Below are 142,488 nucleotides of genomic sequence, written 5' to 3'. Positions count from 1 at the left end.
CTCTGCCGCCCTCCCCAGGATGCCGCCCCAAGCAGGTGCTTGGCCCGCTGGTGCCTAGAGCCGGCCCTGGGCTGGGCCAGGGCTCGCGGGGGGGCCTGGGGCAAATTGCTCCACTTCTCCTCCTCCTCCTCCTCCTCCTCCTCCCCGGCGGCCCTGCGTACGTGAGCTGGGAGCAGGGATTTCTGTGCCAAGGGCTCTCAGCTGCCTGCTAGGCTCTTATGCAGAAAGAGCAGAAACTCCCCCCCCGCCACACACATTAAATGTTTGTGCTCATGTCTCACACTCATCCGGTTTAGTTCAAGGGAAGCTGGCGTCAGGCCAAGCCAGGTAACGAGGCCATTGGGAGCGGGCAAAGCGAGACTCGAACCCAAACGGCACAGATCTCATTAATGGGCTAATTGCCACGCTGGCTACACGCCAGTGGATTACACAGCTCCGGCGGTGGGTTGCGGGGGGGATCACAGAAGGGGGGAAACTGGGGACACACAGACACCCCCCCTCCCCCGGTGCATCTGATCAGCTCAGCTGGCTTCTGGCACTGACTGCAGAGTGGCCAGCCAGCCTCCTCCTGCCCCCAGCTCAGCTGTGCCCAGCGTCCCCCCATGGGGGCTGGAAAAGTGTGGGGAGAAGAGGGCACAGAGAAAGCCCCTGGCATGGGGGGAGAATCAAGGATCCTGCTATGGGGGAGGGGAGGGGGAAAAGGTGCACACACAACCCCTGGCATGGGGGAAGGGGGGGTCCATGGAGCCCCTGCCATGGGGGGAAACGGGGGTCACATGGAGCCCCTGGCATGGGGTCACACAGGGGGAAGGGGCCCCTGGGGGGTGCAACGCGTTCAACCTGCAGAAGCAACACAGAGCACGACCCGCTAGTATTCCCAGCCAGCCGTCCCCGGCGCTTCCTACCTAGGGTCCTTTGTATCACAATAACAACTAGAAATCCCGCGTCGTGCCGGGCGCTGCCCAGACACAGCCAGAGCCAGGCCCTGCCCCAGCTGAGATCAGGGCCCGTCGTGCCGGGCGCTGCCCAGACACAGCCAGAGCCAGGCCCTGCCCCAGCTGAGATCAGGGCCCGTCGCGCCCAGACAGAGCCAGAGCCAGGCCCTGCCCCAGCTGAGATCAGGGCCCGTCGTGCCGGGCGCTGCCCAGACACAGCCAGAGCCAGGCCCTGCCCCAGCTGAGATCAGGGCCCGTCGCGCCCAGACACAGCCAGAGACAGCCCCTGCCCTTTCCCAACTAACCAGGCAGTTTCCCAGGGGAAGGGATCATTCTAGCCAGGCAAAGCCTGTTTCTGCAGCTAACTGGCCCGTTCCCAACAGAGGGCCCGAGAGCTAAGCCGGGCCGAGGTGCCCGCAGGGGCTGGGACCATGAGGGGAGAGGTCGCGTCCTGCTGCGTTGTTCCTTCCCTGCCCCGTGTGCCCAGTCCCTGCCCGTGCGCAGGATCGCCCCAAGGAGCAGAGCGACTCCCCCGTCGCCCCCTCCGCCGAGCAGAAGCTGCCCACTCCTGGGGAACGGCTGAACGATCGCGTCTTTCCCTGCCCTTTGGGTAGAGCCGTCCCGGGCTGCGCCCCCTTTGTGCCAGCTTCCCCGTGTCCACACGACGGGCCGACTCGCTCTCACCGGACAGAGATTCCTTACAGTGGGACAACTTCTGCGTGCGGACAGGCCAGAGTAGGAGAAATAAACATTTCCGGAGAGATGATAACACAGGGGCCCTGATCCCCCTCCCTACCTCCTGCTCCTCTCCCAGAGCTGGGGCTAGAACCCAGGAGTCCTGGCTCTCAGCCGCCCCAGCTCTAACCACTAGACCCCACTGCCCTCCCCGAGCTGAGGCTAGAACCCAGGCATCCTGGCTCGCAGCTCCCCAGCTCTAACCACTAGCCCCCACTGTCCTCCCCAAGCTGAGGCTAGAACCCAGGCATCCTGGCTGCCGCCCCTCTGCGCTGATCACACAGGGGTCTATGGCAGACACGCAGCTCCTGTTCCCCCACCCCCGGATGGGGGGGTGCAGTTCTCCCCCCATCCCAAGAAGGAAGGTCACTGACCTGTGAAGGAACCTGGACTCCAGGGAAGGAGCTGGACCCACAGCACCAGACAACCCAGCTCCAGCCTCATGGTCTTCGCTCGCAGCCGGCAGGGGACTGGAGCGTGGCGGCCCCGCCAGGCAGAGGAACTCCCCGCTGAGCGTCACGTGCTGCGCTAGCCCCACGGCCAGGGAGACGGGGCTGAGAACTGCGGCTTTGAAGCCAGGACTCTTTTCCCAGCTTGGGAGAGCAGGGCCTGCTGGTCAGAGCAGAGATGGGGAGCCAGGACTCCTGGGTTCGATCCCCAGCTCAGGGAGGGGAGTGGGGTCTAGTGGTTGGAGCAGGGGAGCTGAGAGCCAGGACTCCTGGGTTCAATACCTGGCTCTGAGAGGGGAGTGGTGTCTAGTGGTTAGAGTAAGGGATCAGGACAGGGCAGTCAGGACTCCTGGGATCTGTTCCTTACCCAGGTGCTTCTCTTATGTGTTTGCAGCATTTCTGGCCTTTTTACCGGGGGCAGTTCACGAAAACCCACCTGCCTCTGGGACTCCTCCCCCAGGCCTGTTCCTGCCACCAGAACGGCCTCCTGTGCACTCAGATGAACTTGGGTGCTGAAGCCAAGAAGTCAGGGGAGTGGGGGAAGCTTAGTGCTGAGCTAGCCGGGGGCTGCGGGTCGGGAGTGAGGGGCTCCAGCAGCGCTGGTGGGGGCGGGGAGCCCAGAGACACCCAGGCCTTATCTCCCTTCCTCACAGGCTGTCAGTGACCTGACCTAATAAAGCGGAGCCGCCAGCGCTGGATTTACACCCTGACAGGATGTGATCAGCCCCCGCCGCAGACAGCACAGCAGGGCAGGGGGCGTGTGGGCTCGGCCGCGCAAACCGGGGTCCTGCCTTAGAGGGGACGTGCAGCCCCCAACTCTGCGGCCCTTCCAGACAGTGACAATCCCGCGGATACCAGAGGAGTCACGCGAGTAGGGCTGGCCCTGCTCTTTCTAGGCTTCTTTCAGGGGTCCTGAAGCCAGGATTAGAGAACCCAGGAGTCCTGACTCCCAGCCCCACCCCCACCAGATCCCACTCCCCTCCCCATCCCTCCTGGGCTCCCCTGTGTGCGGCATTCCCAGATTTGCAGCCCCCAGAGCCCGGATCTCGGCCTGTTACTGGAACACGCCTGGTTAACAATTAACCCCTGAGCCCGCCTGGGAGCCGGACATGGGGCAGGGGGGCTGGACCTTTGCTCTCTGCCCCTCCCCCGCTCCCTGCGGGGTGTCTGAGAAATGGGGTGACCTGGCCTTGAATTTAGGGGAATCTGGTGATCTGGGTCATTTTAAATCCAAAGATAAAGGGGCAAATGCCCCCAGGCTGTGCTGACAGGGGCTTGGGGAGAAGGACTGTGATATCACCTCTGTACATGGCATTAGTGAGACTCATGGGGTAAACGAACTAATTGCCAGGGGCAGGGAGTCCCCCGAGTTAACCCTGCTAATATCCAGTGACAGGAATTTCCGAGGTTAACCCCACTAATAGCTAGTGGCAGGGAGTCCTATAGGTTAACCCCACTAAAATCCAGTGATAGAGAGTCACATGAGTTAACCTACTAATACCCAGTGAAAGAGGGTCCCACCTGTTAACAGCACCAATACCTAGTGGCAGGGAGTTCCACAGGTTAACCCTGGTACTGCGCACTGGAAGAGAGTCCCGTGTGCTAACTCCACAAACACCCAGCAGCAGGGAGTCCCATGGTTTAACCCCCTAAGACAGGGGTACTCAAACTGGGGGTCGAGAACCCTCAGGGGGTCGTGAGGTTATGACCTGGGGGGTCATGAGCTGTCAGCCTCCACCCCAAACCCTGCTTCACCTCCAGCATTTATAGTAGTGTTAAATATTTTTAAAGTGTTTTTAATTTATAAGGGGGAGGGGGGGGTCGCACTCAGACTTGCTGTGTGAAAGGGGTCACCACTACAGAAGTTTGGGAACCGCTGCCCTAAGACACAGAAGCAGCCCTTGAAATCTGGGCGTGGCTGGCGGGTCACCCTCAGCTCAGTCACTGCCGCACGCTCCAAGGCCCTGCACCGGCTCTTCACTGCAGGCGAAGACGCTGCTCAGCATTTCAGTAACTGTGTCAGTCTGTGGCCGAGCTCCGGGCCGATGGGCCGGGGAACCGCACCGCAGGGCTGTGGGCTGGGGCTGTTTATCAGCCAGACCCCGGGCCGAGCTGTCACAGCGCCGGGTGGCCTAGATTCGCTCAGAGAGAGCGAGCTCAGCACAGCCCCTGCAGTGTGAGCATGAGACGGGGGACAGGGGAGAGGATGGGGCCAGACCAGGGCCAGCAGCACCTAGACCCTTCTGTGAGGGCTTCACTTCGGGGTACCACCTGGAACTGGGGTACCGCTGAGCCCCCTGACAACCTGCCTGGGCTCCCTCTCGCACGGTGCTGCTGTGACAAGCTGCAAAGCCCTCCAGCCTGCACTTTCACCAGCATTCACACAAGTCGGGACACACCCGGCTGCAGTTACCTGCAGGGTCTCTGACCGCCAGCCTCCCAGCCTGGGACTGCAGAGCTGAACCATCCTGCTCTGGTCAAATCTGGTCAGTATGTGGGTTTAATACCCGGTCTGCCTCTCCCTCAATGTGAAGAGAACCATGCACACTTGTCTGGATTAAAGATTTTCCCCAGACACCTTCGTCAAATGCACACTGGTCTGCATTAAAACATAAAATAAGTTTATTAACTACAAAAGGATAGATTTTAAGAGGTTATAAGTGATAGCAAACACATCAAAGCAGATTACCTAGTAAATAAACAAAACCGTAAACTGAGTTTAACATATTAGATAATATGCACTAGACTCCGAGACAGAAGGGACCATTGTGATCATCTCGTCTGGCCTCCTGTGTCACATGGGCCTGAGAACTGCCCCCAAATAATCCCTAGAGTGGATCTGAAAGACGCTCCATCGTGATTTATACATTACAGTGATGGAGAACTGCCCCCCTCCTCCCCCCGCCCTTGGTAAACTATTCCAATGATTCATTATTCTCACTCTTAAAACTCCACAGCTTTCCCCTCTGAATCTATTTAGCTTCATTTTCCAGCCATTGGATCATGTTAGGCCTTTCTCTGAGAGATTGAAGAGCTCGTTATCAAATATCTAATTCTTCCAAGACTCCTTGCAGGCTACAACAAGTGCTTATAAATGACTCCGGGCATGTCACCATGTTGGTGGCACCAGGCATGACCCAGTGTTGACAGTGGGGTGGAAAATGACAGTGCCAATAAAGGCTCCCTGTATTAGGCCTCTGCTTGTCCGAACCGCGTCCATGTTTAGACTTTAATTAACCCCACAGGCTAGATGGAAAGAATGGAATGTGTGGCAACTAGTTATCAGTACCAGGAGGCAATTATACAGCCTGCTTGCACCTGGCTAAAGGGAGTGAAACAGAATGACCGGTCAAGAAAAGTTACTAACGAGATAATATGTTTTTTGCCAAGAATGATCTAACCTGTTTAGAGTAATTGCTGCTTCATAATGTATTTGCTGTATGGGAACTAAAAAGGAGGGAGAAGAGGGGGGGGAAGGGAGGAGCTGGGCATTGGGGGTAATAGACATGCTTAGCTAAGATCATGTATAAAGACAGAGAGCTGCTTGTATGGGGTGTGCTTGATCTGAGACCTGACTGTGTCTCCGAGCACGCGCTTTGAGATCTCAAATAAACTTTTTTTTTGCTTCTCCACCCTGGTGTGTCTAATTGGAGCGAGGCACTCCGGGCAACGAATCACTGTTTGCTGCCTCAGGCCTTTTGGGCCGGCAACAGTTTTGGCGTCCCTGGGTGGGCTTGAGGCTAAATTTAGCCTTGCCCGGACCCCTCCTGGAGGTCGACGGATTGCGGCGACGACCGATGCCTAGCGCGCACCGGTGACTTCATCGGGGGCCTCGGCGGAGACGCGGTGTGGTCGACCCCGGAGGGCACTACGGTGCAACGCGCTCAGATAGTGGAGAAGCAGCTACGGGCGACGGTGGGGAACCGGTCTCGTGGACAAGGTAGGAACAGTCCAGTGCTGTTAACCTTTTGTTTGCCTGTTAAGACCTGGGGACGCCCAGTGTCTTCCCATAGGTATGGGGCAGGGACAGAGTACAGGCAGGGTACGGTGTACACCCTTAGAATGCATTCTGATGAATTGGAAAGTGTTTGAAAAAGATCCATTGACTAAAAGTAAACTGAAAAGATTCTGTACAGTAAACTGGCCTCAGTACCAGCTAGAGGGCCAGGAAAGGTGGCCACCGGAGGGATCACTTAATTACAACACGATCCTTCAATTAGCTTTGTTTTGTCAGCGAATGAATAAGTGGAATGAATTTATGTATGCACAGTTGTTTATGTTGTTGAGAGATAGGTCAGATCTGTTGCAAGAGTGTAATCTGACTCCGACAGGCTCGGCAGTCACTGTTAGTTCCCCGAACCTCTCCCCGGTTGTAATGGCAGAGTCGGTGTCCCCTTCGGCTCCTACACCCCCACCGTATAAAGACCAGGTGCCTCAGGTTTCAGAGATTGCTCCTTCAGTGGGATTTTATCCGTTGATTACTGAGACTGTGGTGGCTCGCCCGGGAGCAGAGGGGCGCCGGGCCACTACTATGCTAGTTTACTCACATGTGCCTTTTAACCCAGTGGACTTAGCAGCCTTTAAGACACAGGCAGGGGAATTCTCTACGAATCCCAGCAAGTTTATTTCGGTTTTTGAGGGATGTTTTGCCAGTCACAAGCCTGACTGGGATGACTGTAATATCCTTATAAGGACCCTGTTGTCTGAAGTGGAGAGGAATCAGGTTATAGCTAAGGCAAAAGAAGGAAAAAAGGCAAGTGAAGATGATGGTTGCAGCAGTACAGGCCAGTGACAAGAGGAAGTTTCAGGAAGGTGGTGGAAGGGGCCGGGGGATGAGAGGTCGTGGACGTGGGCGCCCTGGCTCACAGGAAAGGCGTTTGGGACGCAATCAGTGTGCCATATGCCGAAAGGAGGGACACTGGAAAAATGAGTGCCCCGAGAGGGAAGATACCCCTATGATGGCAGCAGAGAATCAAGACTAGGGGTGTCAGGGGAGACGGACTATCCTGCCCCCGGAACCCCGAGTAAAAATGCGGGTGGGAAATTCTGAAATAGACTTTTTAGTAGACTCTGGAGCAGCTCAAACCGCTGTAAATCAACCCCTCCAGCTGCCTGTGGCAGATTCCCTCACTGTGGTCGGCGCTACAGGAAAAGGAATCAAATGTCCAGTGTATGCCCCAGCAGAATGTGCTTTGGGAGACAGAACTCTCTCCCACAAGCTGGTTTACCTCCCCGACTGCCCAACGCCTCTACTGGGACGGGATCTGCTTTGTCGCTTAGGTGCCACCCTGCACTTCACCCAAAATGAAATCACCCTCACCTTGCCCCCAGAGAATGCCTGGATAATGACTCTTGCAGTTGAGCCCTCAGCCATGCAAGCCCCAGAGTGGAGCCAGTGGGAGGACCAGGTTTTTCCTCTAGTATGGGCATCGGGGGTCCCAGGAAAGGCAGCACATCACACCCCCATTAAAGTTCAGCTCCTGCCAGGAAAAAGTCCGGTGCGGATCAAGCAGTATCCGATAAAGAGGGAGGCCAGAGAAGGGCTGCAGGAAACTATAAATCAGTTTCTGAAGTACGGGGTACTGCGAGAATGCCAGTCAGCCTGGAACACCCCCATCCTGCCTGTTCGAAAGCCCAATGGCACCTATCGGCTGGTCCAGGACCTGAGGGCAGTTAATGAACGGGTTAATATTTTTACTGACTCAAAATATGCTTTTGGGGTATTGCATGCTCACGCTGGTCTGTGGAAACAAAGGGGAATGCTTACAGCTCAGGGGTCCCCGGTCAAGCATGGGACACAGATTCTCCGGCTTCTGGAAGCGGTGCAGCTCCCCTCAGAGGTAGCAGTGGTGCACTGCAAGGCTCATCAAAGAGAAGACCAGGACGTAGCCAAGGGCAACGCCAGGGCCGACAGGGAAGCCAAGCGGGCTGCCACCCTGGAACCATTGGAAGCTGAGGAGGCCCATGTGCATGCCCTCATCCCATCAGTGGGTGAGCTCCCAGCCCCTCAGTACTCTCGTGAAGAAAGGAATCTGGCCGACTCCCTTGGGCTCCAGGAAAAGGAGGGATGGCTCCACTCCACAGAAGGAAAAATCCTCCTACCTAAAAGCCTAATACGGCCAGTACTACAGAAACTACATCAGACCACTCACGCTGGAAGGGAGGCTCTCACCCATCTTATGAATAAGTATTTTCTAACCTCTGGATTAAGACCCCTGGCTTCCCAGGTACAGGCTGAGTGTTTAGTCTGTCAAAAGAACAACCCTCGACCAGGAGTGTCAGTGCCACCAGCCACTCTGGAACCTACCCCAGGGCCAGGATTGGTGTGGCAAGTAGACTTCACTGAATTCCCCCGAACCCAAGGGTTCAGGTACCTCCTTGTCATGGTGGATCGATTCAGCGGATGGCCTGAAGCCTTCCCATGCCGAAACAACACTGCCAGAACGGTAGCTCTCAAGTTTGTCAAGGAGATCATTCCTCGCTTTGGACTCCCCCAGTGGATGGAATCTGACAATGGAACACACTTCACATCGCAAGTCATTCAGGGGATTTCGGATGTTCTACAAATCACCTGGAAGCTCCACACTCCATGGCGACCACAGGCCAGTGGAGTAGTGGAACGTACTAATCAGACACTCAAGCGGCATCTCTCAAAGGTCTGCCAAGAGGCTTCTCTTCGGTGGCCTGATGCCTTACCCCTTGTTTTGCTCCGAGTTCGTGCTCTCCCAAAGGGCAGGTTAGGGCTTAGTCCCTTCGAGATTATGTTTGGGAGGGCATGGTCTATGAATGGTACACCGGTTCTGTTAGGGGAGTGGGAGGTAGGCTGCGGTTTTTTATCTCAGTACATGTGCTCTCTGTCTGCTGTTCTCTGTTCTCTCCACAGGTACACCAAAGATTTGCAGCCTCTCCCGCTGGATGCCCCTGTCCACTCCCTGCAGCCTGGTGACTCAGTTCTCGTTCGTACCTGGAAGGACGAGCCTCTCCAAGAGAAGTGGAAGGGACCTCACACCGTCCTGCTGATCACCCACACAGCAGCAAAGGTCGAGGGATACAAGAACTGGATCCACTACTCCCGTCTGAAAGCAGTGCCAGCTCCTAAACGGTGGACTGTCCAACCCGCGGAGAAGACTGCCAACGACGATCTGGGACTTAAGCTGTTATTCAGGCGACAGTAAGGCCTGCTGGGAATGCCCTGTGACCCCTTTGGACAGTTACAGCGCACTCCCCGTGAACACTCTGAGCGTTGGCTGTGTTTATTTTCACAGGGCCAGCCTAACCTGTAGGCCTGGTCCCTTTTGTTTTTAATCTGCTTGTTGTTAGTAGTAGTAATTTTGTGGGTATTTGGGAAATTGTAATTGTTAGGCCTTAGGATCACTGGCCCAGTATGGATCCAGGCCTAGGGTTTGCCACAATGTTACTCTTTGCTATAAAAACACATCCTGTCAGCCAAACAGGCTTTCAAGAAGTGGAAGGCCCAGGAAAAAAAAAACCCACAATTTTTAATTCCCTTTAAAGTTGGTTGCCCAACCTAGAAGAACTGGAAAGTGGCCTTGTGCGTCTCCTCCTCACAGGTGTGGTACTGTGCCTGGTCACCCTCCTCCTGCTTGCTTGTTTTAAACTGCTCCTCCGTAAACTTTGTACCCCCCGTGTCCCGAAGGTCCCTATGTACCCTCTCATTGACAGCCCCAGCTCCATAAAACTCAATTACGTTTTGTCCACAGTATATGAGAACACTCAGCCAAAGGTTTGTTGAGTATTCTCAAAGGAGGGAATTGTTGGTGGCACCAGGCATGACCCAGTGTTGACAGTGGGGTGGAAAATGACAGTGCCAATAAAGGCTCCCTGTATTAGGCCTCTGCTTGTCCGAACCGCGTCCATGTTTAGACTTTAATTAACCCCACAGGCTAGATGGAAAGAATGGAATGTGTGGCAACTAGTTATCAGTACCAGGAGGCAATTATACAGCCTGCTTGCACCTGGCTAAAGGGAGTGAAACAGAATGACCGGTCAAGAAAAGTTACTAACGAGATAATATGTTTTTTGCCAAGAATGATCTAACCTGTTTAGAGTAATTGCTGCTTCATAATGTATTTGCTGTATGGGAACTAAAAAGGAGGGAGAAGAGGGGGGGGAAGGGAGGAGCTGGGCATTGGGGGTAATAGACATGCTTAGCTAAAATCATGTATAAAGACAGAGAGCTGCTTGTATGGGGTGTGCTTGATCTGAGACCTGACTGTGTCTCCGAGCACGCGCTTTGAGATCTCAAATAAACTTTTTTTTTGCTTCTCCACCCTGGTGTGTCTAATTGGAGCGAGGCACTCCGGGCAACGAATCACTGTTTGCTGCCTCAGGCCTTTTGGGCCGGCAACAACCATGTGAGAGAACAGAGCACGGGATGGATTCTATTTTGGTAACATGACACAGTAGCTGAAATAGTCCATTCTTTTTACCTGATTTTGTTCTTACACTCCGTCAGGGCAGCTGCTGCTCGGTGCTGATTGGACACCCGGCCTCTCCTGTTGCTCAGAGCAGCTGCGCTCTGTTCTCAGCGCTCGGGTGGGGACGGCTCTCTGAGCTGGGAACCATCCCACCATCTCACAGTGCAGATCATAGAATCATAGACTCAGAGAATATCAGGGTTGGAAGGGAGCTCAGGAGGTATCTAGTCCAATCCCCTGCTCAAAGCAGGACCAACCCCAGCTAAATCATCCCAGCCAGGGCTTTGTCAAACCGGGCCTTAAAAGATCTAAGGATGGAGATTCCACCACATCCCTAGGGAACCCATTCCAGTGCTTCACCACCCTCCTAGGGAAATAGTGTTTCCTGATATCCAACCTAGACCTCCCCTGCTGCAACTTGAGACCATTGCTCCTTGTTCTATCATCTGCCACCACTGAGAACAGCTGAGCTCCATCCTCTTTGGAACCCCCCTTCAGGTAGCTGAAGGCTGCTATCAAATCCCCCCTCACTCTTCTCTTCTGCAGACTAAATAAGCCCAGTTCCCACAGCCTCTCCTCATAAGTCATGTGCTCCAGCCCCCGAATCATTTTTGTTGTCCTCCACTGGACTCTCTCCAATTTGTCCACACCCCTTCTGTAGTGGGGGCCCAAAACTGGACGCAATACTCCAGATGCGGCCTCCCTAGTGCCAAAGAGAGGGGAACGATCACTTCCCTCGATCTGCTGGCAATGCTCCTAGTAATGCCCGGATCTGCCCTGGCCGCAGACAGCACAGCAGGGCCTGGGGCGTGTGGGCTCAGCCGCGCAAACCGGGGTCCTGCCTTAGAGGGGACGTGCAGCCCCAGCTCTGCGGCTCTGCCAGGCACCAGACTCCCAGCCCCTCCCCGACACCCTGTGTGGGGCATTCTCAGATTTGCAGCCCCAGAGCCGGGATCTTGGTCTATTACTGGAACATGCCTGGTTAACGATTAATCCATGAACCCGCCTGGGAGCCGGGCATGGGCCAGGGGGCTGGATCTTTGCTCTCTGCCCCTCACCCACTCCCCGCAGGGTGTCAGAGAAGTGGGGTGACCTGGCCTTTGAATTTAGGGGTGTCTAGGGATCTGGGCTGTTTTTAATCCACAGCTAAAGGGGCGAAGGCCCCCTCAGGCTCTGCTGGAAGGGGATTGAGGAGCAGGGCTGTGATATCACCTCTGGACCTGGCATCAGTGAGACTCATGGCGCAACAAAACTAATACCCTGGGGCAGGGACTCCCACGAGTTAACCCTGCTACTATCCAGTGACAGAGGTTAATCCCACTAATAGCCAGCAGCATGGAGTTCTACAGGTTAATCCCGCTAATACCCCATGGAAGGGAGTCACGTGAGTAACCCACTAACACCCAATATGTAGTGGCACGGAGACTTCCAGGTCTATACCACAAGTATCCAGAGGAAGAGTCTTGTGGGTTAATACCACCAATACCTGGTGGCAGGGAGTTCCACAGGTTAACCCTAGTACTGCGCACTGGAAGAGAGTCCCGTGTGCTAACTCTGCAAACACCCAGCAGCAGGAAGACCAACAGGTTAACACTACAAATATCCAGGGGCAAAGAGTCACGTGAGTTAACCCACTAATACCCAGTGGAAGAGGATCCCACCGGTTAACAGCACCAGTGCATACGGGCACGGAGTCTCGCAGGTTCACACCACTAATACCCAAAGAAAGCTAGTCCTGCGATTTAACACCACCAAAACGTAGTGGGAAGGAGTCCCACAGCTTAACCCTGGCAACACTCACTGGAATGGAGTCCTACGTGCTAACCCCTCTAGTACCCAGTGGCAGGGAGTCCCATGGTTAACCCCCTAACACACAGAAGCAGCCCTTGAAATCTGGGTGTGGCTGGCAGGTCACCCTGAGCTCAGTCACTGCCGCACGCTCCAAGGCCCCGCGCCGGCTCTGCACTGCAGGCGAAGACGCTGCTCAGCATTTCAGTAACTGTGTCAGTCTGTGGCCGAGCTCCGGGCCGACGGGCTGGGGAGTCGCACTGCGAGGCTGCGGGCTGGGGCTGTTTATCAGCCAGACCTCGGGCCGAGCTGTGTCAGCGCCGGGCGGCCTAGATTCGCTCAGAGAGAGCGAGCTCAGCACAGCCCCTGCAGTGTGAGCATGAGACAGGGGGCAGGGGAGACTTTTAGTCGGAAGCAGGGAGGGGGGGTCTAGTGAGTTAGAGTGGAGGGAAAGGGGGGTCTGGGAGTCAGGACTCTTGGGTTCTCTCCCGGGCTCTGGGAGGGGAGTGGGGTGTAGGGCGTAGAACAAGGGTGACTGGGACTCTTCCATTCTGTTACCAGAATCACCATTGAGAGCCGTTATCTCAAGCAAACCTCTTAAGGTCTCTGCACTTGCAGTCAGTGGCCCTGTGAGAGGGGCCCTCCCTTTGCCCACAGGGCTGGCTGCAATGCCCCAGTGCGGTGCTAGGGGGCGCTGTGGTGCAGGGAGTGGGGTCGGGCACGGCCCCGCAGGGAATGGGTGACAAGCACATGGCACGTGAGAATAAACACACAAACTCCACGTCCAGGCAGACACTTTATTGGGGTTGAGCAGGAGGGTTAGCGTCCGTCCTCCCTGAACCCAGTCACTCGGTGCCAGGCGATTTCGGCCCCAGGCTGGCTTGGATCTGCTCCCGGGCAGGGCTGGGGAGTTTCACGGCGCCCTCAGGGTGACCGGCAAAGGGGGTCATGATTTGCAGCAGAACCCAAAGCCAGGGTTCTCAGGACAGCAGTTATAGCAGAAGTAACAGACGAAACCCTTTGCTTTCTGGAAGAGATGGAGAGACTAGAGTGAGGCCTGCCCTTAACTGACCCCCCAACTACCTTCTCCCAAGCTGCTTTACCCTCCCAGAGCTGGGGAAACAACCCAGGAGTCCTGACTCCCAGCCCTGCTGCGCTAACCACCAGACCCGGCTCCCTGCCTGGATTTTCCCAAAACAATTATTCAGATGTAGTTTTGGAGACACTTTTTGATCTGGAAGGGGAGTGGTTAGCTTAGGGGTTGGGGGGCACAGAGGAAGGACAAGGCTGGGAATCAGGACTCCTGGGTTCTATTCCTGACTCCCAGCAATGAGTGAGTGCTAAAGGGTTATGTTCTCTGCAGGATGTCAGAGTTCATGGACTGGCCACCACTGCCCTCTGCTGGGCAGGAGAGATGCTTGTTGGTGGGATATTACTGAGGTTAACCCGTACGAAGTGTTGGAGTTGAACAGTGGAACTCATTGCCACAGGATATGTTGGGGTTGGGACTCCCTACTACAGGGTTTACTGGGGTTAGCCTATGGGACTCCCAACCACTGGATATTAATTCAGTCAACCTAGGGGTCATTTTAGAAATAAATCTCTTGAACCACCTGCCACAGGATTTTATTGGGGTTAGCCCATGGCACCCAGCATAGCCCTCCCCACCCCGCATCGGTCCCAGCAGTGACACAAGCGAAGCCACCTCCCGCTACTCACCGCTTCTCTCTTCACCATCACCTTGGACTCGCCTTGTCCTTCCTCCGAATTCTGGGACTCCAAGACCTGTCAGAACGGGAGAGCAGAGAGTCACTTCTGCCCCACGTGTTTGTTTGACCAGCAGTCGCGGCTCCGGAGGGATCACAGGGAATCTAACGCCCAGCTGTAAGCAGACTGCTGGGCTCTGCCCCAGCTCTGGCAGGGGAGTGGGGTCTAGTGGTCAGAGCAGGGGTGCTGGAAGTCAGGACGCCTGGAGTGTGTCCCCGGCTCTGGGAGGAGAGGGAAATCCACTGCATTAGAGCAGCGGAGGGAGAGGAGGTCAGGGGTGGGGTGGGGTCTGAAAGGCAGGACTGCTGAATTCCCAGCTCTGCTGCTGCCTTACTGTGTGACCAGGAGAAACTCACTTCCCCAGGCAGTGCCTCAGTTTCCCCTCCCACCCTTTACTGCATCGGAATCTCTTTGGGGCAGGGGCAGCCTCTCGCTGTGTGTCTGGGCAGCGCCTGGCATAGCAGGAATGGGGTCCCCCACTCACCCCAGCCAGGGACGCTCCGCGGATTCCCTCGGCACAAAGGAGGGACACGAACAGGAGCAGGACAGCCAGCATCTGGACTCTCATCTTCTCTCGGGGTTGGGTCTTCTCCGCGAGCAGCTGAGTGGAGCTGGGAGCTACAGGGGCCTGTATTTATTCACTAGCTCAGAGCCCTCCTGGCCAGTGGAGTCAGTGATTGGGATGGGGAGGAGAGATTCCAGTAAGGACGGGGCTGGATGAACAGCTGTTTACCTACGATCCACGTCCTTATGGGAAAAGACTCTTGCGGTTACAAAATATGGGAGGTTTTTACCAAAATGCTTCCATCTCTAGCTAGGTGACAACACCCTCTGCCAGTCAGTCCTGATTCTCAGACCCCTGCTCTGACCTGCTCGACCCCTCAAAGCCAGGTAGAACGAGGGCTGCCAGTTTTGGTTGGACGTATTCCTGGAGGTTTCATCACATGTCATAATCTTTCAGTAAAGCTTAATCTGCAGTTGCCGGGGACATCCTGGAGGGTTGGCAACTCTAGAGAACTCCCAGCCCCCATTCTCTGACCCACTTGCCTCCCAGACCTGGTGCTGGAACCCAGGTGTCCTGACTCAATTCCCTTTAACACCCTTTCACACCACTCCACGGTCTGGCCATCTAGTTTGGAGGACACAGGCCAATATTTTCAAAATTGGCCAGAGATTTTGACCGACTCCATGTTCAGCTGGATCAGCTTGGAAAAGATTCCCGGAGGTGCTGCTCTCCCCGACTCCAGGGCTGTGGGGACTTGTCATTAGTTATATTATGCCCAGATAGATGCTAACAGATCAGGGTCCTATTGGATCGGGCACTGCCCAGATGCAGTGAGAGACAGTCCTTGCCCCAGTTTAGGAAACGTTTTGAAACAAACAGATTCACTTCATTTCAAGTCATTCCAAAATATATTTTTGAAATGTCCGTTGGACTTGGGTTTTCCCTTTTGTGTGTATTTTTCCCATTAGTTTTATTTCAGCTCTGTCGGCTATTTCAGAACATGTCAGTAGCTGTGGGGCATAATCAGGGTCGGCTCTAGACCCCAGCGCGCCAAGCACGCGCGTGGGGCGGCATTTTCCCGCCAGGGCGGCAGGCGGGCCGGCGGACCTCCCGCAGTCATGCCTGTGGAAGCTCCACTGGAGCTGTGGACCAGCTACAAGAGGTCCCGCGGCGCCGCAGGACCGGTCCCCGGCAGCGTGCCCCCTGCGGCATGCCGCCCTGCTTGGGGCGGCCGGATTCTTAGAGCCGCCCCTGGGCATAATATGCACTAGACTCCGAGATTCGAAGGCAGAAGGGACCATTGTGATCATCTTGTCTGACCTTCTGTGTTACACGGGCCTGAGAACGGCCCCCAAATAATCTCTAGAGCGGATCTTTTAGAAAGATGTCCTGTCCCCACCACTCTTGGTAAAATATTCCAGTGATTCATTATCCTCACTGTTAAAAATCTGCCCCTTTCCCTTCTGAATGTACCTAGCTTCATCTTCCAGCCATTGGATCATGTTACACCTTTCTCTGAGAGATCGAAGAGCTCGTTATCAAACATCTAATTCTTCCAAGACTCCTCAGAAGCTACAACAGGTGCTTATAAAAGACTCTGGGCATGTCAGCCTCACCTCAGTCCCTGGAAAAATCATGGAGCAGGTCCTCAAGGAATCAATCCTGAAGCACTTAGAGGAGAGGAAAATGATCAGGAACAGTCAGCGTGGATTCACCAAGGGAAAGTCATGCCTGACTAACCTAATTGCCTTCTATGAGGAGATAACTGGGTCTGTGGATGAGGGAAAGCAGTGGATGTGTTATTCCTTGACTTTAGCAAAGCTTTTGATACAGTCTCCCACAGTTTTCTTGCCAGCAAGTTAAAGAAGTATGGGCTGGATGAATGGACTATAAGGTGGATAGAAAGCTGGCTAGATCATTGGGCTCAATGGGTAGTGATCAATGGCTCCATGTCTAGTTAGCAGCCGGTTTCAAGCAGGGCTCGGATCCCGTCAGGTCTACAGAACAAATGCTGCTCAGCCACCGGGGAGTGGAGTCTAGGTCCCAGTTTGAGTAACCGGCCACGAGATCCCAGGGCTGAGCTATCAGGGGGCTGCGGGTCGGGAGTGAGGGGCTCTGGCGGAGCTGGTGGGGGCAGGGAGCATAGAGGAGCCCATGTCGATTGTCTCTACCTCGCAGGCTGTCAGAGACCTGAGCTAATAAAGCGGAGCCACGAGCGCTGGATTTACACCCTGACAATATGTGATCAGCCCCCTCCACAGACAGCACAGCAGGGCAGGGGGCATGTGGGTTTGGCCGCACAAACCGGGGTCCTGCCTGAGAGGGGACGTGCAGCCCCCAGCTCTGCGGCTCTGCCAGGCACTGACAATCCCAGCCACTGTAACCAGACGGGGTCACACCGTGAGTAGGGCTTGTCCCGCTCGTTCTAGGCCAGCACACGCAAGGGGTAGAGAACCCAGGAGTCCTGACTCCCAGCCCCACCCCCACTAGATCCCACTCCCCTCCCAGAGCTGGGGCTAGTCCAGACACCCAACCCCTCCCCAACACCCCGTGTGGGGCATTCCCAGATGTGCAGCCCCAGTGCCGGGATCTCGTCTTGTTACTGGAACACGCCTGGTTAACGATTAACCCCTGAACCTGCCTGGGAGCTGGGCATGGGCCAGGGGCTGGATCATTGCTGTCTGCCCCTCACCCGCTCCCCGCAGGGTGTCGGAGAAGTGGGGCCACCTGGCCTTTGAATTTAGGGGTGTCTAGGGATCTGGGCCGTATTTAATCCAAAGCTCAAGGGGTGAATGCCTTCCCCCCGCCGGGGCTGGGCTGACAGGGGAATGGGGAGCACCCTTTAAGACACTCCTCGCTCTGGCCTTCTCGTTTGCAGGACACAGGGCAACATTTTCAGACGTTCATGGCAGATTTTCACGGACTCCATGTTTAGCTGGATCAGCTTGGAAAAGATTCCCGGAGGTGCTGCTCTCCCAGACTCCAGGGCTGCAGGGACTTGTCGTTAGTTATATTACAGAGGTGCAGGGATAGACCCCAACAGATCAGGGCCCCCTTGTGCTAGGTGTTAGGACATAGATATTCAGGCCTGCCCGTAAAGGCCTATACTTTAAGAATTGAGGTATATGTTTATCATTTAGCTAGTTCTAGAGGTATAAAAGAAAGATTCAAAATCACTGTCTGCCTGTGTAAGGGCCTTCTCTCCTTGTGACAGTCTGAGGCCCTGTTCTTAATCTAAGACCTTTGGCTAAACAGTGGGAGTCGCCCGTCCTCACACATTTCAAACCAGGCATATTGAAATAAGGCAACCTGGGCCTGTTAGAAAGGGGATCCGATCTATCACCTCCAGGGGAAAGGGAAGAGCCTAGAAGATGTAAAAGGAAATTTAGTTGATTAGTTTTCTGTTTGGTAATGTCGGGGACTCGAACCCCAACAGCGAAGTTCGTTGTCTGACCGCAGAGAGACCAGGCAACACCAGCAAGGTCCGATCAAAAGTTCTTTATTGATAAGTGCACGTATCAGTAAAGAACAGCTCGTATCCGAAAAGAACCAGCCCCCTCTTTACAGCTTAGTATTAGCTTATATAGACAGTTTTATTACGTCATAGATCATTCACTAGAGCAATCCACCCCCTTTGTCTAACAACTAGAAATTAGACACCTTTTAATATATACGCATGCCTAGTCTCTACAGCATTATATTATTAATATCTCAACAAGCGCCAAAGGTTAGGAATGTGAGGGAGTTAAAAACACACCGAACACTAAACCAGGGAGTTAGTCAGAACTGTGAGATGCTTGTGTTTCTTATCGGTCCTTCAAACACTGTGTCTTAACACAACACAGCTGGCATCAGCCCCCTCACTTATCTTGCTCTTTCCCAGGGCTTTGTGAGACAATTCTGCCTGTCAGTATTTCACTCTGGGTTTTCCCAGAAACCTCTGCTAGCCTCATTTTAGTCAGGTTGGCACAACTGGTTTTGTGCTACATCTTTATTCAGGCCTAACAATCCCCCCTTTGTCCCTAGAGGACCAACGGGACTCTTGGGACAACAAATTACTGCTTGGCAGGGCACAACCGGGTTACGGTTTCTTCAGTCGCAGACGAAGCTTCAAATCGCCTTTAGGGGTAACAGTTCATTGGTCTGGGGCACTGACTATAAATCAGGTAGGTATACCAAGGGGTCTAATGTCCCAGATGTCTCGGTAAACAATTCAGTCCCACATGCATCCTCCCCATGGACCCAGCAGGATTCGGTATGTGAAAGCTACACCCACCCTAACTGGTCCATATGCTTGGAAGTAGCACTATGAATATCCACACTTTCATCCAGAAAGTGTCCAAGTATGTTTGCATGACCACAGATCAGATGGTACTCCTGACGTGTCTGTAAGGGCAGTGGGCCTAGTCCAGTGGTCAGGATCAATTTAAACATACTAGATCCCACTGCAATGCCTTCCCAGCCTCAGTGATATTCAATACCATCCCTGTCAGTAACTTCTGGGTCATAGAACTAAGGGTGGAAATGACATGTCACTCAACAACTCCAGCCTGTACTGAAGATAGCTGAGCTGCAAAAATAAGGCTATTGGCCTTTTCTAGTCGGCCCAATTTCTTATCACGTTCTTGGCCTTTAAGAATATTCCAAATGGCTGTGTACCATTGGCCCCTAGACCACAGGGATTTGGTCAATCCTCTTTCTTTCCAGAGGAAATAACCCAGGCCCTCTGTTGTGCTAATCTAATGGCAGCCCCTTGTGAGCAATCTGGGTATGTAAAAGCGATCTGAAAACTGGATAAGGACAATGTTATTCAAAATGCAATGAGGGAGGCAATACATGCTGAAGGATTTATCCAAAACACAGGGCGCAGCCTGTAGAATAAACCCCAAAATCCAATTAATACCACAGTTCCAAATATAAGTCCCACAAATTTCTTCCTGCCAGTGTGTAATTGTTTGTTTCTTCACCAGGGTCAGTTCTTAATGTTCTTTTTAGTCAGGAATTCCTGGACTTTGGCAATGTCAGTGGAGTGAGTGTTTCTTCTTCTTTCCCAAAACAATTGTGGTTTAGCATCCTACAGGGGAGAGGTTTCCAGCACATATCACCCTGTAATAGCTGTGCTTTTTCTATAAAAGTCTAAAGGCACAGTTGGTCTGTCAGTGGACAAGGGAAAGGTTACCAGTACGTTACCTTGTCCTTCTTCCCTGCTGTCCAGAAGCACAGTAGAACTAGAAGAAAGAATAGGCGAATCATCAATAGGAAAATTCTTCTGATGTGGAGGGGTCTTTTTTGCAGTGAGAATCCTGGGTCCAAGCAGTTAGTCTTTGGCACTTCACAGCAGTGTTGGTAGACAGCAGGACTCAATACGGGCCTTTCCAGCATGGAGCCAAGGCAGTCTTTCGTTGATGGATCTGTATGTAGACCCAGTCTCCTGGTTCCAAGGAGGGGCAGGCTGCTAGGATCTTTGGGTTGTTTCTTCTTTACCTGTGAGAAAAAAAAACCTAACACATTGCATTAGTGTCTTTGCAGATTTTACAAATTTTATAGCTGCATGGGCAAATTTAAGTCCCCCCCTTGTTCCTTGTGAGGGTTAGCCAAGTCTTAGCTGTGAGGAGTGTCCTTGAACAAAGTCAGTGTCTCAGCTTTAAACTGAGCATGTTATCTATTTTTTTTTTTAGTCAACTTGTTTTTTTTTTTTCCGCTTCCCTTCTCAGCTTGTTTTTTTTTTAACCTACAAAAAAAACTTTCATGTTTTACATATACACCTGGTGTTAACAATGAACACATACACATTGCTGTTATACAGTACATTAGTCTTATCTAATATATGCCACATATACCATTTCACTAAAATAATGTTATTACAGAACTTGAGAACAACAAACCAAGACAAGCACACCCACTTCGATGAGTTCATTTAATACAAACTGTAGTCCAATAGCTTTCCACCATCCCCAGCCCTCTGGCTAGAAGTCTGAGGTAGCCAGAAGGATCCCATGTACAATATGGGGAGTGGGTTAACTTTCCATGCCCTTGCTTTCAAAGACTGTTAATATGCAAATTTCAATAACAATTGTCAATTAAAAGTTTTGGCCAATGTAGTATCTTTCTCTTACTTAAGAAAATGTATAAGACTTTAGTATATCACATTTTGCTGATGTATCCAAACACTTTGTATTCTAAGTTGAACAAAACAAATATCTGCATTTTAATCCAACACTGCTGCTTGATTTTAAATCAGACCATCCCATAAAAATATTAAACACATCAATTTTGGCCACAAGACAACACCACAAGACAGAACATAGAACACAAAACACAATTTTTACTGTGCCAGCAAATCATGGTACGTTGAATGCTGTTCAGCCGGCATCAGTGTTCTCTGATTATCTGAAAGACAAAACAGAAGTCTACCTCTTCTGGGCAGGCAATCATTACTAAAAATATACAAATACTCTTGTTGATTTTAGGCAAAACAAGGGAATTACCCCATATTTTCTTGTATGTGTTTTATAGGCAGCCCCTGTTTTAGTGGCTCCTATCTTATTAGTTAGATAATTTGCATTAATACAGATGCTTGCTGGCTCACTTTTTACTTGTAACTCCTGCTTGTAAACACTGAAAGAAAACATCATCACTCACAGTGCTCTTAGAGCCTAATACAATTTTAATTACATAGCACGGTATACATTCTTCAGCTAATTTAACAAAATTGTTCATAGCCAAATGATTGCAATCTAATAATTTCTTTGCCTGAATTTATTTACAAACATTTCAAAGACACCAAGAACTTTTTACTTTAGTACATTTACAAAATTCAACTGCTGTTCCCTCCAGCAACTATAGAGTTAACTTTTCACTGTGCCTTAAATCACGTGCTTGTCCTTTCAACAACCACTTACCAACTCAGATCACCATGCCAAATATTCTTCTAAGTATTTGAACCCCTATGTGTATACTTACTTACTCCGTTCTTGTTTTTTTTTTTCACTACACCCTAAAAGTTTCCAACCTGTTCTCCAAGCTCTCTGTCTGTTGCCTGGCCGCCTGGGCCCGATCCTTTTTCCTCGCTGAACCGTCACTACCAGTGTAGCCAGGAGGGTGGGCTTTGTAACTAGCCCCCACCCTTCTGGTCTTTGCCCTAAAACATTTCTACTAACAAAACTACTCGAGTCCTCCCCTGTGAGGCTTGCCACCTGGGCAAAACACATGGCCCACTGGCGTTGAACTATTTAATTTCCTCTTGTAGCAAACACACTGCTGTTACAACATATGCTGAGCACAAATGGTTAAATTTTAACAAGTCCCTGAAGGACTGGTACTTGCTTAGCCAGGGCTTCCTTTTCTAACTGGAAATCCTGTCTCAAGGCCTGCAACTTGCCCTGGCGCAGGTTTGAGTTGCCGCCTGGTTCATGTTCCATGCTCTTAATTGCTCAATTCTAGTTATCAAGTACACATCTCGTCCCTTTTCTCCAACTACTCTATTGCCCAGTCCTGCTACGACTGGGGGTAGATCCACCTGCCACCCTTCCGGTCAACCAGGGTGGAGAGAAAAATGCTAAACCCCTCTCCAGTTCTCAGACTTACTGCAGCTGAGAGTAGGCTCACCTTTAATCATGCAATCCTCAACATATAACACTAACAGTACCAAACAAAAGAAACACAAAATAACAAAGGTAAAACAGATAGATGGTGTAAATTCTATAGGGCTCCCCTATTCTCAATTGCTCACCAAACTGTGACAAATCTGTTACCAATTTATCTACTGCAGGACGTTGGGGAAACACACCATATAATCAAATTTTAAAGCTTAATTAAAAATAATAAAACAACAATGAAGAGTGTTGGGAACGCTCCCACATTACGCAGGAAGACCATGAATACTTTAACCCTTAAGCCACTTTAATACTCACACATGTCCAAACTGGCCACATCTGTATAACGTTCAGAGAAGGGGAATAGGCAGACGGGAGATTATCCTGTATACAGCTTGTCCAGAATTTCCAACATGCTTCTGCTCTTGGGAGAGCTGTTTTTTACACCCTGGAATCTCCTGCAGTGTCTCTTTTAGAGAGTTCAGTTCAGATTCCAGCCCGTGGCTTCTCCAGTTTCACCAAGTCAAGCTGAATTTCAAATTAACCCGTTCCTAGACAAATTGCTCACACTGTGTCAGAGGCTTTTCTTTGGTGATTAAAAGCTCCTTTGAAATATATGATCTTATCTAGATTGAAGGTACCTTCTAATGGGCATTGTTTAGATAGATTTTCACGCGTGTAAAGATTCCAATTCTTTAAATACCTGCAGGTTTTAAGACCATAATGTACGTACATGTAACATGCTGGGGTACCCTTAGGGGGTGAGGTGGAATATTTAGACTGTCCCTCCCCCATTTTCCACACACACACACACCAAGGCCATTATTTCCTATTACCACGATGCATCATATCTTGCTGCACAGTCAATAAATTCAGATGGCGTGAACCCAAGAGAGACAGACGTCCCCACAGACAGTCTTCCTCCCAGTGTGGCTCTGGGGCATATGCTGGGGAATTTTTACAAGAGCTCTCCATACAGCTTTAAACATACAGCTCCAAAAGCTACCTGGTTCCAGAAATCTTCTTTCAATCTTTAAGTATTAGAGACAATGGGGCGTCCCCCAGACACTTACTGCCAAATTGTTCCATTTTGTAAGGGGACTCTAACCCCTCTTCCCCGCGTCAAGGTAAAGGGACTCTAACCCCCACCTCCCGCGTCGAGCGCTCACTTACCTCTCCAGGGGACTCGAACACCTGGACTGGGACTCAAACCCAGGCTGGGACTCTAACCCAGACTACTTGGATCCTGTGCAAACCTGGACTGGGACTCTAACCCAGACCTGGACTGGGACTCTAACCCAGACCTAAGTTGTCAGGGACTCTAACCCCGACAATCTGCACTGGGACTCAAACCCAGGCAACCTTAACCCTACTCAACGGGTAGGTGGATGTTGCTGGATTTCTACGAGCTTCAGCTGGTTCACAGAACTCGCCTTATCGCCGACGCAGAGATCAGATTACCAGGCAAGGCTCCTCTAAATCAGAGGATGCGCGCTGCGTTGCCTCAAAGTCTGATCCCCCGCCGGAGAGTCAGACAAAGTCCCGGCGGAGTCGCCAAAGATGTCGGGGACTCGAACCCCAACAGCGAAGTTCGTTGTCTGACCGCAGAGAGACCAGGCAACACCAGCAAGGTCCGATCAAAAGTTCTTTATTGATAAGTGCACGTATCAGTAAAGAACAGCTCGTATCCGAAAAGAACCAGCCCCCTCTTTACAGCTTAGTATTAGCTTATATAGACAGTTTTATTACGTCATAGATCATTCACTAGAGCAATCCACCCCCTTTGTCTAACAACTAGAAATTAGACACCTTTTAATATATACGCATGCCTAGTCTCTACAGCATTATATTATTAATATCTCAACAAGCGCCAAAGGTTAGGAATGTGAGGGAGTTAAAAACACACCGAACACTAAACCAGGGAGTTAGTCAGAACTGTGAGATGCTTGTGTTTCTTATCGGTCCTTCAAACACTGTGTCTTAACACAACACAGCTGGCATCAGCCCCCTCACTTATCTTGCTCTTTCCCAGGGCTTTGTGAGACAATTCTGCCTGTCAGTATTTCACTCTGGGTTTTCCCAGAAACCTCTGCTAGCCTCATTTTAGTCAGGTTGGCACAACTGGTTTTGTGCTACATCTTTATTCAGGCCTAACAGTAAGAAGTCACTTATCAATAGACATAGTTGGGACACCCGTATGTCTGTATAGATGTAGCTGTGAAATCCTCACCTCTGTATTGTTTTGTCATTAGAGTTCTCACTTTGCTATTGTGTATTTGCAGGGTCTCTGTCTGGTTCTGTGATTGTTTCTGTCTGCTGTATAATTCATTTTGTTGGGTGTAAACTAATTAAGGTGGTGGGATAGAATTGGTTAAATAACCATGTTACAGTATGTTAGGATTGGTTAGTTAAATTTCAGTAAAATGATTGGTTCAGGTATAGCTGAGAATATTACTATATAAATTAGGGGCAGACAGGAAGTATGTTGGGATTGGAAAATAAGGAAAAAGGAACTTGGATTTAAGCTTGCTGGAAGTTCACCCCAATAAACATTGAATTGTTTGCGCCTTTGGACTTCGGGTATTGTTGCTCTCTGTTCATGCGAGAAGGACCAGGGAAGTGGGAGTGTGAAGGAATAAGCCTTCTAACATCTTGGTGCGTAATTTGGATACATCACATCGAATAGGCGAGTGGCAGCCTGTGAGTCCCCCCTCCCCAACAGGCCGCGCAGCTGCTTGGAGGGGGTCTGGTGAACTCTCGGGATGGTAGTTGCGGGTTCTGGCAAGCTGGGGTAGCGGATTTTTTGAACAAATGGATAAGGAAGAACCAGGGCCCGTACCAAGTGCTGGGGTCCGGCTGGGGTGAGATTGCGAAGGAGATGGGGGAGGCCTTGGGAGACCCCAAGGGAAAGGAATGTAGGAAAAAGGGAATGGTATTACGCGGTTCGTGCGCTGGGCTGGCATACTGGGTAAAATGAAGCCGATCTCCTCCAACACATTAAGGATTTGGAGGGGATTGTGGATCAGCAACAGATTTGACCAGAAAAATCGGTGTTAGCGGTAGAGGTGGCAGATTTGAAGGCACGGGATGCTGTACAGCCAGGGGAGTCTTGTGAGGCAATCCGGAGAGAGAGAGATGAACTGCTGGGGAGAGCAGGAGACTTAGAGGAGGAATTGTATCAATGTAAACATGGGGGCAATGGTCTTGGGGACCCCAAACCATCTGCCCCACTAATGGAACTGAGAGAGACACCACCACCGCCCTACCCTGAAAATACACTGAACCCACCACTGCCAGGGGACATTGTAAGCCAGTGACCCGCAGTTACAGCCCCTGCCAAAACAGCGAGGAGTCCTGGTGGCACCTTAGAGACTAACACATTGATTTGGGCATAAGCTTTCGTGGGCTAGAACCCACTTCATCAGATGCATGCAGTGGAAAAATATCAGGTATATTCACATAGTACATGAAAAATACTACTGATAATAAATTGTCTCGTTAGATTGACCTCCCCCCACACCTGGTAAGGCTACTCCCATCTTTTCATGTACTGTGTGTATATACCTGCTACTGTATTGCCAAGCGGTTGCTGGCTCTACAGACAGAAAACATTAAAGCAGAAGTGTTAAAGGAACCCATAGTCTGGGTAGTCGGATTACATCTGTCTGGCACCCCACACCAATGTGAAGCCAGCCCAGATAGAACCCAACATCAAGTGTTTCGAGCGGCTAACCCCAATCAGGCAAAGGAGGGGACACTGGTATGGGTTTTGGATGGAAGTTGTAGGTATCAGGGGAGTTGTAAGTATCAGGTTTAGCTGTTGTGGGAATCAGAGGAAATGAGACAGCCAGCACCATGAGTTTCTCACTGGAAGCAAGGTCAGCTCAGGAGGCAGAACTGGCAGCCTCGTTAACAGCTTTAAATGAAGTGGATCCCAAATTTGAGCCAGAATCTGAGTGGTGGTGGATTCGGATTATGTATTTTGTGGGGTCACATTAATGCTGAGATGGTGGGCAGAGAATTGTTTCAGGGCAACAGACGGCTCCACAATCAAGCATGCTAACTGGTGGAAGTGAGTGGAGGATCCCAGTCACTGTTTTACACGGATCAATGTGGTAAAGGTAAAGACACACAAGAAAACAGGATCCTTAAGCACAGGGAATAATCTCGCTGATGCAGACACCAAGTGGGCTGCAACAGAGGCATCCCCATGGCCCTGGGAGCCAGAAGAGAGTGCGCCTGTAGCAGTGATATCAAGAAATGAGGTGGATACAGCTTGGGGAGGGCAAATTGGAGAGTTGCAAGAATCTGATCCAGGACTGGAAGGTATCATGAAACTTGGGGACAGACATGTGCCAAAGGTGGAACTAATGGAAGGGATCTGGTGTGTCTTAACAGCTGAGGGACCAGTAATGCCGTGCCCCCAGGGAAGCCGGACGGCTTTCTTAAGCTGGGTGCCTGGGCGCTAGGCAGGGGGACACTCAGGGTTTGAGGAGGCACTGGGGACTTTAAAAAGTTGTGCTGGTGGCCAGGAATGGCTGATTTAAAATCACTTCTGGAACGTTGTTTGGACTGTGCCAGGCACAACCCACCTCACAAGGTGCTAAGGGGAGAATTAATGAGACAAGCCCCAAGTGCACCTTGGGAAAAAATACAAATTGACGACACAGGACCCCTACCGCCAGATCACAGGAAAAACCGGTTCATGTTGGTGGCGGTGGATGCTTTCAGCAGGTGGGTGGAAGCTTTCCCCACAAAGTATCAAACTGCCTGGGTAACTGCTGCCATACTGGTAAATGAGGTATTCACTCGCTGGGGGGGTCCCAAAAGTGATTGACTCAGACCAAGGAGCTGCTTTCCAGTCGGATCTGTTAGGGGAGCTCTCAGCCCTCACTGGAATCACACAATTGTTCCATTATTGCTTATCACCCGCGGGCCGGATGGCGCCTGCACTTTGATAAAGCTTCTCACAAGAGGCGTCTAACAAACCATAAGCACTTGCCCGTTGAGTGGTAGGGCCCAGCTTCTCAGCGGCTGCTGTAAATCAGGGTCACCCCACTGGACTCAATGCCAATCGGCCCCAGGTGAGGGTCTGTCCCCTACGTTTCTGGGGTAGCTTGGAACCAGGGCATCAGACCCATTCTGGGAGGAAAGCTGAAGTCAGGCAAGATGCCCAAGAGACGCACCTTGACAGGGGTCCATGAAATTCAGAGGCCCAGCTTCCCGGCTGGTGTCAGCACGCGCCTTTCACAACGAGCAAGAGCTTACAGGCTCAAACACCAGGGCAGGCAAAGGGCTGGAAACAGAGGGGGAAATAACGTCTTGCTGATCCACATGGAGGCTCGGTGCATAGCAAGCTGGGGTGTAAGCTGCAGAGCACTGTCTTGCCTGTGTGGACCCTGCTGCCCTGGGCTCTCTGACATTGGAAACACATAAGTGCCCTGCAGAAGTGTTAGAGCACAGTAGCAGGGTCCGCACAGCCACTTTGTGCCCAGCAAGCTAGTGTGCTCTAGATGTTTACGCCGGCTTGCCATGCACTCAGCTGTGTGTGGACAAGCCCTTCTCAAAGTCACGTCGCAGAGCTGTGCTAGAGCCAGCAGGAGAACGTAGCTCTCCTGCCCGTGAAGCCAATGGCCTGTTTGGGCTCCCACAACTCCTGCGATAAAGCCCCACCCTACGGGCGATTGAGGAGCCTGGTCTTTGGGTGAGAGGTACCCATGGATCTGTAGGAATCAGCGTACGGGTAGATGGTCAGTTTTCAACACGGAAGGAGTTCAGCAGTGGGGGGCCCAGCTCACACCCCGCCAAGGCAGTATGAACTAGTGGTTAGGGCAGGAGTAGGGACTCCAAGGTTCTCCTATGGGAAGGGACTGAAGTCTGACAGTTAGACCAGGCAAATGGGAATCAAATGCCCAAACAAATCATATCTCCTCCCTCTCACATGTGTCAACTCCTCTGAAAAATTCTAACAGGGCAGCATGGCTCAGGACTTGGCATCTGCCAGCAGCCAAGCCCATAGGGGCACAATAGTGTAGTGGGGCTCCTTATCTTTTATGATTCCCTTAATAAATATGGACAGCCAGTGCTAGTCTATACCTTTCAGTACTAACTCCTTACAGGGGCGGCTCCAGGCCCCAGCACGCCAAGCATGTGCTTGGGGCGGCAAGCCACTGGGGGCGCTCTGCCGGTCGCCACGAGGGCGGCAGGCAGGCTGCCTTCGGCGGCGTGCCTGCGGAGGGTCCGCTGGTCCCGCGGCTTCGGCGGACAAGCCACCGAAGGCAGCCTGCCTGCCCTGCTTGGGGCGGCAAAATGTCTAGAGCCGCCCCTGACTTCTTAACAGCCCCAAGCCCCAGCCTGTTGTTATTATGAGCATTGTTTTTATGTCAGTTGTTCTTAGAGTATCCACCTGAAATCAGGGCCCAGTTGTGTCAGGCGTTGCGCAGACACACAGCGAGAGAAAGTCCCTTCCCCGCCTACGATCAGAGCCCGGTTGTGTCAGGCGCTGCCCAGACACACAGCGAGAGAAAGTCCCTCCCCCGCCTACGATCAGAGCCCAGTTGTGCCAGGCGCTGCCCAGACACACAGCGAGAGAAAATCCCTCCCCCGCCTACGATCAGAGCCTGGTTGTGTCAGGCGCTGCCCAGACACACAGCGAGAGAAAGTCCCTCCCCCGCCTACGATCAGAGCTCGGTTGTGCCAGGCGCTGCCCAGACACACAGCGAGAGAAAGTCCCTCCCCCACCTACGATCAGAGCCCGGTTGTGTCAGGCGCCGCCCAGACACACAGCGAGAGAAAGTCCCTCCCCCACCTACGATCAGAGCTCGGTTGTGCCAGGCGCTGCCCAGACACACAGCGAGAGAAAGTCCCTCCCCCACCTACGATCAGAGCCCGGTTGTGTCAGGCGCTGCCCAGACACACAGCGAGAGAAAGTCCCTCCCCCGCCTACGATCAGAGCTTGGTTGTGCCAGGCGCTGCCCAGACACACACAGAGGGAGACAGTCCTTGCCCCCAAAGAGTTCACACTCTACAAGGCCAGCTAAGGATTATTCTCACCCTTTTATAGGCGAGAGAGCTGAGACGATGAGTGACTTGCCTGAGGTCACACAGAGATTCTGTAGCAGAGTCAGCCACTGAGAGCAGGAGTCCTGAGTCCCGGTGCCTTAGCCCAGACCAGCCTTCATATCACTCGAGTAGGAATCTTAAAAGGCGCAACATTCCATTGTGATGCACAGGAAAATATGAAATGTGTCACCAATGAACATGGAGAGGAGAGAAATGGTTTGCTGGTGAGATTTATTTTCAGTCCCGGTGAAGCTTCTGCTGTTCTTGGTGTAAACGTTAGTGAACGTCTCCATTGGCTGCTTGCTGATTAAAGGCAGCAAAATCAACGCTCAGAACATCATTCCTGCCCCAGCCCCTACAGCCCTTGTTACTACACAATTTGCGGTTAGCATTTGATTTCCGAGATCAGAGTGTGGAAGATGGAGCTTCCTTCTTATCATCAGAGCCAGGTTCCCAGCTGACATTTCAGTGACCATCCTGCTGTTTGAACCGCTAAGGCTGGAAGGGAAAGGAAAACAAGTGTGAAGTACACGGCCCTTTTCCTAAGCCTACAAGGGACCATTATGATCATCTAGTCTGATCTCCAGGGGAACGCAGGCCAGAGAAATTCACCCAGTGGCCCCGCTACTGAGCCCACTACTTGAGTCTGACTAAGGCATCAAGTCTGGATTTGAAGACATCAGGAGCGAGAGAATCCACCACGTCCCTGGGGAGATTGTTCCGATGGTTAATCACCATCACTGTTAAAAATTTGGGCCTTATTTCTTATTTGAATTTGCCTGGCTTTAACTTCTAGCCGCTGGTTCTTACTCTGCTGGATTTAAAAGCCCTTTCGTACCTGGTATTCCTCAGGAAGGTCCTTATACCTGGTAACCAAGATGCCAGCTACTAAGCCATATAATAAGCTGCAAAAAATGCCTAGTGAGGGGATTTCACATCTAGCTCCTCCCAGCTAGCAGAGTGTCAGTGTCTCTGCAACTACCCTTCTCCCTTGTGGAATACAGGACATTCTTGCAAGCCCTCTTATTGACGGGACGGGGCACCAGCATAACAGGAGGGAGAGGAGAGATTTTGGGGAGCAGCCCCTCCTGATTTACACCGGGATCCGTGCAGCCCACGATGTTTCATAACACAGACAACATCCATGGCCTGTTGGTTTACAGCTAATGACAGACTCATAAACCTCTCTACATGCGCCAGACAGGAACAAACTGCTAGACAGGACATAAAATCCTTGTAAACAATGTTATGGCTTTCTCCAAGATGAATCCTGCTGGTTTTATTAGCAGTGGTATGAGAATAGCCTGGACAGGGGCCCACTCCACATAAGGGACGGACCCTGCCCCCAAAATCTTACAGTTTAAGGCATTGTCTACACCGGGAAGTTTTCCCACAATAAGCTAAAGCAGGGCCGGAGCGAGTGAAGGACCCGCTGCCGAAGTGCCGCCGAAGACCCAGAGTGCCGCCGGGTGAGTACGAATCGGGCCCCGCACTTCCTAAAGCCGGCCCTGAGCTAAACTGTGAATTTAAACCAAGATAGTTATACTGGTATAATCCATCATGTAGACGCTCTCTTTCCAGAGTAAATACAGGGCAGCCTTGAAATGCCATGCCCCTGGGTGGGTTCTCAGCGAGAATCCAACAGGGGACTGCTGAGTCTGGGAGCAGGAGTGTCAACTGCCTGAGCTAGAAGACTCATATCTGTTAACCGAGCCTCTTACAGGTTCATCTAGCTCTGCATGTGGCCCGGCAGGATTCCGTTTCTCATATAATAGCAACAGATCACAATGTTTAAGTTTAAGCATTTTTTTCAGTTGTTTTGGTTTAAATTTTCACAGTTGTGGGAAGTTCTGGGAGGGTCAGAGAATATTTTTTTAATGACAGTAAACGTTAAATCAGCCAGCTACAGCTTCCTGACTGTTAAAACACAAGGTGTCAACGTCACATGTCAAAATCTATAAAGTGAGTAGCCTTAAATCAAACTCTGAGTTCCCTCTAGGGTGACCAGATGTCCCGTTTTTATAGGGACAGTCCCGGTTTTGGGGACTTTTTCTTATACAGGCGCCTATTACCACCCCCCCCCCCTCGTCCCGTTTTTTCACAGTTGCGATCTGGTCACCCTAGTTCTCTCACTTTGCCCAGCTGTGAATTTCAGTTATCGGTGGAGATATTTGTTCATCACTTTGTGCGTGTGTCTAGTGAAATCGAGGTTTACCGATAAAGCTCTGTATGGGGCCTGGCCACCACTAGAGGGGGATAGAGCACCACCCGGCATAGGCCTGGTTACACTTGCGGGTTTATGGGCTTTAGATACGTATCCTGAAATGAGGAGCCTTAGTAAGGGGCTGCCTGATGCAGGGCCGGCTCCAGCTTTTTTGCCCAAGTGGTGAAGAAAAAAAAAAAAAGGATAAAGCTGCGATCGGCGGCACTTCGGCGGCAGCTCTACCGCGCCGCGTCATTCTTCGGCGGCAATTCAGCGACGGATCCTTCCCTCCGAGAGGGAGTGAGGGACCCGCTGCCAAATTGATGCCGAAGACCCGGACGTGCCGCCCCTTTCTATTGGCCGCCCCAAGCACCTGCTTCCTTCACTGGTGCCTGGAGCTGGCCCTGGCCTGATGCAGGCCCCGGGGCACCCATTGCTCGAATTCAGCTGCAGGACCTAAGCCGTGACCTCTCGCCCCTGAGCCTGGTCGTAGCTCAAGAAATGATTCAGGGTCATTTGTCTTGACTCCTGCTCAGTTTTGTCCAGGAGGAAACCGAACGCAGCTCGAGGGGCTGACAGGTGTGGCTGGGAAAGTGTTTCTCCAGGCCGGCCTCCTCCCCCATCATGTCTGAACCCAGCCCCAGCATTTCCCCCTCAGCACTGTTGGTTTTCCCTCCACAGCGCTGAGCTCACCCCAGTCCCTTATTGCTGGCCAGAGCCACACACCAGGGACGTCCAAACAGACGCACCGATCTCCTGACGAAAGGCGGGGGGCAGAGACCCTGGGGGCCGCCCACTTCCTATAGACCGGGGCCTGGGAGGAGCCACCAGCCGAATGCCGGGCGTCTGAGCTGTGAGTCCTTGGCTCTACGGGGGGACAGTAGTTGTGATGCCCCTTTGTACACTGATCACTGGCTGACCCTGCTGCCCTCCGGGGACCCTCTGCAATCACCGTTCAATCCAGCTGCCAGAACTGGACTCTGGCTGGACTGTTTCCTGTTCGCTGGGTCACTCGGCCCACTCCCTGTGAGAAGCAATGGGACTCTCAGTGCTGCTCGGGGGCTCGGGGATCTAACCTCATCTCCCTGCCTGGCAGTATAACCCATCGGCAACACACAGAATAAGATCCTGCCCATAACTCATCTGGCCTGATGGGTTTTGTTCTTTGCCCTGCAAGAAATAATTGGAGGTTATTTCTCTTCACTAGGACTTTTTGTCCAGCAGGAGGGAACCCAGCACAGTGCTAGGGGCTGGGGGGAGATCTCCCCCAGGTAACGGTTCCTATACTCATCTCCTTCCCCACCCCTCCTCTCCCCTCCCCTCCCCTCCCCACCCCCGAATTGGTTTTTCAGTCTAGCCATAGCTACAGCAGCAACCCTGCCCTGGTTCCTTATTGCTGGGCAAAGCAAGAGAATAGAGGAGTCAGGACAGACAAGAAGCAACAGATATTTGGGACATGAGGATTCGGCCCTAGACCCTCCAGCAATCTCATGGTTTTAAGATTGCTGGAGTCTCTACCACATTGATGCGCAGCTTAAAAGGATCCTGTAAAAAAGAGCCAGAGGTTAACGTACTGGTTTCCATTCTCTCCCTTCTGTCGTGGGGATATCTGAACCAGCAGGGGACCCTGTGAGATGGATCCCTCTGCCCACCCACTGTGAGAAGCAATGGGACTTCCCTCATCACACTGGGGCGCTGGGTTCTAATCTCACCTCCCTGCTTAGGAGACACTCAGATGATGTTAAGTAACATCCAGCCCATAACTCACCTGGGCTCCTGGGTTTTGTTATGGACCCTGCAAGAAATAATTGCTGGTTATTTCTCTTCAGTCCTTCTCTCTTGTGTCCAGGATGAGACCGAACACAGCGCTAAGGGCTGACTGGGGGGGGGGGGGGCTGCTGGAAATGTATCTCCCTAGGTTCTGACTTGCGTGTCAATCCCACCATGTCTGAGCCCCACACCAAGCACTTCCCCCCACCCCTGATTTCCCCCCTTCTGGCTGTCACTACACTTCATAGCAGCGACCTTGCTGGGCAAAGACCAGGTGATGGAAGTCAGAACAGACAGGAGGCAGCGGATATTTGGGGCATGGGGATTCAGCCCTAAAGACTCCAGCTGAGCTGTCCCTTGCGCTCTGATTACCTGGCTGTCTGTGCTACCCCACTGGGGATCCCTTGGCAGCCACAGCTGGAATCCAGCTGCTAGAGGTTGTCACTCTGTGGGCTCTTTCCTGTCAGATGGGCCCCTCTACCCACCCACCATAAGAGACACGGGGCTCCCATCACCATACTGGGGCTCTTGATTCGGATCTCATCTCCCTGCCTGGGGGGCGCTCGGATATTATGAAACATTGACCCCAAACTCACCTGGGCTCCTTGGTTTTGTTGTTGGCCCTGCAAGAAATGATTGGTGGTTATTTCTCTCCATTCTGCTCTCTGTGTCCAGGAAGAAACCCAGACCAAGGGGCTGAGAGCAGAGCTTTCTGGGAACGTATCTCCCTGGGTCTTACAGTGCCCTCCAACTCCGTTGTGTCTGAGCCCCTCACCACCCATTTCCCTCAGCACTGCCCGGCTTCCCCTTCCAGCCAGACCTGCATTTCCCACCACTGACCTTCCCCAACCCCGTATTGCCAGATCAGACAATGGAACAGGGGAGTCAGAGCAGACAAGAGGCAGCGGATATTTGGGGCATGGGGATTCGGCCCTAGAGACTCCATCAGACTCATGGTTTTATGAGAACACTCATAGCCCAGGACATGGTCAAATGTCACTGAAATCTGCTAGCTTTATTGGATGAACATAACCCAAAATAACAGCATCTCTCGTCTCCGGCAGATGGCCAGGAAAACAGAGCCGCAGGCAGGGGAAGTAGAGGCAGCATCTGGCCCATTTTCTACAGACAGGCGCTGCTCCAGCATGGATGAGTAAGATCTGTCCAGCTTTCCAGCCTCCCCAAAGTCTGTCTGGCATTGACGGGAGAGGATGAGCTGTTCCCTTGGTTACCCCTAGAGGAGGAAACTGTGGCAGGGGCACCTGCAGGGCCAGGCTCGGCCAGCAGGGGGCGCCCCAGGGAAGACAAGTCCTTTGACAGAGTTTTCGGGGGAGGAACCATCCTTATGCCGGCGCCTAGCGCAAGGGTCCCTGTCCTCTAGGCCCTACCATAATACAAACACATAAACAGACACTCACCAGCCCCAGGTTAAAACCAAAGCCAGGCTGTAAGAAAGAGCCAGAGGTTAACGTGCTGGTCCCCATTCTCTCCCCTCCGTCAGGGGGGCTATATGAACCAGCCGGGGACCCTGACCTGGAAACATCCCTTCCCCAGGGGTTTCCCTTCCCACGCTGGGTCCTCGCACACAGCGGCGCTGGCCTGGGCCGGGTCAGACACGAGGTGGGGCAGAGTCTCCGGTGGCCCATTCATACAGAGCAGGGGGTAGGAGGAGCCCGCTGGGAAATGGCCTGGAGTCCCAGTGGTGAAGCCCTGACTCTGCGGGGAACCCAGCAGCTGAGATCCCCCTTGTGCACTGATCACGGGACTGCCCGTGTGACCCCTCTGGGGAGCCCTTTGCAGTCACCGCTGGAATCCCGCTGACAGAGCGGGACACTGGGTGGGCTCTTCCCTGTTAGATGGGCCCCTCCACCCACCCAGCATGAGAGACACTGGACTCCCATTGCCACACTGGGGTGCTTGGTTCGGATCTCATCTCCCGGCCTGGGGGACCCTCAAATATTAAATAACATCCAGCCCATAACTCACCAGGGCTCCTGGCTTTTGTTGTCCGCCCTGCAAAAAATGATTGGTGGTTTTTTCTCTCCATTCTGACCTAGTGGCTGACAGCGGAGCTGCTGGGAACGTATCTCCCTGGGACTTACAGTGGCCTCCAACCCCGTTGTGTATGAGCCCCTCACCACCCATTTCCCTCAGCCCTGCCCGGCTTCCCCTTCCAGCCAGACCTGCATTTCCCAGCACTGACCTTCCCCAACCCCGTATTGCCAGGCCGGGCAATGGAACAGGGGAGTCAGAGCAGAGAAGAGGCAGCGGATATTTGGGGCGTGGGGATTCGGCCCTAGAGATTCCATGAGTGTCATGATCTTCTGAGAACACTCATTGCATGGGAGTTGGCCAATAGTCAGCAAAATCTGCTGGGTTTGTTCAAGAAGAACATCTCTCATCGATAGTTGAGGGCCAGGAAAACAGAGCCACAGGCATGAAAAATAACCCCTCCATCTGGCCAATTTCCTAAGAAGGGAACCGATCCAACAAGGATGAGAAGCATCCGTCCAGCTTTTCTGTCTCCCCAAAGCCTGTCTGGAATTGAGGGGTAGAGACTGCGCTTTTCCCTTGGTTACTTTCCTTTGCCCAGATCAGTGTGGATGGGGGTTCCCCACCCCTCTCCTGGAAATCACGACTGTCACTGATTCTGACCTCCAATGGCATTGCCTCGCCAAACGGGACATGGGTCATCTTGCTTTAGGGCAAGTCTGTCTAACTGTGAGCGAGGAAATGCTGTAATGGGAGACATTCAACAGCTCAAGGAAGTTCTAACACTTACCACATTGATGCCCAGGTTAAAAGGATCCTGTAAAAAAGATGAAGAGATAAGTGAACTGGTGCCGTTCTCTCCCCTCTGTCATGGGGACATTTCAGCCAAGGAAGGACCCCGCAATGGGAACATTCATCCCACAGGGGTTCCCTTTCCCTCTTTCAATCTCTCTTTCAGACCCACCAATCATGCCCTTATGCCCATAAAGCACCGGATGAGAGTCTAGCGACTTGTGCCTCTGCTCAGAACTGTCCCACACTGTATGCTGGCTGCCTCTATTTCTTTTTCTCTGATCTGAAACGTACATAGTGAGCTCTCTGGCGCAGGAACCATCTTTGCTATCTTTACACAGCGCCTAGCAAAATGGGGCCCTATCCTGTAGGCCCTACTACAATAGAAACAAATAAACAATAAATATTCACTAGCCCAGGTTAAAACCAAATCCAGGCTGTAAGAAAGAGCCAGAGGTTAACGTGCTGGTCCTCATTCTCTCCCCTCCGTCAGGAGATTTCTGAACCAGCTGGGGACCCTGACCTGGAAACATCCCTTCCCCAGGGGTTTCCCTTCCCGCGCTGGGTCCTCGCACACAGGGCACTGGCCTGCGCTGAGTCAGGCACGAGGTGGGGCAGAGTCTCCGGTGGCCCATTCATACAGAGCAGGGGGTAGGAGAAGCCTGCTGGGAAAGGGCCTGGAGTCCCAGCAGTGAAGCCCTGACTCTGCGGGGAACCCGGCAGCTGAGAGCCCCCTTGTGCACTGATCACGGGACTGCCCGTGTGACCCCTCTGGGGAGCCCTTTGCAGTCACCGCTGGAATCCCGCTGACAGAGCGGGACACTGGGTGGGCTCCTCCCTGTTAGATGGGCCCCTCCACCCACCCAGCATGAGAGACACGGGACTCCCATCGCCACACTGGGGCGCTTGGTTCGGATCTCATCTCCTTGCCTGGGGGACCCTCAGATGATATTAAATAACATCCAGCCCAGAACTCACCTGAGCTCCTGGGTTTGGTTGTCCGCCCTGCAAGAAATAATTGGTGGGTTTTTCTCTCCATTTAGGCTGACCAGACGTCCTGATATTATTGGGACTGTCCCGCCAGTATTAGGGGCTTTGTCTTATATAGGCCACTATGCTTCTCCCCCACAGCCCACACGCTGAAAATGTTCTGATTTTTCACACTTGCTCTCTGGCACCTCACCTCTATTCTCCTCCCTGTATCCAGGAAGAACCCGCCCTCCCCTTTCCAGGGGCTGACAACGGAGCCTGCTGGGAACGTATCTCCCTGGGTCGCACCCCCCCTTCCAGCCTCCAACCCCGTTGTGTCTGAGCCCCTCACCACCCATTTCCCTCAGCACTGCCCGGCTTCCCCTTCCAGCCAGACCTGCATTTCCCAGCAGTGACCTTCCCCAGCCCCGTACTGCCAGGCCGGGCAATGGAACAGGGGAGTCAGAGCAGAGAAGAGGCAGTGGATATTTGGGGCATGGGGATTCGGCCCTAGAGACGCCAGCTGAGCTGTCCCTTGCGCTCTGATTACCTGGCTGTCTGTGCTTACCGCACTGGGGATCCCCTGGCAGCCACAGCTGGAATCCAGCTGCTAGAGGTTGTCACTCTGTGGGCTCTTTCCTGTCAGATGGGCCCCTCCACCCACCCACCATGAGAGACACGGGGCTCCCATCGCCACACTGGGGTGCTTGGTTCAGATCTCATCTCCCTGCCTGGGGGGCGCTCGGCTAATCTGAAACATTGACCCCAAACTCACCTGGGCTCCTTGGTTTTGTTGGTTTTTGCCCTGCAAGAAATGATTGGTGGTTATTTCTCTCCACTCTGCTCTCTGTGTCCAGGAAGAACCCCAGCCCTAGGGGCTGACAGCTGAGCCTGCTGGGAACGTATCTCCCTGGGTCACACAGTGGCTTCCAACCCTGTTGTGTCTGAGCCCCTCACCACCCATTTGCCTCGCAGGTCAGGCCTTAGGTATATGCAGCATACGCGGCTGCATTGGGCACCCGAAAATTTGGGGCACCACTGGGACAGCAGGTAAGAGCAGGTCAGCTCCTGCACACCCAGCGCACGCTGCAGTCTCCTTAGGCAGGGGCCGTATTCACAGAGCTGAATGCACCGGTGGGCGCATTCTGCGCGAGGGAGAGGGTACGGGGTGGGGAATTGTGACTCTCCTCCGCCGTGAGATGGGCCAGGCAGCTCGGTGTCCTTTGCTGCCTTGTCCCACCCCCTCTAGGCTGCGAGCCCAGGCTTCTGCTGCGTACGAACCTCAGTGTTTGTCAGCAATGTGGGGGATGGTTTTCTGGGGGGTCCGTGGGGTGGGGTGGTGGCTGTGCCCCAACTCAGGCATAGGGGCACCAGTTCAATAATACTGTGTAGGGCCCCATAAACCCTAAGGACGGCCTGTGCCTCAGCACTGCTGGTTTCCCCTTCCGGCTAGACCTGCATTTCCCAGCACTGACCTTCCCCAGCCCCGTATTTGCCAGGCCGGGCAATGGAACAGGGGAGTCACAGCAGACAAGAGGCAGCGGATATTTGGGGTATAAGGATTCGTCCCTAGAGGTTCCACCAGCCTCATGGTCTTATGAGAGCACTCATCGCCCGGGACAAGGCCAAATGTCACTGAAATCTGCTGGCTTTATTGGATGAACATAACCCAAAATAACAGCATCTCTCATCTCCGGCAGACGGCCAGGAAAACAGAGCCGCAGGCAGGGGAAGTAGAGGCAGCATCTGATCCATTTTCTACAGACAGGAACTGCTCCAGCATGGATGAGTAAGATCCGTCCAGCTTCGCAGCCTCCCCAAAGTCTGTCTGGCACTGACGGGAGAGGATGAGCTGTTCCCTTGGTTACACCAATAGATACTTTCCTCCGTTCCTTTGCCTAGGTCAGTGCTCATAGGGGATGCCGAAGCCTCTCTTGGAGATCAGGATTCATCATTGCAACGCACCTCCAGTCACGTTCCCCAGCCCAACAGAGCTCCGTATCACCGTCCTTTCAGGCCGGGGTCTCCCCGTGAGTAAATGCTGTCACCAGAGAGACTCGGCAGCAGAGGGAAATTCAACCACTTACCACTTTGATGCCCAAATCAAAGGGTTTTTGAAAAAAGGAGGCACAGGTTGGTTAATTGATTCCCATTTCCTCCCCTCTGCCATGGGGACATTTCAGCCCTTAGGGGCCCCTGCACTGGGAAAGTTCATTCTTAAAGGGAGGCTGAAGAGGAATCCAAACAGGGCAACCGAACTTTTTTTGCAATTCTGTTACCTTGAGAAGGGCGATGCCTTAGTTACTGACATGGCCAGAGAGACCTCAGTCTGCAGGGGGAAGACCGAGGGGACATGCCTCGAGGAGGAACCTGTGGCCTGGGCACCTGCAGGTCCAGACTTGGCCAGCAGGGGTCGCTTAGCACATCCATATACCAGCATCTAGCACAAGGGTCCCTACCATAATACAAACAAATAAACAGACACTCACCAGCCCCAGGTTAAAACCAAAGCCAGGCTGTAAGAAAGAGCCAGAGGTTAACGTGCTGGTCCCCATTCTCTCCCTTCCGTCAGGGGATTTCTGAACCAGTCGGGGACCCTGACCTGGAAACATCCCTTCCCCAGGGGTTTCCCTTCCCGCGCTGGGTCCTCGCACAGAGGGCGCTGGCCTGGGCCGAGCCAGACACGAGGTGGGGCAGAGTCTCCGGTGTCCCATTCATACAGAGTGGGGGGTAGGAGGAGCCCGCTGGGAAATGGCCTGGAGTCCCAGCGGTGAAGCCCTGACTCTGCGGGGAACCCAGCAGCTGAGATCCCCCTTGTGCACTGATCACGGGACTGCCCGTGTGACCCCTCTGGGGAGCCCTTTGCAGTCACTGCTGGAATCCCGCTGACAGAGCGGGACACTGGGTGGGCTCTTCTCTGTTAGATGGGCCCCTCCACCCACCCAGCATGAGAGACACGGGACTCCCATTGCCACACTGGGGCGCTTGGTTCGGATCTCATCTCGCTGCCTGGGGGTCTCCCCGTGAGCGGAAATGCTGTCACCGGAGAGACTCGGCAGCAGAGGGAAAGTCAACCACTTACCACTTTGATGCCCAAATCAAAAGGTTTCTGGAAAAAGGAGCCAGAGGTTGGTTAATTGATTCCCGTTCCCGCCCCTCTGCCATGGGACATTCAGCCCACAGGGGACCCCGCCCCGGGAACGTTCATTCTCCTGCCGTTTCCCTTCCCTCTGTCAATCTCTCCCTCCAACCGCCGATGCCGCCAAAGCACTTGATGATGGTGGGACAGCTGGTGCCCGCTGGGATCGTGTAACGGAGCGGCCTGGCCCTCAAAGGACCAGGAGGTGTAGTCTAGCCAGGCTTGTTCCATCAGTCCTGCCTGGGCCATAATTAGCTTCCTTCCACAAGGGGCAGGACTAACTGGAGTCAGGTGACAGCCTGAAACCCCTGGTCCCTGTAAAAGGGCAGAGAGAACACAGTGGTGGAGAAACCACGTCCATAGGGAGCATGCTGGGAGTCTGGGGACGGCCTGAGGTAGGGCCTGGGAGGACTGCGGGGAAGGAGCCATGGAGTCAGCCCTCGATCCCAGAGCAGTGAGACGTAAGGGGAGCCGAGAAGGGAGGCTGAAGAGGAATCCAGATGAGGTGACAGAACTTTGTTTGCAATTCTGTTACCCTGGGAAGGGTGATGCCTTAGTTCCTGACATGGCCAGAGAGCTGAGGCTGGCACCGACCTCACTCTGCAGCGGGAAGACCGAGAGGACACGCCTCGAGGAGGAAACTGTGGCAGGGGCACCTGCAAGGCCAGGCTCGGTCAGCAGGGAGTGCACCAGAGAAGACAAGTCCTTTGACAGAGTTTTGGGGGCAGGAACCATCCTTATACCGGCACCTAGCGCAAGGGTCCCTGTCCTCTAGGCCCTACCATAATACAAACAAATAAACAGACACTCACCAGCCCCAGGTTAAAACCAAAACCAGGCTGTAAGAAAGAGCCAGAGGTTAATGTGCTGGTCCCCATTCTCTCCCCTCCGTCAAGGGGGATTTCTGAACCAGCCGGGGACCCTGACTCTGTGGGGAACCCAGCAGCTGAGATCCCCCTTGTGCGCTGATCACCGGGACTGCCCGTGTGACCCCTCTGGGGAGCCCTTTGCAGTCACCGCTGGAATCCCGCTGACAGAGCGGGACACTGGGTGGGCTCCTCCCTGTTAGATGGGCCCCTCCACCCACCCAGCATGAGAGACACGGGACTCCCATCGCCACTCTGAGGCGCTTGGTTCGGATCTCATCTCCTTGCCTGGGGGACCCTCAAATATTAAATAACATCCAGCCTAGAACTCACCTGGGCTCCTGGGTTTGGTTGTCCGCCCTGCAAGAAATAATTGGTGTTTTTTTCTCTCCATTTAGGGTGACCAGGCGTCCTGATATTATTGGGACTGTCCCGATATTAGGGGCTTTGTCTTATATAAGCCACTATACTTCTCCCCCCCACTCCACCCGTGCCTGAAAAAAAAGTGTTCTGATTTTTCACACTTGCTCTCTGGCACCTCACCTCTATTCTCCTCCTTGTGTCCAGGAAGAACCCGCCCCCAACCACCAGGGACTGACAGCAGAGCCTGCTGGGAACGTATCTCCCAGATTCTTAGAGTAGCCTCCAACCCCATTGTGTCTGAGCCCCTCACCACCCATTTCCCTCCGCACTGCCCGGCTTCCCCTTCCAGCCAGACCTGCATTTCCCAGCAGTGACCTTCCCCAGCCCCGTACTGCCAGGCCGGCTAATGGAACAGGGGAGTCAGAGCAGAGAAGAGGCAGCGGATATTTGGGGCATGGGGATTCGGCCCTAGAGACTCCAGCTGAGCTGTCCCTTGCGCTCTGATTACCTGGCTGTCTGTGCTACCCCACTGGGGATCCCCTGGCAGCCACAGCTGGAATCCAGCTGCTAGAGGTTGTCACTCTGTGGGCTCTTTCCTGTCAGATGGGCCCCTCCACCCACCCACCATGAGAGACACGGGGCTCCCATCGCCACACTGGGGCGCTTGGTTCAGATCTCATCTCCCTGCCTGGGGGGCGCTCGGCTAATCTGAAACATTGACCGCAAACTCACCTGGGCTCCTTGGTTTTGTTGGTTTTTGCCCTGCAAGAAATGATTGGTGGTTATTTCTCTCCACTCTACTCTCTGTGTCCAGGAAGAAACCCAGCCCGAGAGGCTGACAGCTGAGCCTGCTGGGAACGTATCTCACTGGGTCATACAGTGGCCTCCAACCCTGTTGTGTCTGAGCCCCTCACAACTCATTTCCTTCAGCCCTGCCCGGCTTCCCCTTCCAGCCAGACCTGCATTTCCCAGCAGTGACCTTTCCCAACCCCGTATTGCCAGCCCAGGCATTGGAACAGGGGAGTCAGAGTGGAGAAGAGGCAGCGGATATTTGGGGCATGGGGATTCGGCCCTAGAGATTCCATGAGCCTCATGGTCTTCTGAGAACATTCATTACATTGGAGTTGGCCATTAATCAGTGAAAGCTGCAGGCTTTGTTCAAGAAGAACATCTCTTGTCGATAGTTGAGGGCCAGGAAAACAGAGCCACAGGAATGAAAAATACCCCCTCCATCTGGCCAATTTCCTAAGAAGGGAACCAATCCAACATGGATGAGAAGCATCCGTCCAGCTTTTCTGTCTCCCCAAAGTCTGTCTGGAATTGAGGGGTAGAGACTGCGCTTTTGCCTTGATTACTTTCCTTTGCCCAGATCAGTGTGGATGGGGGTTCCCCACCCTGTAGTAAGTGCAGGCCCTGATAAAGGCCCAGTTGAGGCCTGAGGCGTGAACTAAAGTATGGTCAAGCTAAAAGCAAAAGTCAAGCTGTGAGCTGGAAGCCGGCCCTGCTCTCAGAAGCCGGCAAGGAAAGGGCTGATGCTGCAAGAAGATACGTACCTAAAAGGTACTGAACACTAGATATCAGAACATTCACATACTTGCACATTCCACACAGATAACAAAGAACAGGCTGGCCCATCCCAATGACAGGGGCAAAAGGGTAATATGATGGATAGAGTTGTTTTGATCGAACCAACATATACAAGGTGAGAGGCGGCACCTTAATAGGTAGAGGGGTTGTACCGTGCTACGTGGAAGGGTTGCACCTCAATACGTCAGGTGTGATGTGTAACTTGTTTGTACCTGTGTATAAGATGCATCCCTGGGGCGGTGTCATTGTCCAGCCGAGGGGGCAGTGGAAAGTCCCGCCACTGACTGAGCTGAGTCCATTGTCAAGGAGTACATATGTACTGGCTAGCTGTATCTTAGCAGCACCTTGGACTACGTTTGCCAGGGAGCAGGAGACTGTGCTTTTCTTCGACAATAAACCTAGTCGACGTGACTTTGCATCTTACTAGACTCTGTGGTTATTGGGGGTTCTCGTCGGGTCTGCTGTGTCAGCTATCTGCGCAGAGCTGGGGCAGCACACAGAGGGAACACATGCACGCAGCCGAGTGATATCAACATTGGAGAAAGCAGAGCACCCTACCGGTAGCACTCTGACAACACACCCCTCCCCGAGAAATCACGACTCTGTCACTGATTCTGACCTCCAATGGCATTGCCTCACCAAACGGGACGTGGGTCATCTTGCTTTAGGGCAAGTCTGTCTAACTGTGAGTGAGGAAATGCTGTAATGGGAGACATTCGACAGCTCAGGGAAGTTCTAACACTTACCACATTGATGCCCAGCTTAAAAGGATCCTGTAAAAAAGATGAAGAGATTAGTGAACTGGTCCCGTTCTCTCCCCTCTGTCATGGGGATACTTCAGCCATGGGAAGACCCCGCAATGGGAACATTCATCCCACAGGGGTTCCCTTTCCCTCTTTCAAGCTCTCCTTCAGACCCACCCATCATGCCCTGATGCCCACAAAGCACTGGATGAGGGTCCGGTGCGTTGTGTCTCTGCTCAGAACTTTCCCGCACTGTATGTTTGCTGCATCCACTTCTTTTTCTGTGATCTGAAATGTACGTTGTGAGCTCTCTGGGGCAGGGACCATCTATGTTATCTTTTCACAGCGCCTAGTGAAATTGGCCCCGTCCTCCAGGCCAGTGACTTTCAACTTGTGGTCCCCAGATCTCTGGGGGGCTCTGAACTGAATCTAAGGTTTCCAAAGGGGTCCGCACCTCTATTTGAAAGTTTTTAGGAGTCCTCAAATGAAAAAAAGGTAGAAAATCCCTGATCTAGGTCCTACTGAAATAGAAAAAAATAAACAATAACACTCACCAGCCCCAGGTCAAAACCAAAGCCAGGCTGTAAGAAAGAGCCAGAGGTTAACGTGCTGGTCCCCATTCTCTCCCCTCCGTCAGGGGATTTCTGAACCAGCCTGGGACCCTGACCTGGAAACATCCCTTCCCCAGGGGTTTCCCTTCCCGCATTGGGTCCTCGCACAGAGGGCACTGGCCTGCGCTGAGTCAGACACGAGGTGGGGCAGAGTCTCCGGTGGCCCATTCATACAGAGCGGGGGGTAGGAGGAGCCAGCTGGGAAACGGCCTGGAGTCCCAGCAGTGAAGCCCTGACTCTGCGGGGAACCCGGCAGCTGAGAGCCCCCTTGTGCACTGATCACGGGACTGCCCGTGTGACCCCTCTGGGGAGCCCTTTGCAGTCACTGCTGGAATCCCACTGACAGAGCGGGACACTGGGTGGGCTCTTCCCTGTTAGATGGGCCCCTCCACCCACCCAGCATGAGAGACACGGGACTCCCATCGCCACACTGGGGCGCTTGGTTCGGATCTCATCTCCCGGCCTGGGGGACCCTCAGATGATATTAAATAAAATCCAGCCCAGAACTCACCAGGGCTCCTGGGTTTGGTTGTCCACCCTGCAAGAAATAATTGGTGGGTTTTTCTCTCCATTTAGGGTGACCAGACGTCCTGATATTATTGGGACTGTCCCAATATTAGGGGCTTTGTCTTATATAGGCCACTATACTTCTCCCCCCCCAAAAAATGTTCTGATTTTTCACACTTGCTCTCTGGCACCTCACCTCTATTCTCCTCCCTGTATCCAGGAAGAACCCGCCCTCCCCTTTCCAGGGGCTGACAACGGAGCCTGCTGGGAACGTCTCTCCCTGGGTCGTACAGTGGCCTCCAATCCTGTTGTGTCTGAGCCCCTCACCACCCATTTCCCTCAGCCCTGCCCGGCTTCCCCTTCCAGCCAGACCTGCATTTCCCACCACTGACCTTCCCCAACCCCGTACTGCCAGGCCGGGCAATGGAACAGATTAATCAGAGCAGAGAAGAGGCAGCGGATATTTGGGGCATGGGGATTCGGCCCTAGAGACGCCAGCTGAGCTGTCCCTTGCGCTCTGATTACCTGGCTGTCTGTGCTACCCCACTGGGGATCCCCTGGCAGCCACAGCTGGAATCCAGCTGCTAGAGGTTGTCACTCTGTGGGCTCTTTCCTGTCAGATGGGCCCCTCCACCCACCCACCATGAGAGACACGGGGCTCCTGTAGCCCTATTGAGGGCATCGGTTCCAAATTTTGTGGGATAGTCCTAAAATTGGAGGGCTCCTTCTGCAGTGAAGATGAAGTCCCGGTTCTCAATGGCAACTGGTCTGCGGTGGTTTGGAGGGGCGGGAAGGCAGGATGTGGGGCCCATGACACAGGAAATGGAGGAGATAGAACAGGGAGTAACGGACAGGCAGAAACAAACAAATTCGGGGTGAGGTGGGAGAAGCTCAGGGTGTGCCTGGCCCGCACTACGGGCTCCTGAAAGCTGATGGGGCAGAGGCTGACTTTCCCCATGTGCCTATGCAGTGCCTGGGCCAGTGGCCCCCAGGCTCCGTTGTGTCAGTGTCTGTGCTGCACGGCAAATGAGAGTCAGGATTGTGGGACAAGATTCTGCTCACAAACGCGACTAATGGTTTTGAATGCCTCAGATGATGGGAATGCAGCTGTAGACACCTTGAAGAGCCTTGATTTTCAGAAGGCAAGTGTCCAGCGCTTTCTGAAGAGCAGGGCCCGCGAAGGTGTTCAAAGCCGTACACCCCAACACTGAGGGGTTCAAAATCACTAAGCACTTTTCAATTGTTCACCCGTGAGAGTTTTCTGTCTGCCCAGGGGCTGCCGCCGTTTTGATGGGCTGAGATGGAAACGTCTGTACTATTATTCACTTCATAATTCTGGCCCATTGATTCCAACTGACCTATGGACAATTGACCCCAGCTGGGATCTGGCCCCATAGACACCAATGGAGCTATGGCCCATTGACTCCAGCTGGGATCTGGCCCCACTGACTCCGGGGGAGCTACGGCCCATTGACCCCAGCTGGGATCTGGCCCCACTGACTCTAATGGAGCTACGGCTGATTGACCCCAAGTGGGGATCTGGCCCCACTGACTCCAATGTTGCTACAGCCCATTGACTCCAGCTGGGCTCTAGCCCGTAAATTGAAGTTACTCTCCAAAGAAAGCAGCGTTTAGTACTTACCGGCTGCCAAAGGCCTGCTTGCCCCAGTGCCATGTTCTGTTAGGAAAACCAGGAGTTAGAGCATTTGGGAGACGATGGGACGTGAGCAAAGGGCTGAAGATTTGGAGAAGAGATTTTTCAGCCCCTACTTGAGACACTTTAATATTCAGGAAGCGCTGAGCACCTTGCCTCTGAAAATCAGACCCTTCTGGGACCCCAAAATCACTATTCAACCATCTGTTGACTAATATCTGCTGGGTAGCATATATATATACACACACACACACACTGCATCATCAATATATATTAGTATGTATTAAGTAGCAGTAACATTCAGCACAAATATTGTAACAGTGATACAGGCTAAACTGGCCTATACCATTACCCTGTTCCCTTAGGCTAAGTATCCCATAACTCCTTGCGTTTTTGCTGAAGTAAGAGTTTGGCATAAGCAGATAGAAAACTTGTCAGAATCAAGCTATATTTGCACAAGCTAGGGAAGTATCTTCCCGGACTAGTACCTGGAATGCTAGTATCCAAAACAAAGATAGGGAAGGGACAGAACAACAAGTTAGGGAACCGGGACAAACTCATCTGCTGGATTTTAGTGACATATAAAGCGATGTGCAACTTGTAAAATAATAAGAACATAACAATGGCCAGACTGGGTCAGACCAAAGGTCCATCTAGCCCAGTGTCCTGTCTTCCGACAGTGGCCAGCGCCAGGTGCCCCAGAGGGAATGAACAGAACAGGGAATCATCAAGAGATCCATCCCCCGTCGCCCATTCCCAGCTTCTGGCAAACAGAGGCTAGGGACACCATCCCTGCCCGTCCTGGCTAATAGCCATTGATGGACCTGTCCTCCTACTTATCTAACCCCATATATACTTATCCATCCATCCATCCATCCATACACCTGCATATCTAGCTATCTCCTCACACACGTATTTGAAAACCTGCGACACAGACACATGCTTTTAGTTCTACCCAGCACCTGCCCCCTGTCCAGTGGGATGAGCACATCAGCTGAGCCTAACCCCCGTGTAACCGTCCCTGACAGCTTCTAGCTGGCCGTTATTGTGAAGCACTCGGCAGCTGGTTGGTGGTGGGGCTCAGCTCCAAAGACTGCAGGAACCACTTGTTTTTAGGTTGGTCCTGCCAAACTGGACGCATAATGAGGGTCCCTGAACTATCAGGGAGGTAGACTAGAGTCCTCCATGAGCCTGGCCAGCCATCTATCTAGGTTCTTCTGTGGGTTTGATGCACCAGGAGTCTTTCATTTAACCTGTCCCCTCCACTTTCCACATGAAAGGCCCAAGAGCTGTGTCCGATCTCTCATTATGAGGCATATAAGAGGCTCTCCTATCCTATCTGAGACTTACCTGGGGGTTATAATAGTAATCAGATCCATACGGCCAACCCAGTTAGAAAAAGCCAAGAGTTAGTTCTTTGTGCCCCCTTTCTCCCATGTCATAGAGCCTAAGGCCACTGATCCTTCGCTTTGCCATTCTGCATCAGACCGGCCAGAGAACAACCCCCTGCGTCCAGCCCATATCTGATAGTTGAACTAGAGCGTCTATTTTAGAAAAGTTGTGGAAGAGGAGCTAATGCCTCAGCTCTGAGGGTCCCACTGTGGGAACCAGGTGGAATTCCACAAATTACAATGGACTTTCTCCTGATTTCCTCTGCTGTGAGGGCAAAATATGACCGAATGCAGGCCAGTGAATGCTGTTGTAAACTGGCATCACTCCATTGACTTTCACTATCTATTCATTTATCCCACTGTTTATCCACCCATCCATCCATCCATCTCTCCCTCCCTCCATCCCTCTGTTTATCCATCCCTCCAGGTTTTATCTATTTCTCTGCCCCCTGGCTTTTGTGGGTTTACAGTGTAATTTGTAGGATTTTTTGCATAGAGATTATTATTTAATTGTAGGGATTATGGTTGTGCCTAGAAGCCCCAGTTGAAGATCAAGGCCTCATTGTGCCAGGTGCTGTACAGTCCCTGACCAAGATAGGGGCCTCATTGTGTGGGACACTGCCCAGACCCATGGCCAGGGACAGTCCCTGCCCCAGCTGAGATCCGGGTCCCATCATGCCAGATGCTGCCCAGGCACAAGCAGAGACAGGACCTGCCCCAAAGAGCTGGCAGTGCTGTGGAATCGCCGTCTGTCTAAAGCTGATTCCGTGGGGCCAGGTGAAAGGAGTTTGTTCTCAGAAGAACTGCCAGCCTTACCTGCAGCGGTGCGGCTCTGGCCCTCTCCAGGAGCAGGAGGGAGAGGAGGAGAACCCTGGCCAGGCTGCTGAGATGCATGGTCCCTTCTGCTGGAAACCAGAGAGGTGAGTCTGGTGTGTTGAGCCGCTGTATTTATACCCTGATACTGAGCCTAAGTGCCCTCCACCGCATGAGTCAGCCGGATTGCAGCCAGTAGCTCTCTGCCTCGCCCCTCCTCTCTCTGCCCTCCCCCCTGCATGTACACACTCTGCCTCTGCCAACTCCCTTCTCCCCCTTCCCACTTGCCGAGCTCCGGCAGTCAACTGGCTATGAGTCACCTGGCTGGGTCCGGTCTGACTTCAGTCCAGCAATAGTGGGCCGCTCTCTGCCAGGGCTTACGGATGGGCTCCCAGTGGCCAGCCGGCTCTCACAGGACATTGAGGACAAAAGCGTTATAGAGAAACTAGATCATGCAGCCAGTCAGCACGCATGCCAGCTCACCAGGCGCCCCACATCTCTAGGGCTGCCAACACTGTATGTCAATCATAGGGGACAGTTTTCCTAGCACCATCCCACTCCTCACCTCTCTTTGCTGGCTCATGAGATGAGTCCGGCACTCAGAGCAGGGCCCGGGGTACCACACCGGCCATGCTCCCAGCTGGATGTGTGCGACATCACTGCCAGGCTGTGCACACACCCAGCTTATGTCCCGGGGGGTTTCCACTAGGACCAGTGTTCCCTCAGTTGGTCCCAGAGCAAAAATTAACAGCACGTTTCCACCAGCAATCGGCCAGGCTGTAAAACCGGCCATGAGGCAACCCTAGCTGAACTCCAGGGTCACAGGCATCCTGTGCTGATTTAGTATGGGACAGGCAATTTATGTAAATAAGTGACATCCCTTATAATATAGGAAGTCCAAAGCAGACCTTACGGGTGCGTCCCATGCTGCCACATGGAGTGTGTTAGCCCTGAACAGTACTGGGTACAACACAGCTCTTGTCAGAGAGATCACCCGCCCCAGAGCTGGCAATGCACAGGTCCTTCTGCCACAGAGGGATCAAGTCACTGAGGAAGGAGCAACCTTCCTGCAGTCCAGTGGTGCAGACTGAAGTCATGGTCTAGCACCTGTTAGATGTGGTGATTTCCCAGAGATCTGGCCTTCCTTCAGCTGCTCACTATATTCAAAGCTGGTCTTGTGTACTCTTCGGCCAGGTCATCGGGATGGACAAAAACAGCCCAGCACAATGTGCTCTCAGAGGGTACGTCTACACTACGGGATTATTCCGAATTTACATAAACCGGTTTAGCAAAACAGATTGTATAAAATCGAGTGCGTGCGGCCACACTAAACACATTAAATCGGTGGTGTGCGTCCACGGTCCGAGGATAGCGTCGATTTCTGGAGCGTTGCACTGTGGGTAGCTATTCCGTAGCTATCCCATCGTTTCCGCAGCCTCCCCTGCCCCTTGGAATTTCCGGGTTGAGATCCCAGTGCCTGATGGGGCAAAAATCATTGTTGCAGGTGGTTCTGGGTAAATGTCCTCAGTCACTCCTTCCTCTGGGAAAGCAACGGCAGACAAGCATTTCGTGCCTTTTTTCCCTGGATTGCCCTGGCAGACGCCATAGCATGGCAATCATGGAGCCTGTTTTGCCTTTTGTGACTGTCACCATATGTGTACTAGATGCCGCTGACAGAGGCGATTCAGCAGTGCTACACAGCAGCATGCATTTGCTTTTGCATGACGGCAGAGAGAGTTATCAGCCATGCTGTACCATCTACCATGCCATAAATTGGCAATAAGATGGTCATGGTTACCAGTCCTTTTGCACTGCACCATCTGCTACTGTCATAAGTGCCCCTGGCTGAGATCAGCCAGGGGCACAAAAGCCAAAATTGGGAATGACTCCCTGAGTCAATCCCTCCTTTTTGGTATCTAAAAATAGAATCAGTCCTGCCTAGAATATGGGGCAAGTGTATTAGAGAACCAGTGTATCAGAGAACACAGCTGCTCTGTGTCAGATCCCGCAGAAATTATGATCTGTATGCTATTCACAGGGGGTGCTCCTGCAACAACCCCACCTGTTGATTCCGTTCTCCCCCAGCCTTCCTGGGCTACCGTAGCAGTGTCCCCCCACTTGTCTGATGAAGTAATAAAGAATGCAGGAATAAGACACAGTGACTTGTTAGTGAGAAATGAGTGGAAGGCAGCCTCCAGCTGCTATGATAGTCCAGACAGGACATTAAGCAGTGTGGGGGAGAGGAGCCCAGCATCCCGCTGCTAGTCCAGGGACAATTGAATATTTTCTTTACACATGAAGGGCGGGGGCTGATGGAGCTCAGCCCCCTGTTGCTATGATGAAGACGGTTACTAGCCATACTGCACCATCTACCAGGAAAAACTTTTTACACAGGTGCCCATGGTCAACCTCACTGGACGCTAGTCGGCATGGTTACCAGTCCTGACAGTGGATATCAGCCATATTGCACCATCAGCTACCCATGGCGGGGGGTGGGAGCGAGGATGTTGGTGTTGACTGCTGCAGCATCGCGTCTATCTGCAGCATTCAGTAAAGATAGGGTGACATGTAAAAGAGTCAAGAGAGGATTGTTTTCCCTTTCACTTCTGGGGGTGGTGGTGGGGGCGTAAATTGCCGAGCTATGCCCTGAACCACCGCGGACACTGTGTTTGACCCTAGAAGCATTTGGAGCTCAGCCAAGAATGCAAATGCTTTTCGGAGACTGCAGGAACTGTGGGATTGCTTGAGTCCTCCAGTCGCCGCTCCCTCCCTCCATGAGCGTCCATTTGATTCTTTGGCTTTCTGTTACGCTTGTCACGCCTTACTGAAATCGAGGTAAATTAGATCCACTGCATTTCCTTTGTCTAAAAAATCTGTTACTTTCTCAAAGAAGGAGATCAGGTTGGTTTGGCATGATCTACCTTTTGTGAAACCATGCTGTATTTTGTCCCAATTACCATTGACCTCAATGTCCTTAACTACCCTCTCCTTCAAAAAATTTTCCAAGACCTTACATACTACAGATGTCAAACTAACAGGCCTATAGTTACTTGGATCACTTTTTTTTCCTTTCTTAAAAATAGGAACTATGTTAGCAATTCTCCAGTCGTACGGTACAACCCCCGAGTTTACAGATTCATTAAAAATTCTTGCTAATGGGCTTGCAATTTCATGTGCCAGTTCCTTTAATATTCTTGGATGAAGATTATCTGGGCCCTCTGATTTAGTCCCATTAAGCTGTTCAAGTTTGGCTTCTACCTCGGATATGGTAATATCTACCTTCATATCCTCATTCCCAATTGTCATCCTTCCATTATCCCTTAGCTCCTCATTAGCCTTATTAAAGACCGAGGCAAAGTATTTATTTAGATATTGGACCATGCCTAGATTATCTTTAACCTCCAGACCTGACTGAATAGAGTCAATGATGACAAGGGAGACATCGACCCTATAATGCTCCCCAGCATTGGATTCAGTCAGGGCCGCCCAGAGGATTCCGGGGGCCCGGGGTCTTCGGCGGCGGGGGGCCCTTCCGTTCCGGGACCCGCCCTGAAGTGCCCCGAAGACCCGCGGCGGGAGCCCCCCGCCGCCGAATTACTGCCGAAGCGGGACCCGCCGCCGAAGCGCAGCCCAGTCTTCGGCGGTAATTTGGGGCGGGTCCCGGAACGGAAGGGGCCCCCCGCCGCCGAAGACGGGGCTGCGCTTCGGCGGCGGGTCCCGCTTCCCCCCCCCCCAGCCCCGGCCCCAGCCCCAGCCCCAGCCCCAGCCCCAGCCCCAGCCTCTTACCCCCGGCTCCCTCCTCACCCGGAGCCTCAGCGCCTCGCCGGAACAGCCGCAGCGTGTGGCCGGCGGGGCCTGAGCTCCGTCCCGCTCAGAGCCGTGTGGTGAGGGGGCGGGGCTGGGAGCTCCACGCCGAGCGGAGGGAGCAGAGCTCAGCCCGGAGCTCCCAGCCCCGCCCCCTCACCGCGCGGCTCGGAGCGGGGCGGGGCTCAGGGGCTCGGCCAGAGACACGGCGCTTGATGCGCTGAGGCTCCAGGAGAGGGGCGGAGGCGGGAGCCTCCGCTCTTCTCTTGGGGGCCCCTGCGGAGCCCGGGGCCCGGGGCAAATTGCCCCCTTTGCCCCCCCCCTCTGGGCGACCCTGGATTCAGTAGGTAAGTTGCGATTGGTGGAGAACTCAGATGAAATCCAATATTCTGTGCCACTAATTCAGACTCAGTCAGGATCCTATCCCATTGTTCACTAATCTGTTGAATGTCATTGATAAGACTTTCAGTGTTATCCCTCTCAACATCCAGTGTAGCATTGCGGGTTTCAGTTACCAGTTTAGTTTGGTGGATCACCTGTTCAGACCCCAGCTCGCCGGCTGAGATCAGAGGGGCTGTGTTTGTACCCGCAGCCGGGCGCCAGCTGGCCTGGGCTCACTAATCTAACAGCCCCGGGGGGAGGGGAGGTGTTCCCTGTTCACAGTCACGGGGAAGAGAGCCCGGGGGCTGGAAAGAGAGGTCCGTGACATGCTGGTGTTAGGGGTGATCCAGCCTCCTCCAGCCCCTGGGACTCACCCGTGGGGCTGGTCCCCACGTAAGATGGGTTGATCAGACTCAGTGTGCACTATTGAAAGTTCAATGCCATCACCATGTTCGATGCCTGCCCCATGCCCAGGTCTAACAAAATCCTGGCGGGGGGAGGGAGGGGTTACCTCACTCCTGTGAATCTCACCAGGGGCTACTGGCAGGTGCCTTTGGACCGAGTTGCCAGGGTGAAATCTGCTCCCATCACCCCTAGAGGGCTCTGAGTTCCTGGTCCTGCCTTTCAGCCTCAAAGGGGGCACCTGCCAACCCCCCGCGCCAGGGGATCAGTTACTGAGGGGGGTGGAGGACTGGGCCTGGTGTACGTTCATGATATCTGTGTCTCCAGGATCCAGACCTCATGCCAGTAACGGCCAAAGAGGCAGGGGGGTTACGATCCCCTCGTGGGCCCCAGGTTCGGACCCTCTGAGCTGGCCCAGCGGAGTCCGGCCTCCCTAGGCCGACACCCAACGATGTTACTGCAGAAAGGTCGCGGGTTCACGTGCCACATGTTCCCCATCCCCTGGCTCAGGCCCAGCTCCCATCCAGCTCCCCCTGGGGCTCCCACAGCCCCCGCCCCCCAGCAGCAAGCCACAGGTCACCCCAACTCCCCAGTGCCCTTCCCTGCCATGCAGCCGGCAGCCAGCAGGGGCAGGGGCAGGGACAGCCCTGCTCAGAGCACGTCTAGCTCGGGGGCTGCAGAGGAGGCAGCAGGAGCTGTGGGCAGGCGGCGCCGAGTGCCTCAGTGTGGGTTTGGGACAATGACCCGGGAGACTGGACTGTACCAAAGCCTCTTCCCCCGGGCATCTGCTGAGGGTGCAGAAGGGGCGAGCAGGGTCCCATTCGTTCAGGACGTGTCTATGGGAGGTTGTGAAATCCTCGGTGTGAAAGAGGCAGAACGTGCGTCACCCACAGGCTGCATGCGGATCTGGGTCCCTTCATGGCCGGGTCACCTGCTGAGTCATCTGCAGAGTTCCCTGGAACTGAGCGAGAGGGAGGGACAGAACCGAGCTGTGTAATGTGCCAATGGATTTCACTCCTACCTCCCCAGCCCCCCGAGAGCTCTGAGGAACTGCTCCCGGACACTCTGCACCCTCTGTTCCCAGGCCCTTATCAAACCGCTCTCTTCTGGGGAATGCGGGATCTTGCTCTTGGAAAGGAGACGGTCTCACTCATCCCATATACAAGGTTTCTGGGCTGCTGCAGCTCCCGGGCTGCGAGATGCCCCTTCCTGCTCGGCTGCTGTGCAACAGGGGAGGTGTGAACTGGGGGATTTGCTCCCCAGCCTCCCAGGGCCCCAAACCCCTCGACGTGCCCGGAATCCCCCTGGTAGCACTGGCTGTGATGTTCCTAGGCTTGCAGCTGTATAGCAGAGAGTCACAGACCCCAGGGCCCCCAGGGTCTAGGCTCTAGCCAGGGCCAATCACAGGGGGACCCAGGGGGGCCATTTGGCCTGGGCCTCAAGCTCAAAGTGGGCCTCAAATTTAGAGACTTGTTAATTTTTTGGCATTTCATAAGTTTCACAACTTGTTTTTATGCGCATCCCTATCGGACCAAACTGTGACACGCTCACTCACCTTAGAGCTGCAAATTTGAGTAAATGGGAGACATGATTTGGTAAAAGAGATAATTTTTTTGTTAACTGATATAGATTTTGGCATATTAAGGAGTTAAAAATGTTCATAAATTTTAATACAAATATATCGGTTCTGATGGCACAAGATTAGACCGTGATGAACGTGTCCTCTCAGATCAGCCGATTATACAAACAAACCACTACTAGTGGCTGGTGCTGAATCAAGTGCGTGTTGAAAGATAGAGAATTGTTACATTTTAGTGTCTTTATAGTTTTATGTCTAGTTGACTAAGGAATTATTGATGTGTGAGAATTCCTCATTATTATCGTCCTATGGGAGCTAAAAGAGGGGACTGGTTGGTTGGTTGAGCCCTAGCTTGGTAGTTTGGCCATCATCATAGGCTTTCCTAGTCTATAGGCCCAGATTCAAGTTGAAAATTTGTGAGGACAATCTTGTACAGTGAGTTTCGTGAGGACACACGTTAGCAATGTTTGGACATTATCCCTCTGTGTGTATCCGCGTCCGTGTTTACTATATATATGTTATCCTTTCGTCTTCAGCTCAGCCTGCTATATTATCCCTTGCGTGCTTGAGTTTTGATTCAGTGATATGGATAATAACCTGTCTGACTGTTTCATTTTGTCTTCTTAATTAGTATTCCCTTCTTTTAAGTCTTTTCAGCATTTGTGTAAATCTCACTGCGCAGGCTTGAACTGCACTTCAGTCTAGTCAGAAGCACATGTCCAAATTTGAATTCCTTCTGATGTCATCTTTGTGGATGAAGCTACTTACAATGATCCACCAAACTAATCTGGTAACTGAAACCCGCAAAGCTACACTGGATGTTGAGAGGGATAACACTGAAAGTCTTATCAATGACATTCAACAGATTCGTGAACAATGGGATGCGGTCCTGATTGAGTGTGAATTAGTAGCACAGAATATTGGCGTTTATCTGAGTTCTCCACCAATCGCAACTTACCGACTGAATCTGATGCCGAGCAGCATTATAGGGTCGATGTCTCCCTTGTCATCATTGACTCTATTCAGTCAGGTCTCACACGTCAATTTAAGTCACTGCAACTAATTTGTACCCTTTCTGGATTTCTTTGGCAGTTCAACAGACTGAGTAATGAAGATCTACTTTCTGCAGCTGAACAACTTCAACAACAATATAACAAAGAAATCTCAAAAGATCTCAGTGACGAGGTTGTCTTCCTCAAACGAATACGTTCCACAAACTTTAAATTGGATTGCAAGCCACAGGAACTGCTTCAAGAAATACTGGAGCTTGGACTCTCTGGGGTGTTTCCTAATATCACAATCACATTGCGTTGCAATGGTTCACGGTCACAGACCCCAGAGTACGCAGGGTCTGGGCTCTAGGGCAGCCCCACAGTCACAGACACCACGACCTTCCTCCTCATGGCAAATTTCAGCAATTTCAGGTTCCGCCCCAAATGGGAACCCAGCCGGGCCTGCTCCTGATCACAGCTGGGGTCAGACACCGGGAGAGTCAGGCACTGGCAGTGCCAGGGATACGTAGGACCCTGCAGTTCTGGGAGGGGGCTAGGCTGGCACCCGACATCGGCAGTGCGAAGGGAGAGCATTAGGGCAAGAGCAAGAGGCACCGTGAGCCCCTGGCCCTGGCACCCACCATTGAGCAATGGCTAGACCCAGTCTCCAGAAACTCGTCCTGGATTCCAATGACCTGGCCCCTGCAGCCCGGTCTGTGCCGGCCTCTCTTGGGCAGGGGGGCCGCAGGCTGAAGCTCTGGCAAGCTCCAGCCTTTGCTGCCCTTCGCCCCCGTCCGTCTGACCTCACACCTGGGCAGGGCAGGGGGATCGCACTGACCTCGCCGATCACAGAGCTTCTGGGGATGAGCAGAGAGCAGGTGTCTGCCCTCAGCCCACGGAGGAGCCCCTCACTCTCACACACCCCATCTGCCTCGGACCTGGGCAGCCTGGGGAGGGGAACCCGGGTGTCTGAGGCTGGGGCTCAATCTGCTCCCACTTGTGCACTGTCAGTGACAAGAAGAGAGAGGGTTTCTGTGTCTGGGGGGAAACGGGAATTCTCTGCAATGTTTTTCTGGATGAGATGCCTGGCAGGGACTGACTTGTCTAGGAGTTGCTACCCAGTGGGTGCCAAAGGGTTAAACAGCTGGCTGTGGGGCAGAGCAGGAGACTAAGGGGTTTATGTCACTCTCTGGGGTGGGAGGAGCGGGTTGGACTTGCAGAAACCGCAGCCCCCACTCACCACAATCACCCCTCACTGAGACACAGATCCCCCTTGGCCATCCCTACCCCATCACCCTTTTACTGCAAAACAGATCATCCCGTTCACCAACCCCTCCCTGGGGCAGCGAAGGGCAGGGGAGACGGTCGTTGTTTCGACGTCTTCCTACGTGTGCCTGCCCCACTCGTGTCCCCTCTGCTCCCTGTGGGACTCAATAACCTCCCAGGCGCATTGTCTGCAGCTCCCACTCGCTTTCCCTGGGGGGCTGGGTTCTCAGTGTGGGGGAACATTAGCCCTTCATCTTGGCTGGTTGTTGTGTGGGATAGAACCGAACCTCTCCTCCCCACATCGGCACAGCTCCTCTCCAGCCCTCAGCAGTCTCTGGGGATGATAATCTCGCCCAGTGTCTCTCAGCCCTTTCCTTCCCAGCGTCCCCCTGACATCCAGCCTGGACCTGCAGGCTGGGCGGCTAACGACCCCGGGGTCCTGGCAGGCGCTCGTCTGCAGAGAATGGTGCTGCCTGTGGAAAGGGCTGAACTCTGTGGCCGGGGAACAACTCCCACCTCGCAGAGCACAGACTGGCAGAGCCCCCAGCCTGGGCTGAGACCCATGGGCCGGGCCTAGCGGAGCTATTGCTGCAGGATGGCTGCAGATGGAGGCCTCAGTTCATGCTCCGCTCACACTTTCGAGGTTCTCTCAGCTGCCCTGAGGGGGAGGCAGGGAGGTTACAATCCCCTGGTGGGGTCCAGGTTGGGACCCTGTGAGCCAGCCCAGTGGGGCCGACCTCCTTAGGCCGACACCCAACGATGTTACTGCAGAAAGGTCACGGGGTCACATGTTCCCCATCCCCTGGCTCAGGCCCAGCTCCCATCCAGCTCCCCCTGGGGCTCCCACAGCCCCCCCGCAGCAGCAAGCCACAGGTCACCCCAACTCCCCAGTGCCCTTCCCTGCCATGCAGCCGGCAGCCAGCAGGGGCAGGGGCAGGGACAGCCCTGCTCAGAGCATGTCTAGCTCGGGGGCTGCAGAGGAGGCAGCAGGAGCTGTGGGCAGGCGGCGCCGAGTGCCTCAGTGTGGATCTGGGACAATGACCCGGGAGACTGGACTGTACCAAAGCCTCTTCCCCCGGGCATCTGCTGAGGGTGCAGAAGGGGCGAGCAGGGTCCCATTGGCTCAGGACGTGTCCGTGGGAGGTTGTGAAATCCTCGGTGTGAAGGGGGCAGAACATGCGTCAACCACAGGCTGCGTGCGGATCTGGGTTCCCTTCATGACCGGGTCAGCTGCTGAGTCACCTGCTGAGTTCCCTGGAACTGAGCGAGAGGAAGGGACAGAACCGAGCTGTGTAACGTGCCGAGGGATTTCGCTCCCACTCCCGACCTCCTGAGACCTCTGAGGAACTGCACCCCGAACTCTGCACCGTCTGTGCCCTGGCAGTTATGCAACCGCTCCCTTCTGGGGAATACAGGACATTGTTCTAGGAAAGGAGACGATCTCACTGCTGCCATATGCAACATTTCCGGGGTGCTGCAGCTCCCAGGGTGCCAGATGCCCCTTCCCACTCTGCTGTTGTGCAATGGGGGAGGTATAAACTGGAGAAGTCTCTCCCCAGCCTGCCAGGGCCCCAAACCCCTCGATATGCCCGGAATCCCCCTGGCAGCACTGGCTGTGATGTTCCTAGGCTTGCAGCTGTATAGCAGAGAGTCACAGACCCCAGGCCCCCAGGGTCTGGGCTCTAGCCAGGGCCAATCACAGGGGACCATTTGGCCTGGGCCTCAAGCTCAAAGTGGGCCTCAAATTTAGAGACTTGTTAATTTTTTGGCATTTCATAAGTTTCACAACTTGTTTTTATGCGCATCCCTATCAGACCAAACTGTGACACGCTCGCTCACCTTAGAGCTGCAAATTTGAGTAAATGAGAGACATGATTTAGATTTTGGCATATTAAGGACTTAAAAATGTTCATAAATTTTAATACAAATATATATCGGTTCTGATGGCACAAGATTAGACGGTGATGAACGTGTCCTCTCAGATCAGCCGATTATACAAACAAACCACTACTAGTGGCTGTTGAGAAAGTTGATGAACGTGAGAATTCCTCATTATTATCGTCCTATGGGAGCTAAAAGAGGGGACTGGTTGGTAGGTTGAGCCCTAGCTTGGTAGCTGGGCCATGATCATAGGCTTTCCTAGTCTATAGGCCCAGATTCAAGTTGAAAATTTGTGAGGACAATCTTGTACAGTGAGTTTCGTTAGGACACACGTTAGAAATGTTTGGACATTATCCCTCGGTCTGTATCCGCGTCCGTATTTACTATATATATGTTATCCTTTTGTCTTCAGCTCAGCCTGCTATATTATCCCTTGCGTGCTTGAGTTTTGATTCAGTAATATGGATAATAACCTGTCTGACTCTTTCATTTTGTGTTCTTAATTAGTATTCCCTTCTTTTAAGTCTTTTCAGCATTTGTGTGAATCTCACTGCGCAGGCTTGAAATGCACTTCAGTCTAGTCAGAAGCACATGTCCAAATTTGAATGCCTTCTGATGTCATCGTTGTGGATGAAGCTACTTACAATGATCCACCAAACTAATCTGGTAACTGAAACCCGCAAAGCTACACTGGATGTTGAGAGGGATAACACTGAAAGTCTTATCAATGACATTCAACAGATTCGTAAACAATGGGATGCGATCCTGATTGAGTCTGAATTAGTAGCACAGAATATTGGATTTCATCTGAGTTCTCCACCAATCACAACTTACCGACTGAATCCGATGCCGAGCAGCATTATAGGGTCAATGTCTCCCTTGTCATCATTGACTCTATTCAGTCAGGTCTCACACGTCAATTTGAGTCACTGCAACTAATTTGTACCCTTTCTGGATTTCTTTGGCAGTCCAACAGACTGAGTAATGAAGATCTACTTTCTGCAGCTGAACAACTTCAGCAACAATACAACAAAGAAATCTCAAAAGATCTCAATGACGAGGTCGTCTTCCTCAAACGAATATGTTCCACAAACTCTAAATTGGATTGCAAGCCACAGGAACTGCTTCAAGAAATACTGGAGCTTGGACTCTCTGGGGTGTTTCCTAATATCATAATCACATTGTGTTGCAATGGTTCACGGTCACAGACCCCAGAGTACGCAGGGTCTGGGCTCTAGGGCAGCGCCACAATCACAGACCCCACGACTTTCCCCCTCATGGCAAATTTCAGCAATTTCAGGTTCCGCCTCAAATGGGAACCCAGCCGGGTTTAGAGCTAGCGAATCCTCACGGCAGTTGAATCCCCGTTCCCCACACAGCTCTGGCAGCCGGGCCTGCTCCTGATCACATCTGGGGTCAGACACCGGGAGGGTCAGGCACTGGCAGTGCCAGGGATACGCTGGACCCTGCAGTGCTGGCAGGGGCTGGGCTGGCGCCCGGCATCGGCAGTGCTGAGGAAGAGCGTTAGGGCAAGAGCAAGAGGCACCGTGAGCCCCTGGCCCTGGCACCACCATTGAGCAGTGGCTAGAGCCAGTCTCCAGAACCTCCTCCTGGATTCCAATGACCTGGGCCCTGCAGCCTGGTCTGTGCCGGCCTCTCTTGGGCAGGGGGGCCGCAGGCTGCAGCTCGCTGGCTCTGGCAAGCTCCAGCCTCTGCTGCCCTTTGCCCCGTCCGTCTGACCTCATACCTGGGCAGGGCAGGGGGATCGCACTGACCTCGCCGATCACAGAGCTTCTGGCGATGAGCAGAGAGCAGGTGTCTGCCCTCAGCCCACGGAGGAGCCCCTCACTCTCACACACCCCATCTGCCTCGGACCTGGGCAGCCTGGGGAGGGGAACCCGGGTGTCTGAGGCTGGGGCAGAATCTGCTCCCACTTGTGCACCGTCAGTGACAAGAGGAGAGAGGGTTTCTGTGTCTGGGGGAAGCGGGAATTCTCTGCAATGTTTTTCTGGATGAGATGCCTGGCAGGGACTGACTTGTCTAGGGGTTGCTACCCAGTGGGTGCCAAAGGGTTAAACAGCTGGCTGTGGGGCAGAGCAGGAGACTGAGGGGTTTGTGTCACTGTCTGGGGTGGGAGGAAGGGTTTGTTAAAGAACAGGCAGAAACCTCAGGCCCCACATCCCACTTACCCCCTCAGTGAAACACAGACCTCATTAGCCACCCCCACCCCAATCACCCCTCACTGAGACACTGACCCCCCCACCCAGCAACAGCCACGTTACACAGCTCGGTTGTTTCCCTCCCTCTGGCTCAGTTCCAGGGGACTCTGCAAATGACTCAGCAGGTGACCCGGCCATGAAGGGAACCCAGAGCCGCACACGCAGCCTGTGGGTGACGCCCATTCTGCCCCCTTCACACCGAGGATTTCACAACCTCCCACAGACACGTCCTGAGCCAATGGGACCCTGCTCGCCCCTTCTGCACCCTCAGCAGATGCCCGGGGGCAGGGGGTGCGGTACAGCCAGGCCAGGCCCTGCAGGCTCCTCTGCCCCATGGACTCGTGCTCTGAGCAGGGCTTTCCCTGCCCCTGCCAGCTGCTGGCTGCTGGCTGCACGGCAGGGAAGGGCAGTGGGGAGTTATGGGGACCTGTTGCTTGCTGGCCGGGGGGGCTGTGGGAGCCCCAGGGGGAGCTGGATGGGAGCTGGGCCTGAGCCAGGGGATGGGGAACATGTGGCATGTGACCCCATGACCTTTCTGCAGTAACATCGTTGGGTGTCAACCTAGGGAGGTGGGACCCGGCTGGGCTGGCTCACAGGGTCCCAACCTGGGGGCCCCACCAGGGGACCGTATCCCCCCTGCCTCTCCATCAGGGATGCTGAGAGAAACTCGAAAGTGTCAGCCCACACCCATCCTAATCACGCCTCACTGAGACACAGACCCCCAAGCACCTGCACCTCAATCACCCTTTTACTGCAAAACAAATGTTCCCATTCACCAACCACTCTGAAAAATATACTGCCCCCCAGTCAAGCCCTGCCCTGTCACACAGTGAGAGACAGTCCCTGCCCCAGCTGAGATTGGGTCCCATTGTGCCAGGTGCTGCACAGACACCCCCCATATGTCTCCTCCCACATACAGCGCCTCCTCCTCACCCGGCCTCTGTCTGTTATGGCCCCTGAGCTCTCAGAGTTGCTAGCTCAGGCAATGGCAGCTCTCGCTCTCCGCATGTGACGTTATTGACATAATCTGTAAGTGCATAGATCGCTGTTGCAACCACTGTTATATATTTGCAGCAAATATTGTCTAAAGGTTGTCATGTAAGGAGTCTATGTAGAGCACTCGAGTGCAAAAATTACACTAATTGAGAGAGTACTCTGCAATCGATTTAAGAGGAGCCACATAGGAGAACTCTGCTGATGTAACTAAATTAATTTAGAAATCCATTTTGTTAAATTGGGGCAATTTCTGTGTGCTCACTGGGTCTATGTCAGCTTTTGAGTGCCTCAGTATCCTGGCTCTGTGTTTGTGGCATGTCCCTACACTGGCTGTTCTCAAGCCCTGAATGCTGTCTCAGCGCTGTGTGCTGAGGACTTTTATGAATCACATCCGCAGGACTGGGACAAGTACCTGCCCCACCTGCGGTACGGGGAAGTGCTCCAGGAATCTACAGGGTTCTTCCCTTTCGAGCTACTCTATGGGAGGAGAGTGAGGGGACCCCTGGACCTGGAGTAGGGACGTTCGGGAGGAGAAGGGGGAAGACCCTCCTCGTGGATCTCTTCCCTGAGGTGGGAGCCAATCCTCCCATCAGGTGTCCCCCATTCAGAGTCACTGGGAAAACAGCCCAGAGCCTGGAGAGAGGGGTCAAGGACATGCTGGCTTTAGAGGTGATCCAGCCATTCAGCAGCCCACGGGCCTCACCCATGGGGCTGGTCCCCAAGAAAGATGGGTCGCTCTGGTTCTGTGGGGACTATCGAAAGCTTAATGCCATCACTATGTCAGATGCTACCCCATGCCTAGGCCTGGTGAGATTCTAGACAAGCTGCGGGGGTTGGGCTCATTACGTCTCTACTATGGATCTCACCAAGGGCGACTGGCAGGTGCCTTTGGACCCAGATGCCAGGTTGAAATCTGCCTTCACCACCCCTTTGGGGCTCTCTGAGTTCCTGGTCCTGCCTTTCGAACTCAAGGGTACTTGCCTCGGGTAGAACCGACCCGCTCCTCCCCCCTCGTCACGGCTCCTCTCCAGCCCTCGGCAGGCTCTGGGGACGATAATCTCGCCCAGTGTCTCTCAGCCGTTTCCGTCCCAGGGTCCCCCGGCCATCCAGCTGGGACCTGCAGGCTGGGCGGCTAACGACCCCGGGGTCCTGGCAGGGTCTTGTCTGCAGAGAATGGTGCTGCCTGGGGAGAGGGCTGAACTCTGTGGCAGGGGAACAACTCCCACCTCGCAGAGTACAGACTGGCAGATCCCCCAGCCTGGGCTGAGACCCATGGGCTGGGCCTAGTGGAGATATTGCTGCAGGCTGGCTGCAGATGGAGGCCTCAGTTCATGAAAGCTCATACTCCAATACTCCTATTAGTCTATAAGGTGCCACAGGACTCTTTGAACCTGTAGACAGTTGGCTGCGAGCGCAGGCACTTTGCAGTGAGTGGCTGCCAGCGATAAAATGAGGGAACTGAAGGAAGCAGCACAGAAATGGCCTATAGCCAGCGACTTAAGAGGGACCTGGGACGACTGTGCGGGGAGAGAGGCTGAGCATTGGGAGGCTCCCCCAGGAGCAGCTGATTGCCCGGCTGGTAGAGAGTGACCAGTCTGAGGAGCTGGTTCCAGATGCCAGCAGGGCTCCCGGGATGCCTGGAGAGCCTGGGAGTAGCAAGGGAGCAGTTGGGGAAGTGGCAGGGGGTCACCGGACCCAGTTCCCCAGCCAGGGGCCGGGCTCCCCACCTGGGTTCCCCCCAGTGCAGGTGAAGAGGTGGGAACTGTTGCTGAGAGTGAAGGAGCTGGAGCCAGAGGATCGGAGGTTAGGGGACTGCTCGGAGCAGTGACAACATGAGCTGGAGTTGGAGGAGAGACGGGCCAAGGGGGCCTGCCGGGGGCTAAGTGGGGAAGGGCCCCGAGATGCCAGTTCTGCAGGGAATCTAGACACCAAACTGCTGCCCCAGGTTAACGCCGGGGCAGGGGGAGGAGGGGGGAATATTGATTCCTACCTGACAGTCTCTGAGAAGGCCTGTGAACTGAGCCAGACTGACCCCGCAGACAGGCTGCGCTGCCTAACCCCCCTGCTGGGTCCCAAGGCCACAGAGGCGTTCAGCCCAATGGACGGTATTGAGACGGGTGACTATGACCTGTTCAAACAGGCTTTGCTGCTGAAGTTTGAACTGACCCCCGAGGGGAACAGGATACTAGGCCGGGGTGGGCCGACCCCCGTCGTGGGACTTGAGGGACCTGAAATGTAATTACTGTGGCTAGAAAGGACCCAAGGTGTCATGCCCAAAGACACAAGAGATCCCTGGAAGTCACAAGCAGACATATTTGCTGGGTTTGGAGTGGAAGCTCCTCTGTCTTCCCCCCTCCCCTGGCCAGCTCTGCCCCAGGAGCCGGCTGGGTGACGGGCTCCCGGCTCACTCTCTCAGGCTGTGTTACAGGTTGTCTCCCCTTCACCTATTAACCCCCTTTAATCTTCATTACTCAGTCTGTTGAACTGCCAAAGAAATCCAGAAAGGGTACAAATTAGTTGCAGTGACTCAAATTGACGTATGAGACCTTACTGAATAGAGTCAATGATGACAAGGGAGACATCGACCCTATAATGCTGCTCGGCATAGGATTCAAAACTCAAACACGCAAGGGGTAATATAGCAGGCTGAGCTGAAGACAAAAGGATGACATATATATAGTAAACACGGACGCGGATACACACAGAGGGATAATGTCCAAACATTTCTAACGTGTGTCCTCACGAAACTCACTGTACAAGATTGTCCTCACAAATTTTCAACTTGAATCTGGGCCTATAGACTAGGAAAGCCTATGATGATGGCCAAGCTACCAAGCTAGGGCTCAACCAACCAACCAGTCCCCTCTTTTAGCTCCCATAGGATGATAATAATGAGGAATTCTCACACATCAATAATTCCTTAGTCAACTAGACATAAAACTATAAAGACACTAAAATGTAACAATTCTCTATCTTTCAACACACACTTGATCCAGCACCAGCCACTAGTAGTGGTTTGTTTGTATAATCGGCTGATCTGAGAGGACACGTTCATCACGGTCTAATCTTGTGCCATCAGAACCGATATATTTGTATTAAAATTTATGAACATTTTTAACTCCTTAATATGCCAAAATCTATATAAGTTAACAAAAAAATTATCTCTTTTACCAAATCATGTCTCTCATTTACTCAAATTTGCAGCTCTAAGGTGAGCGAGCGTGTCACAGTTTGGTCCGATAGGGCTGTGCATAACAACAAGTTGTGAAACTTATGAAATGCCAAAAAATTAACAAGTCTCTAAATTTGAGGCCCACTTTGAGCTTGAGACCCAGGCCAAATGGCCCTCCTGGGTCCCCCTGTGATTGGCCCTGGCTAGAGCCCAGACCCTGGGGTCTGTGACTCTCTGTTATACAGCTGCAAGCCTAGGAACATCACAGCCAGTGCTACCAGGGGGATTCCGGGCACGTCGAGGGGTTTGGGGCCCTGGGAGGCTGGGGAGCAAATCCTCCAGTTCATACCTCCCCTGTTGCACAGCAGCCGAGCAGGAAGGGGCATCTCACAGCCCAGGAGCTGCAGCAGCCCGGAAACCTTGTATATGGGATGAGTGAGACCGTCTCCTTTCCAAGAGCAAGATCCCGCATTCTCCAGAAGGGAGCAGTTTGATAAGGGCCTGGGAACAGAAGGTGCAGAGTTTCGGGGTGCAGTTCCTCAGAGCTCTCAGGGGGTTGGGAGTGGGAGCAAAATCCCTCGGCAAGTTACACAGCTCGGTTCTGTCCCTCCCTCTCGCTCAGTTCCAGGGAACTCGGCAGGTGACTCAGCAGCTGACCCGGCCGTGAAGGGAACCCAGAGCCGCACGCAGCCTGTGGGTGATGCACGTTCTGCCCCCTTCACACCAAGGATTTCACAACCTCCCACAGACACGTCCTGAGCCAATGGGACCCTGCTCGCCCCTTCTGCACCCTCAGCAGATGCCCGGGGGCAAGGGGTCCGGTACAGTCAGGCCAGGCCCTGCAGGCTACTCTGCCCCATGGACTCGTGCTCTGAGCAGGGCTGTTCCTGCCCCTGCCCCTGCCCCTGCTGGCTGCGAGCTGCATGGCAGGGAAGGGCACTGGGGAGCTGTGGGGACCTGTTCCTTGCTGCCCTGGGGGGAGGGGGCTGTGGGAGCCCAGTGGGAGCTGGATGGGAGCTGGGCCTGAGCCACGGGATGGGGAACATGTGGCATGTGGCCCCGCGACCTTTCTGCAGTAACATCGTTGGGTGTCAGCCTAGGAAGGTGGGACCCCGCTGGGCCAGCTCACAGGGTCCCTACCTTGTCCCAGGGGATCGTAACCCCCCTGCCTCTTTGGCCATTACTGGCATGAGGTCTGGATCCTGAAGACACAGATATCATGAATGTACACCAGGCCCAGTCCTCCACCCCCCTCAGTAACTGGTCCCCTGGCACTGGAGGGTGGCAGGCACCCCCTTTGAGGCTGAAAGGCAGGAGCAGGAACTCAGAGCCCTCTAGGGGTGATGGGAGCAGATTTCACCCTGGCAACTCGGTCCAAAGGCACCTGCCAGTAGCCCCTGGTGAGATTCACAGGAGTGAGGTAACCCCTCCCTCCCCCCACCAGGATTTTGTTAGTCCTGGGCATGGGGCAGGCTTCAAACATGGTGATGGCATTGAGCTTCCAATAGTGCACACTGTGACAAACTGGGAATATTCTTAATGTTTCCTCTGAATACTGTGTTGGTGCCTCAGTGTCCCCTCTGCAGTTCTTAATATCTAGGTGGTGGATCAGGGTGTGTGATTGTTGCAGAGCAAGGGGCCAGTGCACCTAAATGCCTGACGCTCTGTCTCCTAGCAACTGATGGCCTGGGCCCCTCCTCTGCAAAGGTGGCAGCTGAAGGTGTTGGAGACAAAGAGGTCAGGTGACCCCTGGCCCGGGAAAGGAGCTGAGCAGAGGAGGAGGGGCTGGAGCGGTTTTCAGTCTGGAGCTGGCTGGGGACGAGGAGTGAGGGCAGATGTGGGGGTCTGGCTTGCTGGGCCCCAGAATGGACCCGGCCAAGGGGTCCGGTTCGCGGTACCTACAAGCTCTGTTTTAGACCCTGTTCCTGTCATCGAATAAACCTCTGTTTTACTGGCTGGCTGAGAGTCACATATGACTGCAAAGTGGGGGGTGCAGGACCCTGTGGCTTCCCCAGGACCCCGCCAGGGCAGGCTCGCTGTGGGAAGCGCATGGAGGGGCAGAGGATGCTGAATGTTCCTAGGAGAGACCCAGGAGGTGAAGCCGTGTGAGCTTCTTGCCCTGAACAAGTCTGCTCCAAGGGAGAGGAGGCTCTCCAAAGTCCTACCTGGCTTTGTGGGGAGCAGTTTCAGAGCATCGCCCAGGGACTCCGTGACACACACCGAGTCTGATCGACCCATCTTACGTGGGGACCAGCCCCACGGGTGAGTCCCAGGGGCTGGAGGAAGCTGGATCACCCCTAACACCAGCATGTCACTGACCTCTCTTTCCGGCTCCCGGGCTGTCTTCCCGGTGACTGTGAACAGGGAACACCTCCCCTCCCCCCAGGACAGTTAGATTAGTGAGCCCAGGCCAGCTGGCGCCCAGCTGCGGGTAAAACCCAGCCCTTCTGATCTCAGCCGGCGGGCAGGGGTCAGCTGGGCAGAGGGGGAAGTTATTCCGGCAGGAGGTTGGCTCCTGGCTGAGGAGAGAGATTCTCTTTCCCCTTCTCCTTCCCCTGCCCACACACGCGGCCGTCTCCCTGTCAAAGTACAGTCTCCCTGTCAAAGTACAGCTTCATTGTGTCGACATGGTACAACTGACCAGCTGGGCAGCTCCAGCACAACTCACCTCCTTCAGCTGGTTGCTGACGTCACAGGGCTCTCCCCAGGCGCTCTGCGCACTGAGCTGAGACCCCTCCTCTGGTCCCCGATCAGGCACATTGTCGTACCGGCCCTTCTGCAGTTCCTGGGCCCCGGCTAGGTTCTTCCTGGCCAAATCCATGAGCTTTCCCCAGAACGATAGTTCAGAATCCACAAGGAGTCCCCATTTATTTCTCATCAAGTCCAGGGGTCCCCTCCTTCTCCTTCCACACACCAACTCAAGAGGGTGGTGAATTTCCGGGGCAGTAAATGTTTTGCAGCAGCTCTCGCCGGGTGTGCTGACCCCTCTGATGTTTAGAAGAAGGGACGTCCCCCCGGTGGTACTTCTGGGGGACCACCAGACACCCTCTGATCCCCCAAGGTTCAGCTTTCCCTCAGGGAGCCCTTTCCTGGTACTGGGTCACTTCTCTCACCTGGATCCTTCCCCAGGATCTTGCAACATGGGGGCCCACAAGGCCCCCGCTTCTTCCAGGAAGGATCCTTCGGCAGCTAGGTCTAGAATTCAGCTGCTGGGTTCGGGGCCCAGCCCTCATTGCTGTGACTGAGTTTGACTTAGTTGGTCTCAGCCCTGTTAAGCCCTGTCCCTGGCAACTCACGTCCCCCCATTGGAGGTTCCACACCCCCGTGCTGGGTGGATTGCCAGTGCCAGGCCAAATGGCCCTCCCTGACCTCAGCCACAGGCATTGACCAGGGCACCATCTGGCTGGTTCTTCAGTTCATTCCCCATCAGCACCTCTGCAGGGAGCTGATCATGCTCCTCAACCTCTTTGGGGCCCCCATTCAGATGTGTTCTCGTTACAGAACCTTAACTGGGGGTCCGACCACCCCCAGCATCCGTGTCCCAGTGAGGGTAGGGAGCAAGCCCACTGATTTGGTTGCCGCATCAGATTCAGTGTGAGCCACCTCTCCCCTGTGCAGGGCTGTTGTCCCACTCAGCTCCAGGGGCTGGCTACAGACAGGCAGGAACCAGAGCTTTGCAGTTCTTCCCTTGTGCTACTAGCCAGGGGGGAAAATACCCCCCTCCCTGCCGGCCATTCACATGCTCACTGGCTCCTGCCATCTCTGCCTGCAGATCTCTGGGTTCAGCTCTTTGGCCGTTACTGGCACAGGGTCCGGAGCCTGTCTTAAAGAGACACAGTCACTTCTCAAGTGTACATCAAAGCTGATTTGCTGAAGGACCCCAGGTAACAGCCATGCACCCCGGTCCTTCCTGTGTCTGCACAGGAACCCCAGGTGAAAGGCTGCCATCTGGGAGCCTTCCCCCAAGTTACACGGCCCCTCAGCAGCTGGTGAGGTTGCATCACACCCACAAGAGTCTCGGTCCCAGAATCGCTTCACTCGGCGAATGTCTCCCCACTGACCCCCACCTGCCGCTCCCACTGGGGATCAGAGGGGCCTGAGCCCAGGAGTCACAAGCAGACATATTTGCTGGGTTTGGAGTGGAAGCTCCTCTGTCTTCCCCCCTCCCCTGGCCAGCTCTGCCCCAGGAGCCGGCTGGGAGACGGGTTCCTGACTTGCTCTCTCAGCCTGTGTTACAGGCTGTCTCCCCTTCACCTGTTAACCCCCCAGTTCTGGGACTCCCCCTGTCTCCCCAGCCAGCTCCAAACTGACACCCCCTCCAGCCCCTCTTCTGGCCTTTGTCTCTTTCCAGGGCAAGGAGGCCACCTGATCTCTTTGTTCCCCAACACCTTCAGTTGGCACCTTGCAGGGGAGGGGCCCAGGCCATTGGTTGCCAGGAGACAGGGTGTCGGCCATTCTCTGTGCAGACACCATCACACCTGCGTAGGGCTCTGCACCAATCACACCCCCTTATCCCACCACCTAGATACATAAGAAATGCACAGGGGAAACTGAGGCACCCACACAGTATTCAGAGAAAACATTAAGAACATTCCCACTTCGTCACATCTCTCCCCTTTTCGAGACCGAACTGAGCAGGGTCACTTTAGCCGGTGACCTGGGGAAGTTCCAACCCACCAACGTTCCCATGGATGCCCCAGCACCTCTCCCATTCCTTGGTGGGAGTTACACCGGGGCCTTCCAGTTTCACGCCCTCCCTTAGGTCGGGGGTGCTTGATGGCACTCACAGGCCGCATGAGGGAATGTTTATGCGGCCTGTGGCCCTTTGCCACCCCAAAACCCCTGCGGTTCAAACTGAGATCGGGTCTTCTCCCAGCGCTCCAGTCTGCGGTGCTGTGATTCTGGCTCTCTTGGGTAAGATCCCCCATCTTGACCTTGGCCACCCTCTGACCAGGTGTCTCTGTCACCAGCAGCTCAGCATCAGCTCCTTGCATTTGATGCAGCCATGTCAGAGGAGAGTTGTCAGTGTACTCAGTAAAGCGCTTCCCAACTAGTTATGGCCACAGCTGTTTAAGGGCCTGCACCATGGCCAGGCATTTCTTCTCTGTGGCCACATAGTTCTGCTCCCGGGGCAGCAGCTTCCTGCTCAGGTACCCGATGGGGTGTCTCCTCCCCTTAGCGTCGGCCTGCATCAGCACCGTGCCCAGCCCTGCGTCTGAGGTGTCAGTGAACACTGAAAAGGGCTTGGCAAAGTCTGGGTTTACCAGATTTATCGGGCCCTGGATTAGAGCCTCCGTCAGCGCAGGGAGAGCCCTCTGGCACTGCTCGGCCCTGTCGGAGAAAAACTCAGTTCTCGCTTTTTCTTTGGGTGCAGCAAAATCAAATACTTTATTATTTCTCTAGTAATTACAATAGAGGGAGAGAGTGCCCTAGGACACAGGGTCGCCCCAGTCCCGGACAGGTCTCTCAACTGGTAAACAATTACAGCAAGCATTTATACCTTTGTTACAAACAATAACTAGCAATAATACAGACGATAATGAGCAACAACTGCATTTTGTTTATACATAAGCCATCCTGCTATCTTATTTTTCTCACTCCTAAAAGACACCAGTCTGCATATTTGGTTTATCAGTTACAAGGTCGTAATAACTTTTTACACAGTTCTTTCCCTCTGCCTCACACTATCCTTGCTTCTAGAAGTCTCACGTCATTAGGGTTACAGCTGGGCTAACTCTTGCTAACTGACTGACATGCATTAAGATCCCCTTCAAATCCTTATTAATTCTTTCCCTACTTCCACACTCCCCCCTTTTGTACTTCTAGTGCAACAGATATTTTCAAATCTCTATTTGCATTAAACCATGGATTTCAGATTCTACAGCAGATATTTCAACCTTAGGGGTTTTCATTGGATGTAATGACAATGCATGATTAGCATGAACATGAATGGTTTTACTATTATTACGTCTTTTACAACAACAACAATATAATCTTAAGCTAACGAACAACACTACAAACAATAACATTCCCATATAATATAATGGGGTTGTTATACAGTTTTGGTCACAAAGCACAATACATCATACTTAGTACATAAGTGGTGGTTTTAACATACACACAGCTATCATTAACTTGAAAAAGGAGGTGTCCTGTTAGGATAGCTCCTTGTCCTCTACCCTTCCAGCAAACGTTATCATGAACAGTGACAACTTCCCCTGGCTTCAGTTTATAGATACACTGAGCTGTGGTGGTTCTAACGGTCAAAACGTCCATTGACTCCCTATTCTTATCCAAAATGTCAGGTGTTATTCTAGGGACACTGACTATAAATCAGTTAGGTATATCAGGTGGTCTAATTTCCCAGATGTCTTGGTAAATAATTCACTCCCACATGCATCCTCCCCATGGACCCGGCAGGATTTGGTATGTGGGAGCCCACACTCACCCTAACCGGTCCATATGCTTGGAAGGAGCACTGTGAATGTTCACACTTTCATCCAGAAAGTGTCCAAGTATGTTTCCATGACCATAGATCAGATGGTTCCTGATGTGTCTGTAAGGGCTGTGGGCCAAGTCTGGTCTAGATCCCACTGCAATGCCTTCCCAGCCTCAGTGATATTCAATACCATCTCTGTCAGTAACTTCTGGGTCATAGAACTAATGGTGGAAATGACATGTAACTTACCCATTCCAGCCTGTACTTAAGATAGCTGAGCTTCAAAAATAAGGCTAGTGGCCTTTTCTAGTTGGCTCAATTTCTTATCATGTTCTTGGCTTTTAAGAATATTCCAAATGGCTGCTGCACTAGTGGCCCTAGCCCACAGGGGTCTGCTCAATTCCCTCTTTTTCCAGAGGAAATAACCCAGGCTCTCTGTTGTGCTAATCTAATGGCAGCCCCTTGTGAGCAATTTGGGTATGTAGAAGTGATCTGAAAACTGGATAAGGGCAATGTCATTTAAAATCCAATTAGGGAGGGCAATACATGCTGAAAGATTTACTCAGAACACAGGGCGCAGCCTGTAGAATAAACCCCAAAATCCAATCAATACCACATTCCCAAGCAGGGGTCCCACAAATTTCTTCCTGCCAGTGTATAATTCTTTGTTTCTTCACCAGGGTCAGTTCTTAATGTCCTTTTTGGTCAGGAATTCCTGGACTTTGGCAATGTCAGTGGAGTGAGTGTTTCTTCTTCTTTCCCAAAACAGTTGTGGTTCAGCATCCTACAGGGGAGAGGTTTACCAGCACATCACCCTGTAATGGTTTTGCTTCTTCTAGAAAAGTTCAAAGGCACAGTTGGTCTGTCAGTGGACAAGGGAGAGGTTAACCAGCACTTCACCTTGTCCTTTTTCCCTGCTGTCCAGAAAGCACAGTAGAACTAGAAGAAGGAGTACGCTGATCATCAGTAGAAGTGTCCTCCCGAGGTGGAGGGGTCTTTTCTTGCAGTGCAATGCATGGGTCCAGGCAGGTAGTCCTTGACACTTCACAGCAGTGTTGGTGGTTAACAGGACTTGGAAAGGGCCTTTCCAGCATGGAGCCAAGGCAGTCTTTCATCGATGGATCTTTATGTAGACCCAGTCTCCTCGTTCCAACGAGTGGCAAGGTTGCACAGGATCCTTCGGTAGTGCTTCCTTCACCTGTGTATAAAAAGACTTAACACATTTCATTAGTGCCAGACAATACTTAAGCATTATGTCATCCATCAAATGAATGTCCATTTGAGCTAGGGTTAGTGGGGGTGCAGCTGGTAGTCGCATTGGGCGTCCTGTCAAAATTTCATGAGGGCTGAGTCCAGTCTTTCGATTGGGAATGCCTCTCATACTCATCAGTGCCAAAGGAAGGGCATCTGGCCACTTTAAGTTTGTCTCAGCACAAATCTTGGCCTGTTTATTTTTTAAAATCCTGTTCTGGCATTCCACTGTCCCAGCAGACTGTGGGTGGTGAGGGCAGTGAAGGTTGTGTTGGAGCTGCAAAGCTGCACATAACTCCTTTACAATCTTGTCCAGTAAAATGAGTTCCACGATCACTGTTGATACTCACAGGGATGCTGAAACGTGTATAAAAATCTTTAAGCAGAAGTTTCACAACAGTCCTGGCATCTGCTTTCCTGCAAGGAAAAGCTTCAACCCAATTGGTAAATACATCAACTAAAACTAACACATATTCATAACCACAACATTTAGACATTTGAATAAAATCAATCTGAATATTTACAAAAGGTCCCCAAGGAGGAGGGTGGGCTGCCCGCTTAGCTTTAACAGCTTTACCAATGTTGTGCTGTTGACAAATCACACAGTGTTGACAGTAGGAATGTGCTACAGAAGGGAAACTGGGTGCACACCAATCTCGGTTAACTGCAGCAACCATCCCCCCTTTGCTCACGTGTGCCATTCCATGATATATGCGAGCAAGATAGGGCATTAACAACTTCGGAGCCACCAGGCGACCATCCAGGGCACGCCAGAGATGATCAGTATGTAAAATGCATCCAGCAGCACTCCAAGAGTGTGTCTCGGTTCTTGATGCAGCCTCCTGGATCTTAGCCAGATACTCAAGGGAGGCTAGTGAAGGCTGCTCAATTAGGACACAAGTATGTTCAGCCTGAGGTACGGAAAGGACCGCTGCTTTGGCTGCAGAGTCTGCCAAAGCATTTCCACGGGTAACTTCATCATGAGGGGTCTTGTGAGCAGTACATTTAACAACAGCAATAGCTTCCTACCATCCCCAGTCCTCTGGCTAGAAATCTGAGGTAGCCAGAAGATCCCATGTACAATATGGGGAGTGGGTTAACTTTTCATGTCTTTGCTTCCAAAGACTGTCGGTATGCAAATTTTAACAACAATTTTCAATTAAAAGATTTGGCCAATGTAGTTTCTTTCTCTTACTTAAGAAAATGTATTAGACTTTAGTATATCAAATTTTTCTGATGTATCCAAACACTTTGTATTCTAAGTTGAACAAAACAAGTATCTGCATTTCAATCCAACACTTCCGCTTGATTTCAAATCAGACCATCCCATGAAAATATCAAACACAACAATTCTGGCTACGAGACAAACACCACAAGACAGAACATAGAACACAAAACATAATTTTTACTGTGCCAGTAAATCATGGTACGTTGAATGCTGTTCAGCTGGCATTAGTTTTCTTTGATTATCTGAAAGACAAAAAACAGAGGTCTACCCCGTCTGGGCAGTCAATCATTGCTTAAAATATACAAATACCCTCGTTGATTTCAGGCAAAACAGAGGAATTACCCCATATTTTCTTGTATGTGTTTCATAGGCAGCCCAGGTTTCAGTGGCTTCTACCTTATCAGTTAGATAATTTGCATTAATACAGTTGCTTCCTGGCTTGCTTCTGGATCCAAAGCTATTCACAGCTTAAAGATTCATACTTTAAAAGGGACATAATTATCTTTACCAGAATTTTGATGGCTTTTTTTTTTACTTCTAACTCCTGCTTTCAAACACTGAAAGAAAAGCACTTCTTATAGTGCCCCATAGAGCCTAATAGGATTTCAATTACCGGTACATAGCACTGTATACATTTCTTTAGCTAATTCGACTAAATTGTTCATAGCCAAATGATCGCAATCTAATAATTTCTTTGCCTGAATTTATTTACAAACATTTCAAAGACACCAAGAACTTTCCGCTTAGCATTTTTACAAAGTTCAACTGCTGTTCCCTCCAGCATCTACAGAGTTAACTTCTCATTTCCTCAAATCACTTGCTTGTCTCCCAACAGTCACTTTTATCAACTCAAATCACCATTTCAAGTATTGTCCTGGGTATTGGAAATCCCCATGCTTATACTTACTTACTTCTTCCTTCCACTACACCCTCAAAAGTTTCCAACCTGTTTTCCAATCTCTTTGTCTGTTGCCTGCCCGCTTGGGCCCGATCCTGCTTTTCTCGCTTGTTCCAATACCAGTTTAGCTAGGAGGGTGGGCTTCTCAACTAGCCCCCACCCTTCCTGGTCTCTTCTCTTAAACATTCTTCCTCACAAGGCTATTCGAATCCTCCCTCATGAGGCTTGCCCTCTGGGCAAAAATACATGACCAGTGGATAAAGGCCATTTACTTAAAATATAATCCAAACCACTTTAGGGGGTTTATCCAGAGACCTACCCATTTGTTGCGGACACTTAAACAGAAAAGAAAATTACACAGAGAGCAGAGAGAATTACAGTCTAAGCCAGATTTTCCTACTTCTATTACATTGTCCGTTACAGGGGACGGGACAGAAGGATCTCAGTACAACCTCAGAGCTTCATCGCACACATGGCTTCCACTCTGAGGAATTACGAACGAGAAGTTCAGTTCCGCCCACACACCTAACGCCCAAATGAACAGAGCAGAAAAACAACAGTAACCGGTTAAACAGACCAGAACCAGATAGTGTTTCCTTATTCTATTAGGGCTTACCTTTAATCATGCAATCCTTAACATATAACACAAACAAAACAAACATAAAATAACAAGGGTAAAACAGATAGATGGTGTAAATTCTGCAGGGCTCCCCCATTCTCAATTGCTCACCAAACCGTGACAAATTTCTGTTACCAATCTCTCTCTCATGTCAGGTGATCAGGCTGACATTGCAGGACGTTGGGGGAAAATAAAGAAAATACACCATATAACCAAATTTTAAAGCTTCATTAAAAATAATAAAACAACAATGGAGAGTGTTGGGAATGCTCTCACATCACTCAGGAAAAACATGAATGCCCCAAGCCCTAAGCCACTTTAATACTCACACATGTCCAGACTGGCCATGTCTGTGTATAACGTTCAGAGAAGGGGAATAGGTGGAAGGGGAGATTATCCTGTATACAGCTTGTCCAGAATTTCCAACATTCTTCCGCTCTTGGGAGGGCTGTTCTTTTACACCCTGAAATCTCCTGCGGTGTCTCTTTCAGAGATTTCAGTCCAGATCAGCTGCCTGTGGCTTCTCCAGTGTCACCAAGCCACACCGGTTCCAGGGTCGCAAAGACACACTGTTCTGTAACTTGTATTGCCTTTGGTTTGCCTCTGTCTATATTTTTCCCACAGCCAGCTGAGGCCAAAAGCAGTTTTTCTTTGTACTTAGCATAGTCTGTGTTGATTCTTGACCTTGAACATAGAGCAACTTTCTCTTTATCTGTAAGCCAAGCTGAATTTCAAATTAACCCGTTCCTAGACAAATTGCTCACACTGTGTCAGAGGCTTTTCTTTGGTGATTAAAAGCTCCTCTGAGAGCTATGATCTTATCTAGATTGAAGGTACCTTCTAATGGGCATTGTTTAGATAGATTTTCACGCGTGCAAAGATTCCAATCATTTAAATACCTGCAGGTTTTAGGACCATAATGTACATACATGTAATATGCTGGGGTACCCTTAGGGGGTGAGGTGGAATGTTTAGACTGTTCCTTACCCATTTTCCACTTACACACACAGAGAGGGTGCCCTGTCCACGCTAGCGGCTCATAAACTAAGGATCTCTCCCTACAGGGCACTCACACAGAAGAGACTAACAAGGATGACTATGACTCTCCTACACCTCCCTTCAGCAAAGAGCGTCAGCTAGTCTCTGGGAGACGGCACCGCTTACTCTGATTGCATCCAGTGAGATGATCAGACTGTCAGTAGCCCATGCAGAAAGGAAAGGGGAGGGAAGATGGGTTCACACACTCCTAGACCCAGGTAGCTTCCTCGCCGGACGATGCCAGGCCGAGTTAGCCCACCGTGGGTCGGATCTCCTAAAGATCCACTAGTTACCGGGCTTGCGTTAGAGTAGTCCTGGTCACGAGCTTTCGCTTCACAGGGTACTCTGGGTGTCTTCCGGTAACAGTCACTCATACTGGTGTACACACACACACCAAGGCCTCTTTTTTTTTTTTTTTTTTAAACCACGATGCATCTTTACCTGGTCCGGACCCAATACCATGAGGCGGTATGACAACCCCTCTTGAGGCAGTAAAAACCCCTCAGCACCGGTGCATTCTAATGCATTTACCTATGCATTACCTTATGCATTTACCTATGCATTTACCTTATGCATTTACCTTATGCATTTCTTTGTTGGCCAACTCAGCAGTTCCCAATACTGCTATAAACTAACCTTGTTGGGGCCTTTCCCCAATACTACTCTGCATCTGATCCTGCTGCACAGTCAATAAGTTCAGATGGCGTGAGCCCAACAGAGACAGACGTCCGCATGGACAGTCCTCCTCTGATACCCCAATAGAGATTTCAAAAGGTCTCATACCTCTCATGTGGCGCCATGGGGTTCGAAGAGGAATGATCTGTAGTAGCCGTCTGTGGGTCCGTGGGCGTTGCCATCCCGGACGAGCCCCCAAATTGTCGGAGAAAAACTCAGTTCTCGCTTTTTCTTTGGGTGCAGCAAAATCAAATACTTTATTATTTCTCTAGTAATTACAATAGAGGGAGAGAGTGCCCTAGGACACAGGGTCGCCCCAGTCCTGGACAGGTCTCTCAACTGGTAAACAATTACAGCAAGCATTTATACCTTTGTTACAAACAATAACTAGCAATAATACAGACGATAATGAGCAACAACTGCATTTTGTTTATACATAAGCCATCCTGCTATCTTATTTTTCTCACTCCTAAAAGACACCAGTCTGCATATTTGGTTTATCAGTTACAAGGTCGTAATAACTTTTTACACAGTTCTTTCCCTCTGCCTCACACTATCCTTGCTTCTAGAAGTCTCATGTCATTAGGGTTACAGCTGGGCTAACTCTTGCTAACTGACTGACATGCATTAAGATCCCCTTCAAATCCTTATTCTTTCCCTACTTCCACAGCCCAGACCACCTCGTCTGGCTTCCCCTTCTCACATAGCTCAGTGATGGGGGCAGCTAGGGAGCTAGGGTGGGGTACAAAGCCCTGGTAGTAATCTGCCATCATGATAAATGCCTGGACCTGTCTCTTGGTCTGGGGAACAGGACAATCTCTGATCATCTCCACCTTGGCCGGCTCTGGGCTTGGGCAGCCGCTCCCCACCTTGTGGCCCAGGTTCGACACCTCTGCCATCCCCACCTTACACTTTCCAGCTTTTACCGTCACTCCTGCCTCCTTGAGGCAGCCCAGCCCCCTCTTCACCTGGGACACGTGTTTCTCCCAGGTCTGGCTAAAGACACAGATATCGTCAATGCACGCCAGGGCCAAGTTCTGCATCCCCCTCAGGAACCAACCCCCCCCCCCCCGGTGCTGGGAGGTGGCCGTCGCCCCCTTGAGGTCGAAAGGCAGGACCAGGAACTCAAAGAGCCCCAAAGGGGTGGTGAAGGCAGATTTCAACCTGGCATCTGGGTCTGAAGGCACCTGCCAGTCGCCCTTGGTGAGATCCATAGTAGAGAGGTAATGAGCCCTCCCCCCCGGCCCCCCAGCTTATCTAGGATCTCACCAGGCCTAGGCATGGGGTAGCATCTGACATAGTGATGGCATTAAGCTTTCGATAGTCCCCACAGAACCAGAGCGACCCATCTTTCTTGGGGACCAGCCCCATGGGTGAGGCCCATGGGCTGCTGAATGGCTGGATCACCTCTAAAGCCAGCATGTCCTTGACCCCTCTCTCCAGGCTCTGGGCTGTTTTCCCAGTGACTCTGAATGGGGGACACCTGACGGGAGGATTGGCTCCCACCTCAGGGAAGAGATCCACGAGGGGGGTCTTCCCCCTTCTCCTCCCAATCGTCCCTACTCCAGGTCCAGGGGTCCCCTCACTCTCCTCCCATACAGCAGCTCAAAAGGGAAGAACCCTGTGGATTCCTGGGGCACTTCCCTGTACTGCAGGTGGGGCAGGTACTTGTCCCAGTCCTGCGGATGCTTATTCATAAAAGTCCTCAGCACACAGCACTGAGACAGCATTCAGGGCTTGAGAACAGCCAAGGTTGGGACATGCCACAAACACAGAGCCAGGAAACTGAAGCACTCAAAAACTGACATAGACCCAGTCAGCACACAGACATTGCCCCAATTTAACAAAATGGATTTCGAAATTAATTTAGTTACATCAATACAGTTGCAGAGTACTCTCTCCATTAGCGTAATTTTTGCACTCGAGTGCGCTCCATTGACTCCTTACATGACAACCTTTAGACAATATTTGCTGCAAATATATAACAGTGGTTGCAACAGCGATCTATGCAGTTACAGATTATGTCAATAACGTCACATGCGGAGAGTGAGAGCTGCCATTGCCTGAGCTAGCAAATCCGAGAGCTCAGGGGCCATAACAGACAGAGGCCGGGTGAGGAGGAGGCGCTGTATGTGGGAGGAGAGATATGGGGGGTGTCTGTGCAGCACCTGGCACAATGAGACCCAATCTCAGCTGGGGCAGGAACTGTCTCTCACTGTGTGACAGGGCAGGGCTTGACTGGGGGGAGTATATTTTTCAGAGTGGTTGGTGAATGGGAACATTTGTTTTGCAGTAAAAGGGTGATTGAGGTGCAGGTGCTTGGGGGTCTGTGTCTCAGTGAGGCGTGATTAGGATGGGTGTGGGCTGACACTTTCGAGTTTCTCTCAGCATCCCTGATGGAGAGGCAGGGGGGTTACGATCCCCTGGTGGGGCCCCCAGGTTGGGACCCTGTGAGCCAGCCCAGCCGGGTCCCACCTCCCTAGGCCGACACCCAACGATGTTACTGCAGAAAGGTCACGGGGTCACATGCCACATGTTCCCCATCCCCTGGCTCAGGCCCAGCTCCCATCCAGCTCCCCCTGGGCTCCCACAGCCCCCCCGGCAGCAAACAACGGGTCCCCACAACTCCCCACTGCCCTTCCCTGCCATGCAGCCGGCAGCTGGCAGGGGCAGGAACAGCCCTGCTGAGAGCACGAGTCCATGGGGCAGAGGAGCCTGCAGGGCCTGGCCTGGCTGTACCGCACCTCCTGCTCCCGGGCATCTGCTGAGGGTGCAGAAGGGGTGAGCAGGGTCCCATTGGCTCAGGACGTGTCTGTGGGAGGTTGTGAAATCCTCGGTGTGAAGGGGGCAGAACGGGCGTCACCCACAGGCTGCGCGCGGCTCTGGGTTCCCTTCATGGCCGGGTCACTTGCTGAGTCATTTGCAGAGTCCCCTGGAACTGAGCCAGAGGGAGGGAAACAACCGAGCTGTGTAACGTGGCTGTTGCTGGGTGGGGGGGTCTGTGTCTCAGTGAGGGGTGATTGGGGTGGGGGTGGCTAATGAGATCTGTGTATCACTGAGGTGGTAAGTGGGATGGGGGGGCCTGAGGTTTCTGCCTGTTCTTTAACAAACCCTTCCTCCCACCCCAGACAGTGACACAAACCCCTCAGTCTCCTGCTCTGCCCCACAGCCAGCTGTTTAACCCTTTGGCACCCGCTGGGTAGCAACCCCTAGACAAGTCAGTCCCTGCCAGGCATCTCATCCAGAAAAACATTGCAGAGAATTCCCGCTTCCCCCAGACACAGAAACCCTCTCTCCTCTTGTCACTAACGGTGCACAAGTGGGAGCAGATTCTGCCCCAGCCTCAGACACCCGCGTTCCCCTCCCCAGGCTGCCCAGGTCCGAGGCAGATGGGGTGTGTGAGAGTGAGGGGCTCCTCCGTGGGCTGAGGGCAGACACCTGCTCTCTGCTCATTGCCAGAAGCTCTGTGATCGGCGAGGTCAGTGTGATCCCCCTGCCCTGCCCAGGTGTGAGGTCAGACGGACGGGGGCGAAGGGCAGCAGAGGTTGGAGCTTGCCAGAGCCAGCGAGCTGCAGCCTGCGGCCCCCCTGCCCAAGAGAGGTCGGCACAGACTGGGCTGCAGGGGCCAGGTCATTGGAATCCAGGAGGAGGTTCTGGAGACTGGGTCTAGCCACTGCTCAATGGTGGTGCCAGGGCCAGGGGCTCACGGTGCTTCTTGCTCTTGCCCTAACGCTCTCCCTTCGCATTGCCGATGCCGGGCGCCAGCCCTGCCCCCTCTCAGCACTGCAGGGTCCAACGTATCCCTGGCACTGCCAGTGCCTGACTCTCCCGGTGTCTGACCCCAGCTGTGATCAGGAGCAGGCCCGGCTGCCAGAGCTGTGTGGGGAACGGGGATTCCACTGCCGGGAGGAGTCGCTAGCTCAAAACCCGGCTGGGTTCCCATTTGGGGCGGAACCTGAAATTGCTGAAATTTGCCATGAGGGGGAAGGTCGTGGGGTCTGTGACTGTGACACTGCCCTAGAGCCCAGACCCTGCGTACTCTGGGGTCTGTGACCGTGAACCATTGCAACGCAATGTGATTGTGATATTAGGAAACACCCCAGAGAGTCCAAGCTCCAGTATTTCTTGAAGCAGTTCCTGTGGCTTGCAATCCAATTTAGTTTGTGGAATGTATTCGTTTGAGGAAGATGACCTCGTCACTGAGATCTTTTGAGATTTCTTTGTTATATTGTTGCTGAAGTTGTTCAGCTGCAGAAAGTAGATCTTCATTACTCAGTCTGTTGAACTGCCAAAGAAATCCAGAAAGGGTACAAATTAGTTGCAGTGACTCAAATTAGACTCATAGACTTTAAGGTCAGAAGGGACCATTATGATCATCTAGTCTGACCTCCTGCACAACGCAGGCCACAAAATCTCACCCACCCACTCCTGTAACAAACCCCTAGCCTATGTTTGAGTTATTGAAGTCCCCAAATTGCGGTTTGAAGACCTCAAGCTGCAGAGAATCCTCCAGCAAGTGACCCGTGCCCCATGCTGCAGAGGAAGGCGAAAAACCTCCAGGGCCTCTGCCAATCTGCCCTGGAGGAAAATTCCTTTCCGACCCCAAATATGGCGGTCAATTAAACCCTGAGCATGTGGGCAAGACTCACCAGCCAGCACCCAGGAAGGAATTCTCTGTGAGTTCAAGCCTTGAGGAGGCCACTTAGGGATCTGGGGCAAAAATTGGTCCTGCTAGTGAAGGCAGGGGGCTGGACTCGATGACCTTTTGAGGTCCCTTCCAGTTCTAGGAGATTGGTATATCTCCAATTATTACCTTTTATTACCTTTTATCTAACATCCCATCACAGACCACTGGGCATACTTACCTGCTGATAATCAAAGATCAATTGCCAAATTAATTGCCAAAATTAGGCTATACCATCCCCTCCATAAATTTATCAAGCTTAGTCTTAAAGCCAGATATGTCTTTTGCCCCCACTACTCCCCTTGGAAGGCTGTTCCAGAACTTCACTCCTCTAATGGTTAGAAACCTTCATCTAATTTCAAGTCTAAACTTCCTAGTGTCCAGTTTATATCCATTTGTTCTTGTGTCCACATTGTTACTAAGCTTAAATAATTCTTCTCCCTCCCTAATATTAATCCCTCTGATATATTTATAAAGAGCAATCATATCCCCCCTCAACCTTCTTTTGGTTAGGCTAAACAAGCCAAGCTCTTTGAGTCTCCTTTCATAAGACAGGTTTTCCATTCCTCGGAACATCATAGTAGCCCGTCTCTGAACCTGTTCCAGTTTGAATTCATCCTTCTTAAACATGGGAGACCAGAACTGCACACACTATTCCAGATGAGGTCTCACCAGTGCCTTATATAACGGTACTAACGCCTCCTTATCTTTGCTGGAAATACCTCGCCTGATGCATCCTAAAACCGCATTAGCTTTTTTTACGGCCATATCACATTGGCAGCTCATAGTCATCCTGTGATCAACCAATACTCCGAGGTCCTTCTCCTCCTCTGTTACTTCCAACTGATGCATCCCCAATTTATAACTAAAATTCTTGTTATTAATCCCTAAATGCATCACCTTGCACTTTTCACTATTAAATTTCATTCTATTACTATTACTCCAGTTTACAAGGTCATCCAGATCTTCCTGTATGATATCCCGGTCCTTCTCTGTGTTAGCAATACCTCCCAGCTTTGTGTCATCCGCAAACTTTATTAGCACATTCCCACTTTTCATGCCAAGGTCAGTAATAAAAAGGTTAAATAAAATTGGTCCCAAAACTGATCCCTGAGGAACTCCACTAGTAACCTCTTTCCAGCCTGACAGTTCACCTTTCAGTATGACCCGTTGTAGTCTCCCCTTTAACCAGTTCCTTATCCACCTTTCAATTTTCATATTTATCCCCATCTTTTCCAATTTAACTAATAATTCCCCATGTGGAACCGTGTCATGCGCTGAGTCCCTGCTATGGCGTCTGTCTGGAGAATTTTTAAAAATGATTTTGAATTTCATCTTCTGTAACGGAGCGCTGATAGAACAGATTTGCCTGCCCTTACAGCGATCACATCCGCATGGTCCATGCTGGAGCTCTTTTTTTATTTTTATTTTTAACTGTATCGCCACACGTGCTGATCGGAGCTCCACGCTGGCCAAACAGGAAATATTCAAAAGTTTGCGGGGCTTTTCCTGTCTACCTGGCCACTGCATCCGAGTTCAGATTGCTGTCCAGAGCGGTCAGTGGTGCACTGTGGGATACCACCCGGAGGCCAATACCGTCGATCTGCGGCCACACTAACCCTAATCCGATATGGTAATTCCGATACTAGCGCTACTCCTCTCGTTAGGGAGGAGTACAGAAATCGATTTAAAGAGCCCTTTATATTGATATAAAGGGCCTCTTAGTGTGGACGGGTGTGGCGTTAAATCGGTTTTACGCTCCTAAAACCGGTTTAAACGCGTAGTGTAGACCAGGCCAGAGTCTCCGTCGACCTGAGAAGGAGCATGAGCCCTGACTCTATCTGCCACTGCCTGCGGGGCTGTCCCAGAGTCACGGATTCACAGGATTGAGCCAGAACAGAACTTCCCAACACGCTGCCCTCTGGTACTACGACACCGACTGTGGTCACTCAGCTCATTCTAGCGTGGGCTGGAGCTTGGGCTCTGAAACCTAGGCAGGGCCTTGAACTGTGCGTTAACTCCTCGTGCCAAACAATCTGTTCCGCCTTATATTTAGCTGTGACACTCTGAGTATTTTTCCCGGCCCTGAGAAGAGCTCCGTGCAGCTTGAAAGCTTCTCTCTCTCACCAAGAGAAGTTGGTCAAAGAAAAGCTATTCCTTCCTCCTCCTTGTCCCTCTGGGACCAACCCAGCTACCACAACACTGCATATTGAAATCAATGTAGGGTGACCAGATGTCCCGATTTTATAGGGACAGTCTCGATATTTGGGAATTTTTCTTATATGGGCACCTATTACACCCCATCCCTGTCCCTATTTTTCACACTTTCTATCTGGTCACCCTAAATCAATGGACGTTAGGAGCATAAAGTAACTTTGAAGACCTGGGCCCATGTGTTTGTGGACATTGGCTGGCGGCCAGATTACGCACCAAATCCCTCAGTACCCACAGGTATCACTGCCTTCATTTATTGACAAGTCCTGGCGCTGAGGAGGTGTTAGGAAATGCCCTGTCACAAAGATAAACATCCTGCGCCGTGACCAGGCCACCTGCCAGCCAGCACTCCTGATAAAGCCATTCCATGGAACTTGTACCGGTCGAGGAATCAGACAGGGGGCGTTGTCTGTGATAACCTCGGTTCACCTTTCACAGATGGAACAACCTGCCCTCAGTTCTGGGGAACAGCAAAAAAGAGAAACTCGTCAACATTTCTGACTCCACACAGATGGACGGCGCCACACCTTTCCCTGGGACCTAAAGGCAATTTCCTTCGAACACAAAGCAAATAACTTAGTGGCACCAACCCGGATTTATCGAGCCACATCTGGGCTGGTGTGAATCAGCTGTTGCTCCATTGGAATCAGTGGGGCCAGTCCCCCAGCTGGGGTCAATCGGCCATAGCTCCACTGGAATCAATGGGGCCAGACCCCCAGCTGGTGTCAATCGGCTGCAGCTCCACTGGAGTCAATGGGGCCAGACCCCAGCTGGTGTCAATGGACCGTAGCTCCACTGGAGTTTATTATTATTACACTGGTCTACAATTTTTGAGAAGTTGTCTGGTTCAGAGATAAAATGTGCTATTTATTATGTATTTTGATGTGCTGAATTCAAATATGACAATTAAAACAACTGATTGGCTACTGTTTTTACATTTTATGTCTATGTATATTGTGTAGATAGTAGAGTTTTAATCATAAATTGTAAACCTAGGTCTTTTCATGTGTTTATGGTTGCTTTACATGATAATATTTCACCTGTCCTGTTTATGTAACACTTTAAAGATCAGTAAAAGGGTTATTTAACTAAAATTTATTATGAAACAAAAGGCAAAAAACTATTATGTACATAGTTTAGTCCTATTCAGTGTCTACTGGGCGCTTCTTGGCTTGTCTCTTGTATTCATTAAATGGAGCATCTCTTGTCACTGTCCAGCAATAGTCTGCAAGCATTGATGGGCTCCATTTGCCCTGATAGCGTTTCTCCATTGTTGCAATGTCCTGATGAAATCGCTCGCCGTGCTTGTTGCTCACTGCTCCGCAGTTCGGTGGAAAAAAATCTAGATGAGAGTGCAAAAAATGTATCTTTAGTGACATGTCGCAACCAAGGCTTTTGTATGTCTTGAGGAAGCTTTCCACCAACAACCTGTAGTTGTCTGCCTTGTTGTTTCCAAGAAAATTTATTGCCACTAACTGGAAGGCTTTCCAGGCCATCTTTTCCTTGCCACACAGTGCATGGTCAAATGCATCATCTCGAAGAAGTTCACGAATCTGAGGACCAACAAAGACACCTTCCTTTATCTTAGCTTCACTTAACCTTGGAAATTTTCCACGGAGGTACTTGAAAGCTGCTTGTGTTTTGTCAATGGCCTTGACAAAGTTCTTCATCAGACCCAGCTTGATGTGTAAGGGTGGTAACAAAATCTTCCTTGATTCAACAAGTGGTGGATGCTGAACACTTTTCCTCCCAGGCTCCAATGACTGTCGGAGTGGCCAATCTTTCTTGATGTAGTGGGAATCTCTTGCATGACTATCCCATTCGCAGAGAAAACAGCAGTACTTTGTGTATCCAGTCTGCAGACCAAGCAAGAGAGCAACAACCTTCAAATCGCCACAAAGCTGCCACTGATGTTGGTCATAGTTTATGCACCTCAAAAGTTGTTTCATGTTGTCATAGGTTTCCTTCATATGGACTGCATGACCAACTGGAATTGATGGCAAAACATTGCCATTATGCAGCAAAACAGCTTTAAGACTCGTCTTTGATGAATCAATGAACAGTCTCCACTCATCTGGATCGTGAACGATGTTGAGGGCTGCCATCACACCATTGATGTTGTTGCAGGCTACAAGATCACCTTCCATGAAGAAGAATGGGACAAGATCCTTTTTATGGTCACGGAACATGGAAACCCTAACATCACCTGCCAGGAGATTCCACTGCTGTAGTCTGGAGCCCAACAGCTCTGCCTTACTCTTGGGTAGTTCCAAATCCCTGACAAGGTCATTCAGTTCACCTTGTGTTATGAGGTGTGGTTCAGAGGAGGAGGATGGGAGAAAATGTGGGTCCTGTGATATTGATGGTTCAGGGCCAGAAGTTTCATCCACTTCCTCTTCCTCGTCTGACTCAAGTGAGAATGATTCTGGTGCATCAGGAACCGGCAGTCCTTCTCCGTGGGGTACTGGGTGTATAGCCGATGGAATGTTTGGATAATGCACAGTCCACTTTTTCTTCTTTGACACACCTTTCCCAACTGGAGGCACCATGCAGAAGTAACAATTGCTGGTATGATCTGTTGGCTCTCTCCAAATCATTGGCACTGCAAAAGGCATAGATTTCCTTTTCCTGTTCAACCACTGGCGAAGATTTATTGCACAAGTGTTGCAGCATATGTGTGGGGCCCACCTCTTGTCCTGATCTCCAATTTTGCAGCCAAAATAAAGGTGATAGGCTTTCTTAACCATAGTGGTTATACTGTGCTTTTGTGATGCAAAAATCACTTCACCACAAACATAGCAGAAGTTATCTGCACTGTTCACACAAGTATGAGGCATCTCTGCTCACTTTGGCTAAACAGAAATGTGTCCCTTTGCAAAATCAAACACTGACAAATAAGAGAGCACGACACTGTATGATTTCTAGAGCTGATATAGGGCAATTTGTTCAGCAGAGTGATGTAAGCTTCATTATGATTGCATGATCCATGACTTCTAGGAATGACATGATGCAATTCATATCATGTATGACGCAATACCAGCTTCAGATTGCATCATTCATTGTTTTGCCTAAAAAGCAAGTACTGTCCAAACCCAGTCATAGATTTATTCATAGATCCAGTCAAAGATGTATTTTAGTCATTTCTGGTTTAAATTGAGATCCCTTCCCTTTATAACTCACTTATCCTCCGCTATTCCCAAGTCAAGGGTCGTATATACTGACCCAATAGCATAACTTGAAAACTAGAGCCAATCAACAATTTTAAGCATCATTTTCGTTCTCAGTGACCCAGAATTAGTAAAGTTTGACTACATTTATTTCAGAACCATTTTGCCTGTAGAGCAGTGTTATTTGTGTTACCATAGGCCCTCGGAGCCCTAGTCGTGTGTAAATCATAGTGTAAATCAGTATTGACCTTGTGTCATTATTGCAGTTTCCACCAGCCCTAAACCTTGTGTTGAAATTGTGTTGACTAAAGGTGTAGGAAGTTTGGGAGAGATAAAATTCTTCTTACGGAGCTATAGCACCTGTTAGAGCATTCTAGGGAATTGACAATAGATTAAGGCCAAATGTTGGATTAACCCAGCGTGAATAACTCTTTCCAGGTACTGCATATGGTTTTTTCATGTTGCACAAGAGGGAAACCGAGGCACAAAGCAGGGATGTCTCCTTGCCCCAGATCACAAAGCAGGTCAGTGACAGAGCTGGGGCAAGAACCCAGGAGTCCTGGCTCCCAGCCCCCCAACTCCTCTAACTCTCTAGACCCCACTCCCTTCCCAGAGCTGAGGATTGAACCCAGGAGTCCTGCCTGAACTCCATTGCTCTAACCACTAGACCACAATTGACCACAATTGCTCTGTGACTTTAGGCGCATACCTGCCCCCCTCTGTGGGTCAGCAGTGCATTCACTCTTCACTAGGAGTGAGGCTTGTGGGCAGACTCTTGATATGGTACCAGGGTCCATACGAGCGAGCTGAGAATTCCCCCTCCCACTCGTGCAGGGTAGCAAAGCCCAGTGGTCACAGAAATGCAACCGAGTGGAACTGAAACGCGCTTGGGAACGGAACAAGACTCCACTCAGCTGTCCTGCTACCGAGAGCTCCTGTTCTTACATGGTGACATTCTGCCTTGTTCCCAGAGACAGTGCCCGTCCTATGACCCTTAAATCAAAGAGTTAGAAAGTGGTGCCCAAAAGGGGCCGGGGTCCCCTTCCTCACCCCCACCCCTCAGCCAGGCAGTCCCACACCCTGGGGCCGGATGGGAGCTGCCATTGCCTAGAAGGCAAAGGCCCCATGTCCCAGCCTCTGTTCCCCTGAGCCAGCCGATCCCCACAGCCTGTGGTTGGATCAGAGCTGGCGCCCCCTAGAGGGGAAAGGCCCCATGCCCCATTCCCCACCTCCCTGAGCCAGCCAGTCCCTTGCACCTAAGACAAAGTCTTTTAACCACTATACATTTAGTGGAGTTGGTTACAGACAGACGCCCCCCCCCCCTTCAGCCACCCACCCAGCTCCCCCAGACATGTCCTGTTTCCCACATCACAGCAGGCAGCAGCCATCCGTCAGAGCATCTCCAGACCCCGGCTCCCATTCAGCCGCACTTGCAAAGGCATCCGCCCACCCAGGAGGGTGGGGATGCAGGGACAATCCCAGAGGGTCCCCGGGGGCCCTTTCGAGGCTTGCAGCAGCCCCTGCAGCCCCACTGGTGGATCTTGCAGCAGAAGTGACAGAACTTACTCCACTCCCCAACCTGCCGGGGCGAAGATATGGCCGCACTTGTCCACCAGGTGGCAGTACTGCGTGATACTGACGTCAGGAATTCATTCAGGATGCCATGGGGTCCCCTCCCAGAGTTGGGATAGGACTCCGGAGTCCAGGCTCCCAGAACCCCCCTCCTCTAACCCCCCAGAGCCCCCTCCCCTCCCAGAGCTGGGATAGGACTCCGGAGTCCAGGCTCCCAGCCCTGCCCCCCTGCTCAAACACACACACAAGAGCAGATCTGATTCCATCCAGAAGGGGGCACTATTGCGCCTCACACAGAATTGCTGCAGCAGCAGCAGCAGCTCTGGGCTCCTGGACCAGAAGGGCCCCAGCCCAATTCGGCTGCAACCAGCGCTGCCCCGTTCAGGAGATCTGCTCCCTGTCAGCACCAAACCAGGCAACATGACTCTAGCCCTGGCAGCCACGCTCACCCCTGCAAAGGAGACGACTCTGGCACTCACTGGGAGATTTTGCAGCCTGCTGCTGGCATCAAGACGCGGTTCCTCAGAGACCTGGAAGACAAAGGCGTCTGGCTAGAACCAACTCCAGCCCCTGCCCGATCATCCTAGTCGCCCTTTTCTGCACCTGCTCCAGTTTGGATTCATCTTCCTTAACCCTGCGAGCCCAGCACGGCACACAGGGCTCCAGAGGGGTCACGCCAGTGCCTTGTCGCCTCCTAACACTTCCCTGTCGCTACTGGAAATACCTCGCCGGACGCATCCTAGGTCTGCGTGAGCCTTTTTCATGGCCACAGGTTCAGAGACATCCTGGGATCAACCAATACACCCGGTGAATTTAGGCTTGACATTAGGCAAAGGACTCTGACCATCAGAGCAGTGAAGTTCTGGAGCAGCCTCTCAAGGGGAGCAGTGGGGGCAAAATATCGACTAATCCCAAGACTGAGCTTGATGCGTTTATGGAGGGAATGGTCCGATGGGGCTACCTACGGAGAATTCTTCCCCAGGTGTCTGGCTGGTGGATCTCGCCCACCTGCTCAGGGTCTCACTGGGAGCCGCACTTGGAGCTGGGAAGGAATTTTCCCCTGGATCAGATTGGCAGAGACCCTGGGGGGGGGCGGGTCGCCTTCCCCTGCAGCATGGGGCCCAGGTCGCTCGCACGTTTACATTAATGGATTCTCTGTAACCCGTCATTGGCGGGAAATGCTGCTCCGAAGGCCCAGCCGTCCCATCTGGGCCCCTGCTCTCTAGTCACCCGTGGTGGAGCAGAAGAGACTCCCCCTGTGCAGTAACTGAGGCTCTTCGAGTTGTGCATCCCCGGGGGCGCTCCACCGCCCACCTCCTCCGCTCTGCTTCGGAGCTGACACAAGCTCTGTGGCGGGGGAGGTGTCGGACCTCACAGCGCTATACACACGTTCCACTGACGGCGCGAGTACGCAAGACCAACCAGCCTCCTGCAAGGGTTGGAGCAGTCTGGAAGGCTGAGAGCCCCTGTTCTCTCCCGTTCCTTATTCCCCTTGGACAAAGCATCATCTCTGTTAAACTGAAACATTTGAGATCTTCAAATGTTAAACTCAGAGTAGCCAGGAAATCTGGTGAAAGTGACGAGGTGTTACACCAATAAAATAAAAACCAGCAGGATCGTATTAAAGAGGATAAGGCAGAATGCCTTGTTTATTGTGAATACAGAAAGAATCAGTCAGTTGTAGCTATATCATCTCATTCAGTCACTCACACACGTTCTGCAAAGTTGTTATAGTTACTAGCCTAGGAGTTGCTTGTGCCAAGTCACTGGCCAGGTGGCCTGGACACGAGGGTGGAGCCGAGTCTTATCAGATGTGCATCTGATGCTCCTGGAGGGTGGTTGCAAGAACCAGACTCATGGTTCTTAGTTTTTGGGTTTTGTTTTTATAGGAATTTACTCCTGTAGGAGTTTCTGGAAACTGCTTTATCACTCTGCTTTTATGTTTGAAGTGATAATTAATCACTGTTCCCACCTCTGAAGTGATGTTTAATCAGCAGATGGTGCATTTGTGACAGCTTGGTGTTCTCTTGTTCTTTGCCCCCAGGAAGTGGGGATTCTGGTTTGCCCTTAGGGTCACCTGGTCATTTCACTCCATGCATTCCTCAGCCAAGTTGTATTAGAATATATGGAGACATACCTATTGCTTAGAGCTGGAACAGACCCTGAAAGGTCATTGCAGCCCCCTGCCTTCACTAGCAGGACCAAGTACTGATTTTGCTCTAGATCCCTAAGTGGCCCCCTCAAGGATGGAGCTCACAACCTTGGGGTTTAGCAGGCCAATGCTCAAACCACTGAGCTATCCCTTCCCTCTTGTAATCATTAAGCTGACACTTCTACCCTTTTATCGCCCATTCAGTTCAAACAGACATTCACATTTACTCTCCATTTCACTGAACATATTTTCTATTACATCTTTATTTTATTACCTATCCTTCCTTTAGTATAACCCTTCTACAATTACTGAAGCAGGACACACCTCAATAGATCTGTCCATACCACTTGCTACACAGGAAAAGAAAACAAGCAAGATAAAGGGCATCAAGGGTGAGAACCAACAAATCTTGGTGTGTTCTGGAAGACACTTGTTTTTAGGACAGTTGTTTTTACAAAGTCCTTATCACTTCTCAAAACAGACTCTTTGTCTAGGGATGTGCTGGTACAATTAGCACCGACCCTGTACATTTTACAGAGAGGCATTTATTTTAATTAGTGCAGCCTTTGTGTGTTAGCTGGGAACCAGATCTCTTGCTAAGTCAGGCTCAGCTTGGGGCCTGGTTTAAACTATGCTCTTCCATATCAAAACAAACACTGATTTCTATTTTAATCCAACACAGTCTGCACTAACGTTCCTGACCTGCCGGCACAGGGCTGTTCCTGGGGGTGGTGTGCACTGGTCACACTGGGAGGTGATAGTGATGCCGGTTATTGATCATTGCAGGGAGTCAGAGTGGCTAGGGCAGGAAGCAGGGCTTTTTGCACAATAGGGACTTTTACTGGGAAGCAATGGGGTGTAGTGGGTTAGAACAGGCTCGGGGGGAAGCTTCGTTTCCCGGCTCTGGGAGGGGAGTGGGGCATAGAACAAAGGTGACTGGGACTCTTCCATTGTGTTACCAGAATTACCATTGAGAGGCATTATCTCAAGCAAATCTCTTAAGCTCTTTGTACTTGCAGTCAGTGGCCCAATGAAAGGGCTGGCCCCAGTGCCCCAGTATGGCGCTAGGGGGCGCTGTGCTGCAGGGAGTGGCGTGGGGACTCTCCTCTGACAGTCAATGCTGGCCCCAATGCCTCAGGGTGGTGCTAGGGGGCGCTGTGCTGCAGAGGGTGAGGTGAGGGCTCTCCACTGACAGTCAGGGCTGGCCCCAATGCCCCAGCATGGCACTAGGGGGCGCCGTGCTGCAGGGAGTGGGGTCGGACACAGCCCCACAGGGAATGGGTGACAAGCACATGGCACGTGAGAATAAACACACAAACTCCATCTCTAGGCAGACACTTTATTGGGGTTGAGCAGGAGGGTTAGCGTCCCCCTGAACCCAGGCAAATTCAGCCCCAGGCTGCCTTCGATCTGCTCCCAGGACGGGCTGGGGAGCCTCCAGGCACCGACTGGGTGACGGGGAAAGGGGGTCAGAAGTCGCAGCAGATTCCACAGCCGCTCATCCTAGGACAGCAGTTACAGCAGAAGCGACATCTAGCGAAACTCTGAGCCGTCAGGAAGAGATGGAGAGACTAGAGTGAGGCCTGCCCTGAACTGACCCCCTGACTACCTTCTCCCAAGCTGCTTTCCCCTCCCAGAGCCGAGGACACAACCCAGGAGTCCTGACTCCCAGCCCCTCATTTCGCTAATCACCAGGCCCCACTCCCCTCCCGTCCCAGAACTGGGGACACAACCCAGGAGTACTAGCTCCCAGTCCCCACCCAGCTTTTCTCCAAACTGTTAGTCCCATGTGATGTTGGAGACACTTTTTGATCTGTATAGAAGAATTTAAATTTTTTAAGGTTTCTGGGAGGAGAGTGCGGTCTAGTGGTTAGACCGGAGTGGGCGGGAGCAGAGGAAGGACAAGGCTGGGAATCAGGACTCCTGGGTTCTATTCCTGACTCCCAGCAATGAGTGAGTACTAAAGGGTTATGTTCTCTGCAGGATGTCAGAGTTCACGGACTGACCACTGCTGCCCTCTACTGGGCAGAAGAGATGCTTGTTGGTAGGAATCTGCCATGAGATATTATTGGGGTTAACCCATGCAATAGTATTGGTCTTAAACTGTGGAATTCATTGCCACAGGATATGTTGAGTTAACTCAAGGGACGCACTCCCACAGGCTTTCCGGACGGTTAGCCTGTGGGGCTCCCTACAACTGGATATTCTTGCAGTCAATCTATTTGATATTTCAGTCATTTATCTGTTCAACCACCTGCCACAGGATTTTATTGGGGTTAGCCCATGGCACCCAGAATACCCCTCACCTCCCCCCATCAGTCCCAGCAGTGACACAAGCGAAGCCACCTCCCGCTACTCACCGCTTCTCTCTTCACCATCACCTTGGACTCGCCTTGGCCTTCCTCCGAGTGCTGGGACTCCGAGCCCTGTCAGAGCGGGAGAGCAGGGACTCACTTGTGCCCGTGTTTGTTTGACCAGCAGTCATGGCTCCAGAGGGATCACAGGGAATCTAATGCCCGTCTCTAAAGCATGTCCTGAGAGGACTGCTGGGCTCTGTCCCCAGCTCTGGCAGGGGAGCGGGGTCTAGTGGTCAGAGCAGGGGTGCTGGAAGTCAGGACTCCTGGGTTGTATCCCCGGCTCTGGGAGGGGAGGGAAATCCACCTCTTTAGAGCAGCGGTGGGAGGGGGTGTCTGAGAGACAGGACTGCTGAATTCCATTCCCATCTATGCTGCTGCCTTACTGTGTGACCAGGAGAAACTCACTTCCTCAGGCAGTGCCTCAGTTTCCCCTCTCACCCTTTAATGCATCGGAATCTCTTTGGGGCAGGGGCAGCCTCTTGCTGTGTGTCTGGGCAGCGCCTGGCACACCAGGAATGGAACAGGGTCCCCCACTCACCTCAGCCAGGGATTCTCTGCGGATTCCCTCAGCGCAAAGGAGGGACACAAACAGGAGCAGGACAGCCAGCATCTGGACTCTCATCTTCTTTTGGGATTGGGTCTTCTCCGCAAGCAGCTGAGTGGAGCTGAGAGCTACAGGGGCCTGTATTTATTCACTAGCTCAGAGCCCTCCTGGCCAGTGGAGTCAGTGATTGGGATGGGGAGGAGAGATTCCAGTAAGGACGGGGCTGGATGAACAGCTGTTTACCTATGATCCACGTCCTTATAGGAAAAGACTCTTGTGGTTACAAAATATGGGACGTTTTTACCAAAATGCTTCCATCTCTAGTCAGGTGACAACACTCTCTGCCAGTCAGTCCTGATTCTCAGTCCCCTGCTCTGACCTGCTCGACCTCCCCCAGAGTGGGGTAGAATGAGGGTTGCCAGTTTTGGTTGGACGTATTCCTGGAGGTTTCATCACATGATATAATCGTTCATTAAAGCTTAATCTTCAGTTCCAGGAGACATCCTGGAAGGTTGGCAACCCTGGAGCACCCAGGTGTCCTGGTTCCCAGCTCCCCTGCTCTGACCCATCACACCCCACTTCCCTCCCAGACCTCGTGCTGGAACCCAGGTGTCCTGACTCCAATTCCCTTTAACACCTTTTCACACCACTCCACAGTCTGGCCGTCTTGTTTGGAGGACACTGGCCAATATTTTCAGACTTTGGCCAGAGATAATGGCTGACTCCATGTTCAGCTGGATTGGCTTAGAAAAGATTCCCGGAGGTGCTGCTCCCCCAGACTCCAGTGCTGTGGGGACTTGTCATTAGTTAGATTACAGAGGTGCCCGAAAAGACTCCAATAGTTCAGGGTCCCCTTGGGCCGGGCGCTGCACAGACGCAGTGAGAGACAGTCCCTGCCCAGCTGAGGAAACATTTTGAAACAAACAAATTCCCTCCATTCCAGTGAAATTTTTGAAATATCCGTTGGACTTGGTTTTTCTTTTATATGTGTATTTTTCTCATTTGTTTTATCTCAGCTCTGTCAGCTAGTTCAGATCATGCCACTAGCAACGAGGCATAATATGCACTAGACTCCGAGATTCCAAGGCAGAAGGGACCATTGTGATCATCTTGTCTGACCTTCTGTATCACACGGGCCTGAGAATGGACCCCAAATAATCCCTAGAGCGGATCTTTTAGGAAGACGTCCCACTCCCACTCCTCTTGGTAAGATATTCCAGTGATTTGTTATCCTCACTGTTAAAAATCCACGCCATTCCCATCTGAATGTATCTAGCTTCACCTTCCAGCCGTTGCATCCTTAGACCTTTCTCTGAGAGATCGAAGAGCTCGTTATCAAACATCTATTTCTTCCAAGACTACTCGGATGTTACACCTGGTGCTTATAAACGACTCCGGGCATGTCACCATGTGACAGAACAGAGCACGGGACGGATTCTATTCTGATAACACGACACAGTAACTGAAATCGTCCATTCGTTTTATTTGATTTTGTTCTTAAACTCCATCAGGGCAGCTGCTGCTCAGTGTTGATCGGACACCCTGCCTCTCCTGTTGCTCAGAGCGGCTGCACTCTGTTCTCAGTGCTCGGGTGGGGACGGCTCTCCAAGCGGGGATCCCCCCACTGCCCGGAATGTCTCCTGTTCTGTTTTGCAGTGAACTAGTGGGTCGCTTTGACACAAATTTCCCATGACATAGTCGCCTCACAGGGATTGGCTCCAGATGGATCAGCAGAGCAATGGGCTGTGTTGTCTAGGTGCCAGTTGGAGTGGCCAACTGCAAGTTCCTGGGGATGGTATAATGGGGGCTGTGGGTCAGAAGTGAGGGGCTCCAGCAGAGCTGGTGGGGGCAGAGAGCGTAGAGGAGCCCATGTTGATTGTCTCTACCTCGCAGGCTGTCAGACGCCTGAGCTAATAAAGCAGAGCTGCGAGCGCTGGATTTACACCCTGACAGGATCTGATCAGCCCCCTCCGCAGACAGCACAGCAGGGCAGGGGACGTGTGGGTTTGGCCGCACAAACCGGGGTCCTGCCTTAGAGGGGACGTGCAGCCCCCAGCTCTGTGGCTCTGCCAGGCACTGACAATCCCGCTGATACCAGAGGGGTCAGACCACGAGTAGTGCTGGCCCTGCTCTTTCTAGGCCAGCATACAAGGGGTCTTGAATCAATGGGTAGAGTTGAGAACCCAGGAGTCCTGTCTCCCAGCCCCACCTCTACTAGATCCCACTCCCCTCCCAGAGCTGGGGCTGGTCCAGACTCCCAGCCCCTCCCTGACACCCCATGTAGGGCATTCCCAGATTTGCAGCCCCAGAGCCGGGATCTCAGCCTGTTACTGGAACATGCCTGGTTAACAATTAACCCCTCAACCTGCCTGGGAGCCAGGCATGGGCCAGGGGGCTGCATCTTTGCTTTCTGCCCCTCACTCCTTCCCCGGAGGGTGTCTGAGAAGTGGGGTGACCTGGCCTTTGAATTTAGGGTGTCTAGGGATCTGGGCTGTTTTTAATCCAAAGCTAAAAGGGTGAATTACACCACCACCCCGGCTATGCTGGCCGTCAATGGGGAGCAGGCTGTGATATCACCTCTGTACATGGCATTAGTCAGAGTCCTGGTGTACCCCACCTAATTCCCAGGGGCAGGGAGTCCCACAAATTAACCCATCTACTATCCAGGAAGTTCAGGGGTCAACCCCACTGATACCCAGCAGCAGGAAGTCCAACAGGTTAACACTACAAATATCCAGGGGCAAGGAGTCACGTGAGTTAACCCACTAATACCCAGTGGAAGAGGATCCCACTGGTTAACAGCACCAGTGCATACTGGCACGGAGCCTTGCAGGTTACCACCACTAATACCCAAAGAAAGATAGTCCTGCGATTTAACACCACCAAAACGTAGTGGGAAGGAGTCCCACAGCTTAACCCTGGCAACACTCACTGGAATGGAATCCTACGTGCTAACCTCTCTAGTACCCAGTGGCAGGGAGTCCCATGGTTAACCCCCTAAGACACAGAAGCAGCCCTTGAAATCTGGGTGTGGTTGGCAGGTCACCCTGAGCTCAGTCACTGCCGCGTGCTCCAAGGCCCTGCGCTGGCTTTGCACTGCAGGCGAAGACGCTGCTCAGCATTTCAATAACTGTGTCAGTCTGTGGCCGAGCTCTGGGCTGATGGGCCGGGGAGTTGCACTGCGAGGCTGCGGGCTGGGGCTGTTTATCAGCCAGACCTCGGGCCGAGCTGTGTCAGCGCCGGGCGGCCTAGATTCGCTCAGAGAGAGCGAGCTCAGCACAGCCACTGCAGTGTGAGCATGAGATGGGGGACAGGGAAGAGGACAGGGGCAGACCATGGCCAGCTGCACCTAGACCCTTCCCTGACTGCAGCCGTCTCTGAGCCACCACCTCCCCAGGTGGGATCTAGCGGGTGGCCACAACAACCGGGACCTAGACAATACTCCTGGGGGATTAGCAATATTTCCTCTGCTGACCTGATGGGATCCAATCCCTGTGAGGAGACATGTCTGAAAGAGCGACTGTCTTTCGCTGTGTCTGGGCAGTACCCAGCACAATACGGCCCTGATCTGTTGGAGTCTATCTGTGCACCTCTGTAATATAACTAAAGTCCTCATAGCACTGGAGTCTGGGAGAGCAGCACCTCCCAGAATCTTTTCCAAGCTGATCCACCTGAAAATGTTGCCCTGTGTCCTGCAAACAAAAAGGCCAGAGCATGGAGTGTCTTAAAGGGTGCTCCCCATTCCCCTGTCAGCCCAGCCTGGGGGGGCGGGCATTTGCCCCTTGGACTTTGGATTAAAGACAGCCCAGATCCCTAGACACCCCTAAATTCAAAGGCCAGGTCACCCCACTTCTCTGACACACTGCGGGGAGCGAGTGAGGGGCAGAGAGCAAAGATCCAGCCCCAGGGCCATGCCCGGCTCCCAGGCGGGTTCATGGATTAATCGTTAACCAGGCATGTTCCAGTAACAGACCAAGATCCCGGCTCTGGGGTTCCAAATTTAGGAATGCCCCACACGGGGTGTTGGGGAGGGGCTGGGAGTCTGGACTAGCCCCAGCTCTGGGAGGATCCAGTGGGGGTGGGGCTATGAGTCAGGACTCCTGGGTTCTCGACTCTACCCCGGCTTTAGGGCCCCTTGTGTGTGCTGGCCTAGAACGAGTGGGACAAGCCCTACTCGCGATGTGACCCCGTCTGGTTACAGTGGCTGGGATTGTCAGTGCGTGGCAGAGCCGCAGAGCTGGGGCCTGCACGTCCCCTCTAAGGCAGGACCCCGGTTTGCGCGGCCGAGCCCACACGCCCCAGGCCCTGCTGTGCTGTCTGGGGCGGGGACTGATCAGATCCTGTGAGGTCTCTGACAGGCTGCAAGGTAGAGACCTGCAGAACCAGGAGCCCCCCTCCCTGATGTCTGGCCTCAACCTTATGACGATAGCCCTGCTGGGGGTGCTCAGCCTGGTTGTGGGGCTGGCTGATAAGAGACTCCTGCCCCTGCGGCCACCTGGACCCTTTAGAAAGCTTCCCGGGAAATGCCAAAGTGTATCAGACCCCAAAGGCAGAGGAGGGAATAGGGGCCTGACTGCCTCAGAGGCAGGGACTGGGACAGGGGAATTTTGCAATTTCAAGATCTTTGCAAGTTAAGCTGTGAGCATCCAGGAAAACTGGCTGCTGGTGAAAGTGATGAGGCTGCACTAACACTCCTGACCACCAGGGGGTGATGTGGCACTGCAGGTGGCTGGGCAGTCCAGGGCTGTTCCTGGGGGTGGTGTGCACTGGTCACACTGGGAGGTGATAGTGATGCGGGTTATTGATCTTTGCAGGGAGTCAGAGCAGGGAGGAAGCAGCGCCTCTTCTACAATCCTTGCAGTGGGAAGCAGGGGGGGTCTAGTGGGTTATTGTGGAGGGAAAGGAGGCTGGGAGTCAGGATTCCTGGGTTCACTCCCCGGTTCTGGGAGGGGAATGGGGTGTAGGGCATAGAACAAGGGTGACTGGGACTCTTCCATTGTGTTACCAGAATTACCATTGAGAGGCGTTATCTCAAGCAAATCTCTTAAGCTCTCCGCACTTGCAGTCAGTGGCCCTGTGAGAGGGGCCCTCACTTTGCCCATAGGGCTGGCCCCAGTGCCTCAGCGGGTGGCACTAGGGGGTGCTGTGCTGCAGGAGCAGGGCAGGGTGGGGTGGGGGCTCTCCCCTGGCAGTCTGGGCTGGCTCCAATGCCCCAGTGCGGTGCTACGGGGCGCTGTGGTACAGGGAGTAGGGTGGGAGACAGACCCACAGGGAATGGGCACATGAGAATAAAGACACAAACTCCATGTCCAGGCAGACACTTTACTGGGGTTGAGCAAGAGGGTTAGCGTCCGCCCTACCTGAACCCAGTCATGGAGGGTAATTAAAATGATTAGGGGGCTAGGGCACATGACTTATGAGGAGCGGCTGAGGGAACTGGGCTTATTTAATCTGCAGAAGAGTGAGGGGAGATTTTATAGCAGCCTTCAACTATCTATATGGAGGATGGAGCTCGGCTGTTCTTAGTAGTGGCAGATGACAGAAGAAGGAGCAATGGTCTCAAGTTGCAGTGTGGGAGGTTTAGGTTGGATATTAGGAGAAACTTTTTCCCTAGGAGGGTGGTGAAGCACTGGAATGGGTTACCTAGGGAGGTGGTGGAATCTCCATCCTTAGATCTTTTAAGGCCCAGCTTGACAAAGCCCTGGCTTGGATGATTTAGTTGGGGTTGGTCCTGCTTTGAGCAGGGGTTCTCCTAGGTGACCTCCTGAGGTCCCTTCCAACCCTGATGTTATCTGAGTCTATGATTCTATGATCTGCACTGTGAGCTGGAGGGGTGGTTCCCGGCTCAGAGAGCCGTCCCCACCTGAGCGCTGAGCGAGCTAGCGCGCTGAGAACAGAGTGCGGCCGCTCCAAGTGACAGGAGAGTCTGGGTGTTCGATCAGCACTGAGCAGCAGCTGCTCTGACAGATTTTATGAACAAAATCAAGTAAAAGGGATGGACTAGTTCAGCTACTGTGTCATGTTATCAGAATGGAATCCGTCCCGTGCTCTGTTCTGTCACATAGTTACATGCCCGGAGTCGTCATTTATAAGCACCTGTTGTGGTTTCGGAGGAGTACTGGAAGAATTACATGTTTGATAATGAGCTCTTCAATCTCTCAGAGAAAGGTCTAACATGATCCAGTGGCTGGAAGACGAAGCTAGATACATTCAGATGGGAAAGGGGTGGAGTTTTAATAGTGAGGATAATGAATCACTGGAATATCTTACCAAGGGGGTTGGAGATGGGACGTCTTTCTAAAAAAGCTGCTCTAGGGATTATTTGGGGGCTGTTCCCAGGCCCGTGTGACACAGGACGTCAGACGAGATGATCACAATGGTCCCTTCTGCCTTGGAATCTCGGAGTCTAGTGCACATTAGGCCCCGTTGCTAGTGGCATGATCTGAAATAGCCAACAGAGCTGAAATAAAACAAACGGGGAAAATATACACAAAAGAGAAAACGCAAGTCCAATGGACATTTCAAAGAGAAATTTTGGAATGACCTGAAATGAGGTGAATTTGTTTGCTTCAAAAAGGTTCCTCAGCTGGGGCAGGGATTGTCTCACGCTGTGTCTGGGCAGCACCCAGCCCAACGTGACTCTGATCTGTTGGGGTCTATCCGGGCACCTCTGTAATATAGCTAATGACAAGTCCCCACAGCCCTGGAGTCTGGGAGAGCAGCAACTCCAGGAATCTTTTCCAAGCTGATCCAGCTGAACATGGAGTCAGTCAAAATCTCTGGCCAAAGTCTGAAAATATTGGCCTGTGTCCTCCAAACTAGACGGTCAGATTGTGGAGTGGTGTGAAAGGGTGTTAAAGGGAATTGGAGTGAAGTCATCTCAGTTCCAGCACCAGGTCTGGGAGGAAAGTGGGGTGTAATGGGTCACAGCAGGGGGATTGGGAGCCAGGACTCCTGGGTTCTCTAGGGATCCCAATCCTCCAGGATGTCTCCTGGAATTGAAGATTAAGCTTTAATGAAAGATTATGTCATGTGATGAAACCTCCAGGAATATGTTCAACCAAAATTGGCAACCCTCGTTCTACTCTCTCCTCCCCCATTTTGGGGGGTCGAGCAGGTCAGAGCAGGGGGCTGAGAATCAGGACTGACTGGCAGGAGGGTGTTGTCACCTGGCTAGAGATGGAAGCATTTTGGTAAAAACCTCCCATATTTTGTAACCACAAGAGTCTTTACCCATAAGGACGTGAATCGTAGGTAAACAGCTATTCGTTCAGCCCTGTTCTTACTGGAATCTCTCCTCCCCTGCCAATCACAAACTCTTCTGGCCAAGAGGGCTCTGAGCTAGTGAATAAATGCAGGCCCCTGTAGCTCCCAGCTCCACTCAGCTGTTCGCGGAGAAGACACAACCCCTAGAGAAGATGAGAGTCCAGATGCTGGCTGTCCTGCTCCTGTTCGTGTCCCTCCTTTCCACTGAGGGAATCCATGGAGCGTCCCTGGCTGGGGTGAGTGGGGGACCCTGTTCCATTCCTGGTGTGCCAGGTGATGCCCAGACACACAGCGAGAGGCTGCCCCTGCCCCAAAGATATTCCAATGCAGTAATGGGTAAGAAGTGAAACTGAGGCACTGCCTGAGGAAGTGAGTTTCTCCTGGTCACACAATAAGGCAGCAGCAGAGGTGGGAATTCAGCAGTCCTGCCTCTCAGACCCCACCCCCGCCCTCCTCTCTCTCCATTGCTCTAATGCAGTGGATTTCCCTCTCCTCCCAGAGCCGGGGATACAACCCAGGAGTTCTGACTTCCAGCACCCCTACTCTGACCACTAGACCCCGCTCTCCTGCCAGAGCTGGGGACAGAGCCCAGCAGTCCTCTCAGGACTTGCTTTAGAGATGGGCATTAGATTTCCCATGATCCCTCCGGAGCCGCGACTGCTGGTCAAACAAACATGTGGGGCAGAAGTGATTCCCTGCTCTCTCATTCTGACAGGTCTTGGAGTCCCAGAACTCGGAGGAAGGACGAGGCGAGTCCAAAGTGATGGTGAAGAGAGAGGCGGTGAGTAGCGGGAGGTGGCTTCGCTTGTGTCACTTCTGGGACTGATGGGGGGAGGGGAGGGCTATGCTGGATACTGTGAGCTAACCCCAGTAAAATCCTGTGGCAGGAAGTTCAACAGATTTACGCCTAAAATGTCCCCTACATTGACTGAATTAATATCCAGTGGTAGGGAGTCCCACAGGCTAACCCCAGGAAACCCTGTGGTAGGGAGTCCCAACTCCAACATATCCTGTGGCAATGAGTTCCACGGTTTAACACCGACACTGTCGTATGGGTTAACCTCAATAATATCCCACCAATAAGCATCTCTCCTGCCCAGCAGAGGGCAGTGGTGGTCCATCCATGAACTCTGACATCCTGCAGAGAACATAACCCTTTAGTACTCACTCATTGCTGGGAATCAGGAATAGAACCCAGGAGTCATGCTTCCCCCAACTCTTGATCTAACCACTAGATACCACTCCCCTCCCAGATCAAAAGGTGCCTCAAACACCACATGGGAATAATAGTTTGGGAAAAATCTGGGAGAGGAGGGGAGTGGGGTCTAGTGGTTAGCACAGCAGGGCTGGGAGCCAGGACTCCTGGGTTGTGTTCCCAGCTTTCAGAGGGGAAAGCGGCTTGGGAGAAGGTAGTTGGGGGGTCAGTTAAGGGCAGGCCTCACTCTAGTCTTTCCATCTCTTCCAGAAAGCTCAGGATTTCGTTTGTCGCTTCTGCTATAACTGCTGTCCTGGGAACCGTGGCTTTGGGTTCTGCTGCTCCACATGACCCCCTTTGCTGGTCACCCTGCGGGCGCCGTGAAACTCCCCAGCCTTGCCCAGGAGCAGATCCAAGCCAGCCTGGGGCCGAAATTGCCTGGCACCGAGTGACTGGGTTCGGGGGGACGCTAACCCTCCTGCTCAACCCCAATAAAGTGTCTGCCTGGACGTGGAGTTTGTGTCTTTACTCTCATGTGCCATGCGCTTGTCACCCATTCCCTGTGGGGCTGTGCCCGACCCCACTCCCTGCACCACAGCGCCCCCTAGTACCGCACTGGGGCATTGGAGCCAGCCCTGCCTGTCAGGGGAGATCTCCCACCCCAACCTGCCCCGCCCCTGCAGCACAGTGCCCCCTAGTGCCACACTGGTGCAGTGGGCCGGCACTGACTGCAAAATGAAGGCCCCTCTCACAAGGCCACTGACTGCAAGTACAGAGAGCTTAAGAAATTTGCTTGAGATAACGCCTCTCAATGGAAGAGTCCCAGTCACCCTTGTTCTATGCCCTATACCCCACTCCCCTCCCAGAGGCGGGGAAAGAACCCAGGAGTCTTGACTCCCAGCCCCCCCTTCCCTCCGCAATAACCCACCTGACCCCCCTGCTTCCCACTACAAGGATTGTAGAAGAGGCGCTGCTTCTTCTCTGCTTTGACTTCCTGCAAAGATCAATAACCAGCATCACTATCACCTCCCAGTATGATCAGTGCACACCACCCACAGGAACAGCCCTGTGCTGGCAGCTCTGGACTGCCCAGCCATCTGCAGTGCCACATCACCCCCTGGTGGTCAGGAGTGTTAGTGCAGCCCCGTCATTTTCACCAGTAGCCAGTTTTCCTGGATGCTCACAGCTTAACTTGCAAAGATCCTGAAATTGCAAAAATTCCCGTCCCAGTCCCTGCCCCGGAGCCAGCTGGTTCAGAGACGGTGCCCCCTAGATGCGAGCAGCCTTGTGTCCCATTCCCTGAGCCAGCCAAGCCCCTTCTCCCTTCTCATAGGCTTTAAGGTCAGAAGAGACCATTATGGTCATCTAGTCTGACCTCTTGCACAACGCAGGCCACAGAATCTCACCCACCCACTCCTGTAACAAATCCCTAACCTATGTCTGAGTTACTGAAGTCCTCAACTCGTGGTTTAAAGACTTCAAGGTGCAGAGAATCCTTCAGCAAGTGACCTGTGCCCCACACTGGAGAAGAAGGCGAAAAACCTCCAGGGCCTCTGCCAGTCTTCCCTGGAGGAAAATTCCTTCCCTACCCCAAATATGGTGATCAGCTAAACCCTGAGCATGTGGGCAAGACTCACCATACAGTTCTCTGTAGTAACTAAGATCCCACACTATCTAGTGTCCCATCACAGGCTACTGGGTATATTTACCGCTAATAATCAAAGATCAATTAATTGCCAAAATTAGGCTATCCCATCATACCACCCCTTCCATAAACTCCTCAAGCTTAGTCTTGAAGCCAGCTATTTCATTTGACAGGGAAGGAAGGTTGGGGGTTATTCTGTTTAGAGGACTAGTAGAGGGTTGCACACTGTGTTGTTTTTGCAGGGTGCACGCATTGCACCCCTGCTCCATGGGTGACCACCTCAGTTTTCAGGCTTCCTGCAACCCCCCACCTGCTCCCTAATGCCAGGGGCTCTGAAATTGCATCTTTATTCTCACGTGCAATGTGCTTGTCACCCATTCCCTGTGGGGATGTACCTGACCCGCTCCCAGCACCACAGCACCCCCTAGCACCGCACTGGGGTATTAGGGCCAGCCCTGACTGCCAGAGGAGACCCCCAACAAAGCCTCCTGCAGCACACAGCACAGCGCCCCCTAGCACAGCACTAGGGCATCAGGGCCAGCCCTGACTGCCAAGGCAGAGCCCCCACCCCGTTCCCTGCAGCACAGCACCCCCTAGGGCCACACTGGGGCAGTGAGCCAGGCCTGACTGCAAAGTGAGGGTCCCTCTGCATAGACTCCCAGGTCGTGCTCACTCTTGGCTGCGTCTGGTCTCTGGGGGGGAACATCCCTTCTCGGGGGTCCACTCTCTCTTGGGGGTTAAGTCCCTCTGCCTCCTGGAACTGCACCTCTCTGAGCCTTAGCACTCCTGTCTCTCGCCGTGGGCCCGCTCAGGGAGTCCCCTCGCTCTGGACCCCAGAGAGAATAATGCCACCCTGTTCTCTAGCCCGGAGCGACTCTCAGCCAGCGTAAAACAGGAGGTTTATTGAGTATCTGAACCCAGCACACGAAACTCTTAGGGCCCTCAGGCCTGGCCTCCCTCAGCACAGTATATCTAAGGCCTGGTTTATGCTAAAGATGAAACAGGCACCTATCAATGGGCACAAAATATCTATGATCAAAACTAGCATGGGGTAACTCCCTAAGAAACACGATGAAGGAACAAGATAAAGGATGAAAAGGACAATTTAAGAAAAGAAGCACTCGTTAAACAACAATTGATTACAGCATGATGGTGCAAAACTCATTGATCCCAATGAAGGAAAATCACTATATAAACAGGAGGCCTTGCCACAAAACTTTGGGTTTGTCCTTCCAAGACTTCCCAGGAGCATCGTGTCATGATCCAACGGAATCTGGCTCCTCCCTACCTGTGATCAACCTAGCTGGCCATTACACTGATCTGGACTGGTAACTATAACAGTGACTGGTGGAACAGTGTGTGTGTGTATGTGGTGTAACTGAATGCATATACTAATTGTTGTATCTTTAATAAACGGTGCCTATTGCCTTTTCCCCTGAAAAAGATCCTGTGTGCTTCTTATAAGCATAACAAGCCCTCTCCAACCACCAGAGATTTGGACACAGGGGCAGGATTGGGCTCTATCTGGCACATCTCAGATACGGGAATACTCATCACTGGGAGCAGCAGAAATCCCCCCAGCCTCCTCCCTGCGCACCAGTCTGGGCTCCGCAAGAGTCTTCCCCCCCTGCTCAGGGCTGGGCTGGGCCTTTGCCATGACCTCTCACTGAGACACAGACCAATCAGGACAGGTGTCACCATGATAAGGGCTTCAGAGAAAAATAAACAAATAAATGCAGTTGCAAGGGGGTCTGTGTCTTTGTGACGGGGATACTGGATGGCTTGTGATTCAGGTGCTGGACAGAGATTCAGGAAACACGAGTTTTACACCCAGCTCTGCCACAAACTCATTGTGTGACTTTGGACAAATCATTTACTCTCTCTGTGGCTCAGTTTCCCTACCTGTAATATGTGGATAACAAGCCTTCCTTTGTCTATTAAGACTGTAAACCCTCTGGGGCAGGCACTATCTCTGTGTGGCTGTGCAGACCAGAGCAGTGGGACTCTGATCAGGGCTGGGGCCTCTACATGTTGCTGTAACGCAGATCAGAATATAAACAATAATCCTGAGCTCTTTAAAACCCTTGTCTTCCTCCCACATCTGACTGCTTTCCAGGCTCATCCCCTCAAGGCTGCTCATCTCATGCCCTAGATTTTCTCTGCTCTAGCTCATCAGTGAGCTATTCCCACCTCCCTTATATGCAGGTGGGATAATGTGCCACCTGGTTCAGTGAGTCAGCTAGGGATGGCAATTTTGGTTGGACATATTCCTGAAGATTTAATCACATGACAAAATCTTTCATTAAAAATTAAGATTTAATCCCTGGAGACTCCAGCCCAGTCCTGGAGGGTTGGAAAGCATAGAGTCAGCAGAACCCTCTTACCTTGTCCAAGCATGATGAACACCTGCTAACGGGTTGAGGATTAGCAGACAAACAGCAGCAAGCCTTTCACAAGAAGGATCAGTGTTTCCCACCTCAATGCTTCAACCTGCAAGGATAAGCCCTGGATTTACTTGTTTCTGTCCAGATCCTGTTTCAAAACAAAGCAAACCAGGAGCCGCATATCCCCCCTCACAGCCCCACAATGTGACCCCTCAGGAGCCCCCCATAACCCCCCTGACAAACCCCCAATGTGACCCCCTCAGGAGCGCCCCATAACCCCTCACAGCCCCACAATGTGACCCCGCAGGAGCCCCCCATAACTCCTCTCACAGCCCCCCAATGTGACCCTGCAGGAGCCCCCCTTAACCCTCCCTCTCAGCCCCCCCAATGTGACCCCCTCAGGTGCCCCCCTTAACCCTCCCTCACAGCCCAATGTGACCCCGCAGGAGCCCCCCATAACCCTCCCTCACAGCCCCCCAATGTGACCCCCTCAGGAGCCCCCCATAACTCCTCTCACAGCCCCCCAATGTGACCCCCTCAGGAGCCCCCCATAACTCCTCTCACAGCCCCCCAATGTGACCCCCTCAGGAGCCCCCCCATAATCCCCCTCACAGCCCCCCAATGTGACCCCCTCAGGAGCCCCCCCATAACCCCTCACAGTCCCCCAGTGTGACCCCTCAAGAGCCCCCCCACAGGAGGGGGAGGAGCGAAGCAGCGACCCTCCGGCCCGCGCGCCCACTGTGTCTCACCCTCGGCCACCCCGGCCCCAGCGCGAGGCAGCAGCGCGCGCTGCGTGTGCGCGGCAAGGCTGGCTCGCGCTGCCGGCAGCGGGAGTAGAAGGGAGGGGGAGGCACCGCGCGCGCGCGCGCGCACAGGCGGGGGTGGGGCGGAGACAGCGCGAGGCGCCAACAGCCAGAAGCGGCCACCCTCAGTAACAGCAGGGGGAGGGGTTTTGGAACAGCACCCCCCCTCCAGCCTTGAGGCATCATCAGTGGGGGAGGGGCGCTGGAACAGCCCCTTTCTGCTGCCCCCTCACAGCCTGAGGGCTGGGGACAAGGGAGCAGCTCCCTCCCCCTCTTCCTCTCCACACAGGGAGTGGGGTGGGGGGCAAAGGAGGGAGACAACCACTGGACAGTGGGGCGCGGCCCCTCCCCCAGAATTGGTGGGTCTTGCCCCTATGGCCCTGTTCCCCTCACGGGGAGGGGTCACGGTCCCCTCTGAACCTTGGGGTTGAGGGGCCCCCTCCTGCAGTGTGAGGGGCAGTGGGACTGGGTGGGGCAGCTGATCTGCCCAACAATAGACAGCCTGCTGGGTGGCTGCCGCAGGGGGAATGTAGGGGAGCTGATGGGGGGCTGCCGGTCCCCTGGTTCCAAGCCCCCACTAGCTAGCACCAATGGGCTGCTCTTTCTGCAAGCGATGGAGAAAGCAGGCCGCTGCCGAAAATGTTAGAAGGGAGCATTGTGCAACTTTAAGCCAGCATGTTCTCTAATTGATCAGCCACGAAACAATGTTAACCGAGAGGACGTTAAGTGAGGAGTTACTGTAGTTTACATATATATGTTATTCTCGCAGCAAATAAGTTAATAACTTAACTTAATTGGTTAATAACACAGTAAAATCATCCTGACTGGTTAATAATTAGATCACAGTGTTTTAATATCATGCGCTGCAAAGAGCTGCAGGAGACACATTAAAGAGCCACTTGCAGCTCTTGAGCCTCAGTCTGAGTATCACTGCCCCAGCCTAGGGTGTTGTTAAATTGGGATTGGCCTGTATTCAAACACAAACATCCTAGAGAGTGGACTGGCTCCCAGCTAGGAGAACCAGTTTGTCAGGGGAGTGCTCACCTGCCACTCGATGAAGCAGATCCAGGAGTCACCTGACAGGGGGAATGGAAGGCAGGAGCTGATCCGTTTGGGGTCTTTGGCCATTGTTACCAGCTCAAACCAAGGGGGGCTGCTGCAGAAGCCTGATGAGGCAGGGGCAACTCTGCCTAGCTGAACACAGATGGTCCCCAAAGGACTCCCACAGAGGGGAGCGCCAGAGTGAGGCCATTGTGTTCAGGATGTTGGAGGTTTTCTATATGATCTGTTTGCTCTGTGTATTTTTCCTGCTTAAGTAAAGGGCAATAAAAGCAGCAAAGAGTCTTGTGGCACCTTATAGACTAACAGACGTTTGGGAGCATGAGCTTTCGTGGGTGAATACCCACTTCGTCGGTGGGTATTAGTGTATTTTTCCTGCTTAAGTAAAGGGCAGTAGTGTGTTAGAATCCTATGACAAGTCTGTCTGTGTTATTCATGCCTTATACATACAGTCAGAACGGACAATTCCAATCATCTAGTTTGATCACCTATATAGCCCATGCCATAAAACTCCCCCAAAATAATTACCAAATTCTCTTAGCCCTGGTCTACACTACAAGTTTAGGTCGAATTTAGCAGCATTAGATCAATTTAACCCTGCACCCGTTCACACAACGAAGCCATTTTTGTTGACTTAGAGGGCTCTTAAAATCAATTTCTGTACTCCTCCCCGATGAGGGGATTAGCGCTGAAATCAACCCTGCAGGGTCGAATTTGGGGTAGCATGGATGCAATTCAACAGTATTGGCCTCCGGGAGCTATCCCAGAGTGCTCCATTGTGACTGTTCTGGACAGCACTCTCAACTCAGATGCACTGGCCAGGTAGACAGGAAAAGCCCCACGAACTTTTGAATTTCATTTTCTGTTTGGCCAGCGTAGCGAGCTGATCAGCACAGGTGACCATGCAGAGCTCATCAGCACAGATGACCATGGAGTCCCAGAATCGCAAAAGAGCTCCAGTATGGACCAAACGGGAGGTACTGCATCTGATCGCTGTATGGGGAGATGAATCCGAGCTATCTGAATTCCATTCCAAAAGACAAAATGCCGGAATAGTTGAAAAAATCGCCAAGGGTATGAAGGACAGAGGTTATAATAGGGACCCGTAGCAGTGCCGCATGAAGCCTACCAAAGAACCAGAGAGGCAAACAGCTGCTCTGGGTCAGAGCCCCAGACATGCCGCTTCTATGATGAGCTGCATGCTATTCTAGGGGATGCCCCTACAACTACCCCACCCCTGTGCTTCCCTCCTCCCCCACCCCTCTCGGGCTACCTTGGCAGTTATCCCCTGATTTGTGTGACTAATTAATAAAGAATGCATGAATTTGAAACAACAGTGACTTTATTGCCTCTGCAAGTGGAGATCAAAGCGGGGAGGGGAGGGCAGTTGGCTTACAGGGAAGTAGAGTGAGCCAAGGAGGCAGGTTTTCATCAAGGAGAAACAAACAGAACTTTCACACCGTAGCCTGGCCAGTCATGAAACTGCTTTTCAAAGCTTCTCTGATGCACAGCACACCCTGCTGTGCTCTTCTAACCGCCCTGGTGTCTGGCTGTGCGTAATCAGCAGCCAGGCAATTTGCCTCAACCTCCCATCCAGCCATAAACGTCTCCCCCGTACTTTCACAGATATTGTGGAGCACACAGCAAGCAGTAATAACAATGGGAATATTGGTTTCGCTGAGGTCTAACCGAGTCAGTAAATTGCACCAGCGAGCTTTTAAACGTCCAAAGGCACATTCTACCACCATTCTGCACTTGCTCAGCCTATAGTTGAACTGCTCCTTACTACTGTCCAGGCTTCATGAGCCATGGGAGCAAGGGGTAGGCTGGGATAGGTGCAACCGCGTGGTGCTGCCGACTGGGAGAGCAGCCTGAGGCAGAAGCCTCCAGCTGGCATGATATTCCAGGCAGAACTGAATCTCCATTAGACGAAACTTGAAGACGAGAATGACCTGGAGTCATTCCCATTTTTGTCCAGGCACCCCCGACCGATCTCACTGAGGCTGGCCAGGAGCACCCATGTCTGCCCAGGCGCCCCCAACCAACCTAGCTGAGGTCGGCCAGAAGCACCCATGGGACGATGACGACGGCTAGCAGTCGTATTGTACCATCTGCCATCCGCAAGGCAAGGCAAGGGGATGCTGCTGTGTAGCACTGCAGTACCGCATCTGCCAGCAGCACCCAGGAGACATATGGTGACAGTGAGCTGAGCAGGCTCCATGCTTGCCGTGGTATGTCATCTGCATGGGTAACCAAGGAAAAAAGGCAAGAAACGCTTTTTTGCCCTTGCTTTCACGGAGGGAGGGGAGGCCTGATGACATGTACCAGAACCACCCATGGCAATGTTTTTGCTCCATCAGGCATTGGGAGCTCAACCCAGAATTCCAATGGGCGGCGGAGACTGCGGGAACTGTGGGATAGCTACCACAGTGCAATGCTCTGAAACTTGACACTAGCCTGGGTACTGTGGATGCACACCGCCAACTTAATGTGCCTAGTGGGGATACACCTAATCGACTGTATCAAATCTATTTCTAAAAAATCGACTTCTATTAAATCGACCTAATTTCGTAGTGTAGACATAACATTAGAAAAATGTCCAATCTTGATTTAAAATTTGCCTGGGATGGAGAATCCACCATGACCCTTGAAAAATTGTTCCAATGGATAATTACTTCCACTGTTAAAAGTATGCCTTCTTTCTGATCTGAATTTGTCTAGTTTCAACTTCTAGCCATTGGATCATGTTATACCTTTCTCTGCTAGATTGAAGAGCTCATCGTTAAATATTTGTTCCCCTTGTAGGTACTTATCGGTTCTCATTAAGTCACCCCTTAACCTTCTCTTTGGTAACCAAAGTATATTCAGTTCCCTGAGTCTTGCACTATAAGGCCTGCGTTTTAATCCTTAAATCACCCTTGTGATGTGCTACATCTTATCTCGTGCCCCCCGAGAGTTAAACTGTATGGCTTGTGTCTTGAGTGGGATTCTGGGAGAGGGTAACCGTAAGTTGAGGGGGCAGCACTGATGCCGGGGGGATGGTTGGACTGCATTGTAACTCTCAACAGGGGGTGCTAAATAGAGGATCAGCACCTCAAGAGCATGCATAAGAACCTCAAGACAGGCAGTGCCTGGGCTCTGTTCAGACTCTGGAGCAGGCGTCGGCAACCTCTGGCACGCGGCTTGCCAGGGTAAGCATCCTGGCGGGCTGGGCCAGTTTGTTTATCTGCTGTGTCAGCAGGTTTGGCCAATCGCGGCTCCCACTGGCCGCGGTTCGCCATCACAGGCCAATGGGGGAGGCGGGCGAGAGATGTGCTGGCCGCGGCTTCCCACCTCCCCCATTGGCTGGGATGGCAGACTGCGGCCAGTGGGAGCCTCAGGGCCGGTGCAACCATTTAGGTGACCTAGGCGGTCGCCTAGGGCACTAGGATTTGGGGGGTCGCCATTTTCTTTGGCAGCGACCGCGGCGGCCGGATCTTTGGCCGCCCCGGTAGCCGCCAGCATTTAGGCGGAGGGAGCTGGGGCAGGGGAGCGCGGGGAGGGCCGCCTGCAGCAAGTAAGGGAGGGGGGAGGCACACAGAGGAACTCTTCGCCCCTGCCCTGCCTCCTCCCCGAGCACGCCGTGGCTGCTTCACTTCTCCCGCCTCCCAGGCTTGCAGCGCCTAAGCTGAGGGGTGAGCTGGGGCGGGGGGGGGGGGGGGCCTCAGGGTGGAGGGGAGGGGATGGGGAGCTGCCACAGGGGCGGTGCCTCAGGGCGGAGGGGGGAGACTGCTGTGGGGGGGGGGCGCCTCAGGGCGGGGCTTGGGGATGGGGGAGGGCGCCTAGGTCGCGAAACATCCTTGCATTGGCCCTGGGGAGCCGCAATCAGCCGAACCTGCCAACGCGGCAGATGAACAAACTGACTCAGCCTGCCAGGGTGCTTACCTTGGCGAACCACGAGCCAGAGGTTGCCGACCCCTGCTCTGGAGGCTTAAAATGTGGAAGGCAGCTGCTGGGTCTCCCTACAGCAGTCTGGTGAGTGGCCAAGATGGGGCGCTCAATCTGAGCTGTGACAGCTGCTCCCTAACAGGTTGTGTGGGTGCTGCTGCTTGTGCTGTCACAATCCAGGAGCGTGAGGAGAGGGGCTCTGGAAGGACCTACCATTTTTTTCCCCAATAGTGTTCGCCAGCCGCCCATCCTGAAATGATCCAAATAGCAGCCCTGCATCCATGTGTTTTGCAAAACATATTGTTCTACTGCCCTAGACTGGGATTTTCAGACAGGCCTAAGGAAGTTAGGTGGCCAGGTCCTTTAACTCCTTTAGTCTCCTTTGAAAAATGCCACCCTACTGTCTTTTTTTCTGAAAAGATTTTGTTTGTCCTGTGAAGGATGAATAGTGCTGGTCCCGGCGTAGAGAGGGGGGAGTGGATGAGGCTGAGAAGCCAGTGGAAGGGGCTGAAGCCCAAAATAATTTAGAACAAATTAAGCCTTCTTGTAAGTTTGTGCCATAACTTGTGTCCTTTGAAGAAGCAAGACTGAGGTGCAGTTTCTGGGTTGTTTTGATGGGAGCGAATGCCTGTGTGATGTTCAGGCCAAAAGAGTGTAAGTGTTCGGGAAAGGGTTCGTTTTATGGAGTGCAGGGAGACATCTCCAGACCTCTGGGGAGTATGTGCTGGAACATCTACCCTGAAAGGAAAATTGCCACTTGTTCTCCCAGCCGCAGCCCTGGGAACTGTCGCTCTGGAGCTCAGTTTACAGACCCTTTTCCTTCCTGCTCCATTGGATTTGTGAGCTGCTCAATTATTTATTTTTTCTCGGTGCTTCCCAACCGAGGGAGAGGGAAGGATACTGGAGAGCACGACCTGTTCCCCCTGCCTCACCTGCACAAAGTTCAGAATTCCCCAACAGAAATGACAGCACTTGGGTCTGGTCTAAACGTGAGGCCATTCACCTCAACCTTATTCTGTCAGTGTCCACACTGCAGCCTTGTCCTGCTGATGAAAGTGTCCTACTACAGCGACATCATAACCCCACGAGAGGCGTAGCACTTATGTTGGTGTAGTTAGAGTGACGCAGTGTCTGTGAAAACACTGTGTTATTTATATCAGCTGTTTGCTGTCTTGAGCCCGGCTACCCCTGGTCCCCCACTCCCAGCCAGGCTGCTGCCTGGAGGCTCCCTGCTTCCCATTTAGGGAGTCAAGAACCGTGGGCAGCTGGACCCCGATCCCACTGGGGAGCCAGGGGTAGCGGATGGGGGTGGCATGGTGGGAGGAAGGCAGCTGGGCTCCTGGAGAGGAGCTGCAGGGAACTGAGAGCTTTGTCTCTCAGCCTCCCACCCTGCCCCTCTCTAGTGTGTGGAAGCGCTGCTGGTGAGGACACGCATCACCGACAGGAGGAGGGTAGTGTGAACATCAGCCACCACAGTAATTACTATCATAGGTTCACTTAGGGCTGTAGTGTAGACATGCCCTAAGAATGGAGCAAATCCCGTTCCAGTCTGGAAGTAAAATTAATTTACAGAGAAATATTTTAAAAAGAAACAATGCAAAAGCTTTTTATGCAGTTGCATTTATTTTTATTTTTGCAAAGCTCTTGGCATTCCCCAGGGTAACAGAGGGACAGAGCTCTTTGCCCTCTGTTACATCAAAAGACACCACAATCAATGAACAGCACAGTGATCAGTTAGAGTCCCAATGAGTCCGATTGATGATTCTAATGTGGCATTTGATTGGTCAGGAGAGGTGAGAGGCAGCAGCACGGGAAGCGTAATGGCATCGTCGCCGTGTTCAGCAAATCTGGTTTCATCAGCGTGTCTCTTATTAATTCATCATCCCAGGGTCTGCAGGGCCAGGGAGAGATGGCAAACAGCAATTACGGTCCCAGTAACCCACTGGGAATTAGACAAGTACCCTCCCCCATACCCTGAAGGAATTCCACCCCTTTCCATCCCCAGCCAGCTGGGTGCATTTTACATCAGTGCCCCTTGCAAACTGTGTTATTGATAGACTGGGAAAGAGAGTCAGAGAGGAGACAGAGCCCCGCCGACCAGCTCCTCCCCTCTGCCCCCAGCAGTGTGCAGCGGTGTGCAGGAGGTGCTGGGGGCAAGAGTAGGGTACGCTCGGGGGAGGGGGCAGAACGGGGCAGCAAGAGGTGGGGCAGAGCCAGGCCAGGAAGAGGCAGAGCGGGGGTGGGGCCTTAGGGGAAGGGGTGGAGTGGGGGCAGGGCCTGGGGCAGAGCTGGGGGTTGTGCACCCCCCGGCACATTAGAAAGTCAGCACCTCAAACATTTAACAACAGTGGTTTTTGCAAATGAAAAAAATTACGATTTTGTTTTCTGTTGAAAAAAAAAAAAGGGACTGGGCTATTTTTGAAACTAGAAGAAAAAGAAGAACTGGAAGCTGTTTTATTGACTCTTATGACACATCCTGAGCGGACATGAGGGTCTTTCCTGAATTCTCCCTTAGGTTAGCAGGAGATTCAAAAGCACAACGGGCACTTCTGTATGCAGCACTGTAGGGGGCAGTGTCGTTTAGTGGCTGGGTTACTGGATCAGGAGTGTAGCTGAAATCATGTGTATGATTGACCTTGGTGATACTGTTATCCCCACCCCAGAGGTGCAGACTGACAGCATTGGCAGCCAATCACAGCTCCCAGTGTGTATGATCCCACTAGGGCAGCATTTTTCAAAGTTTGGGTCACGACCCAGTACTGGGTCACGGCATGTAATGAACTGGGTTGCTCTCGTCAGCACCGTTGCCCAGGATGTTAAAAGTCTTGTCGGCGATGCTGCCCAGCTAAGGCAGGCTGGTGCCTACGTGTTCCGACACCGCGCTGCGCCCCAGAAGTGGCCACCAGCGGGTCCGGCTTCTAGGCAGGGGGGCCACGGGGATCTGTGCGCTGCCTCCACCCTGAGAACCAGCTCTGCACTCCCATTGGCTGGGGACTGGCCAATGGGAGCTGAGGGGGCGGTACCTGCAGGCAAGAACTGCACAGAGCCGCTTGCACGCCTCCACCTAGGAGCCAGACCTGCAGCTACCCAGTTCCTTAGGTAAGTAGTGGACTTCAATCCACCACTTACCTAAGGAACTTGTTCAAATAGCTAATTCCCCTCCCTGTTAAAAAATGCACCTTATTTCTAGTCTGAATTTATCTTGCTTCAGCTTCCATCCATTAGGACTTCTTATGCCTCTGCTAGATTAAAGAGCTATCTACTACCAGAAGTCTATTCCCCAATATAGGTGATTATATGCCAGGATCAAGTAATTTTTAACCTTCTCTTGGATAAGCTAAATAGATGAAACACCTTGTGATGCTTTTTTCCAGGCTTTGAATCCATCCCAGGGCTCTTCTCCAAACCCTCTCCAATTATCTCAACAGCCTTTCTAAAGTATGAACACCGAATTAGACATAGTGGGGCCAATTCTCCACTGATGTAACTTCATTTAAAGTTAATGGAAAGTTTGGTCCCGTATTCCATTGTTGGCCTCATCAACTTCAGCTCCCTGCAACTATAACATTGCAGTTGCTAGGCTCTGGTGAGAGAACCTCAGAGCAAAGGTAGTTTCTGATTCATAGATATCTAGGGCTCCTTTGTTATCGTGGAAGAAAAAAAACGATGTGTTATTCCCACTCAGATGACTTGATGCACATTTAATGTAATAGCAAAGGACTCAGCCAAAGCATCCTTCATAGGAAACAATTTACCCTGTGTGCATTCTGAGTGATTTTAGAGGACCCTCTGAAAGAGATTTCATGGGTACCCAAAAGAAATTATGGGACACTTTCATGCCTCTCTAGTGGACTTGTGGGAGAAGAGGTCATCCTCCGATAAGGCTGTGGGAAATTGTCATGAGGTCCCTGCTGCCAGCTCATTGTATACTCTAGAATTCCTGGGACATCTCCCAGCTGCAATAAATTCCAGGTGATTTTGGAGGAACTTTTTGCAAGATGTTCCATGAGTACTGAAGGGAACTGCAGAGATGTCAACATCCCATCGCCCCTGGCAATTTCTCATAACCTCCCTGAAGCTACTGTGGGTTCACTAGGAGACTGTTTGAGGTAACTCCCAGCAGCAATGCCTTCTGGGTGCTACAGAAAGCTTTTTGTGTTCTGCCTCATGGATACCTGGGGGGGGGGGGGGAAGGAGGTCTTAGAATCATAGAATATCAGGGGTGGAAGGGACCTCAGGAGGTCATCTAGTCCAACCCCCTACTCAAAGCAGGACCAATCCCCAACTAAATCATCCCAGCCAGGGCTTTGTCAAGCCGGGCCTTAAAAACCTCTAAGAAAGGAGATTCCACCACCTCCCTAGGGAACCCATTTCACTCTCTGAGTGAAAAAGTTTTTCCTAATATCGAACCTAGACCTCCCCCACTGCAACTTGAGACCATTACTCCTTGTTCTGTCATCTGCTACCACTGAGAACAATCTAGATCCATCCTCTTTGGAACCTCCTTTCAGGTAGTTGAAAGCAACTATCAAATCCCCCCTCATTCTTCTCTTCTGAAGACTAAATAATCCCAGTCTCTTCAACCTCTCCATAAATTATGTGCCCCAGCCCCCTAATCATTTTTGCTGCCCTCCGCTGGACTCTTTCCAGTTTTTCCACATGATTTTTGTAGTGTGGGGCCCAAAACTGGACACAGTTCTCCAGATGAGGCCTCACCAGTGCCAAATAGAGAGGAATGATCATGTCCCTTGATCTGCTGGCAATGCTCCTTCTTATACAGCCCAAAATGCCGTTAGCCTTCTTGGCAACAAGGGCACACTGTTGACTCATATCCAGCTTCTCATCCACTGTAACCCCTAGGTCGTTTTCTGCAGAACTGCTGCCTAGCCACTCGGTCCCTAGTCTGTAACAGTGAATGGGATTCTTCCATCCTAAGTGCAGGACTCTGCACTTGTTGAACCTCATCAGGTTTCTTTTGGCCCAATCCTCTAATTTGTCTAGGTCCCTCTCTATCCTATCTCTATCCTCCAGCGTATCAACCACTCCTCCCAGTTTAGTGTCATCTGCAAACTTGCTGAGGGTGCAATCTGCCATAAACCCTCTGGAGGAGCTGGTGTTTCCAAACTGCTTTAGCAGCATTGGAAAACACAGCCAAGGTTCCTTACTTGGCAAATGTTACCAGACAACAAACAAATGACAAGGAGAGGTAATCGCTGCCACTTACACTGTTGGCTTTAAAGCTGTTGTCATTTACGGTATTGCTGTTGAAACTACCAAAGCCCAGCAAGCTGCAGAATATTTATTATGTATATCATTGAATCATTTGATCATCAAATGAATCAGTGAAGCTATGGACTATTTAAAACAGCTGGGGATCTGGCCCCAACATCATTCTCATCCACTTCTGGAAAGGAATATAATCCTTGCAAAAGTTCATACATCCAAAGCCTGCATAAATTGTTTCACCACACCATATTGATGAGATACAGGGGGACAGAAGTAACCTAGATAATTTTGCAAGCAAATGGTTAGGTGGATAGTGAGCAGCGATGCAGTACGTTTCTTATTTATAGATATCTGGGTCTCCTCTTTTGTTCTGCAGAAACAAGCCACGTGTTATTCCCACTCAGATGACATGAGGCAAAATTATTCTAACAGCAAAGGAGGCAGCCAAGCTATCCTTGCTAAGACATAATTTACCCTGAGTTCCTAGGACTGTTGCCAAGAACAGTGCATTCCGTGTGATTTTGGAAGGATCTCTTGGGATAGCTCCATGGTGCAATGCATTGTGGGTGATTTCAAAGACCCTCTTGCAAGATCATAGAATCATAGAATATCAGGGTTGGAAAGGACCTCAGGAGGTCATCTAGTCCAACCCTCTGCTCAAAGCAGGACCAATTCCCAAGTAAATCATCCCAGCCAGGCCTTTGTCAAGCATGACCTTAAAAACCTCTAAGAAAGGAGATTCCACCACCTCCCTAGGTAACCCATTCCAGTGCTTCATCACCCTCCTAGTGAATTTTTTTTTCCTAATATCCAACCTAACCCTCCCCCACTGCAACTTGAGACCATTACTCCTTGTTCTGTCATCAGGTACCACTGAGAACAGTCTAGATCCATCCTCTTTGGAACCTCCTTTCAGGTAGTTGAAAGCAGCTATCAAATCCCGCCTCATTCTTCTCTTCTGCAGACTAAACAATCCCAGTTCCCTCAGCCTCACCTCATAGGTCATGTGCTCCAGCTCCCTAATCATTTTTGTTGCCCTCCGCTGGACTCTTTCCAATTTTTCCACATCCTTCTTGTAGTGTGGGGCCCAAAACTGGACACAGTACTTCAGATGAGGCCTCACCAATGTCAAATAGAGGGGAATGATCACCTCCCTCGATCTGCTGGCAATACCCCTACTTATAGCCTAAAATGCCGTTAACCTTCTTGGCAACAAGGGCACACTGTTGACTCATATCCAGCTTCTCGTCCACTATAACCTCAAGGTCCTTTTCTGTAGAACTGCTTCCTAGCCATTCGGTCCCTCGTCTGTAGCAGTGCATGGGATTCTTCCGTCCTAAGTGCAGGACTCTGCACTTGTCCTTATTAAACCTCATTATGTTTCTTTTGGCCCAATCCTCCAATTTGTCTAGGTCTCTCTGTATCCTATCCCTACCCTCCAGCGTATCTACCACTCCTCCCAGATTAGTGTCAGATATTAGTGTTAGATATTTCACGGGTGTCCAAAGGAACTGTGGAGAGGACTTTGGGATATCTTTCAGGTACAATGCATTGTGAGCGATGTCAAAGACTCTCTTGCAGGATATTTCATGGGTGCCCAAAGGAATTGAGGAGAGGACAACATCCCATCAACCCTGGCAATCTCATGTAAGCCTCCCAAATATGTGTTCACCTGGGGACCTTCTGAGGTAGCTCCCAGTAGAAGTGCCTTCTGAGTGATATCAAAAAACTTCTTCTGGCCTGTCTCACTGCTACCCTGGGGGCTGTGGGAGAGGAGGTCAACCTGCTATAAGCCTCTGGAGATTTTCATAGGCCCTATGGAGTGGGAGGACTTTCCATGCTGCCTTCGCAACATGGGCAAACTCAGACAGTGCTCCTTGCAGGCATGGATTGGTAAACTCTGGTACTTACGCTCTTGTCATCAAAGCTGCCATCGCCAACATTGCTGGTGTTTTCGTTACCGGAGCCCTGCAAGATGGGGAATGTTTATTATGTGTATTGTGGTAACACCTATAGGGATCCAACGGATATTCCATCGAGCCAGTGGGGCCATGGACAATTTATAGCATTTGGGGATGCAGGGCATTGATTGCACTGCTTCTCTGAACAATTTACACTGGAGGGAACCTGGCCCCGTTGATTCCTATGCAACTTCAGCAAATTTACGTCAACTGGGGATCTGCCTCAAGATCATTCTCATCCACTGGTGGAACCCAAGAGATAATCCTCAGTAAAGCTTCGATATGCAAGGCTGCAGATTTGTTATACAAAGCCGGAGTGATGGGATAAAAGGGGTCCGGACAGCAGTTGCATAGAGAGTTTTGCCGGTAAACGGTTGGGCTATTAGTGAGCAGCAATGAAGCATACTATTGAGGCAAAGCATGACAGTCCAGTAGCAAACATAACTGCTGATACTCACCCCTGCCCAGAATTGGTTGTTTTGCTACAACAGAAAGAGAAGTTAGGAATGCACACTGTTCAACTCCCCACAAGGTAGCAGAGGTTGTACCATGTAGTACTTTCAGAACAGCCACACCAGATCAGACCAATAGGCCAATCTATCCTGATGACCCTCCCCGGGCTGGAATAGAGTCAGCCAAGCTATCCTTGCTAAGACATCATTTACCCTGAGTTCCGAGGACTGTTGCCAAGAGCAGTGCATTCCGTGTGATTTCGGAAGGATCTCTTGTGAGAGATTTAATGGGTGCCCAAAGGAACTGTGAGATACTTCATGCCTGTCCAGTGGACTTGTAGGAGAAGAGATCATCCTCCCACGAGAGCATGGGAAATTCTCATGAGGCCCCCAGTGGGGATGGGCACGTTTCCCAAAACTCTTGGGATAGCTCCCTGGTGCAATGCATTGTGGGTGTTTGTCAAAGCTCCTCTTAAAAGATATTTAATGGGTGCCCAAAGGAATTGCGGAGGGGACAATGTCCCATCAACCCTGGCAATCTCATATAAGTGTCCCAAATACTTGCTCACCTCAGGACAGACTGAGGTAACTCCCAGCAGAAGTGCCTGCTGAGTGATATCAAAAAGCCTTTTCTGGCCTGTCTCAGTGCTACCCCAGGGACTGTGGGAGAGGAGGTCAACCTGCTGTAAGCCTCTGGAGATTTTCATAAGCCCTGTGGAGTGGGAGGACTTTCCATGCTGCCTTCGCAACATGGGCAAACTCAGCCAATGCTCCTCGCAGGCAAACGTTACCAGATATCAAACTGGTTGAAACAGGGTCCATTCACTGGTGCATGTGAAGCTACATGGCTTGGAGAGGGAATCTCTGCTACTTACGTGGTTGTAGTTATTGCTGCCTGAGCCCACGTTGCCGTTGTTTTCGACCCTGGCACCCTGCAAGATGGGGAATGTTTATTATGTGTATTGTGGTAACAATTATAGGGCTCCAACAGATATTGCATCCACCCAGTGGGACTATGGACAATTTATAGCATCTGGGGGTGTGGTGTATTGATTCCAGTGGTTCTCTGGACAATTTACACCAGTGGGAACCTGGCCCCGTTAATTGCTGTGTTAGATCAACTGGGGATCTGCCCCAACATCATTCTCATCCACTGGTGGAAACCAAGAGATAATCCTTGGTAAAGCTCTGACATGCCAAGGCTGCTAATTTGTTATACAAAGCTGGACTGATGGAATAAAAGGGGTCAGGATGGCAGTTGCGTAGAGAGTTTTGCCAGCAAATGGTTGGGCTGTTAGTGAGCAGCGATACAGAATACTATTGATGTAAAGCATGATAGTCCGATAGCAAAGATAACTGCTAATACTCACCCATGACCAGAACTGGTGGTTTTGCTACAACAGAAAGAGGAGTTAGCAATGTCACTGTTCAACTCCACACCAGAGTAGCAGAGGTTGTACCATCTAGTACTTTCAGAAGAGCCACACCAGATCAGACCAATAGGCCAATCTACCCTGATGACCCTCCCCCAGCTGGAAGAGAGGAATGAGCGGCACTAGTCCTATCTTCTAAAAGGCCCTGTATTCCAGTGCTGGCCTCATCACTGCCGCAGACATAGGAAATATCTCCTTGGTGCTCCTCTAACACTTTAGCTCTTATACTATGCTGAGATCCCTTCACAGCTAAGTAGGTTTCTTATTCACAGATATCTGGGTGGTCTCTATTATTCTGCAAGAAAGAAGCTACATACTATTCCCAGTCAGATGACATTAGGCAAAATTGTTCTAATAGCAAAGGAGGCAGCCAAGCTATCCTTGCTAGGACTCAATTTTCCCTGAGTTCCTTGTATGGTTACCAAGAGCAGTGATTCTGTGTGAGAGATTTAGTGTGTCCCCAAAGGCACTGTGGGATAGTTCATGCCTGTCCAGTGGACTTGTAGGAGAAGAGGTCATCCTCCCATGAGGCCATGGGAAATTCTCATGAGACCCTCAATGGGGATGAGGATGTATCCCAAAACTCTTGGGACATCTCTCAGGTGCAATGCATTGTGAGCGATGTCAAAAACTCTCTTGCAGAATATTTCATGGATGCCTAGAGGAATTGAGGAGAGGACAACCTCCCATTAACCATGGCAATCTCATGTATGCCTCCCTTCTAAGGTAGCTCCCAGGAGAAGTGCCCTCTGAGTGATATCAAAAAGCTTCTTCTGGCATGCCTCATTGCTACCCCAGGGACTGTGGGAGAAGAGGTTAACCTACTATAAGGCCTGGTCTACACTAGGGTGGCGGGGTCGAACTAAGGTACGCGACTTCAGCTACGCGAATAGCGTAGCTGAAGTTGACTACCTTAGTTCGAACTTCTTACCTGTCCAGACGCCGCGGGATCAAAGTCTGCGGCTCCCCCGTCAACTCCGCCACCGCCGTTCGTGGTGGTGGAGTTCCGGAGTCGACAGGAGCGCGTTCGGAGTTCGAACTATCGCATCTAGATTAGACGTGATAGTTCGAACTCCGAGAAGTCGAACGCTATGCGTCGACCCGGCAGGTAAGTATAGACCTACCCTAAGCCTCTGGAGATTTTCATAAGCCCTGTGGAGTCGGAGGACTTTCCATGCTGCCTTCGCAACATGGGAAAACACAGCCAACGCTCCTCACAAGCATGGAGAGGTAATCTCTGGTACTTACGCTGTTGTCTTTATAGGTGTCATCGGCTACGTTGCTGGTGTTTACGCTACCGGTGCCCTGCAAGATGCGGAATGTTTATTATGTGTATTGTGGTAACAGCTATAGGGCTCCCACGGACATTCCAGCGACCCCTAGTCCTTTCTCCTAAAAGTCCCAGTATTCTAGTGCTGGCCTGATCAATGACGTAGAAATAGGTCATATGTCCTTGGTGCTACTCTAACGCTAGTGGGAACATGGCTCCATTGATTCCAATGAAGCTATGGCAAATTTACATCAACCGGGCATCTTGCCCCAACATGCTGGAAACCAAGAGATAATCCTTGGCAAATCTGTGACCTCCCAACACTGCAAATTTGTTACCCCAACCTGACTGATGGGGTAAAGAGGGACAGGAAGTCAATTGCCTAGATAATTTTACCAGCAAAGGATTTGGCTGTTAGTGAGCAGTGATTCAGGATGCCCTTGTGGCAAAGCCTGGTAGTCCAATAGCAAATATGATTGCTGATAGTCACCACTGACCAGAACTGGTTGTTCTGCTCCAACAGAAGGAAAAGTTAGCAAAGCATACTGTTCAACTCCCCACCAGGGTATCGGGGGTTGTATCACTGAGTAACTAAACAATTTCCACACCTGATCAGAACAATGGGCCAGTCTATCTTGATATTCCTGCCTAAGCTGGGGCAGAGAAATGAGTCCATCTAGCCTGGTTTCTAGGTGCAGTGCAGTGTGTGTGATTACAGAAATCCCCCCTCTTGAGATATTTGATGGGTTCCCAAGGGAACTGTGAGTTGTCAACCTCCCATCAGCCCCTAGCAATCTCCCATAAGCCTCCTGTAACCTACTCTCTGTTCTCATGGGATGGGGACCTTCTAAAGTAGCTCCGAGCAGCAGTGTCTTCTGGGTGATACTGGAAATCCGCATGTGGCGTATTTATAGCAGAGCAGGGGAATTGTGGCAGAGGTGGTCAACCTGCCATAGGCCCGTGGAGATTTTCATAAGCCCCCTGCAGCAGGTGGCATTTCTAAATTGCTTTTGTAGCATGGAAATGCTCCTTGCTTGGTAACCTTTATTGAAGCTACCAGAGCCCTGTAAGATGAGGGGTATTTATTATGTGTATTATGGTAACTTCTAGAGGCCCCCTCCTGATTATCCATTGACCAAATGGAGCTACAGACAATTTACATAATCTGGGGGAGATGGCCTCCTTGACTCCAGTAGTTGTATGGGCCATTTCCAACAGCTTGGCCCTGCTCCTAACATCATTCTACCCAATCCTGGAAACCTGCTCAGCCCTCACCAGGCTACCAGAAGTCAGGTCATGCAGTAACTTAAGAACTGCTGCTCCCGATGAGACCGATGGGCCAGCATAGCCTGAAATCCTGCCGGGGCTGAAACAGAGGAACGGGCCCCTCTAGTCTGGTATCCTGCCTCCTACATGGGCCCATTTTGCAGTGCTGCCCTCATGGTGTGTCTGTGCAGCACCAGGCATAAGGTGCCCTGATTCCAGTTGGGTCCACGTCTGTCCCTCGCTCTCTATCTGTTGAACACCCGGCAAAATAAATCCTCACCAGAGTGTGGGCAGGGACTGTCTCTCCTGTGTCAGGGCAGCGCCCAGCAAAACGGGGTCCTGATTTCAGATGGACCCTCTAAGTGCTACTGTAATATAAATAATAGGTACATCATCTCACCAGTGGAGCTGCTCTGGGGCTCTCCAGGGAGAGGAGCCCGATGAGGAAAGCGGCCACGTACGACACCTTCATCTTTGCGTCTTTCCTCTCTCTGGAGCGGAGTTGTTTCTGGTCTGGCACGCTGAGTGGGAGATGGCAAGGCTGAGCACTGTATTTATACTGTATGCTGGGCTGGGCACTGCACACCTCATTGTTCCAACCCCTGATAACGTGATTGCCATGAGAGCCAATTGCTTCCTTCTCCTCCCCATGTCCCTCCCATTCCTCCTTCCCCCTGTCACACCCTCATTCCCTCTTAATCTTTCTTCCACCACATCCTGCTGTAGCCCAGACTTTCATACTCACTTTCTCATTCTGCAGCAGCCCCAGGTTTTTGAGACTCAGAAGAGGCTGAGCGAGGTCAGGCCGCAGGAAACAGGTCACAACCCCGGTGGTCGTTGGCCTGGAGCACACATCTGAAAATGGGAAGTAGGTTCCTAAGTCGCCCAGGCTCTTTGTGTTGATATAATTGAAGTGGTACAACTCCCCTAATGCTATTGCTTATTACCATACGGGATTATTATGTAAGCTGTGTCTACATTACTGCCTACATCGGCAAAATGTATGTCACTCAAGGGTGTGAATATCCACTCCCCGAGTGACATAAGTTACACTGACATAAGCACTAGTGTGCACAGCGCTATGTTGGCAGGAGAGTTTTTCCTCCTGACATAGCTTATGCTGCTCGCGGGAGTGTTTTTTTTTTATATTGACGGGAGAGCTCTCTCCCGTCGGCATAGAGCGTCTTCACCACACACAAGTGTAGACATGGCCTAATTGTTCCTTCTCACTCCTGGAGTGAAGTGGTTTTATGAAAGTGTGACGTTGCCCTCTATATGTTTATGGAAATATGCTTATGAGTGTAAATATGACTGGAATGTGCTTTGTGCTAGATATGCCATGTAACATATGTTTGCAAAGGTTATGATCTACCTAATATATTCATCTGATTTTTAGGCATGTATCATTTTTATTTCTGAAGTTAGGAGCATTGGCTCTATGCTTATATTTGAAGTGTTTGCTATAAGAAACACATAAGGGAGGTTTGGTCAACATATTGTGAAGGGACAATTCAAGTATTGGGAGTGCTTAACTAACAATGAACTTGTAAAGACGCCAATCCACATCTGAGCTTTCCTGGGAATGTTCAAACTAACTTGTAAACAATGGTGTCGGCTTGCAAAAAGCTGAATCATTCATGGACATGTGACTTGCCCAGGTGGCTATAAACTCCATCTTGTTGCTGTGATTTTGCACAGAAGAACAAAGGGGTTTCCATCCACAAAAGAGAGTATAAAAGGCCCTGGAAGCCTCTCCATTTTTGTCTTCAGGTGGCTCAAGAGACGGCCTCTCCACCCTTAAAGAGATTCCCAAAAGAAATTGGAATGAATGACTGTAACTACGGGGGTCTGAGTGATTGCTGGACCCAACATTGGTCTGAAAAGGATTGTACCTGAGATGACATTTAGAATGAGAAGTTAGTATTTGTAACTAGAGACTTAGTGTATTAAGTTAGCCTTGCGTATTTTGATTTATTTTACTTAGTAACTTACCTTGCTCTGTCTGTTATTACTTGAAACTACTTAAATCCTACTTTTTATACTTAATAAAATCACTTTTGCTTATTAATGAACCCAGAGTAAGTGATTAATACCTGGAGGAGCAAACAGCTGTGCATATCTCTCTATCAGTATTATAGAGGGCAGACAATTTATGAGTTTACCCTGTATAAGCTTTATACAGAGTAAAACAGATGTATTTGGGGTTTGGATCTCATTGGGAGCTGAGTGTCTGGGTGCTGGAGACAGGGGCACTTCTTAAGCAGTTTTCAGTTAAGTCTGCAGCTTTGGGGGTGTGGTTCAGACCCTCGGTTTGTGTTGCAGCAGGCTAGTTTGTCTGGCTCAACAAGGCAGGGTTCTGGAGGCCCAAACTGGCAGAGAAAATGGGCTCAGAGGTAGACTCAGCACATCAGGTGCCAGTCCCAAGGGGCTCTGTGACCGAACCCGTCACAGAGGCGTAGTCGGCAGGATCTGTGCACAGCTGATTGCTTTGAGATACTGGTAGTGATTTTAAATGAGTTTTGATTGTGGTGGCTTGAGAATAAACAAAGTGATTACTGGTTTGTTATTTTCTGTTTGTTTATTTCAGGTGAGGGAAATAAAGCACGAGAAAGCAGGAAAATGACTACCAGTGAGGCAGCTACAAAACTAGAACGGGCCAGAGTGGAAGCGGAAGAGAAGGCAAAGGACCATGAGTTTCAGATGAGGCTCAAAGAAGCAGAGGCAGCCAGGGAGGAAGCTGCTCACAAAAGACCCATGGACTTAAAAGACAAAGAAATTGAGGCAACTTGCTCAGGAGGAGAAGGCAAGAGAATGGCAGCTAGCCCTGGAGTTAAAAGACAGAGAAATACAGACCCAAATTGAAAGCCAGGAGCATGAACTGGTTGTAATGGGGTGGAAGAGACAGAACCCTTCAGCAGCTGGCTCTGCTTCCCCAAAATCTACAAATGGGAAAGATTATGCCTGCAGTATGATGCATCCAGTGATATTGCTGAATATTTCATCACCTTTGTGAGACGGTGCACCTTCCATGAAATTCCTGAAGATCAAAAAATGACTAGTTTAGTTGCAAAATTGACTGAGAGAGCTCTGGACATATCCAATAAGACGTCTATTGCTGATGCTTCAAACTATGGTAAATTTAAGGAACTGGTTTTGAAACAGTTTCAGATTACACCTGAAACCTACGGGGTTAAATTCAGGAGTTTTAAGAGGGGATCTGGATTAAGTAATGGGCCTATTTAAATGAAATGAGAGATCTGTTAGATAAGTGGGTGAGGGGAAAAGGTATTACAAGCTTGGAAGTAATGTGTGATTTGGTTACACAGGAATATGGGCAGTGATGATGTAAAACAATATTTGTGGGACAAAAAGGTGGGTGCAGTGGAGGAATTAGTTGAGTTTGCAGACTCTTACGAGCAGTCACAAACTGCAATTAAACATAAATCACTGGCAGAGGGGTACAGGGTCGGTGGAAAGCAGAATCATCGTTCACCTCCCCCATTCCCCTGTTACTTGTCCTAAATCTCCTGTACAAGCAGAGGAGCCCAAGAGGTGCTATCATTGTAAGTCCACTGAGCACCTGAGGAATAAATGTCCGAGGCTAAGTTGGAACAGGCAGCAGGTAACACATGAAGCTGCTGCTTCCCAGAGCACAGGGGTATCCTGGGCTACTGCCTCTTTCCACACAGGATTTGTAAAGGTTGCTTCTACACAGCCAAGCAGTGAGCCTGTGCATGCTGTGAAGCTTAATGGCAAAGTGCTCCAAGGATGGAGAGTGAAGGGTCTGTCTTAGCTGGTAGCTGTGAGCCCACAGCTGGATCAGGGTCACCTTCCCTTTTGGGGGACACAGGGGTGTCTGCCTCAGAGGGGAGCCCAGAGAGGAAAGTCCAGATGGAAGGTGCGGGGGGACCGGAGGGTCTGCCCACCTTTTGTAGGGAGGCTTTTCCCCAGAAGAAGGGTGAAGGATCTGCATTTGAAATGCCAGCCCCCTCACCTGTGGATCAGGTTTTAAGGGAAGACTGGGGGTCAGATCTATGGGAGGGGAGAGTCCTCGCAGCTGACCTTTTGGGAACAGAGAGTGGGGTGACAGAGGGGATCTTACCAGTCCAAAGCTCTCCATTAAAAATGTTGTTCCTGCTACCCTTGTAAAAGATAAGTCTGTCTCTTCAGGGCTGGGGAAAGAAAAACGTTGCATTTGGGAAGCTTCACAAGGGAGTGGGGTCCAACCCGAAGAAATTCCAGAGGGAGGGGCTGAGGGCAGGCAGGGCTGCGGTGCATCCTTTCCTCACCAAAACCTCAAGCACATGCCTGAGTTGAGAGTCTTCTCCAGAAAGGCAGGAGGATCTGTGTCTGAGCCCCGATCATGGTACACAAAGGGATTAAAAAAATGCAGTGGACACCGGGCAAGCCAGGCTCTGTGAACGGAATCTGTCCGTCATAAATTGTCTGTTAATCTTGTGTCCTTTCATCTAGCGCTCAAGAGAAAGTAGTGAATACTGCAGAAAGGTTGTGGGGCCACGTGCCATGATACCCATCTCCTGGCTCAGGCCCAGCTCCCATCCAGCTCCCCCTGGGGCTCCCACAGCCCCCTTGGCAGCAAGCAGCGGGTCACCACAGCTCCCCACTGCCCTTCCCTGCCATGCAGCCGGCAGCCAGCAGGGGCAGGGACAGCCCTGCTCAGAGCACGTCTAGCTCGGGGGTGCAGAGGAGGCAGCAGGAGCGGTGGGCAGGCGGCGCCGAGTGCTTCAGTGTGGATCTGGGACAATGACCCGGGAGACACCAGGAGTCTATGGGGCAGAGGAGCCCCCAGGGCCTGGACTGTACCGGAGCCCCCTGCCCCTGGGCATCTGCTGAGGGTGCAGAAGGAGCGAGCAGGGTCCCATTGGCTCAGGACGTGTCCATGGGAGGCCGTGAAATCCTCAGTGTGAAGGGGGCAGAACGTGCGTCACCCACAGGCTGCGTGCGGCTCTGGGTCCCTTCATGGCCGGGTCACCTGCTGAGCCACCTGCCGAGTTCCCTGGAACTGAGCGAGAGGGAGGGACAGAACCGAGCTGTGTAACGTGCCAAGAGATTTCGCTCCCACCCCGCTGAGAGCTCTGAGGAACTGCACCCGGACACTCTGCACCGCCTGTGCCCAGGCAGTTATCCAACTGCTTCCTTCTGGGGAATGCCAGACGTTGCTCTTGAAAAGGAGACGGTCTCACTGCTCCCGTACGTAACGTTTCTGGGCTGCTGCAGCTCCCGGGGTGCGAGATGCCCCTTCCTGCTCTGCTGCTGTGCAACAGGGGATGTATAAACTGGGGAAGTCTCTCTCCAGCCTGCCAGGGCCCCAAACCCCTCGACATGCCCGGAATCCCCCCGGCAGCACTGGCTGTGATGTTCCCAGGCTTGCAGCCCTACAGCACCCTGGGCCCACAGGCTCTGGCCTCCAGGGCAGTGGGACAGGTGGGCAGCCCCAAAGTCATGAAACCCAGGCAGAGGCGGCTCCAGCATGCTTGGGGCGGCAAGCCACGGGGGGCGCTCTGCCGGTCGCCGGGAGGGCGGCAGGCAGGCAGCCTTCGGCGGCATTCCTGCAGAGGGTCCGCTGGTCCCGCGGGACCGGCGACCGGCAGAGCGCCCCCCACGGCATGCCGCCATGCTTGGGGCGGCGAAATGTCTAGAGCCGCCCCTGAGCCCAGGCTACACAGGATCTGGGCTCTAAGGCAGTCCCAGAGTCATGGACCCCACGACCTTCCCCCTCGTGGCAAATTTCAGCATTTCAGGTTCTGCCCCAAATGGGAACCCAGCCGGGTTTTGAGCTAGCGACTCCTCCCGGCAGTGGAATCCCCGTTCCCCGCACAGCTCTGGCAGCCGGGCCTGCTCCTGTTCACAGCTGGGGTCAGACACCGGGAGAGTCAGGCACTGGCAGTGCCAGGGATACGTTTGGACCCTGCCGTGCTTTGGGGACGCTAAAGAGGCCACAGGCAGCTGGCCTGGACTAAAATACTAAGCAAAGGTCTCTGAAAGAAACGCCCCAAAAGACCCCAGGGCAAAAAAACCTCAAGAGTGGGAGGAAGTTGGAGATTTTTGCAGTGTACCTCTGGACAACCTGTGCACAGGATAACCTCCCACCCATCTCTCTGTCTCTCCTACGCCTGGTCCTGGCCAGCCCGGGCGGTGTGTTTGTAAATATATTTTTGAAAAAGGGAGGAGGATTGCAGGTGGATCTATCCCCGGTTGTAGCAAAACCGGGCAATAAAAAAAATTAAAAAAAAATATATGTGTAACTAACAGCTAAAAAAAAATGGAACTGTTAAAACACCAATTGCCAATGCATTCTGTCCAGGTGGTAAGCCTCACAGGGAATGATTGTAAGTAATTTTTTTTAAAAAGGTTAAAAATTAACTCTGTAGTTACTAAAGAAAATTCAGTAGAAAAACTTTGTACAAATGTTAAAAAAAAAGATGTTATAAAAAATTCTTGGTTTCTTTGCAGCCATTCTAAAAAAAATGGGCCCTTTTCCATAAAAAGTCTGTAAATAAATCCAAGCAAAAAAACTATTTAATTAAAATAATTTAGCCATGTACATTTTAGTCAAATTAAAGAAAACATACGGGGTGTCTATTGAAATTTAAACACCCCAAATTGTATAAAAAAGATTAAAAATATATGTGTAGTGTATATCGTAAAAGGAGTAAAAGGAATGCAAATATGCAATGCTACTTAATTAAAATCCTATTAGGCTCCAAAGGGCTACAATAGTTGGTGTTTTCCTTTTTAAATTACTGTGTGTTTTTAAAAATAATAGTTAAAAGTAACAGGCAATCAAAATTCTGGTAAAAGTTAATTGTTTTCCTTTTAAGTAAAAGTTTAACCCGTGAATGGCTCTGAATCTAAAAGCCAGCCAGTGTGCTGGTGTGGGTTGCTTAATTAATAAAATAAAAGCCACTAAAACGTAGCCTGCCTATAAAACAAACACAAAAACATATGGGGGTAATTCCTCTGTCTTGCCTGCAATCAGCAAGGGTATTTGTATAAAAAAAACATATTTTACACAATGACTAATCGCTCCAGAAGGGGTAGGAATATTTTTTTGTCTTTTAGAAAATTTAAAAAAAGCTAATGCCAGCTAAAAAGCAATCCAACATACCATGCATACTGGCACAATAGAAATTGTGTTCTGTGTCTATGTCCTTGTGCTGTTTGTCTTGTGGCTAAAATTGTTATGTTTAATTTTCTGTAGGGCAGCCTAGTTCAAAACCAAATAAAAGGGTTAGCGCTAAATGCAAATACTTGTTTTATCCAACTTAAAACACAAAGTGATTTAAATACTCTCAGGAAATACTAAGCTTCGAATATATGTGACAAAGGCTGCGCCAAGCTAAGAAATGTTCTTTGAAGGGCCCTGTTTCAAGCAAAGGGGGGAATGATTGCGGCAGTTAACAAAACTGGGTATGCACCTCATTTTAATTTGCCTGGTAGTTGGTGTTTTTCCATCTTCGTAATCTTAGATCTGTTGTTTTCCTTTTCCAAAACATCCCAGCTCCGGAGACGGTTCTCGCTGTTATCTTTGCAGCCCTGTGCTCACTTAGTTCTTTTCTTTCTCACAACTGGGGTGGGTGGGTGTTGGACCTCCCCCACCCCATTCTCTCTTGGCAGGTAGCAGCTGGTCCTGGGCTGGAGTTCTCTTATCTTTGCTCTAAGTTGGTTAGTTTGTAGTAATAAATTCATTCGTTCTCTGCTTTTTTTTCCATTTTGTTTGTTTCTCTTTCCCCTCGGCCTCTCATACCTACTTGCAATAGTGTTGGCCACATAACAGTGCTAATCTGCCTTTCCTATAGACTCACTAAGGGAAAAGGGTCAGCAATATAATATTGGAATAATACTGCCAGCAACATAATATTAAAAAAGCCGTTAAAGCTAGAAAAGCAGCACAACCTTCCTGGGGGCCTTATGTAAATATTCAAATTAATTTTATCCAAATGTCTAAATGTTGTCATGATAAAGATGTGTTAGTTTTAATTGATGTATTTTCAAACTGGATTAAGGCCTTCCCTTGCAAAAGGGCAAATGCCAAAAAGGTTGTAAAATTGTTGCTTAAGAATTTTGTACCACAATTTAGCATCCGTGTAAATATCAACAATGACCGTGGAACTCATTTTACTGAACAAATTGTAAAGAAGTTATGTGCATCCTGGAAGACCCAACACAACCTCCACTGTCCCCACCACCCTGCAAGCTGCCAGGACAGTAAAACGTCAAAATAAAATTCTAAAAAAACAGACTGGCCAAAATTTGTGCAGACAAACTTATGTGGAGGCCAGGAAATAATTAATAAGGATTTGAAGGGATCTTAAATGCATGTTAGTTAAGTTAGCATGAGTTAGGCGAGCTGTGATCCTAATGACGTGAGATTTGTAGAAGTAAGATAATGTAAGACAGAGTGAACTGTGTGAAAGTTATTATGACCTTGCAATATGCAGTCTTGCTTTTTTTCTAGTAGTGAGACAAATAAGATAGCAAAGAGGCTTATGTATAAACAAATGCAAATGTTTTCTTTTACTGTCTCCATTACTGTTAGCTATTGTCTGTAACAAAGGTATAAATGCTTGTAGTAATTGTTTACTAATTGAGAGAGACCTGTCCGGGACAAGGGGCAACCCTGTTTCCTAGGACACTCCCTCCCTCTATTGTAATTACTAGAGAAAGAATAAAGTATTTAATTTTGCTGCACCCAAACAAAGCGAGAACTGAGTTTTTCTCCGACACTTAAAATGGCCAAATGCCCTGCCATTAGCATTAATAAGCATAAGGGCCACTCCCAACCAAAAGACTGGACTTAGGCCACATGAGATCCTGACAGGGCGCCCAATGCAACTACCGGCTGCACCCCCACTGGCCCTTGTCCAAATAGACATTCATTTAATGAATGACACAATGCTTAATTACTGCCAGGCACTAATAAAATGTGTCAGGTCTTTTTATACACAAGTAAAAGAAGCACTACCCAAAACCCCTAAACAGCCCTGCCACTCCTTGGAACCAAAAGACTGGGTCTACGTAAAGGTCCACCAGCAAAAGACTGCTTTGGCTCCACGCTGGAAAGGCCCTTACCAAGTCCTGCTAACTACCAACACTGCTGTAAGGTGCCAAGGACTGACCGCCTAGACCAGGGGTCGGCAACCGGTGGCTCGCGGCTCGCCAGGGTAAGCACCCTGGTGGGACGGCCCGGTTTGTTTATCTGCCGCGTCGGCAAGTTTGGCCGATCGCGGCTCCCACTGGCCGCGGTTCGCGGTCCCAGGCCAATGCGGGAGGCAGGAAGCGGCGCAAGCCGAGGGATGTTCTGGCCGCGGCTTCCTGCCTCCCGCATTGGCCTGGGACCGCGAACCGCGGCCAGTGGGAGCCGCGATCGGCCGAACTTGCCGACGCGGCAGATAAACAAACCGGGCCGGCCCGCCAGGGTGCTTACCCTGGCGAGCCGCGAGCCACCGGTTGCCGACCCCTGGCCTAGACCCACGCTTCTCACTGCCAGAAGGCCCCTCCACCTCAAAATGACCCTCCAACTGCTGATCAGCCTGTCCCTCCTTTTAATACTTTTTCCTCCTTCTAAAGAGCAAAAAAAAAAGAACAAGGTGACGTGCTGGTAATCTCTCCCTTGTCCACTAATAGAACCACCATACATTTACCATCTGCTAAAGGAACCCAGTTATTACAGGATAAAGTGCTGGTAACTTCTCCCCGGTACAGGGCCGGCTCCAGGCACCAGCCCAGCAAGCAGGTGCTTGGGGCGGCCAATGGAGAGGGGCGGCACGTCCGGCTCTTCGGCGGCAATTCGGCAGCGGGTCCCTCTTGGGGCGGCAAAAACCCTGGAGACGGCCTTGCCCCTGTATGATGAAGAAAAAAAAGTTTGTTCCACTAAAATTGCCAAAGTCCAGGGATTCTTAACTACAAAAAACATTAAAAATTGGCCCTGGTAAAAAAAACCCAAAGTATCGGCAGGGAACCTGGCAGGGAAAAACGTGTGGGAACCATGCTTGGGACTGTGGTATTCAGTGGTGGTTTGGGTTTATTCTGGGGACTGGGCTCTGTGCTTTCAGACAAGTACCTTCAGCATGTATAGCCCTCCCTAACTGACTTTCAAATGATGAATACCAAAGGTGCCTTGCTGCCATGACCACTCCCCCCGCCATTACCCTCACTACCACTACCATCCCGTAACACATCCTAATACAAACACTGTATACTGTAATGAAACCCACTGGCCAAGGCCCTTACCCCTTAGTGATCCATAGGGAATGGTGCCAATAGTGCAGCAGCAATTTGGAACATTTACAAAGGCCAACCATATAATAATAAATTAAAGCAACTGGAAAAGGCCACAGGTCTTATTATTAAAGCACAATAATCCAAGTACGGGCTGGGGTTGGTAAATTACATGTTATTTCCACCCTTAGCTCAACGACCCAAAAGCTGTTGACAAAAATGGTGTTAAATATCACTAAGGCAAAAAATAAATTGCAGTAAAATCTGGCATGTTTAGAAAAAAAGGATTTTCTAAATGACCAGTTTATGGCCATTAAAAGTAATCTTGAGCATCAAGCGTGGCCTACCGCCCTTACAGTGCTTCAGGAATGCCATCTATTTTGTGGCCATAAAAACATATTTAAAAAATGTTTTGGGTGAAAGTGCAAATGTTTGCAGTGCTGTTTCCAAGCATATGGGTCGGTTGGAGGGGTGTGGGCTTCCATATACTGAATCTTGCCGAGTCCAAAAAAAAAAGCATGTAAAATTAAATAATTCACCAAAATATTTAAAAAAATAAACTACCTGGTATGCCTACTCAATCTATAGTCAGTGCTCCTAAAATAACACCCAACGTTTAAATAAAAATAGGGAGTCAATGGACACTCTGGCCATTAAAATCCCCACAACTTCAGTGTGTACATAAACTAAAGCCCAAAAAAGTTGTCACTGTTCATGACAATATTGATTACAAAAATATAAAACAAAAAACGACCCTGACGGGACACCTGTTTTTCCAAGCTAATAATAGCTTTGTGTACGTTAAGGCAACCACTTTGCAAGACATACATTTTAATCTCACCACTGTTGCAGGCAATAATATCATTTATTGGTCTGCAAATAAAATTCTGCAATCAGCCCTTAGGTTCCAAATACCCTTTAATTAAACTGTCTTAGCACCTAATTAATCCCAAAATTTGCTTTTACTCCTACCAAAGGTTCAAAATATCTCTAAATTACAAAAGCAAATTCAGATACTCCAAAACATATATCAAATTAAAAAGTATGCTTTTCTTACAGCCTATAAAGTGTCTACTTTATATACTAAGTATAATGTACTGTGTTCTGTAACTAAGGTTGTTCAGCAACCCCATCATATTAGTACAATAAAAATGTTAATGCTTTTATTGTTGTTGTTTAGTTTAGGGTTAAGTTATTGTTGTTATAAAAATGTACTAATAATAGCACTTTCCATGTTCATACTAACCATCCTTTGTTATTGTATTCAATTAAACCCAAAAGGTTATACCATGTAAGCTAAAATAAAAAATACAAGGTTCAATAAAAATAAAGGTTTAAAATTAATAATTGTGCTAAAAGCACAAAAAGGCAGAGTGTGGAAGTTGGGTTTAAAACAAATATAAGGAAGTTCTTCTTCACACAGTGCACAGTCAACTTGTGGAACTCCTTACCTGAGGAGTTTGTGAAGGCTAGAACTATAACAGCGTTTAAAAGGGGACTGGATAAATTCATGGTGGCTAAGTCCATAAATGGCTATTAGCCAGCATGGGTAAGGAATGGTGTCCCTAGCCTCTGTTTGTCAGAGGATGGAGATGGATGGCAGGAGAGAGATCACTTGATCATTGCCTGTTAGGTTCACTCCCTCTGGGGCACCTGGCATTGGCCACTGTCGGTAGACAGGATACTGGGCTAGATGGACCTTTGGTCTGACCCGGTACGGCCGTTCTTATGTTCTTATGGGAAAAGAGCAGACATCTTAAGTCTGCCAGGAAGAGCAAGAGTCAGGCTAACTCTAACAGCTAATAACACAAGACTTCCTGGCAGGTCCTGGGCGAGTGAAAAAGAACTGTAAAAGATGCTGTTTTTTGACCTTGTGTTAAATAAGAACAGAATGCAGACTGTAGCAAAAATTGCTAAAAAAAGGTAAATTATTAAAAAATACGTATAAACAAAATGCAGTTGTTGATCATTACTATATGTCACAAAAGGCACAAATGCTTGCCTTAATTGTTGACCTAACGACGACCTGCCTCGGAAGGGGAACCCCTGCCTGTAAGTACTCTCCCCGTGCAAATATTAAAAAAAAATAAAGCGGCCTCTAGCATATTGCAACCAACCTCAAAGTAAAAACTCGTTTTTCTCCCACAGTGTCTCCAAGTTCATTGTTGGGTTAAGTGTTTCTTGATTGGGCACTGACTGAGAATAGTCTTTTCTCAGGAAGCCAACCAACTCCTTCACTACAGCCTACTTAGAATCAAACAAGGATGTAGCCAATAGTCATAACTTCGAATACAAAAACGAGACATGCATACAAATAGGATTAATACGTTCAGTAGATCATGACCTTTACAGAGATGTGTTACATGGCATATGTAGCATAAAACACATTCTAGTTATGTTATATATATATATACACATACAAGCTGGATGGACCCCACCCTTCCAGGAGACCTCACCCCCACGTTTCCCTGAAAACCTGATCCACATTTTAAATGCAGACTTTTCACCCTCCTCCTGAGAAAGACCCTCCCTACAAAAGGTGGGAGGACTCTCTGGCCCCCCTCACCTTCCGTCTGGGCTTCCCTCTCGGTCAGACACTCCTGTGTCCCCCGAAAGGGAAGGTGACCCTGGTCCAGCTGTGGGCTCACAGCTACCAGCTATGGCAGACTCTTCACTCGCCAGCAAAATCCACTGAGGTTGGGTTTGCTTCCAGCTACAGAGATCTTGGGCTCTGTGGTCCAGTGGTCACCAGGACCCCAACTTCCATCTTTGGGACACACGCCTCTGTGCACCCCAGGGCAGACCCTGCCCCCCTGCTGACCTGCAACTTCCTGGCAGTCAGCAGCCGGGTGGCCTCCTTGCTACAAGGTGGATCGTTCCCCTCCCCCGGGGAAATGATCATGGGACAGGAGCTGGCTTCATCCAGCCCCTCCCTCTTGAACTTGCCTGGAGCCCTGGGGCCACAGGAACCGGCTACAACCATCCCTGCCCCCAAAGCTGCATTTTTTACTGCTACAGAGAAATCTAAGAGACACCCTCCCACTCCCCCTGCAGTCCATGTGACTCCCCCTCCCCGGGCTGTTAGCACAAGATTCCTTCTCCCTGCTAACCAACTTTGGGACAGACCGATTCTGCCACATTAAAGAAATCATTCCCCAGTAGAAACGGTGCAAAATTGTGTGCCACCGTGGCAACAGTCAGTTCAGCCTGCAAACCCTTATTTTGCATATGTACTTTAGCTAAAGGTGCAGGGACTTTGTAACCCCCGACCAGCTCTAATTCTGCTAGCTTCCTAGGCAATAAGTCCCTCTCCTGGATCAGGTCCCTCCTGACCACAGAAATCTCAGCACCTGTATCTCTTAGGTCAAGAAGCACTTTTCCATTCATTTTAACAAATCAGGGGTCCTCTAGATCCTTTCAAGAGCCGCCCGTACCCAGCGAGGTAGCGCGCTGAGAACAGAGCGCAGCCACTTCAAGCAACAGGAGAGATCAGGTGTCCAATCAGTGCTGAGCAACAGCTGCCCTGACGGATTTTAAGAACAAAATCAAATAAAATGAATGGACGATTTCAGTTACTGTGTCGTGTCCTCAGAATAGAATCTGTCCCGTGCTCTGTTCTGTCACATGGTGACATGCCTGGAGTCATTTATAAGCACCAGGTGTAACCTCTGAGTAGTCTTGGAAGAATTAGAAGTTTGATAACGAGCTCTTTGATCTCTCAGAGAAAGGTCTAAGGATGCAACTGCTGGAAGGTGAAGCTAGTTACATTCAGAAGGGAAAGGGGTGGATTTTTAACAGTGAGGATAACGAATCACTGGAATCTCTTACCAAGAGGGGTGGGGATGGGACGTCTTTCTAAAAGATCCGCTCGAGGGATTATTTGGGGTCCATTCTCAGGCCCGTGTGATACAGGAGGTCAGATGAGATGATCACAATGGTCCCTTCTGCCTTGGAATCTCGGAGTCTAGTGCATATTATGCCCCCTGGCTACTGACATGTTCTGAAATAGCCGACAGAGCTGAGATAAAACAAACGGGAAAAATACACACAAAAGGGAAAACCCAAGTCCAACGGACATTTCGCAAAGAAATTTTGGAACGACCTTAAATGAAGTGAAATTGTTTGTTTCAAAACATTTCCTCAGCTGGGGCAGGGACTGTCTCTCACTGTGTCTGGGCAGGGTCTGGCACAATGGACCCTGATCTGTTGGGGTCTATCCGGGCACTTCTGTAATATAACTAATGACAAGTCCCCACAGCCCTGGAGTCTGGGGGAGCAGCACCTCCGGGAATCTTTTCCAAGCTGATCCATCTGAACATGGAGACAGCCAAAATCTCTGGCCAAAGTCTGAAAATATTGGCCCGTGTCCTCCAAACAATACGGCCAGACTGTGGAGTGGTGTGAAAGGGTGTTAAAGGGCATTGAGTCAGAACACCTGGGTTCCAGCACCAGGTCTCGGAGGGAAGGGAGGTGTAATGGGTCAGAACAGAGGGATTGGGAGCCAGGACTCCTGGGTTCTCTAGGGTCGCCAACCCTCCACGATGTCTCCTGGAATTGAAGATTAAGCTTTAATGAAAGATTATATCATGTGATGAAACCTCCAGGAATACGTCCAACCAAAATTGGCAACCCTCGTTTTACCTGACTTTGGTGGGGGTCGAGCAGGTCAGAGCAGGGTGCTGAGAATCAGGTCTGACTGGCAGAGGGTGTTGTCACCTGGCTAGAGATGGAAGCATTTTGGTAAAAACATCTCATATTTTGTAACCACAAGAGTCTTTCCCCATAAAGACGTGGATAACAGGTAAACAGCTGTTCATCCAGCCTGTAGTTACTGGAATCTCTCCTCCCCTGCCAATCACTGACTCCACTGTCCAGGAGGGCTCTGAGCTAGTGAATAAATACAGGCCCCTGTAGCTCCCAGCTCCATTCAGCTGTTCGTGGAGAAGACCCAACCCCTAGAGAAGATGAGAGTCCAGATGCTGGCTGTCCTGCTCCTGTTCGTGTCCCTCCTTTGCACTGAGGGAATCCATGGAGCGTCCCTGGCTGGGGTGAGTGACGGACCCTGTTCCATTCCTGGTGTGCCAGGCGCTGCCCAGACACACAGCAAGAGGCTGCCCCTGCCCCAAATATATTCCAATGCAGTAATGGGTGGGAGGGGAAACTGAGGCACTGCCTGGGGAAGTGAGTTTCTCTTGGTCACACAGTAAGGCAGCAGCAGAGCTGGGAATTCAGCAGTCCTGCTTTTCCGGTCCCCCCACCCCCCTCTCTCTCCGCTGCTCTAATGCAGTGGATTTCCCTCTCCTCCCAGAGCAGGGGATACAACCCAGGAGTTCTGACTTCCAGCGCCCCTGCTCTGACCACTAGACCCCGCTCCCCTGCCAGAGCTTTAGAGACAGGACATGCTTTAGAGACAGGCGTTAGATTCCCTGTGATCCCTCCGGAGCCGCGACTGCTGGTCAAACAAACACGTGGGGCAGAACTGACTCCCTGCTCTCCCGCTCTGACAGGTCTTGGAGTCCCAGCACTCAGAGGAAGGACAAGCCGAGTCCAAGGTGATGGTGAAGAGAGAGGCGGTGAGTAGCGGGAGGTGGCTTCGCTTGTGTCACTGCTGGGACTGATGGGGGGAGGGGAGGGCTATGCTGGATGCTGTGAGCTAACCCCAGTAAAATCCTGTGGCAGGAAGTTCAACAGATTTATGTCTAAAATGTCCCCTACATTGACTGAATTAATATCCAGTGGTAGGGAGTCCCACAGGCTAACCCCAGGAAACCCTGTGGTAGGGAGTCCCATGGGTTAACCCCAACATATCCTGTCGCAATGAGTTCCACAATTTAACACCGACACTGTCATATGGGTTAATCTCAATAATATCCCACCAACAAGCATCTCTCCTGCCCAGCAGAGGGCAGTGGTGGTCCATCCATGAACTCTGACATCCTGCAGAGAACATAACCCTTTAGTGCTCACTCATTGCTGGGAGTCAGGAATAGAACCCAGGAGTCCTGCTCCCCCAGCCCCTGATCTAACCGCTCTCCTCCCAGATAAAAAAAAATGCCTCCAACACCACATGGGAATAATAGTTTGAGGAAAATATAGAGGGGAGTGGGGTCTAGTGGTTAGCGCAGCGGGGCTGGGAGCCAGGACTTCTGGGTTGTGTTCCCAGCTCTCAGAGGGGAAAGCGGCTTGGGAGAAGGTAGTTGGGGGGTCACTTAAGGGCAGGCCTCACTCTAGTCCAGGGGTCTCAAACATGCGGCCCGCGGGCCGCATGCGGCCCGCGGAGCTCTTCCCTGCGGCCCGCGGAGCTCCCCAGGGGAGCTCCGCAGGGGCCCCCAAGAGAAAAGCGGAGGCTCCCGCCTCCGCCCCTCTCCTGGAGCCTCGGCGCATAGAGCGCCGAGTCTCCGGCTGAGCCCCTGAGCCCCGCCCCGATCCGAGCCGCGTGGGGAGGGGGCGGGGCTGGGAGCTCTGGGCTGAGCGCTGCGCTCGGCGTGGAGCTCCAAGCCCCGCCCCCTCGCCACGCGGCTCTGAGCGGGACCGCCGGAGACGCGCTCGGGTAAGGGGGGGGGGAAAGCGGGACCCGCCGGGGCCGGGCCGGGGGAAGGGAAGCGGGACCCGCCGGGGCCGGGCTGGGGGGGGGGAAGGGAAGCGCTCAGGGCTGGGGCAGAGGATTAGGGTGCGGGGGGATGAGGGCTCTGGCTGGGGCAGAGGATTAGGGTGCGGGGGGATGAGGGCTCTGGCTGGGGCAGAGGATTAGGGTGCGGGGGGATGAGGGCTCTGGCTGGGGCAGAGGATTAGGGTGCGGGGGGATGAGGGGTTCATGATGTGGGGGCGCTCAGGGCTGGGGCAGAGGATTAGGGTGCGGGGGGATGAGGGCTCTGGCTGGGGCTGAGGATTAGGGTGCAGGGTCCTAGTGCCTGCCCTCCGCCAGTACTGGCAAGGCAGGCTTCCCTTACCCTGAGCCTCTCCAACCCCAAACCCTCAGCCCCAGCCAGAGCCCTCATTCCCCCCGCACCCTAATCCTCAGCCCCAGCCCTGAGCACCCCCACATCATGAACCCCTCATCCCCCTGCACCCTAATCCTCTGCCCCAGCCCTGAGCACCCCCACATCATGAACCCCTCATCCCCCCGCACCCTAATCCTCTGCCCCAGCCCTGAGCGCCCCCACATCATGAACCCCTCATCCCCCCGCACCCTAATCCTCTGCCCCAGCCCTGAGCGCCCCCACATCATGAACCCCTCATCCACAGCCCTCACCCCACACTCCAAACCTCTTCCCTAGCCCTGAGCCCCCTCGCATCATGAACCCCTCATCCACAGCCCTCACCCCACAGCCCAACCCTCTTCCCTAGCCCTGAGCCCCCTCGCATCATGAACCCCTCATCCACAGCCCTCACCCCACAGCCCAACCCTCTTCCCTAGCCCTGAGCCCCCTCCTGCATCATGTACCCCTCGCTCTCAGCCCCACAGCCCTCCTATCCCCAAACTCCGTCCCAAAGCCTGCACCCCCACCCCCTGCCGCAGCCTGGAGCCTGCATCGAGCACAGAGCCTGCATCCAGACCCCCTCCCCCACCCAAACTCCCTCCCAGAGCCTTAGGCAGTAAATCTAAGTGCGTGTTTTGTCCTTTGAGTGAGGTGCATTACTGAGTGTATATATTTATTAAAACTGCGCGCGCTTAGGGGAGGAGGTGGAGAAGAGACAGGGCAGGGGCGGGGCCTCATGGAAGGGGTGGATTGGGGGTGGGGCCAGGGGCAGCAAGGGGGCGTGTCAGTGATGCGGCCCTCGGGCCAATGCACTAGTCCTCATGCGGCCCTCGGGGTCATTTGAGTTTGAGACCCCTGCTCTAGTCTCTACATCTCTTCCAGAAAGCTCAGGATTTCGTTTGTCGCTTCTGCTATAACTGCTGTCCTGGGAACGGTGGCTTTGGGTTCTGCTGCTCCACATGACCCCCTTTGCCGGTCACCCTGCGGGCGCCGTGAGACTCCCCAGCCCTGCCCGGGAGCAGATCCAAGCCAGCCTGAGGCCGAAATCGCCTGGCACCGAGTGACTGGGTTCAGGGAGCTAACCCTCCTGCTCAACCCCAATAAAGTGTCTGCCTGGACGTGGAGTTTGTGTCTTTACTCTCATGTGCCATGTGCTTGTCACCCATTCCCTGCGG

The 142,488-nt window shown here is 51.8% G+C and overlaps 2 protein-coding genes across 13 annotated transcripts in view; both read right to left on the bottom strand.

Annotated features, from left to right (window-relative positions):
• The window catches only part of LOC123351911 (natural cytotoxicity triggering receptor 3-like), a 6,521-nt gene extending 3,935 nt beyond the window's left edge, over positions 1 to 2,586 (bottom strand). For both annotated transcript variants that reach the window (XM_044991594.1, XM_044991595.1), the window contains exon 1: positions 2,045 to 2,586. In XM_044991594.1, coding sequence (XP_044847529.1) covers positions 2,045 to 2,114 — 70 coding nt within the window. In that variant the 5' untranslated portion in view covers positions 2,115 to 2,586. The remainder of the gene's footprint in view (positions 1 to 2,044) is intronic.
• A 27,054-nt stretch (positions 2,587 to 29,640) lies between these two features.
• On the bottom strand, positions 29,641 to 107,541 carry LOC123351735 (41 kDa spicule matrix protein-like). Of its 11 annotated transcripts, XM_044991324.1 has the most exons (22): positions 107,444 to 107,541; positions 106,695 to 106,800; positions 89,631 to 89,681; positions 48,678 to 48,766; positions 46,459 to 46,494; positions 44,821 to 44,847; positions 44,253 to 44,279; positions 43,702 to 43,728; positions 42,101 to 42,130; positions 41,339 to 41,365; positions 40,952 to 40,978; positions 40,083 to 40,109; positions 39,490 to 39,516; positions 37,776 to 37,805; positions 37,010 to 37,036; positions 36,030 to 36,056; positions 35,234 to 35,260; positions 34,666 to 34,692; positions 33,844 to 33,870; positions 33,246 to 33,272; positions 30,329 to 30,332; positions 29,641 to 29,756 (listed from the first exon to the last, which is right to left on the bottom strand). In XM_044991324.1, the coding sequence occupies exons 4-20, from the start codon at positions 48,753 to 48,755 to the stop codon at positions 33,264 to 33,266; spliced, it is 507 nt and encodes a 168-aa protein (XP_044847259.1). In that variant the 5' UTR covers positions 48,756 to 48,766; positions 89,631 to 89,681; positions 106,695 to 106,800; positions 107,444 to 107,541; the 3' UTR covers positions 29,641 to 29,756; positions 30,329 to 30,332; positions 33,246 to 33,263. The 11 variants fall into 11 exon arrangements, 7 of the variants coding, with proteins under 7 accessions (XP_044847259.1, XP_044847256.1, XP_044847257.1 ...); XM_044991321.1 differs by lacking the exon at positions 30,329 to 30,332 and having other exon boundaries at positions 29,651 to 29,772; XM_044991322.1 differs by lacking the exon at positions 30,329 to 30,332 and having other exon boundaries at positions 29,651 to 29,772; positions 48,678 to 48,763.
• Positions 107,542 to 142,488: the final 34,947 nt, after the last annotated feature.

Source organism: Mauremys mutica, chromosome 17 (assembly GCF_020497125.1).
Source record: "Mauremys mutica isolate MM-2020 ecotype Southern chromosome 17, ASM2049712v1, whole genome shotgun sequence".
Classification (NCBI taxonomy): domain Eukaryota; kingdom Metazoa; phylum Chordata; order Testudines; family Geoemydidae; genus Mauremys; species Mauremys mutica.
The sequence above is the reverse complement of the archived record's forward strand: the minus strand, read 5'-3'. Positions and strand labels throughout refer to the sequence as shown.

Excerpts from the sequence above, each read along its gene's own strand:
- LOC123351735 (XM_044991324.1), bottom strand. The coding sequence starts at position 48,755 with ATGCATCTCAGCAGCCTGGCCAGGGTTCTCCTCCTCTCCCTCCTGCTC. Across the intron at positions 42,131-43,701 it reads TTAAGCTGGGCATCAATGTG|GGCAAAAACCAACAAAACCA; the intron begins GTAAGTGTTAGA and ends CATTTCTTGCAG. Across the intron at positions 35,261-36,029 it reads TTAACCTGGGCATCAATGTG|GGCGGACAACAAAAGCCAGG; the intron begins GTAAGTGTTAGA and ends CATTTTTTGCAG.